Here is a 144,179-nt window from a genome sequence, read left to right as displayed (position 1 = left end):
TTTTGTCATGCAACCACCACAGCAGTCAGAGTAGTTTGTCTAAAGCTGTGCACCTGCTTAATGGATAATTTTTTTTATTTTTTTTATTTTCTTTCCCCCTCTACGTTGGCTGCTGCCCCTTGGAACAGATTTGGGCTGAGCTCTTTCTGAGTTCCCGTTACTGAAGGGATAAATAGTATCTTTCTCTTCTCCCTAGAATTAAATTTCTAACAGCAAAAAAAAAAAAAAAAAACACAAAAAAACCAACAAACTTTAATATCCTTAAAACCTTGTCCTCTTTCAAACACGAACGAAATCAACCTATTGACGGGACAGTGACAGACAGTATAATCACTTGAGTTTTATTTTTTAGGAAAGCTAAACTAAAATCTAATATGCTCTATAAAATAAACAAATCCGGAAGATACCTGGTTTTGAAAGGCATCTTTATGGACATCACTTTATTTTAAATATAGGTTAAGAATTCCTAAGGTAAAATCATAGGTGTATAGAACTTGGTGTAAGTTTTCTTTTCATTACCAAGTAGAGAGAATTGGGTGCTTTAGGAGGATGTTCAGTTCATCTGTTTTTAACGTCGCTGAACATTTACTTTGGGATAGAATTAACTCTAAATAGCTCTTTTCTGACTCAAAAGGGGTCTCTGTCTTGAATGATTCAGGTGCCAACATTTAGTCAAACAAGTCCATCCACATCCATCTATCATCTGCTGTTTGTTTTGGGTTTTTTTTAAATAATTCCCACCCAACCTCATCTCTTTAGACTTGATCCAGAAAATTTTGTGTAACAAATCTGTTGCAGTTAAGGCCAAAGCTGAGTTCTGAACTTGGGAGATACAGTTGGGGCATTGTTTGAGAATGGATTTGGGAGTGAAGTTTTGGCCCTGTTTAGGCTGATGGGATTTTACCATAGATATTTTTACAGGGAGGAATTAATGTGGAATGGGTAGTGCAACTGTGAACTCTTTGACTGTGTTAGGGTTGCATGATACTTGGCAGTCCTTTCTAGTTCAGGTTGGTGGTGCAGCACTGGTGGTTAGTCTGCCTTGCCCATCTTTAGGTAGAAACTTTAAAATCCTTTTACCGCGTATGGTGTAATCGTAGTGCATCTCTAATTGTCTAATTCAGTTTTCTCTCTTAGGCTTTCGAAACACTCTGAAAGGTGAGAAGAGACTTTACAGTGTCTGTTGTTCCATATTTCCTACTGCTTAGAGAGCCCACGCCGAACCGTCAGGATTAAGGAATGTGTCATTGTGAAACTTCCACTTGACTGTTTAGATCTGTGTTTTTATAAAACCAAATTATATGATAGAACCAGTTATTAATATATATATATAAAAAAAAAATCCTGCTTTCTGTGACATTTGAGGCAAACTAGAGATGTCTTTGACCTGAAGGAGTTTCTTTTAATTCCCAGTTCAGTCTGAGTTTCTTGATTTGAAAATGCAGGATTTAAAATTAAACAGGTTTATAAAATTGCAGTGGTGTTTCATGTTTTCTGGGGATAACTATTAATTTGCAGTGATAACATTATTTGCAAATAGAAGAGCTGCTAACACTCTGCCTTTCTGCCAATCTGTGTGGCCTCACAGAATAGTAACTTGGGGATTGTTTTGGGTTTTTTTGGTTTGGTTGCGTATCTGTGTCCTGTCTGTCCCCTGTCATGTCATGTCCCATCTTCTCCCTCAGTTGCTTGTAGAAACCACAGCTGAGAGGGGTCGTGGTCTGAACCAAGGGATGGGAGGGCAGCTACCACATCTGGTGCCTGGTGGCACACCCGGCTCCAAGCCACAATGGTGTGGGTGCTGTTGCGTGTTTGGTATCAGTTTGTGCGCCAGTAGCTACTTAAAAGCAACAGTCACTACATACAAAGTAAACCGATACGAAAACCAAAGATTCAAAAGCCAGAAAGATGAAAGCATTATTTTTTTCCTGAAGCCTCTGTGCTATGAAATAGGAGTGCTGGGACAACTGTCGCAAGCTTGTTGCAATTAGCGTCCAACAATTTCTAGATACACAGTGTTATGTAGGCAGTTGCCGTTTTTTCTGTGAGTTTTTGTTTCTTGAAACAATACAGCAATTAACACTGGTATTGCTGGGGGGGTTGTGTTTCTGTTTAACATAAAAACATCCTCTATTACTCTGACAGGTGCATGAGCCGTTTTGTCACAAAGATTTCTTTGAAAAGGAATCAGTGTGTTCTGTGGCTCTGCAGAAAAGAACTATGAATTAGAAGATAAAAGCAGTTACAAACAAAAGGCCTTCTTTTACATTCAGGCATCATTGCTCGCACGAGTATATGAAAGAAATCCTCTTTTTAATATGTATTTCAAAACTGAGGGAAGAAAAGCAATCCTACCCATGTGCTCTTGTTAGTGTGGAAGAAGGGAGTAACTTAAAATGATGATGAAGTTTTAAACTCTTTTAAACCTCATCTGCTGGTGGAATCTCGGATGACAGCCCTCAGATGGGAAATGGAGATTTTAAAACTGCGAGGCGGCTGGAACAGGAAGCCTCGTGCTTCTGACAAGCTCCTGTCGGTCCCAAGGGATACAACCGAGATTGGAAATTTAGATCTCAGGACTAATAAAAAGCTTCCTATCTCTATCTCTGGAAGGAGATGGAGATAGGAAGCGATTTTGACTTAGATACCACTCTCAGACAAAAATATACAATGTGATTTTGAGATTTAGGACTGTGTGTAGTTAAAGTTTCAGCATTTGCTGGAGGGCAAAGGTTTTGAAGTTAGGTGATGACTGTTTTTCATTTTGGTGTGGTGATGGTGTGCTGATGTGGCAGTGAACTTTAATAGCTTGGTTTTTTCCTTGTCAGAAGGCTTAAGAGGGAAGGAAGGAGCTGTGACACAGCTGGTGATTATGATACCACTCCAGTTGTTGACACACCAATTTCAAGTGTTTATTTTGAAATAAAAGTCTCCCGTGTTCATTAATATTTTGCTTGGATATTTTAAAGAACTCCTTTCAGTGTTAGAAACTAATACTAATGTAATAAAATAAAAAAAAACGACCTCTGTTGTATTTTAAGTGTTCTATCAGATTAGCATTTTTCAAATTATTACCAACGTTTGCATTTCCTTAGACTGCCGTTCAAGATTTCACTGTGAATTCCTGGGCACAGATTGGAAAAGGTGCCTATTTCCTTTTAATTTCCAGAAGGATCTAAGATTCACTTTCATCTGGTTTTGTCCCTTAGTTGTAGACTTTTAAGACACTGTGGTTTAAGTAGTATTTTCTACACTGCTATCTTGAAATGGGAGGTTAAAAATACTGCAATGACTGGGAAAATACCACATTCTTATAAAAAGAAACAGAGTTTCAACCCTCTTGATTACTTCTTAATTCTTGGCGTTTTTGGTTTGAACTAGCTGCTGCCACCTTACACTAGTCCGTAACCCAAGGATCTTTTTAGGCTTCTTACTTTTCCATGCATATAGCCAATGTTTCAATGATAATTCTAAGCCAAATTGCAAAATGAGTTATTATTTTTCATCTTTTCCTTGAAGCTAATCTGGATTTTTATATTTACGTTTGAGGTGATTGTTGTCAGGTCATGAGTGAGGAAAGCTGCGATACTACCCAGGCAACATTAACAGGTGGCTGGATCTTTTTAACTTTTCATTTTACACAAGCTTAATACATCTAACTTCTGCAGAAAAACCTGTGTTTATAAAGCTAACTTTTTAATCGTCATTTCCTCTTCCTATTTTTGAGGAGTACAAGGTATCTCATAACAAATCTCTGTGACATCTAAAATTGTAGTTAATGAAATGAACTAGTGAATATACTGGCTTTAAAATGTGTAACCATTCATATTCAGCATCTTTATTAGAATTCTTTTGCAATTCTAAATCCATTTCTACTGAAGTCATGGAAAAAGAATATATCTCCCTAGAGGTAATCTGGTATCCACGAGCTCCCATAACTATTAAATGATGAAAAAGTACCCTACTGGCTAATGTAACACTGCCTACATTTATAAGGCTGAGTTCAAATTTTACTGTGATTGTCTTAATTTAAAATAAGTAAATTATTATTTTGCCACATATTTTGCAACCAGTCTATATGTGTAAAATACTTCTCGTGTAAAGGGTGTTTGCATCTTAAGCATTGCAATAATTCATCAGAACCGACTCTCTCTATTTTATTTTTGACTGAAAATTTACTTCTCAGTCACAATGACATTAAATAGTGTTTCTCCCTTTGAAAAAGGCAGAAGGGGGAATTTTCTGAGGTGGCCTCTTCGTTGGCTAGAATGGATCTGTGCTTTTGAGCTTCTTGGATTACAGTGCTCTAAGTGGAAGCTGTACTGTTGGCTTGTTAGGTGTAAATTAATAATATTTGTCTGCTTTAAAGACATTTCAAAAGTACTTGTGCTGTATATGAATGCGGTACTCTTTATTTGTGGTGTGAAAACAAGAAAATAATCCAAACAGTTTTAAACTTCCGCATGTTGTAATTAAGGGAACACATTTCCTTTAATTAATAGCCAGACTTTCTCTTGTGTTATCTAATATACTGGATACACAGAAATTTCAGTTTTCCATCCAATATTTTAAAAAGTTCAATTTTGCAGTTGAAACAGATATGCGATCTTTCTGTGTTTTTATTTCTGTATAAAACTACAGAGTATCATCTCCAAACGTATAATTCTTTTGAGCCCCTGTATAATAATTCACAAGCCTCTGTATATTCTTGGCCTGTGTTCAAATTGATTAAAAGTTGCATCCTTGAAGAAATTTAATACCTGCAGCCAACTTTTCTCCATTCCAGAAACTCTTACAGAATAACAAATACGTGTAAAGCTTTTTATCTCAAAAAATATTAACAGAAGGATTTCAGACTGTGTTTGAAGAATGAACTTTTGAAATTCTCTTCCAGTCTTATTGAGTATGATCCTACAGAATACATTGTAGATGACTAAAATATTTAATGACTCCTACCTAATCACTGTGGGTGTGTAGTTCTACACAGACTCAAGGCAACAGCATAGGACTATCTCGACTGAAAAGCCACTGTAACGTATGATAAGAAAGCTGATCACCAGCATCACTAGAGGCTGGGTTAACATGACTGAACCAGGTCTAATATATCAAGAGTTCCCATTCAGAAACCGACAATCACAACTTATGCACCTGGCAAGTTCTTATTACCCACCATGAGGTTTGTTCATGATTTCGCTTCACAGTCACACCTGCTGTGTGAGTGCTGAAGCATTCATCCCTGGCAAGGATTTCTGAGACGAAGTCTGAGCTCTGGTGGAAGATAGACTTTCCTTGTAGCCTTATCGCACTGGCTGTCCTCATGATGTGACATGATCAGGAGTCTCATGCACTGACCTAGAAGAATGCTAGGGTCTGTAATTGTCACTGCACCCACAGTTTGCATTAAGTTCCTCCTCAGCCATCTGCTGCCTTGGGTCACTGCAGACCAGAGGACGACTGCAGGAGGCACTGAAACAAGACCAGGGAATGCTGTCCAGCCTTAACAACCAGGGTATTGATACCAAGTGTCCAAGTTCCTTCCACTAAGCATGGAATACAGCTGGTTTTTGTATGAGTATGGATTGATAAATGATAAATAGATGTAGTTGTTTCTTTGTGTGTCAAACCACCCAAGTTAAGTAAGAAAAATGGAAACATAGAATCATAGGGGTTTTTGGGTTGGAAGGGACCTTAAACATCATCTAGTTCCAACCCGCCTACCATGGGCAGGGAAACCTTCCAATAGACCAGGCTGCTCAAAGCCCCATCCAGCCTGGCCTTGAACACTTCCAGGGGTGGGGCATCCACAACTTCTCTGGGCAACCTGTTCCAGTGCCTCACCACCCTCACAGTGAAAAATTTCTTCCTGATATCTAATCTAAATCTACCCTCTTACAGTTTGAAGCCATTACCCCTCATCCTATCACTACATGCTCTTGTAAAAAGTAGCTCTCTAGCTTTCCTGTAGGCCCCCTTTAGGTACGGGAAGGCTGCTATAAGGTCTCCCCGGAACCTTCTCTTCTCCAGGCTGAAAATTCCAACTCTCTCAACCTCTTTTCATGGGAGAGGCACTCCAGCTCTCTGATCATCTTTGTGGCCCTCTGCTGGACCTGCTCCAACAGGACCATGTCCCTCTTATGTTGGGGGCCCCAGAGCTGGATGCAGTGGGGTATCACAAGAGTGGAGCAGAGGGGCAGGAGCACCTCCCTCGACCTGCTGGCCACATTTCTTTTGATGCAGCCCAGGATACGACTGGCTTTCTGGGCTGTGAGCATGCATTTTGAGCTCATGTTGAGCTTCTCATCCACCAACACCCCCAAGTCCTTCTTCTCAGGGCTGCTGTCAATCCATTCTCTGCCCAGACTGTATTTGTGCTTAGGATTGATTGCCCCGACCCACATGCAGGACCTTGCACTTGGCTTTGTTGAACTTCATGAGGTTTGCACAGGCCCACCTCTCAAACTTGTCAAGGTCCCTCTGGATGGTATCCCTTCCCTCTAGCGTGTCAACCACTCCACACAGCTCAGTGTTGTTGGACAACTTGCTCAGGGTGCATTCAATCCCTCTATTCATATCGCTGACAAAGATGCTAAACAGCATCGGTTCCAGTACTAGCCCCTAAGGAACTCCACTCATCACGGGTCTCCACTTGAACATCCAGCTGTTGACCACAACTCTTCGAGTGCGACCATCTAGCCAGTTCCTCATCCACCAAGCGGTCCATCCATCAAATCCACGTCTCTCCAATTTAGAGACAAGGATGTCATGTGGGACAGTGTCAAATGCTTTGCGCAAGTCCAGGTAGATGATATCAGTTGCACTTCCCTTATCCACGAACACTGCAACCCTGTCGTAGAAGGCCAACAAATTTGTCAGACATGATTTACCTTTAGTGAAGCCATTTTGGTGTTCACCATTCACCTCCTTATTTTCTATGTACCTTAGTAAAGTTTCCAGGAGGATTTGCTCCATGATCTTGCCAGGCACAGAGGTGAGACTGACTGGCCTGTAGTTGACCAAGTCATCCTTTTTTCCCTTTTTAAAAACGGGGTATGTGTTTCCCCTTTTCCAGTCAGTGGGAACTTCACCAGACTGCCACATCTAGAAAAGGAAATGACTGCGGGAAGCGTAGGCTGTTTAAATGGTAGTAATAAACACACGGTTATTTCTGAGTTAATTCTCTTATGCCTGCTAGTGTTCAGAAATTCAAATGTGGGAACTGAGTGGCAGGGAAGAATTTCCCTATACTTGAAAAACATTGTAACCAGTTTATATATAACCAAGCAAAATGCAAGTTTGAATTAAACATTATATTAAGATTAAGATGTTCTAGGGAAAACCATGGGTTACCATCCTTACTGGAGACAGTTTAATAATTTTTAAATTATTTTTGTCCTTCTGTAGTTTTTCTCCTTACTGAATTACAATTTGTGTAACTTACTTAATATCGTAGTAGTTTTATTGGAGGCTCAGAGCATCTTGATGATGCTTGAGATTTTTTTTTTTACTCTGGAGGAGTAGGGATTTAGTTTTATACTCTTTCCAAACAACCTATAAAAAACAAGATCAGTTGAATGCTTTCATGACTCCTGTAAGAGAAAAGATCCCTTTTATGTGTACACTTAGTTTAGATGCAATTTCCAAATATATGTCTGAGTGGTTGGAATCTTTCTTAAATCTGTAATTTGGCACTGGGAGATTCCCTCTAACTCCTCTGACTTTTTGCCTACCTTACATCTGGAGTATGCAGAGCAGACATCTCTATTTTAGCATTTATTTAAGGTGCCATCCTGTTAGGAAACAACAAATTTTAGAAATTCTCTTCAGTCAAAGGTAAAAAAGGTAAATGCACTCAAATTGCAGAAACAACCAGAAAAGTTACACAGCAGTACACCCTTTCATATAAGCATGTGGCAGCTAGAAAATATAATTCTGGGTATTTATAGCATTGCAACATTTTTCCAAACTTGTTTAACTATTATTTATTAACTATTTAACTTGTTGACCTGCTCACTGGGTAGCCAAGTAGCAGAAAATGTCAGTAAAATTTAACCATTATTGCATCTTTCATCCATTACCAGTAGAACAGAGTAATCAAGGCTGCTTTTATATGTTGCAGCTGAAAAAAAGCACTGCTTCTGAGTGCATTTAACAATAAACAACTGTGTCTGAAGCATACAATAAACTTCCTGGCATGCTCATTCTGTTTGTATTGCACATTCATTAATCTTACTGCTTTTGCATTGTCAGTTCTGAGTGCTGCTTAAATTAACATTGAGAGTGTGAATGCAACAAAATATATGAGAAAGACAATACGGAAATGTACCTAACAGATAAAGCAAATAACATGGTGTATTTGGACATTTTTAAAGCAAATATTAGTGAGTATGGCATTTATATATTCTGTTTGTTAATACTGAAAATAATTTTTAACATGTTGTATAAGATTACACTTCTGACCTATGAGTAATCTACTCGAAGCAGAGATAGTGTGCTATAAAGCTTGTGACTACAGCACTGTTTTGAGAAACATTTCTGGAACACATACATAATCTGTCTTTCAAAATACCCATAACATAAAATGATGAAGTGGACTTGGTACACGTGTTCCTTTACTGAAAGTCTCTAGAAAAGAAAAAAATGTGGCTTCACTAGTCTATTGGTTTAGACAAACAAAAATCATCTCTGTGGAGATACAGCCTGATAGCTATGCAGATAAATATTTTCCATAGCTATTTTAATTTGGATTTTTTCTTATTCAGTTCTCAGTATTGACAAACCGTTTTAAGTATCTTGAAGCACATGGCATACCCGGTTGTTTTTATGAATGTTGCTTGAATGAGTGGTCTCCAGACTCCTTTTAGGTAGGATACTCAGTGGTATTAGAGAGACAGCTTTATGTACAAGTATATCTCTAAAACATTGAAGACTCTTTCTTGTCTCAAGAACGAAGTGGAACAGCTGATATTACAAGGCAGAGTGCTTCTCTTTCTTCCTCTTTCCCGTATCCCCCCTACCTTGTTGTAAGAGGGTTTGGATAAAGCTGCTGGAATCTTCACTCTTGTTAAACATTTCTTTTAATGTAAACTTAATTTTGTTCAGACTGGAAGCATACATTTGCTCTTTGAAGACGTGGAAACTAATTCACTTTTGAAAGTGAGTACTGCAACCCTAACGTCTGTCAAACGAGCCGTGTTCCATTGTCTGAAAGCTGCTGTCACATATTTATGAAGGTCAAGAGCTGTGTCGCTATGTTCATCAAATAGATTGTAATGTTCAGCAGGTGCTGAAGTTAAGTAAAGTTCAGAAGTGTGAGTGACAAGCACATGGGACAGATGTAAAGCATAGAGGATTTGGAGAACTGCACAGACAAAAGTAGTTTTGTGTGACCTTTTGAATCTGTGCGTGGAAGCATACAACTTCATTAATAACTAGGGAAAGGCTGTACAGAAGAAGACAGTGCTAGGAGGTCTGAGATCAGGTCCTCGGCCAAACCTGAAGCCCTTCAGTAGATTGGAACTTCTATTATTTTGTTTTCATTTCTGAAGTGTTTTACTAGTCAAGGACTGATCAGCCATACGAAAATAAAAATAAAAATGTCTATGTGCCCTAGGGGACTTTCAGTAATTTTAATAAACTACCAAACACCTCATAGAAAATCCTGTATGGCCATTATGATAGATAAAGCTTTCAGTGAAGATGAATCTTTATAAAATTTTATTTTAAGAAATGCAGGCTTTTGCCACTGTATCTTAATATGTGGAGTAGATTGAATTAAACAGTGTTTTTAAAATAACTTACTAGGAAATAGTAACATCTATTTAATAATACAGACTGGTATAATCTGAATCTAAACCACCACTTAATATTAAAACCTTTACTCTCAAAAGTGTAATGGGCTTGAACTTAAGCAAGTACAGCATCTCATGCAAAACTATATTGTTCCTAGAAGACTTTCTTGCTGGCTTTAAGTCTCTGCTTTTTTTCTAATCTTCATTGTTTCACTGTTAACAATGAAAGGGAAGTTAGACTTTCAGAAAGGGTAACGGAATACAGTTGATATTTTTATATACAGAAAAAGATTCAAACATGGACCCTGAAGGTAAGCCTTAAACACATTTTTTTTATACATCTAAAGTTAGAACTTCAAATGTAAGTGATAATGAGATTCATGGTGTGCAACATCAGATGATGGGATCCTGTCTGTTCATTCAGGTCACCGACTGACAGAAATTCACTAAGTTCAGTAACCAGTATTTGATAGGCATGTCTGATCAGGAAGGTATAAATTATTGATGTCGAAGATGTTAAGAAATCAACATTTACCACTTCTTTGGTTAGCTTGTTTCAAGAACCCATCTTCTGATTTAAAATATGCTTGCTTTTTAACTGGAATACTTTGGTAAGTTCTTCCAGACTACAACAACATTGAATGTTCGGAGCACGGAGGAAGTAAAGGGTGACCTTTCTCAAAGTCATCACTAGAAAAGAGAGAATGTATTTGGATGGAGACAGAAATTTTTAGAGCTGGATCTGTATGGGTGTAACATAACTTTACAGCAGAACAGGGCATCAAAACTTGACCCTAAATTCTGGCACTGAAACGACATGCAAGTACATAATCGTGGTGTTTTCTGAAGTTTAGAAATGATCTTATGCAATATTTGGAAGATACTACATTGGAAATCCTTTTCTTTTAATGTAGATACACCTTTTTTGTGTGTTCTGTTCTGTTCTAACAGAATATTGCATGTCCTAATTTTTTAACCAGTGTTAAAAAAGTGCACCAGATTCTCGGTTAGATCAAAGGCAATCTTACCAAAATCATTAGAGCTGTCTGATCTCCCAAAGAGCTAACTGTTCTATTTGAAAATCCGTGTTTAATGTGGTGGGTTGTTTCTTTTTCTTCTTTTGAGACATCCATTTTTATCAGATTATGGTTTCTGTCTCTCTTGTCTTCTAACTGATATAGAACCTCTGAAAAAACACCAACCAGTGAATATGAAACTATGGTTTTGTTCAGATTGATTTTTCCGGAGTGACTTACTGTCCTTTATTTCTCATGATGATAACACTTATGTGGAAGAGGGGACAACTGATTTAATTTGGTTGAATGTATAACAGTGGTATTTGAAAGGCAGGCAGACATGCTCAACAAGTTGAAAAAAAAAAAAATATGCAGTTAATGTGTGTTGCAGCCAGGCTTCATTAAAAGTTCTGAGCAGAGAAGGTTTTTTGCTTTTATTGATGCTGTGGAAGTTAGACAGGAGAGGACTGAATTGTAACATGAATCAGCAGAGGAAATGAGCTTTACTAGGGTGAATCAATATTTGAAAGCGTGCAACTGTTGTAACTGCTTTTCCCAGCATGTACTTAGCATGTGCTGTGCTATTGTCAGAAAATTCTTACTAGTACTTAATATTTTAGAAAGTTGACAAACGATCCTTTGTTTGTAATCCATTGGAGATGTGAGATCACCCTTCACAAGAAATGTAAAGCCTATTGTTTTACTTGATGAACAGTAAAATATGAATTATTTCAAGGTTCTATTTATAGAACTAATATTTATACCATACACATATATAATTTCGTTGATAGAGGAATCATGATCAAAAAAAACATACCGTTGCTTATTTTCTATGTTATATACTTCCTGTTCTGGATTGTCTACCTCCTGCATACAAACATGGATATGTTTGTGTATGCTAAATATATAGCCTGGAACAAGTTCCATTTGGGGCTGTGGGATTTTATGGACACACATTTTTGGTCTAATGTGTTGGATTTATAAAAAATTTTGCATCACAATTGACAATGAGCTAATACTTCAAAGACTTTTAAACAGGTAATTAGTAGTGTAACTAGGGAAATATAAGGAGTTAAAAATTCAAAATAATACTTATTTACAGTAGCACTAGAAAGGTCTCTTGTTATATTGCTATATTGTTTAGCCTAGCAAACAGTGCAGTGAAATTTTGTTGTGAAATAACAAGCCAGATGATTAATCCCGAATCAATTCTTCATAAGTAACTTTTTTTTTTTTCACTAATATGAAGTTGAATGTGTGTGCCTTCAGGACATTCTTTGCATGGTCCTAAAGGACTCATTTAATGCAGTGAATCAGATAACCTTTCAAAAATATCCTATCCCCATTTTTAAGAGGTTGAGCATGCAGCCATTTTGGACAAGTACCTGTAAATGGTCTTCGTCTAGAGCTTCTCTTGTTTGCTAAAAGACTATGATCCAGAGAAGGTCATGGAAGTTGTATAAGTCATCATTATATCTGATACAATAAAGAACAAATTAAAATATTAAAAAAAAGTAAAAAATAATAGTTTTATAAGTAATAATGTTATGGCCTCTGTTAAAATTGAAAGTTTAACATTTCATATTTACTTTTGTTGTACGTGCCTGTGAATGAGTATGTGTATCTGTGTATCGCCATTTGTTTTACACTCAGTGTTTGAATTGAGGACTAGTAATTCCTAATGGGTGCAGCTGCAAAGCAAAGTAGGTATTGAGCTGGGCAGAGGGTATTTCTGCCTCTACCCATCTTGGTTTTTGTGACCATAGACTAATTGTGTTACCTCTCTGTCACTGCATCCATGCTTAGAATGAGAATAATATATGAAATGCTTGCTCTCTTAATAGTGTTGCTTGGAGAAATAATTATCCAGAGTGTACACAGAGTTCTGAAAATGTAAAATTCTGTATGAATCCATAGATGATATTTGTTTCCTAATCTGGAGAGACAGCTGTGATTCTTAGTATGCGAGTTTGTTAGTTATTATCAGCACTTTGACAACACGAGTAATGTCTTAGAATCAAAGAATCATCAAATTGCCTAGATTGGAAGGGACCTTTCAGATCATCTAGTCCAATCACCAACCTAACTCTGACAAAAACCATCACTAAACCATATCTCTAAGCACTATGTCTACCTGTCTTTTAAATACCTCCAGGGATGGTGCCTCAACCACTTCCCTGGGCAGCCTGTTCCAATGCTTAATAACCCTTTCAGTGAAGAAATTTTTCCTACTATCCAATCTAAACCTCCCCTGGCACAACTTGAGGTCATTTCCTTTTACCCTATCACCTGTTACTTAGGAGAAGAGACCGACCCCCACTTCTCTACAACCTCCTTTCAGGTAGTTGTAGAGAGCGATAAGGTCTCCCTTCAGCCTCCTTTTCTCCAGGCTAAACAACTCCAGCTCCCTCAGCCGCTCCTCATAAGGCTTGTGCTCCAGACCCTTCACCAGTTTCATTGCCCTTCTCTGGACCCACTCTAGCACCTCAGTGTCTTTCTTGTAGTGAGGGCCCAAAACTGGCCACAGTACTCAAGCTGGGGCCTCACCAGCGCCAAGTGCAGGGGGACAATCACTTCCCTAGTCCTACTGGACACACCATTCCTGATACAGGCCACGATGCTGTTGGCCTTCTTGGCCACCTGGGCACACTGCTGGCTCATATTCAGCTGGCATTTGGCTAACACCCCCAGGTCCTTTTCTGCCAGGCAGCTCTCCAGCCACTCTTCCCCAGGCTTGTAACACTGCATGGGGTTGTTGTGACCCAAGCGCAGGACTCAGTGCTTGGCCTTGTTGAACCTCCTACCATTGGCCTTGGCCCATTGATACATCCTGTTCAGATCCCCCTGCAGAGCCTTTCTACCCTCCAGCAGGTCGACACTCCCACCTAATTTGGTGTCATCTGCAAACTTACTGAGGCTGCACTCAATCCCCTCATCCAGATCATTGATAAAGATATTAAAGAGAACTGACCCCAATATTGAGGGCTGGGGAACACCACTTGTGACCAGCTGGATTTAACTCCATCAGAAAATGTTTAGGTAATACCAAAGGGACTATTATAAAGAAAAAGACAAAAAAGACTGCTAGGTCACTAGTTGGAAAGGACTTGATAACTTACTGCAAATAATAAAAAAGGTTAATCTACAAATTACAAAATTTAAGGTACTGATTATTGCTCAGGTGCACTACATTTTTTAATTTTTCCTATTTTAGTGACAGATTTTTGAGTCTGAGATCTACATCTCCAGCTTTTAGTGTTAAGAAACAAAACGTTCTCATGCATTCAGGCTATGAAGTTGCCCTTTGTATAGCATAGGTTAAGCAGTTTCATGGGTTTGAGTGTTCCATAAATCTTACAAGCCATGGTGCTGATTGTTTCAAAGTGACTGCCTATTGCTAGCTGTAGTTCTTCCATTACACTGGGAATTAAAGATTAAGGAAGCTTGTTAAAAGAATGTTTACTGCTGTCTTTTAGCAGAGAGAGTACTAATTTGCCATTGTTGAAAGATTAAAAAGTAGAGTGATTCTTCACCATCTTGGGGTCTGCGGTGAAATAAACTGTTGTAAGAAGAGAAAGGGATTTGGGGACACTTCTGGAAGAGGTATAAAAGCACTAAATGGGCCATAAAGCAATCAACAGTGGCATATATACAAGACTTACTGGTCACTGTAACGGAGGATGAGAATAATCTGTTATTTTCACATGTAGCATCAGGAGTTTACTAATACTGAAATGGTGCTCTCCAACAATGTGCCAGTGAAAGAAAATAGCTGGAAAGGAGGCCTGAGATATCTTGTTAGCTGAAGGTCTAAGAGCAATCCTCTTCTAAGGAAATCTTTTTCACAAGCCGAGTAATTTCAGACAAAGGAGAAATGTGTGCCCTTGCACTTGTTTCCCGAGCCAGCTACAGCTTCGTTGCTGAGAGGTTACAGAGGGGCCCTTGTCAGCTTTTTAAGGGTTCCTGAGCCTCTTGCAAATTAATTAGGGAGTGTAATTTCTCTTTGTGTATCCCAACTCCTGATTCTTATTTTGACAATTTTTTACAGAACCTATGCTGTTCTTCAAATACCTTTTAAAAAAAACCCATAGAATAACTTCATAGTTAGACATATCAGGACAGGTTCCCTAAAACAGAGGAAACCGGGTTTATGGACATCCTGCCTGGCTTTTTCTCCCAGAAGGCTCTTTTTTTTTTTTTTTTTTTTTTTTTTTTTTTTCCGATTTAGCCCTAAGATGTGATTTAAGTTGGACAGCTGAAAGGCTTTAAATCACCTGCCTCATTTAAATGCCATACTCTGGAAATTCTGACAATGTCCAAAAGACAGAGCCTTTTTGGTCTGAAAGCTAGTGCATAATAATTTATTTGTTGGCCCGGTAAAAGGTATTGCATTATCTACCTTGTCAGTAGATCCTGACATTCATAGTGCTTGGCCCTTACCCTGGGACACATAAAACCCTCTTGACAAATTACTTATGAAAAGGCCGGGTAGACAACAGACGCAATGACAGTAGTGTATCTCTCTTCCCTACCTAATTCAAACAGGAGAGACAGTGTGTTTTGTTTTTCCAGTATGGGATGTTTCAGAATGATTATAGTAATTGAATCTGGCAGTAGACACGTTTGTAGCTTTGCAGAACTATAGCAATGTTGTAAAATAGTACTCATTGTTTTCTGTCTTTAGTCTCCTGCAGTGGCCCCCTCCTCTTCCCACCAAGAAGAATACTGAGTGAGGTAACAGCTTTTACATCTGTTAAGGAGTCAGCCCTTAAAGTGCACGTCAGATCAGATTTTTTTATGTGCATATTGGCTTCCCACAGAATATCAACACAAATTCAAGGATTCAGCATTGTCCAGACTGTGTTTTCAAAGCTATTCCTTGATGCCTGGATTTTCAAGATGGAAATCTTGTTCTAAAAGCTGACTCAAGTGGAAAAGATGTTTCTACAGGTGAGTAGAGCTTGGCCATGAGGAAGTCAGAGCTCACTGGCTGTTGGGCCAAGGCAGGGCAGGAACATTCTGAACTGGTCATGGGAAGGGCTCAATGCTCAGCAGCATTCACTAAGGAAAACCCAAATCCAGGCCTCACTAAAATAAAACATCGTGCAGCCATTCCTTTGGAAAGTGGATGAGAGAGTAGACACTGTTTATGCAGCTGATGGTCTATAATTGATGGTCTAGGGACTGAGAAAAATTTCCACAAGTCCATGGAGGAGTATAGGTTTAAGAACCTATGCAGATTCAAACTCGTATATGGAACTTCTCCATCCTCACCCGTGAAAATTTACACCCTAACCAGCAACATCTGAAGGTACAGAATGATATGAAAAAAAAATCATTAGCTGCTGAGAAACATGCATTTCAATAGGTTACAGAGAATAGATCTCATAGGGGAAAAAAATTCTACCATCTTAAGTCTCTCAGATTTTTAAGGGGTAAGTATGACAAACTTGCTTTTCAAAAGTCACTAACATTCTGGCTGAAATGTTTATGACCTGTTTTGTAGTTTGGTTTTTGTTGTTTGGGTTTGGTTTTTTTTTATGAAAAGGTTTTGTTCTTTTCTTCCCCTCCACAAATTTTAATTTAGAAAGTCAAAATGGTATAGAATAACTTTAAAACTATTATTTTGTTCAGAGATTGGCTGAATAGGAATGTTGTGGGCTTTCTTGGGTTGGAAATGCAAAAAAGAGATTATTCTTTTAGTACCCAAGTGTTCATCTAAATGACGATTCAGTCTATAAAATAAGTCAAGAGCTGTATAAAGGATTCATACATATTAAAGTTCTGGAGTATTGAGTTTTAAGAAGTTTTTCTAAGGGATCATGGGATTGAAAGAAATACAGCATATTTAGATTTATTTGTATATATCATATAGCAGCGATGTGAAATAGTCTGATTGGGTCCTAGAGAAACCTTGATGACCTTTCAAAGAATCTCTGATCTAATTGAGCTTTGTAGGTTGGAAAGTGATTCTCCTTAAAAAGGCTACTTACAATCTATGAGAGAAACCATCTGAGTACAAAAGGTTGCGTTTAGATTGTGACTTTCCTTTTATGTTCTCTTTCTGGTCTTTCAGGCCTTGTCCAATAACTGTGCAAGGATGCAGAATGAATCAGAACATAGTCATTTATATCTCATTTGAATGCATGTTTTGTGCTAGAGCACTTACCTCTTACATCGGAAGATAACTTTGGGAGTACTGTGCAGAAAGTCCAAGCCTGTAATAAGTAAAGATTATAAAATACTCTTCTGCTTGCCTCTTATTTCTTCAGTCCAGCTAGCTGTCTATCTGTTCTCCACCTCTTGCATATGGAGGGGAGGGTCTCAGATGATCCCTAAGAGAGAATTAAAATATTAGCTATTACTCCTCTTTCCTTGCTGCAAGAAATGTTCTAGGGAGGATTCCTATATGTTGTTTAATAGACCAAAATAATAGGGAGGAACGTTTCTGGCAGAAAGTTTTGTCAGACGAAAAGCCTTTAACTGCACTACATAAAATGCCTCTTCCTGGTAAGCTGCTGGGCAATACTTAATATTTAGAAAAAAATAAAAGAAAAAAAATATTCTGTCATCTGCAATGTCAGATAACAAGAATGGTTCTTTTTTTTTTTTTTCTCAAAGCTTTCTAATACCTTTTTTTTTTTTTTTCCTGGAAATAATGCCTTTGCACTTATCTGAAAGGTCTTTATATTAATTTAGTCTCATAACTCTCCTACAAGACAGAAAAGTATTAGCCTTCTCTCATAGATAGGAGAAGTGGGATACAATGTGTTTTCAGTAACTTCTATCAGATCATATATGGAGTCACTGCAGAGTCACCATGATGCAAGACTGATGAACGTATTCTTTTCTCTTCATCTATTGTGCCATATTTCCCCCAGGAGCATGGAGACAGATATATCAGTGGGAAGCTTTGTCTTCTAATAAGCAGTAGATAAAATTTTGAAAAAATATGTATTAAATGGGGCATTTTGCTTCACTGTGAAGGATGAAAGGAGGAAGACGATATTTCTGCCCTTTACAGCAACCAAGCAACATGTTTGGCATAGCAGCAATCCTATGACTAATTAAAACCAGTGACCATTCATCTAAGACAGTTCTCTTTTCAAGAAAGAAAGAAAATAACAAAACTTAGGAGCATAGTCCAACCTTTCAATACATAAGTAAGAATAAGAATAGGATATGTATAAAATGAGTTCTCTTCTCATGAAGAATTTCTGTTAGTGTTTGGGTTAAAAAAAAAGAGTTGCAGTTTGGGCAATGATTTCCATTTTATGCTATTACTTTTAGCAGTTATATGTTGAAGCTCTCCTCTTGGAAGTTCATCTATCTGTAAATAAATTTTAAAAAAACGTCACACCCGCAAAATGCCATCTGGGGATGAGAATGAGTGACGGCAGCTTCACTGTATCTAGCAGTTCCCTCCTGTGCTAGAACAGGAATGGTCCATGGATGCCACAGCAGGAATCAACCAATGAAGGTAGTGAGATGTCCACAACCGAGCATATTGATATAGATCAAATAGGAGTTATTGGTTGGGAGGGGTGTGTGGCCTATGTTATAGAGGAAGTCAGTACTTCGTCATAAATGATTTGTTTGGCCTGAAGATTTGTGACTTTTCTTCTTGTTAGTGCTTTAATCCATATTTCCAAGGAAAACAGCTCTTCCCTTTAATCCTCAATTAACCTATAGCTAGCTTTGTTCAGCACACTCGTCCTTTTTGGAATGCTCCCACTTGAACACTTACCTCCTAACTCTCTCAAAATCATGCGTCCATCTCAGTAGCACTTTTGAAGGTAGGACTGTATTCTGTGTATCACTAGATGGATTTGGAATGGTTTGGGGATCAAGTTGCATGGCGCTCTGACTATGCAGCAGTTTGCTTTTTGGGGCAGGGATGAGGAAAGGCCCACACAGAGCAGTAAAGAGACAAGTAGCCAGTTGCCTGAAGATCCAGAACCAGTGTATTTTCCCTGTCAAGATGTCTGCAGTCAGGGTATTTGATGTCACATCTCTTACTTTGACCTTGGGTAGCAGTAAGCAGATCTTTCCTTGCTGTGCGTATTAACTTTTGTTGGCCAGATGTGAAAGTAAATGTATCATAGTCCAACTCTTTGCCTTCAGCATGGAATAGAATGGGAATATTGTGGATGGTGGGACTGTGTAATCATTATGCAGAGCATATGGACTGACAAGCAATGCTAACACTGCAGCTGTTGTCCTCTTATTACATGTTTTGTCCATACAGGTACAGTTATGTGTCAGTGACTAAACGGGACAAGACCATATCCTTTGATCAATATATTTATTATTCAACTGCAACAATAAAAATGGAGACCAGGTGACTGCAGACAGAAAGTTTTCTGTTAAAGGAGGTCTGTGTCATATCCAGTAACTAGAGTTTCATCTTAGCAAGGACATTGCCACATTAGTATATGCGGCCAGTATGTGTCTGTCCATCAGTGGAGTCAGTGGGGGCCTGGTAGTTCACAGATTAAGTGACAGATAAAAGACATGGTCTCCATCATCATTTAACTTAACTCCAGATTGATGAGATTCAGACAGTTTTCCTTTCATTCCAAGATGAAAATCCTTTAACTGCACTTTGAATAGAAGAAAGCTATTCACTTTGTTTCTCACAGAAAACCCACCAGGGAAGAATAATTTTTGAAGTGGTAAGAACAGAACAGTCTGTGCCATTTTTACTCACCCTAGTAAGATTAATTTCTTGCATTATGCGTACAGAGGCTGAGTAGCAGTTCCGAAGGAAACCAGAAGCAATGAGTAAGTCAGCTTCACTTCTTTACAATGTTAGCATCACTTGGATTTATATTACAGTCATTAGTTAAATCAGAAATGCCAAGTAAATCTAAAGTTATGATATCTCTTCCCCTAAAAACAGGAGGAAATCACTTGCCGTTGTAATGAAACATCATTTGCCACATGGACTGTGCTTTCTAGATGTGGCCTGAAATAATTTTCATAGCGGTTAAAATCTCCCGTATTTATTTTATGCAAGGGAACTAGAGGCCAAATGCACTACATCTTTTCAGCTGAATTCAATTTGTGATTCTAGAATGGAGACTAAGCTTTTACTAATAAAGCTTGTAGTGAGGCTGAGAACAGAAAAGATAAGCCCTTTGCTCTTTTTGCTACTCATTTCTGAGACTGAAAAGGGAAGTCTGAACTTTTGCTAAGGTGCAGAACGGCACTTTAGGATTTCTTGAATAGCCTATTCTTCTTAATGGGATTTTAAAAATACTGTTCTGAGTGTTTTTCAAATTGTAGCCTATTTCAGCTTTTACCCAGCACTTCTACCTTTACTCCACACTAGCTCTCATTGTGATAGCCAGAGACTGTCTGCATCATATATCTGTGTTTCAGGGGAAGGCAGATGGAATTTTTGTTTTGGTTCGGTTTTTTGCCTAAGGCTTCACATCTTTTATTAGACTACCAAAGCATTTACTTGCTTGCGTATATTACACTCACTGCTTATTGCTAAAATCAGTGTTCATGTTTAATCCTCATTGCAGTCCTAGGAGCCGATCCTCGTATGGGTTAATTTTTGTTGTTGCCAGAAATTTTGATGAAGCACTGACCACTTTATGTCAAGAGAGCATTGTCTCTGCTCAGATGTAACGTTCTATCCATCTTGCTGGGAGTTTTCTCATCTCTTCTTGAAGGAAAAATGGAGTTATAGGAAAGAGACAATATCCTCTGTAACTGTAAATCATTGTAGGATTGATTTTGGAGGGAGGAGGAGATGGGGAGGCAAAGGTATAATGGTTTATAAGAGTTGAGATATCTGGCCATAATAAGGAGACGAAATAGGAATTCATTGCAGTGCAGTACCATATATTCCTTCTTTCAGGAAAGATCTTTCTCGCATAAAGGTGGCATCTATACGAGTATGTAATGTGACCAGCCTGCATGTACTGCAGTGGGCGAGGAAACTGTGGGGAGGAATTACACTTAGCCCTCCCACCTGCCTGTATTCTGCACACAAATTTGGCCCTGTGAGGACAGTGGGAGCTCAATGCACTAGAAAATGCCAATGAGCTGAATTAAAGTCAGGACAGGATGATTCTCTCATCAATGTGTGCTAGCCTGAACAGAAAAGCATCAGTATTCAGTATGAGCTGATAACAGATTTAAAAGATATAGTAAAACTACCACTGCCGGGAGACGGCACAGACGAATCATTCCTTGTCTGCTGCTGTAGAATAGAAATTACGTTGTCCCAAAAGACTGTATTGAAATAGAACTTCATATCTGTGCTTTGTGCTTTATAAAAAGTTGTGATACTTGGAGATTGCTGAACCAAAAGTTTCTTTTTGGTTTTGTTTTGTTTTGTTTTGTTTTTTTTCCCCATACCTATCTGAGTAAGTGGGAGAAGTTTTAGTATAGTGATATTTGCTAACAGCTGTTGAAGGTGTCAGCATACTGTAACGCCTAGAGCAGGAAGCAACAACTTAAACAGCCTCAGGGAAGGCTTTTAAATGGGCTCCAGTATACCCAATAGGCTCCGTTTTGAGGGTTGCTCTTGATTTTACTGAAGAAAAGAATGAAAGGAAATATTTTCCCAGCAAAGGTCTTTCTGAGTTGACCCTATAAATGTCTTAGTCTCCAGTCTCTGCTGAATGAAAGCAAGGGGACCAACACTGTCAGCTGTGATGAATGCAGAAGTAAATAACAAAATGTGAAAGAGAAACAGTTTTCTGAAGTTTAGTTGGCAATCATGAAAGTTACAGAATTATGTGAGGCATGTAGAAATCTGCACAGTTTCTTGGAAGGAGAAGCATGGGCTGGGAGCCTATTTCATTAAGTCTGCTTTTACCTCTGACTAGCTTTTAAGAGTACAACAGTCTACCATTTGAAACCCACAGTCACCTCATAATGTCATGCTACTGTGGGGTATCACTTTTGCATAGGTGACATAGACTGAGGTGAGCATTGCTTAAGCATTGTAAAAGTCAAAGAAGGTCTCAGCCATGAAATTTGGATCCTGAAATGGTGATTCATAAAGATTTTTAAATGTCTGGGAGTCTTTCTATTTTCACATAGAATCAGCTCTTACAATGAGATAAACACGGAGCCATAATTTAGCTTCATTGTTACTACAAAAATAAATCAGAACTTACTTAACAATAATGGAAAAAGGCATGATTTCTTATTCTTCCTAAGATGGTAAAAATGTATAGAAATTTTCACTTTTAACTTCTGTTAGAATTGAGGAGGAGGTGAAACTTTTAAATTTTTGAGACTTTTATCCATGTATTGTAAAGGTTTCTGCATGCACTGATGATGTTCAGAATCATAAATTTTATTTACAGAAATGTAGTCTTTCTACATATTTGGTAAAGGCCAGTTTCATTCTGAGTGAGGATAAGGAGGGTTGATCTAATGAGAGTCAGTTATGTTCACAGCAAATAAGAGACAGTTTGTAAATGAAAGCTCCCCGGAGAGCGGCATCAGTTCTTAGATGGACCGGGAAAGTATTATGAACACTTCCTTATTTTCCTCATCTGTCTTTTTAGCTGTCTGTCAGTTTTGCAATACCAAATCAATTCATCAACAGTGACATTCTGTAAGAAGAGTCTCATTACCTATCAGTCATGCACTAAAAAAACTATTGTTCAAGACCACAGTGTCAGGCAAAATGGACGTATTCTATTTTACTCGTATCTCAAAGGCTGAGCTTCTGGTGATGACTGTTACTTCCTTAAAAGGGGTTGTGTTTCAGATATTTCTGAGAGTACAGAGAATCATCCCAAGTACCTCAAAGAGGCTAAGGAACAAAATCACTCTCTGTCAGTTGAAGAATGATCAATTCTTGTAATCAACAGGAACCAAATGTCAATTTTCCCTGACACACTGCACATCTAACATTGATTTATTGCCCATGAAGTCCTCCTCCTTTCTTGCTGCTGCTATTAGATTACAAGACATCCTCACAGAAGAGCTGACCATTTTATTCCACATCATGGTGTGTAGTAAACTTGGGTAGGATATTAAAAAGCCTGGGATGAACTAACCATTTGGGACCTTCAAAAATTCAACCCTTGGCAGAGCTGACCTCGGTCTGGGGGCAGGTATGGCATGCTAATGTCTGATTCAGAGACTAGGGTTGAATTAGAACTAATCATTGCAGGCAACATTGCAAGGCAGAGAGAACAAACAGCGACATTCAGATAAAGTTAAACAAATTTGTGCTAAATAAGGAAGGATTGAATGAGTGGCTCTTTTTTTTATTACTTTGTAATTAAAATTTTGGTTTTGTTACTGACCTATTGCTAGAGCCAGTAGCATTAAAGTGGAACTGGAATGTTAATAACCTAAGTATTTCTTTCTGATAATGCAGGCTTAATGCACCTTTAATTAAATTTCTTGGAACAAGTGCTTTGCTTTTCTTGGAAAGGTGAAAAAATGTTGATAATGATCCATTGCTAATTTAGGGATTGCATTTTTGTAACAATCAATGCAATTAGTGAAGGTTACTTGAATAGTTTGAAGCAAAATGTCATGTTAGAGCTTTGAAATGTTTTCTGTAATCTTTTACACGTGTAACTCTTAGCAGCCTTCTAAAATAGGAGAGTGATAACAGTAAGATGATTATTCCTTTTTGTTAATTTTCTCAGTGCTTTCCCTAAAGCAAGTACTGCCAGTTGTATTAAAAAAAATAAAATTAAAAAAAAAAAAGTTGACAAAGGGAAACCAAAAGCACCTTTATTCATTCCACTTTATGGCAGAGCATGTGAATGATATGCCACTAGATCTTACCTTTTACATACAAATAAATGTGGAAAATCAGAAAGTGAATTATCGATGCTTTTGAAGTTGATGGGAAAACTACCTTGACTTTATCAGAGGCCAACGTGAACTCCGAATGAACTCTAAATGGCTGAAAGTTTAGTTCTGTCAGTAGATACTGAAAGCGCGTCTGGCTGGCTGATACACCTCAGCATCCCACCAGTGCCTATTCACTTGCCTGTTACTTGCAGTCACGGCTTAGATAACGATAGTGGTAGGGTAATGAGCTTGGATAAGATCTGCTCCAGAGGAGGTATATCCCCTTCATTTGCTATTTCTGTGGGGACAGTGAGGAAGGGAAAGCAGAAGAAAAAAGGGAGGAATTGAAACCTTCTTCTGAATTTTATTTTTCTAAGGGGAGAGAAGGTATATAGTCCTTAATTGGTGATGGTAGACTCCTTATGGAGTCTAACAGAAGAGACTATATGTTTCTATTCAAGGATATAACTGAGGAAGTTTTTCCACTGCTCTGATATCTGTGCGAAAAGAGAAAAAATTGCTAGGAATATTGCAAATGCAAAGGAGCATCTGTTCTCATTAAAGTCCCCCCCATGCTGGCATATAGCACAATTTGCTGCTACTCAGTGTTATTTCAATACCTGACACGATGCATCAGCAGGGAAAGAATCCTTCTGAGCAGTAATCACTGGGCTATGGCAACGGGTGGTGGTAATGACTCCCCTGGGGCTGTGTTTGTAGTCAGCATTAAGGTCTGTTGTGGTGTACCCAGTATTGCTTTTCTTAAGACAGAAGAGTTTGTACCAGTAAGATACCTTTAAAACAGAATTGGTATCCGATAAGATACCATTTGTAAGATATTTCTGTTTTTTTCCAGACCAGATGTTGGTGCCAACCAACCGCAGTGACAGGGTGCATTCACCTCTGAAATACCTGTTTGGTTAAGATTAAACTTTTTTACTTGCCAGGTGTTTCATGAAGCAGAAATACCAATGGCACATCTGCTTCCCAGGTACTCTTTGGTCAGGGAAATCAAATGTTGCTGAATGTCATTAACTGCTCCTGGCCTGGGAAAGTGTTTAGCTTTGGGAATCCACATTCTTCCATGACACTATAATTGATAATAAATATATGCTTCATACTGATAGATGTTATAGTGAACTATTAATCTGTTTTAAAAAAATGCATAAAGAAAAGCAATTTCCAGAATGTGTGAAGAAACCCTGTAAGTTCCTGTTTACAGCATGGTGAGAAGGAAAGGGCTTGAACTGGAGGCAGAAGTACGCTTTAGTGTATTCTGCTGATATAGCAACAAACATTCCTAACCAATAAGTCCCAAACCTAGTTTTACTTGTCCAAACAGCATAGTACACGTGCATGGACAGGAATTTCAGGAAGAGAGGAGTGCTATAACCCAAAAAGAACCAAATTCAAACACATATTAATAAAGTTGACATAGATATTTATAATGAATTGTTGAGGAAATATTATGTATTCTTTTAATGAATCACCGCTGTACAGAATGAATTTTCAGCTGCCCTGTAACAAGCATGTGTACCAGCCATCAATAAGGTGTGCTGAAGTTGTCAGAAACCATCTGAGAGGAAACATAATTTAGAATCGTTAAGGCTGTCAAATGACAATCCTGGGATGATAACAAAAGCCTTGGAAGTATAGGCACAGGACTACAGAGACGCTCTCAGACTATAAACACAGATGACTACTTATTGATCAGTCTGGATGCAACCTGGAGAGAAACTGGTTTTAGAGGATAATAAAAACCGTATTTTTTGGCTTACCTGTGCTGATTAAAGGCACTAGTATGGCTGAGGTGTGTATCCTGAAGGGCGTTGAAAACAGGAATCTCCTGGTGAAAGAAATGGCATATTGTGAAAAATGGTAAGGTAAACCAGCAAATTTCTGTTAAATCTTTTGCCAAGTACTGTATGCAGGGTTCAGGTAGCTTAATCACGAATAGAATTGTGTGTCAGCCTGTGAAAATTGACTATAACTCATTATATAGATGTCTTCAGATTGTTTTTGCAAGTCTGCAAGATGAATCGTTGATTTCACCACTACCAAACTTCAGAAATGAACATGCAGAATTGATCAGTCTGATATCGTCTACTGTACTAATATATATGCAAGTATCATCACTAAAAATTCTACCTGGGGATTCAGTTAAGGTTTGGTTGATTACCTTTTGATCAATTAGTTTGGTTATATGCCTTTGAGGACTGAATATTAAATCTGAATGCAACAGGACTTTGGGAAGGGCTTCAGGCTTCAAAATTTCCGTCTGTATACACAGTCATAGATTTTTTTTGTCTAGACTTAGAAATAATGCCCTCTTAATATAGCCACTGTGACAAATCCTGATAGTTATCTGTTCAACTGATCACATATTACAATTTGCTTTATCCTTTCAAGTGGGATAGAATAAATGAGATTTTCCACAGTTGAATTCTTATATTGTTGTAAGCTGAACATAGCTACAGTTTGTCCATTGATGATGCCACAAAAATGGTGAAAGTTGCATCACACCGTTCATGAGTATACTGTGAAAGTAGCCATCTGAAAGGATGGGAATGAAAGGCTGAGAGAGTTGGGGTTGTTCAGCCTGCAGAAGAGGAGGCTCCGGGGAGACCTTATAGCAACTTTTCAGTATCTGAAGGGGGCCTACAATAAAGCTGTACTTTTTACAAGGGCATGTAGTGATAGGAGATGGGGTAATGGCTTCAAACTGTAAGAGGGTAGATTTATTTTAGATGTCAGGAACAAATTTTTCACTATGAGGGTGGTGAGACACTGGAACAGGTTGCCCAGAGAAGTTGTGGCTGCCCCATCCCTGGCAGTGTTCAAGGCCAGGCTGGATGGGGCTTTGAGCAGCCCGGTCCAGTGGGAGGTGTCCCTGTCCATGGGGCTGGAACTAGATGATCTTTAAGGTCCCTTCCAACCTAAACCATTCTATGATTCTATGAGGTAAATGTTACCTGTTTTTAAAAAACAGTTACATTACTTACTCCAGCGCTACAAAAAAGGTAGAGAATACCAGAAATAATTGTTCACTTTCCTGGGTGGGAGAAAAGCAAAGCTGTAACAACTAAGGACAAAGTTGGTATTTGTTTTCCTCCTAAAGTATGGGGAAAAGTGATTAGCGATAGCAGAAAGAACCACGTTGTGGTGGGTTGACCTTGGCCAGCTGCCAGACCCCCACCCAGCTGCTCTCTCATTCCCCCTTCTCAGCAGGACAGGGGGAGAAAACACGACGGAAAAGCTCATGGGTGGGGAGAAGGGCAAAGGAAATCACTCACCAATTACTGTGATGGGCAAAACAGACTCGACTTGAGGAAAATTAATCTAATTTATTGACAACCAAAAATAGGATAGTGGGGAAAAAAAAGACAAAGCTAAAACACCTTCTCCCCCCCACCCCTCTTCTGCCGCAACTCAGCTTCACTCCTTCGTTCCCGACTCCTCTACCTTCTCCCACCACGACTGATGAGTTCCCCCTCACTCATCGCTCCCGGGCAGTGTTTTGCCTTTCCTTAGACAGGCTTTCCCTGAGGCGCCGCCATCTTGTCTGGGGGGCTGAGCTGTGCCCTGAGGTGGGGGGGGGTTGGAGCCGGCTGGAACCGGCTGTGTCCGGCTCGGGGCAGCCCCGGCCGCTCCTCACAGGGGCCGCCCTGCAGCCCCTCAGCTGCCAGCGCCTGGGCACCGGCACCTGATACACAGACGAAAAGGGATGTTGGAATGAATAAAAAAATATTAAACCGAGAATTTTTAGTATATGCTGTAGAAGAGGGGAGGGAGAAGCTACCAGAAAGAAACTATAGTCTTCATTTATACGGATCTCTGGAACGGATGGACAAAATATTCCCACTGCTTTGCTCTTGGCGTGGTTTCCACAGTAGGCTGCTGGAGTGCCTTCCTTGCTGCTTTCCAATTTTTAAAATGTTAGCTTTGAATGCAAAATGCCAGGTTCAGTGTCGGCAAAAGTTCAGAAAGACACTTTATACAAAAACTAAGGACTTTCATGTTTCGAATGGTCTGCTGGAAACTCAGCAGGGTCGAAGCCACGTTGGAAGCGGCATATGCCGTCATGGAGCCCCATACAAATCGGGGCCTCACGCAGCCTGCAGCTCTGCGTGCCCCTGCCTGCCTGCTGGAGATTAAGCAGAAAAAGAATGAGTAGAAATGCTACTAAAATAAGTGTTTAACTAAGTGCTAATATAATTTTGGGTGGGTCATTAGTTATAAAGCTTACGTCAGAGAACTCTGGCCTGCAATGAATTAATCTCTTCTGCTTTAAACTACAGGTATTCACGAGCCTACTGCAGCCCCGGTGTTAGGGGTAAACTGAGCTTGAGGGAAACTGAAAAAATACAAACGAGGATCACTGCCATGTGCACAAGCAGTATGGGAAAAGAGGTAAAGTTGAAAAAGTAATCATAGTAAACACACTGGGAGTGTTATCGGTGCCCCTAGGTTGTGAAAAAACAGGCTCTTAGAGTTTCTTTAGTAATGTTATACATGTAGCGGTAGTAGATGGTATAAATTTCTTTTACTGACCTCTTTTGCGAACAGGCAGGCAGTCTGAGATTACACCCGAGAATTAACTTTTATATGATACAGATTTAGGAATTACGGAAGAGCCAGGTGTAAATTTTAAAGTTTTAGAAAATCTAAAAAGGTTGGATTTGGTTTGGAGACCTCCCCGTCTGAAATTTCAGAGGCTGGAGTGTCTACAGAGTTAGACCAGGGACAAGCAGTGATTTTTACAATATCAAAGGCAGATTAACCCAAAGATTCATAGGTAGTTGGGTCCTAATCCTTTTGGTATTGTGGGAAATGGCCTGTATTATAATATCATCACAATGGTAAAGTATAAATACCTTTCTCCCATTGGCATTAATCTGAGGTGCAGAACAGAAACTTAAAGTCGTATCAGAAGAGAATGAGAAAAAAACCATGTTCTGTCCCCATTTTTATTTATTCTTGGTGGTTTGAGGGCTGTTTTGATTGTTTGTTTTCTTTCACTCCTTCCCTCTCCAATTAACTTTTGGTGTTTACTGGGAAAGTTGAGAAATTAAGATAATATGTAATTAATTCCTCCTTAATTCCTCTTTTGCAAACACCTCATCTATACCACGTTCTAAGACTGGTGTTTTGCTTTTACTCTAACATGCAGCAAGGAATATGTTCCCTATCAAATTGGGCATGGGCTTATTCCTTACATTTTTGTGGGTGAGAGGGGTTAAATTTTTTTCCAGTCTGAAATCCTTCTCTTTGATGAATGGCCTATGTTGCTTAAGAGCTATTGTACCTTTCGTCTCTAGACCAGGTGGAGTGCTGCATTGCTGCATTTCAGAACAGATTTTCTCTTACAGTGTTCCCTATTCACAAAGAAATAAATGGCTCTTGCAGAGTCACAGCAAAGCAGCATGGGGAGATGGGATTAGTCACAATTTGAAAATAGTCAGAAAGAAAGTAGTCTCCTGAATGAACGCTTTCCTACTGTATGTGGCTAATTAAAATCCATTACTGCTTTCTGCTTTGCAAAAAGCAATTGAGATAGATTATTGATTCCTTGTGAATAAAGCCTGAAGAAGATCATATTGAAAAGCAGTGAACTATTTGCAGCTAGATGTTGGAGGGTAATGTATCAGTGATGTGTGTCTGAGAATGACTGTGAATGACCAAAATATTTGAAAGAAACCGAGCAAGTTCTTAGGACGTACACCCGTAATTTGCAGTAGAACATTCAAACACTGGTCTTAAAGCCTTAGATCTTTCTAAAGATGTGAAAAACATCTTCAGAAGGATCTAAGTACACATGGCAATTTGCATGCCTATACAAAGAATTGAATGCTAAGTATTAAGTGCCCCGAACTTTCAAACAAGTATATTTCTTTAAACTAGTTTCTAGGATTTGTTATCTGTTGTAGTGCTGGTGGAATACCTTTAACTAAACAAACGCATAGACTTCCAGTTGATGTTTTTTAATTGTTGCTTTTTGGGTTTCTTTTTATTCAAAAACTTGGAACTGTTTAAGCTCTTCCATATGATAAGGTGTTCAGAGCTTGCAGTTTCTCAGTGAGATTGGAACTGCCTAGGCTGACACAGAGATGTGCATTTATGTGCTAACTCAAAGCTGATCACTCTTGCCTGGAAGTTGTACGGACGTGTCATGGGCACATGTGCATTCATGTTTCTAAAAGGCTTCCCAACCTATAACGGGCTGTGCCTTGTTAGCTTACAGCCTGGGCAACTTGTCTGGTGTTACAAGATGAGTATTTTCTTGCTTGCTTCTGGTGAGGTTGCCAGCACTTCCAGAGCAGCCAGGTTGGGAGGGTGGAAAGACCTTGATCTCAGGTAAGGCAAGCAGGGTTTTTAAAATACCTGCTGTGGGTTTATGGAAAACTCTTCACTGTAAGGTGTTTCAAAAGAGCTGCCTGAGGCCAATACACTGGCATTTTTAACAAAATGGTTCCGTCAAGAAATTGTCAGCTGTGTAAACACAGGACAGCATTGCACAGAAGACACCATTCTACAGTACAGTGAGAGCTCTGTTCGTTTCATATACCCCTTGGGGCTCATTTTTGTTGCAAGCGGATGATACTTTCATAACCATTGGAACTGCAATTTTAAATTCAGATCGTCTCTGTTGTGCTCTGATTATTTTATGAAGGGCCTTGCTTTCCAACTCCATGCTGGCATACTAATTTGTTAGTTATTTCTTTTCTAATTTCTTAGTCTCAGACCTAATGTTTACACTCCTTCTAATTGTTTTTTATTATTACATTTACTCTTTTAAATTCTGGTTTCTCTCTGTACCTTAAGTACTTGCTGCCAGTGCTGGATCTTTGCTACACCACTGTGCACACAGTGTTCACTCTCTGCATTTGCATAATGAGCTAATCTTTGTTGGCTGATTACTTTGTGGAAAGAATTGAACATTTAACTGATAATAATTGCAATCTATCAAACTGCACAGTCACCTCACAAACAATCACAGTATGTTTGCTAAAACTTCTGCTGAATTTTATGAGCTCTCACTTTCTGTATTGACACCTGCATAGAAACTTTACCTAACATTCAGCTCTACCAGAAGAAATCCTGGGATCTGAACAGGTCAGTTGCTCTGGAATGAATAAAAGCAAGAGAACTCTAAAAAAGTCTCTTTAACCCCGTTCTTTGTTAAAGGTAATGATGTGTCTTAATATAATGTTAGCTTGAGGCCAATAGAAAAAAGTATGTACTTTTCCAAGCTACAGTTTTAAATGGACTGCCTTGACTTGTTCACTGGTTTTAGAATTATAAGATTTTCTTTGCAAGCAGAACACCTAAAGCTTTAATTTCATCGGCCAGATTAAATGACTCTAAAGTTACATATTACCTTAACCATCACATCTATCCTAAATTCCTCAATCTACCTTTTTGCAGAAAAGATTTAGCAAGTCTTAGCATGGCTTTCCATCACAGATGAAACTTTTGAAGTTGAATTTGCAAATAGCCTAATCTAACCTCAGTGAAATTATCACCAGGATTAAATAAAAAAAAGATCCATCAACATTGGCCTCTACTGCATGGCAGAGTGGCATGTTTTTCTAAAGTGATAAAGTACAGGTAGATCACTTGGCCTTTGTGAGCAGCACATTCTTTTTGTGACTGACTTCTTCATAAACATAAACCATGAAACTGCTACTATAATTCAAAGAATTCTTCATACCTTCCTGTCCAGTGTCCTGAAATGTTTTGAAATTGCAACAGAAACTGCTAGTACAAATACTAAGGAGCAGGCTCTTTCCTGACGATCTTGCAGGGGCTAAGGTGGAGAGGGAGCAAGTATTATTCTCCATCTTGTACAGTTGTGGAGTTGCAGCAGGGAGAACTTGTGATTTGCATACCATTGCCCATGAGGAGCAATACAGAGGCAGGAACTAAACACAACTTTTTGTCTTGAGTGTCTGCTGACAAGAGACCTTTGAAGACGTATATGTGAAGTTTCCCATATTGCTCATACTTTTAAGGAACTAACACTCAGTTAGAGACTATATGTAGAACATTCACTTTGGGACAAGCGTCCAGACAGATTTCTGTTAGAAGCTGTGACAACTTTTACACAGTAGCAGGCTGAGCAAAGCCACGTGCAAGGGGCCTGTGGCTGCAGTCAGGGAAGATGGAGAAAGACTAAACCTGGCTGATCCACAACACACATTGCGAGACCCCAAAATCATCATGAGTTGACTGTATTGTCATCATGTGAAATTTGCAAGTAATGGTTCACATACCTCTTTACAGTTAGTGGTTTGAGTGTACCCTTCTGCTTGAAGATAACAAACCCTTTAAAAGGAATTCCGGATCTTATCCTATTGCAGCCACTGTATAATTTTGCTATTGTTTTTTTCAAAAGTGTAAGTAAGTGGTGGGAATACAAGAACCTTAGGAATAGACACTGGCAACTGTGGTAGATAGTGGAGGAAAAGGACAGTTCAATCATCAAGTGAAAGTTCTGTGCCAAAGAAGAGTTACTGTGGGTTTCAGATGGAATTTTCCCAAAGGGAAACAACGTCTGTGTTGTAGGTGTCGAGATTGTTTTCTGGGTTAGAATAGGAGAGAACTTTGGGCTTTTTCTAGTTTATTACCCATTCATATCTTCTGAAAGGCTCATTTGGAATACCAGGTTCTGACGTTTAACTTCTCTGCTCTTTAAAGTCAAGTCAAACTGGCTGCTTACAATCCAGACCATGCTATACCATAGAGTATGTTAATGTTTTTATTTAAATCTTTCAAACTTCTTCTTCAATAGCTGAAATTTATAGTAGGAATATGTTCATGTGGGGGGAAAACAAACTATTCTTACACTGGAGTTTTGACAATTTCATCTTCTCTAGTGTAACAAAAGAAAGTTTAACTGCATGACACAAGTGGAGGAGAGAAAATTTTTCCATGTGTGCACTATTACTCATGTTACAGGTTCAGCTTGCAACCCTGATGGGGCTCTCACTTCCCATCCAAGCATCTAGGAAATAACCCCCACAAAACAGAAAGATGACCTTCTGCTGTTTTAATGATATGAACCAGCTAGTGGAAGGATCTGTTAAGAATCATTCAACATGAGAGCAGTGATTACAGAAGGTATCAGGTTGTTAGGTTGCTTTAGCTGCATGTGAGAGCATGACCTGGGAGTTCTTTATTATTCTTTTTCTCCAAGGAGTATTATATTTTAAATAATTCCTTGTTATTTTAAGGGGCCATGTTGATGGAAAGGGGGGCTCTTTTTATGGGGGACATTTAAGAATGTTTCCCGCTCAGAAAAGAATGACTGTGCTTTTGGAAAATATTTGATGAAATCTGATGTCAAAATTTTATTGCAGCAAACAATTCCATTATTATTCACAACAGACTATGAGCTAGCAGCTTGCAGGTGGAAGATGGTACTGTTTTCCTCAGCATAGCGTGTTAGTATTGCACGATGTTGTCAATAGCTGTTTGAAACTCTAGCCGCACAGATGAAAAGCAGCTGGGACTAAGAATAGCCGTAGCGGTAGTCTGCAGCAGCGTTGCAGAATAAATTCAGAACAGTGGTTGTTAAGTGCTACACTGAGATTCTCCCACTCCTGCAATACAGGATGTTTTGGAAGCTTCAAGTCTACTACATGTTGAAGGCGAAGGCAATTATTCAGAATATAAAATTAGTTTCTCTACGGGAGAAAGTTGTTTGGCTCCAAGTGATTTGGTTGAAAATTCATTAAATTCAATTTTCATGGGAGCCTGAAAGGGTTGGGGTATCTAGAGGCCATGGTTTCCCCTCACCTTCAGGATCCATAGAAAATGAATTTCCTATGAGTATCTGAATGACTCCAAAGTGATTTAGACAGATGGTTTAACTGGCTTCATGGGTTTATAATTTCCCTCAGAAGGAATTCCTTGCCAAAATTGCATTTGTTCCAAACCTTGGTTTCCTGTTTTCTAGCAGGAGGCCTTTCATGTTGATTTAGAGCTGGAGGAAAATAACATTATAACTAAACACTATCCTGAATCAAAGTGGGGTATAAGTTCTTTTGGATCTGAAAGGTTTACCTAGAAGGTCCACGGCACAAATTGTGACAGTGTACAGCATTGTTCACAGCAGTGGGTTTTACAAACCAAGAAAAGATTGACCTGAAAAAAATAAATGTAATTTGCCTTTTAAGTGAAAATTATGCTGCAGGAGGTAGTCTTGATAACTCCAGAAAATGTACCTTATCTAAACCACCAAGAATGTGGAGGAGAGGGAGGTTCAAATAGATAAACGCAAATATGACGAAATGGGCATAGTGACTTTTTTTCCTCGCTTTTACTGTTTTGCTTGAAATTTCCTCTTCTACTCTAGAGTACAGCTGACAAATGGATTTTGTTATTGGGCTCCTTCCCCTTTCAATTAATGTTCATTTTATCAATATGGTGAGACCCTCAGCCTCCTGATTGTATTAGGAATATTGCTTTCTTTCAGCAGTGACCTTACCTGCGGCCATGGTGCAAAGGAATGCTGCAGCGTGAATGGATGTTGGCTTATGAATGCCTGTATTAATTTAAAGCAACATTTTAAAAGTTAAGCCCGTTTTAAAAGCAGCTAATTCCCACGTCATGAATGAATCTGATACCACCATAGGCTTTGAGTTAGAGCACAGGAAATACCAAAAGCAGACGAAATCTTTTGAGAGAGTAAACATTGATTTCTTTCAAATGGTTAATTTCCCTTGGAGTTTTGGGGTTTGTTGTGTTTGTTTCCTTAAAAATCTACCACAAAAATGCCTGCTTTCCCCATTCATCATTCTAAGTGAATTTCAAGTATTCTCCTTGTCTCATTCTATTTCTGAGCAGGAAACTGACCTGATGAAATATTAGTCAACTGTCAGTTCTCAATTTAACCTCATCTGAACTAATTTTTCAAGCCATGTTGATACCTCCCCATGCACCACTGCATTTGTATGTTAAGCTGTAAGACCTTTTTTTTTGGAGATGAAACAGAATCAAAGAGCATTATGCTCTGGAGCAGCGGGGCTTTTTTAATTTACTGGTGGTTTGGTATCAGAGGAACAGGGAAGGTGTTTTTTTCCTGATACTCTGCTGAGTATACAAAACTTTTTGATCCAGTTCTTGCTAGGTGAAGTAATAAAAGCAGTACCTCGTTTATGAGCTGAAATTAAAAGATTTGTTCTGCTCTAGCTTAGATTTTGAACAAAAGTGAAATCTGAAAGGACATGGTCTGTGTAACTGTAAATAGCATTTTAAATAATTGGAAACTCAGTTGAATAACCTAGCTTTGAAGTAAGAGTCATACCTCTGTCTGCTTCTGTGTGATCTGTTAATAAACAAAATGCCGGAAGAGGTGTCATGAATATACTCCACTGATTTGCAGAAACAGTACAAACATTGCAGCTCTCCAAACAGCTTCCTTACAGGAAATAAATACTAGTTACGTCTTCTGACACAAATACAATGTTATGTTTCAAAAAAGTTTTGATTTTCTATCTGCTCAAGCTAGTTAAAATTGTATCTTCAGTTCTAGTCCAATGTGGTATATAGGTATATATTATAATTTGAGAGGGAAAATGCGTGCTGTCATTACCATCCATTCTTAAATTCTTTATATAATTTTTTTTCTGTTCTACCCCAGATCTGTCCATCTCTAACTCCTTGTGTTGTTTTTACTTGGTTTTGGTTTTGTTTTTTTTTTTTGTTATGATTTGCCTAAAATGCAGCAAAGTGAACTGGAAGAGATCATATCCCATTGACATTTACTGATATTTTTTTAATATATTTTAGGGACAGAAAGGTCAGATATTACAGTTAAATCACTGTGGAACTTGGTCTGTGGAACTTGGAATAAATTATATATTTTAGAATGGCATGTGTTCTAGAATAGCATGTATCTGAAAAAAAAAATCAAATCTTGACTGAAAATATTGATCTGATGATTTATTATCTTAAAAATAACTTTGTTCTACTGGATAGTTATCTTCACTGTAAAATGACAACCTCTTTCGATCTGTTTCCATAGCTCCTCCTTCTCAGATCTCGCACATTTTTGTGTGTGATGTTCTTTTCTTGTTTGTGGGGTGGAGGGAAGATGTTTGGCTAGATTAAAAAGATGTTGTCAGAAATCTCTTCTCTACATAGGCAGTCCGAGACAGCAAGCAGGTCATCTTCCAACAATCTAACCTAGCAATCTTCTCTTGAATGGACCTACTAGACTATGCCTCATAGGTCCCTAACTGTATGACAGTTATTTGGTATGACACCTACTGTAGCTCTTTTCTCAGCCTTCTAATTTTTACACATGCATCCTGGAAGTTTTGGGAATGGATAGGACATTATTTCTTTAATAGTCTGTGATGTTATAAATAGAGGAAACAGTCTATTTACAAATTAGGATTTCTTAGCCATAGCTTATACATTTCTCTATTGTGACTGAGTGGAATTCTTTTGGATAGCAAACATATTTGTCCTTGTCACTGTTCTTTTATAACAAAGTCCTTCATGTTGTAAACATGACGTTTGGCCCCTGTTGAGATATGTGACCTGTTAGTCGACTGTAGTAAAATGCATGCGTTCTAATTACCCTGCTTCACCAACTCACACTGATCAATCTCCATCACTTGCTTATCTCAATCTTTATGTACCTGTCCATCAGTTTTGTGGTCATCTGGAAATGCTTCTGAGAGAGGGTGTTATAATTTCTCCTACATCACTGGTTTTGTTGCAGTTCCTGCTGGTGCAAGTCCTGTTACATGTCCTTGCCCTGGTGTGTGGATAAGGCTGATGAACCTGCCCATTTTCTTAGGAAATGCAGCCTAAAGTGATGGCTTTCGGCAGTAGATTTTTAGTAATGATGTTCAATAATGTACCTTTTTTCTCAAATGTTGACAGACTCCCAGTTTCCTTCCTTGGGAAGCTGCTGCTGTGACTCACCAGTGAGTGAGGGACCTGCTGTAATCTGAGCATTGCTCTTAGGAGGGACAGAGAAGACACTTATCCTGAAACTCCACTGGTGTTAACTCCATTCTTCTTGAGAAATTTCTTACCATCCTTGAAACATCATCCCTGTAACAAAAATGCAAATGATTGAACCAAGTACATGTTCACTACTACCTGTACAAGCAGTAAAGGATGATTCTCATGCTGGAGGTGATGACGTGCAAAGAGACTGGCGTTGTGTCCCTACTGTGCATTATATGACACCACGGCTTTGCCTTTAGTCTGGCATTTTCTATCTTCCTTCTGAATACCAACTCAGCAGTGCTTCTCCTATTGTTCTGTATTGTGATCTCTTGTCATTAATTATAATGTTATACTGATATTCAGTCTATTTACTGGAATCTTTTAGTGATAGTCAAACTTAACACCTTTTGAAATCAACAGAATATTGCTATGGATTAGCTAGAAGTTACTTTAAGACACCACCAAGTGGTTTAGACAAGTTGAGACCGTTTATCTGTTGACCCAGTGACTGTTTGAGTTGGACATCTTAAAATAGTGGAAAACAGAGTTTAGAGTGTAACTATTTTAACTTTGAACTATTTTTTCCTACCAGATCTAAAGGATTTATTTTTTTTTTACCTTCTGGTTGCTTCCACTGCCAGTATTTCTCTTGTGTGAACGCTACTGTCCTGGTTTGAGGTAAACAGAACCAACTTTCTGTTCAGTAATTTTACTTCTTAGCTAGGCCTCTTCTAACTCTCTGAAATTAACAGCATATCGTGCCAAAAATGGTTTGTTTTCAGAGTGATAAAACTAATGTTTACAATTAGTGCCAAGGAATGGTACGCAGAGAGGTTCTTGCTTACACTTATTGCTATAACAACCAAGGTCAGCTGATTTCGTTATTTGCCCCGTTAGAGGGTCAGAAACAGAAAAGCGCAGAGGGGTCCCACCTGCAGGGAGGAGCGGACAGGGCAGGTGACCCAAAATTGACCAACTGGGTATTCCATCCCATCTGCCCCATGCTCAGTATAAAAGCTGAGGGATCAAAGGGTCAGTTCTCTTTCTTCAATGACCAATGTCCGAGGAGGACTTGGTTCATCTGCCTTTGATCCCCATCCGATCTGTGGGTTCCTGACTCCAGATCTGGAATCCAGTTCCCACCCGTCACTCAGTCCAGTCTGGGTCTTTCCCAGTGCCTGCCGGTGACGTCATCCTGGGAGCTTAATACGGGTTTATATATACTATATCTATTTTATTATTTCCTTTTTATTTTATTATTAATATTTCATTAAAGTAGTTTAGTTTCTTCTAAACTCATAAATCTATTTATCTCTCCTCCTCCTATCCTTGTGCCAGAAGTGGGGGGAGAGCATCTGTCACTGGCCATTGGCCAATTTGGCCAAAACCACGACAGCTACATATGGTAATGGGGAAACTTACTGTTACCACCTACAGAACTATCGTTTTTGCAAAAGCAAGTAAGCATTACTTGAATCTTCTTAGATAGACACTCAAACTTTTCAGAAGTAAAATAACTTGGCAAAAGGCAACATGGCAGACACGAACAGGTGAAAAATACTTTTTGTAGATTACGGATTTTATCCTAAAAGGCTAAGTCATGCTGCAGATGCTGCTTAAGGAGGTGGCCTGGGAACTGTGTGTCTTTTAGGGATCACACAGATGTTCCTATGCAGCATGGCATCCCAGCTCATGCTCAGGGGCGTGTGGCAGACAGGCAGAGGCAGCAGTATTTAGCTCCCTGCAATGGGGGACTGGGCCAGCTTATCTGGGGAGTCATGACTTCCTACAACTGGCTTCCCAGTTTTTCCAAGTTGGGTTTTTATTTAGTGTTTCCTTTTTTTTTTTGTCCCATTATGCTAATTTTAAATCATGTTTAGTTACACATTTTAGATACAAACAAGGAAACACTTCTTATCCTTTAGTGCTTACGCTGTCATTGGAGAGTAGGAACGATGAGACAGCTGAAAATAAGAGAGAGAAAAAGCCTGAGGGGGGTAAATACAATCTAGATAGAAAGCAGCAAAAAAGAAGCTGGAAGAGGCGACCAGAAAAATACAAACAGATTTAGAGATAGCAAATGTCTACATCTCAGTAGACTTTAGTTCCCTGAAAGAAAATGGGGGGCTGAGTAAAGGGAGAAATTTATATATCAGGCAGGAAGGGTGGATGAGGGAGTGTTCAAACCAGAGGTAACATTGCATGTGAGCATGTCTTCCAATATCTGTTGCTAAAATGGTCATTTGTTTTCAGACTGTCGTCGATCCAAAGAAGTTGCCATTGGTTTCCCTGACTACCATCACTTCAAGCTCTGTTTCAGTCTACATGTATCAATGTCCTGTTTCTGTCATAGGGCATAATGGAATTCTGTATTATTATCAGGTATTAAGATTTAGCATTTACATGGAATTTTCATGCACTAAATGTTTTACAAATGTTCTCTAATTAATCATCTCAGCACCTACATGGACTGTATGAAATTGCAGCTGTTTTGCAGATGGGGAAACCACAGCTGATTGAATTGCTGGAGGCAAGGCAGAAAGTGCTTCTGCCAGTAGCAGCACTTGGTGCTCAGGCTGTTTGTTTTACATTTATATTCGACTCATCTTCCCGATTATTGTGGACTGTACATCTTCATGGATTTGATGCTATACTGATGAAAGCCGCTGATATTAAGGGTCAGCTCTGCAGTGCCTCTCTCTTCTTTGGTGGGGGATGAGGAATACAAAGTGGCAGCTATTTAGGTGGCAGGAATCCCTGGGTTACTCAAATGCCTAGCACAAGAGCTAATTTCCCTGACAAATATCTGCTGCTGATAAAGGAACCAATGACTTCATAATTGGTAGCTTGATCAACCATGGTCTCTTTAAATATGTATATAATTTCTAGAAACACATATATATTAGTGTTCTAGTGTTATTTACCGTTTGGATATTTGTCATTTGGTTGTTTTGAGATACATGCCAAAAAAAGTTATTCTAAAAAAAAGAGACTGTTATTAAGGTTAAAAGAACAGATTTTATGGGAGTCTTGGCATTCTTTGACCCTGGTGTCAGGCAAACACTTGGTTCTGTCAGTTGTTGTCATAATTCTTCCCTCATACTTGCCAGCCCCTTTTATTAATGTAGGTAAGCCAACACAGTTCACAAAAGACCACATATACTTAAAACATTTTTTTTTTCTAGACAGGGAAAAAAGCTAAACCCATGAACTTATGAAATGCAGAGTCAGGAAAATAGAAATTAGTGGCAAAACCTTTGTCAGTGCTGCTCACTCTTAGGTTGCATATAATTACAGAAATTTCACTGCAGGTTCTAATGTATTTTATAATTTGAATTCGTGTATGTGCTCACACATGCATTTTATCTAGTGAAGTTGTTTTTCAAGAACTTTGCAGTAATGTTTAGTTTGTCTCATGGGAATGTGGCAATGATAGTGGATAAGTCTAAATTCAACATTTGTGGTTTCTGTTGGACTTCTAAAACATTTATTATATCACAAATTCTAATCAAAATATTTGGAGATTCCAGACATTCTGGAAAGAAAGTGTTATTGCAGGTGTTGATGAAACGTAGTATTTTCCCTACTTCTTTAACAAATAAAGAACTACTCGATGCTTAACTTTTGCTATGTAACATCATCTGGTAATGTTGCCTACATAACTAGGATGCAATCTGGGGAATTTATACTTAGTTATTAAACCAGCTACAGCAGGGACTTGACCAATTATGCTGGCTACTTACACTTCACAATAAAAAGACTTCTCCCTATAAGAATATAGATGATAAGTAACTTTTTGCTGGAGAAGCTGAATCTTGTTTTATTTGCTAAAGAAGCAATGTCATTGGAGACAACAAGGTAGTAAGGGTCTGATATTAGAAGGTAGAGGGCAATTTACCAACTTTCTAGGCCAAATAATTACCAAAACTGAAAATCTCTTTAAAGGTAACTTCAGAAACAGGACATTTCACTCTAAATTGAAGTAGGGCAACTCTTACTTTGTCTGAAATGAAACTGAAATCCTAAGAAAGGAAAGATCTAATAAAATAATACGTTCAGTATTTGCCTCTGGGTAGCTGAAGGGGGCAGCACAGATTTCAAAAAACTTCAGAATTATTGATGCAGATTTACTCAGGGAAAATGAGTATCTTACAGTGAGGTTTACTGTCCAAGACTAAGGCAAAAATTAATCTTGCGTTTTCAAAAAGCTATTTAGGAACTTGATACTGATGTCACTAGAGAATCTCTTATACTCTCAAAATAAGTAATAACCTAGCATTTTCTGTACTCTTTGGAGTAGAACTTTAATTTCATCCAATTGCAAAACCTATTTAGATGCCATCACTGAACATGTCATCAGTGAGTAACACTAGGTTCACCATGACCTTAAATGAAAGTTAAGGCAGTTTCATGGAAAGACTTTGTAAATCCAGGTGCTGGGTAAATCCTGATCAAGGCTGGACTAGGTGAGAGCATGGTTGTGTTAAGTCTGAGTTTTTGAAATATCTTTTTTTTTCAAAGAACAGTTTGAAGAAATGCATTAACAAAGGACGTGAGAGGAGAGAAGGGGGAAGGTGCCTAGAGATGAAGCCTTCTAAGCAAAATCTCCACTAAAGCCATTACTTCCTTTGTTCTGTTGACTTTCAACTAAGATTTGCCTACTGACTGCGATACTTCTGAAAACAGACTGCTTCCTGCCTCTAAGACAGGAAAATGACAAGTCACTGCCTAAGCAGCTGGTAGCGAGCCAACACCTCACCATATGGGAGTAGGATTCCTTGGTGAATTTCTTCACAGGACCCAAGAGGAGCTATGTGCCAGTTTTAGAACGTATCCAGAGGTCCCGTGGGCCTTTTTATGCAAAGCTTTATCATGCAACATAAAATTCTTAATAGGTAATCTAGAAAAAGTAATCCAGTTGTATTCCAAGAAACTTTCAGAAAAGTGTGCGAAAGGATTTCTAAATGCTCTGAAGTGAACGTAACATTTCTACAGCTACTGCAGAATATTCTGAAACCTGGTGTGACTCTTGAACATTTGGTTTGATGACAACTAGCTTTGTTATGGTAGGTTTCACCTCTTTCTTCCTTTTGTTGCCATCTGTATGTCAGATACCAGATTTGGATACTCCAGAAGCCATTATACTAGAAAATTCCTCAACAGAACAACCTGTCTTTACGTGCTTCTTCCCATCTGCCATCAGCATGAAGATGCCCTGTATCAGATGTTACCTTTCAACAATCCCAGAAAGAAGAAAATGTAATGTAGGAAGTGTCACTGCATGAAAGATTCAGAGAATTGATGTAGTCTGGCATGGCATAAGGATGTTATTTATAAAGCATAACGCCTAAAGGAGAGGGAATTGTCAGAAGACAACATCTGTGAAATAATTACAAAAAGACAAACCCAGCCTTCAGACCAAAGTTGGAGATCATCAGTCAAAACCACCTGGATGGATGGATGAATGAATGAAAATTATAAAAGAGCAGTACTGTTACTCTGAGAGGAAGGCTGTGGACCAGCATGCAACAAACGCCAATTCTGCGCCGAGTGTAGCACAGGAGAAAAAGCAGGCAAGCGTGTCTTACTTCATGGATGGATGCTACTGCTCCGAAACGCTCCCAAAAGTTTTGCTCTGAGCCTCGTAGGCTGAGGTAATCCCACTGTCTGACCTCTTTCAACCTTCCCAATACTCAAGACAGTAAACTTGGGCAACTCACAGGACAGAGCTTAAAACCATAGGGTTGTACTGGTGAGGTAGTATATAAGAAACAGAGGAAAGTCCACAGCACTACAATGCCTCTTGTAGTGGACAATGGAAAAAATAGGGTAGAATAGAGGTGGTGAGAAATGGGCATTTGTGTGTCTACGAAGAGAATACCTGGAAGCACAGATGAAAAGCCCTGAACAGAACCGGCCAACAAAATACAGGAGAAGAAAAAAAAAATATCCATGCAAAACAAAAAGAACAAGCAAACTACAAATACCATGGGGGGCAGTGAGTGAAGCAGACAAGTGTTCTGTTTCCAAGAGGAACCTTGGCTGGTGATGGGTAGGATACACCAAACAGACCACATTGGGTCTCCTCTGCCAGGTCAAGACAATCGGAAAATAAATTGTAATAACTGTTAATTTTAGATTTCTTCCCATGTGACTAGGAATTTCTGCAGTTCGTAAGCTATCATCTTAAATGCCTACTTTACATGTAACCTCATGTGGGCTTTGTAAAGGTTACATTTCTACTTTATTATTATATTTTTTTGAAATTTTGATGCAGATCTGACTGACTGTATGAAAAATATTAAATAGCCACAGGATGATACTTTGTCTTTTTCCATCTACATCCTTTGATTACTGGCAAATACTGAAGGAAGCCCTCCTGCTGGCCAATAACTATCATTTTATTGGCCATCATTTCAATCAAATACAAAAGTATTTATTAATTCTCGACAAGCCAACTGTATATTTACTTTAGGAATGTGCCATCTAATTCAGTATTATTTACTGACTCAACATCACGGCCAGTGCTTTGAAATTTGGATTCAAAAAACAACTATTAATTGTTGCACAAATATATGTTGATTTCTTAATATTTAACAGTGATATCATAACGAAAGACACGTGAATGTGTCAAGCTGCCCACCATTACCTAAAGGCTATCCTTACAGCAAATGGGATGCAGCGCTCCTCAAGAAAACCATGTTTCTTTTGAAATTGGGAATTTCAGTCAACTTCAACAATGTTGAAAATTCCCCTCCACTGCTGGTGTTAGAAAATATCCAGCAGCCTTACTTCATGCTTTTCGTTGATGATTAAAGGCAAGCACAGATGATGCTTATTAGTTTTCCTGTCTGAATGAAACCAGAGTCTTTAAAAACGATCATTTTCCAGAGCTATGAAAATCAGGCCATTCAAGGACTTCTCATTAACTTATGCATACAGAGAGTGTATGTTACAAACAGACATTTTATGACATAAAAAGATTTATTTTATTTAAAAAAAAATACAGGAATATCGGTCTTGTTTCATTGCATGTATTTGAACACCCCATTTTCTCAACCTTATCCACAAAGTCAGAACGGCTGTGTACAGGGAATTTGTTCTTCATTTCTTGACTTTTCATGCATATGAATACACACTAACAGTTGTTTCTATGAAAAATCACTGTCAGACTCTAGCAAATATGAAGGTTTTAGGATTGTGCTACAAGGAGATGACAATAATGCAATGATTTTGGAACAGTTTCAAGGCTTTATAAGGAAGACTTATGTTCTAAGGACGATACTTCAGCATCCTACAGGTGGGTTCTGAAGCTGCCTTCTGCCAACAGCTGTGCGTAAAGCCTGTCTGGGAAAATGTGGTATTTTAGGTCACCACACTTAGATTAAGTCCTTTTGCAAAAACTATATTCTGAAAACTCTCCTTATGAATTTTATAGTATGAACATTTACATAGCCTGACTTATTTTAGGTGAGATTGATATATCAATCAATCAGCATCCTTTTAAAGGATGTAACCAAAACTGGCAAATAAAGTGCTTGTTTGCTTCATCTATGTATTCTGCACTCTTATGTTCCTCATGTCTTTCAGCAGCATAGGTCTGTAGATCGCCTCCAAGCTTTCCATGTATTCTAAATAATCGCTCACACGAAATCCATGGAGTGCTTCTTCCTGCACAAATACACACAGAAAACGTTTATTAGTTAGGAAAAAAAGGGGCATGACTCAAACTTAATGACTTCTAAGCTGCTAAATATAGCTCATTTTGTTCTGCTCGTCACAGCCTGGGTGTTTAAAATATACACATATTATTACATTTCATTTAGAAATAAAGAATTGGTAATATCTGCTTCCAGACAGTTCTTCCTAATTACAGTTGTGGTAACAAATAGTTTTTTCAGGTGAACGTTGTTCATCTCGTCTTTGGAGAACATATGAAGATTTTTAAGGAAAACAAGTAAGCTTTAAAGAGGCAAAAGCCAGGCACTAAAATACTCTTTTTAAAGATTTTTATACCAGCACATTGCATGCTTTTATATCCAACTAGATTCTCAATAAAACCAGGACAGTAACAGTAGATACTTATTTTTAAAATCAACGATAAAGATCTTCATGAAGTGCTTAAATAAAAACAGAATAAACACTTCTGCATCACCACAATTAATTTTTACTAATTCTAAAACATAGAGTAAAAGAAGATGCCCTCAGGATAACGAAACAAACAGGCCATGTTCCTTCTCGTGGCTACTACACTAGAGGGAGAGGGAGGATGCACTGTGGAAAGCAGGATCCTGAAGAGCAGTCTAAGTAAAATGGGTGAATGCGTTGCTGCTTTGAACTGGAACAACTCATGCACCCACCATCTACTGAACAGTGTTACCACTGTTGGCAGCACATGCTGCAAAAGCTCTTTAGAGTCAGATAGTCCTTGTGGCCACATGGTGTATCTCTGCTAAGCAGAATTCCCCTGAGAACACCTGCTCAAGCTTGGAAGGCTACTCTTTGGCATCGGAACAGAAATTCGAGATGGTCCTTGTATTTCTACTCCCCTACTCAAAGGTGAAAACAAAGGCACAATTTTACCTTCCAAGTTGCTCTTCGTGCACTGTAAGAAGGTTGACTACAGTGGAAAAGAAAACTGACTCCAAAAGAGAACTGTAGGAGGTATTAACTCTTTTTCTGTGTTGTTTTTTTTTTTTTTAAGCAGTCAAATCTTATACTGATTAAATGTGTGCACGTATTAAAGCATTGGTCTACAGTTAGTTGTCAGTAATATGGCCCCTACGCACAGAAAGTAAAGTGAAGAATAGCTAAATTACTCCCAGAAGAGACTGACATACTGGCCTACATGTGCTATTGATGTTAGGACAGACCGAGATGCAGATATATAGCTCTCAAAAGAATTTTGACCAGAGGGAAAAAAAAAAAAAAAAAAAAAAAAAGAGGAGTCAAATATTTATATCTATTCATGACTGCACCTATAGCTAAGCAGTACCCTACAAAAAGAATCCAATAACCAAATGTAATTTAAAATATGGCAAAGAATAGGAAATTGTGAAGCTGGTTGTAGAGTAATTGGCATTTGTTCAAAATAACGGCTCACTGAGCTTTGTGCAACATCTCTTCAAGCTTCAGTAGGAGACCACTGTGTAAACCCACCTTTCTGGAGAACATCTAAGTTAATGAGATTGGGGCCACATAATGAAGTGAATTAAATGATCTCATGATTTAATGTGGCTATTCACTTTGCATACAAAGGGAAGCAATCAGAACAAAATGCAGGAAAACTGTTCTCTGGAAAATACTACACCACAATTTCCTGCCAGGAAGTAAATAAAATTAAAGTATTATTTCACTCACTTAAAATCATTAAGTGTAATTCAGTAAGAGCTTCAGATTAAGTAACATACATCTTTTCAGTACTGAGAGCTTTGCTTCCCATCAGCAACTGAAAAATTAAAAAAGAAACCCTTACTTTAAGAAAAACCTGGAGATCTTGGGCTTCAGTGTGCTTCAGGATGTCTTGCTGCAGGTGTCTGAACACAGAAATACACATATATATTTGATAATCGGGACCCAGAAAAATACATATAGCAATGTAGTGACAGATCTCACTCCAGTCCATGTAATTCCAGAAACACTGACTTATCCACTGCAGACAAATCTAGATGAGAATGAAAGAATATATAATTAAATCGCTGTAGACATTGTCATAATTGATCAGCTTTCTCTCTTAACTTCTCTACACTACAGACCCTTTTTTCCTGTAACATCACCCTACTTATGAAAATAAAAGGAATAAAGTACAAAAGAAGACAAGAATCACCATTTTTTAAATCACAGCCTCTGAACAGACTTCCAGTGAGTTCTGCTAGACATAATACCCTGCATCCGTGCATCTCGCTTGTCTGAGTATGTTCTGGCAACTCTTGAGGTCAGACAGAAAGCTCAAAGTCCAATGAAAGTGAAGGTGATTTTTTCAAGATTTTTTTAAAACATGGCCTAGAGGGTAATGAGGGTGATGAAGGTGTGTTTAGTGTAGATTTTCCTTTAAATTCAGGTAGTTTTTTGCCTTATGAATAAATGTTAAGCCCTTCCCTAAGGCACGTTTTCATTTAATGAAGAGTGTATGGAACACACTTAGCGACTCCTTTTTCCAGTTCTAAATCACAATGTATTAGGATGTGTACAGCACATTTCATTTAGTTCTAGACCACAAATCTTCTGCTAATCAGTCCTTAAAATGTTTAAAAATACACAGCAGCAGAAGCACCAAGATTCTAATCAAATGACAACAGCCATACTCTAGCATTAAATCTGTATTCAGATATTTATTGAGGCACACAAGCGCTTATATACCTCAGAGTTGTTTTCACAGTTCAGGGTTTGTTTGCTTTTAATCATGCAGTAAAACTGCAAAATCACACGGAAGATACAGTGGCACCCACCAGTGGCATTTCAGTAACATGTTAAATAAAAAAAACAACAAAACTATTCCCCAAACAAAAAACCTTGTCAGTAGTTTAGAACAGTAACTAGTCGATTATGAATTGAGTGCAAACAATAAAAAAACCCATACAGTATAACTTACACAAGAGTAGCTGAGGAAGGAGTGACCTTCCCCATGTGTTTTCCCACCCCAAAACAGGAACTTTATTATAAGAACCTCACTGCTATGCGGAGATAAAGTCCCTCATCTGCCAGCCTTCTCTCCTCAAAGACCAAATCCCAAGCTATTTTAAACAATGTCTGTACCACACCGGGATCTGCCCCCATTAAGAAGCCTCTTAAGCTGCACATCTTGCAGGAAAAAGGAATTTTGAAGGCATAAGATGAAAAATACTTTTCTTGCTTTGGAATGGCAATAAGCTTTCTTACTGTGGTGAGAGGCACTTTGTGCTGGCAATCTGACTCATTATTGCACGAAGCTTTTTATGCTTCATCATGATCGGTACGTAGCATTCCATGTTACCAAAGAATTGTAGTAAGTACGTAAAATGAAAGCTAACATTATGAATAAATATTCTTCTTTACTAACGTGTCTTTAATATAGAAGAATAGCGTGTTACTGGAGTGTAATATTTATGGTAGCTCATTTAAAATTAATTTTGCTCTAATATCACCTGAACTGCTTCCATTTATACACCTATCCCAAGTTTCTCATTTCCTTCCCATGGAAAGTTTAGAAAATTATTCTAGCGAATAAGATTTTCTATTTATTTTTAATGATAAATATGAGGTTTTAGTATATATTATTTTCATTAAGTTTTCTGCATGAACTTGTAATGGAGGTCATCAGCTGCAGTACACTCTCATTACTCAACCAAAGTCAGTTGCTTTGTATCTTCAGATGCTCTAAGCCACTTTGCATTCAATGCTATCTCCAACCCCCGGTTTCATAACCACCACACAGGTGCTGCATAGAAAAAACACAGTCCTTCCTGAACATCGGATTTAAGTCAAAAACTTGATGATACTTTGAGACGCTTTCATCAGTTACCTGGGATGGAGCGAAACCAGACATGTGGAAGGCTGAAAAGACAAGTGGCAACTCAGCTTTTAGCAACATTTCCATGTGGTGAGCGCTGCAGAAATAGACTGGATGGATGCCAGATTCCACTGTGGTAATAGGCAGGTGCACCTGATTAACAACAACAGAATCATCAACAACAACAAAATTGAGGAAAAGGATTACAGACTACAAAAATGTGTTATTTTAAAATACCTTGCTGAGAACAATATATAAAAATATACACCTTTGCTTGTAAAATAAGTCATCCCAGTTATTTTAGAGACAGGAGTAAATAGAATAAATAAAAAAGCTGGTGCTACCATCAGGAAAAATGTGTAGTTAAACTAAAGAAAATTAAAAGTTAGAAACTCTTATTAAATATAGCCTGACTATTCCTTTGCATTAGCAGTCTAGTTCTTTGTTGCATGCAAGCTTTAATTGTCAAAGTAGGGATAGAGAAACCACTGTTATATTTTAAACAAAAGAACAGAACTAAAAAAAAGAGACTAATTTCTCTTGGATTTTTTTCCCCTTTTACAGATGGATAGAATGGTACTTCTATGGTATTTGAAGTTGTTTTCTGTGTGCACGTTTCTTTGCAGTATGCATGGCTGGTATGAGTGAAATTCTACTTTGTGCAGCAAAAGGAACAGAGGTTTTATCGGTGTGGAAAGCCCTGGATGTCAGTGCTTGTGTTCTAGGTAATGAATCCTTGGTTTCACGCCAGAAGGTCAAGGTACATCCTTTGGATGGCAGCGTCACGGAGGTAGGCAGCGTTACAATCCAGTGGCTGGATAATTCCTCATTCATGTTTTGACATTTTATTTTAGTTTACAGTGTGGAAGTTATGCAAATAGGTTAATTATTGAATTTTCTCTTTGTGTTTTCAAGATATATTATGAAAGAGAAATCATTTAGGTAGTGAGAATGAACATTCGCACTGCAGCAACCTGCCGGCAATGCTGTTCTTGTATGGAAGGTGACTCGTAGGTTCTCAGCACTGACGGTGTTCAGCACAATTATACTCACACAACAGAGCAACATTTCATTGTGCTGGAACAACCTCAGGGCTGGACTCGGTGCTGTTGAGTGGACCAATAGGGTCACTTCTGGTGACACGACAGATCTGTTCATATTAACACAGAGGTTTAAGTGCAGAAGGGATATGGAATCTAATCCGTGCTTCTTATATCCCAGAGTTCTCTAGTAAAGACTACAGTTGTTTATGTTCAAAACATTCAAGACAATGTGACAACGTACAAAGTCAAACTTAAAGGTTATTTTTTTTTTAAATAGATGGAATCCCATCTAATAAAGGTGGAAATTAAGTTTCTTATGCTACAAACTTGATCCAAAATACTAATAATTTAAAACTGCCATGCATTCAGTATTTTCATATTTAGTAAATTTAAAAACTGATAGTTTTACTAAAAAAAAAAAAATCAATATGGACTTGCACACTGTAAATGAAAAAAAAAAAATTCAGCAGTATCACAGTCTTCACACAGAATTAATGCACTAAAAAAGTTTATTTCACTGACAGCTTTAAAAATCAATAACATTGCCTTTACTATCAGTCCACCTGTTATTTCACTACTTTTAAACATCCATTTGAGCAACTGTCAAATCTGTATTTTTCTGAGATAATTTTTCAGGGTCACGTATTCAATTACAGGGCTTTAATGAAAACTCAATGCGTTTAAAAAACCCACCCAAAACTAAGGAAATTGATAAAGTTTCCTTTAGAAACTTTCGAAGTTGCCTTTCAGAAAGAAATAGCTTTTAAATTCTTACAGATATATGCAGTCTTGGTAGCCAGAGAAATGCTGAAACCAGAAGACGTGAAAATCGCTGAAGAAATGTGAATGTCTTCTCCCTGTCCCCTGACATTATGAGGAAGACAGAAGACGCAAACCAGTCGTAGCCAGCACAGTGCTCCTGCAAGCAGCCTGCATGAGAAGGTTAAGGAACTTGGGCAGAAATGTCCTCCTCCCTGCCTGGCAGGACCTGCAGCCCTCCTCCTCCTCAGGCCCGTGGCCACAGAGGCAAGAGCTGGTTTGTAGGAGATGGGACAAGTGGAATACAGCTGCACGGAGGGTAGATTCTTGAGGCACAGCTGCCTCTCAAACTGGTTTAAGAGAAATGATTTAAGCTATTCCCCCTGCACGCTACTTTTTTTCCGGTCCATACGTAGTCAAGCCAAATTAACCAAAGCAAACAAAAACCAAGTAAATGCAAAAAGCCCTGCACCAAAAAAAGCGTGCCTACAGTACAAGAAAGGAGAAAGGTGAAAACAGGAGGAATAGAAGAAAACAGGAGTTGTAAGGACTATGGGGAAAAAAAACCCCAAAGTAAAAGAAAAGCTTAAATAAAGAGATTAAGCATATCCTGATTAATATACCCGAAGTGTTTTTAATAGTGACATGTAAGCCTAACACCTGAGGAATATTGCAAAGCTTGTTGGAAAGCAATACCTGTCTTATTTTTAAAAAATTTTTCCACAGTAGATCTCAAAGAGTCAGAAGTCAAACCATTCCTGTTGATCAGATTACAGCCACGTATCGTTACGTTGGCAATACCATTAACAATGTTGGTATTGTGGGAGTACCACAAGTACTCATTAATGCTCAAAGGTGCATTGCTCCAGACTCTTTATCACATACAGAAGGAGGAGATCCTGCTCCAAAACAGTTTAAGACAAAAATGAATGAGACCTACCATTTTAGCAAAGCATGGGAACAAAAGAGTGAAGATTTTCTTGAGTGCGTTGGGTGTGCATTTTAACTTAACAAAATTTGGAAGTAAAAGTGCCGCCTTTTTTTTTTTTTCTTCAGTACATATTACACACCTACACCACCATCAAAAGCCCAAACTGAGAATTCAATTTCCACTGGTATTTTTAGGCAATATAATTTATGCCATCAAGAAAGGATACAAAGTGGGGATTCCACAGTTCTTTGCTGTTGTTTCAGAAATTTCTCACAATTCATTAACACAAAGCACAGCCCATTTTCTGCATTTTCCTTCAGCAAATTTAGATATTTTCCATATCTAGCACAAAAAGTTAAAAACCAAAATTGTTTATAAAGGTTAAATACTTTTTTTAATTCCCAAAAAGCAAGAACTCATATTTAATAGGCCTGTGACAGTTAAGCTGTCATCACAAATACTATGTTATAGAAGTACACGCTTCTATAAACCACACAGAAGTGGTTTAATAAAATCTACTATGCTTTATCTAGGAAGGATACACACCAAACATTTGCTACTTAGTGTTACAACTCCTCAGCTAAATTCCTTTTAGTTAAGTTTTAGAGACTGTGGTGGGGAAGGGCACGTTCTCTAACACACATGACTCATTTTCTTCACATACATTATTTACAATTCCATCTAAGTATATTGTATGTGTGATTATTAGCATCAGAATTAAAATATTAATGTTAAAGATAACAATCTGTGGAAGTACAGACACATTAGCTTTTCCTTCATCGTGGCTGTGCAAATTACCAGCCAAATAAAATGTTTAAATGGCATATAACTAAGCTCAGCTAAGCAGAGCCATTCAGAGAAGTAATGTGAGGAAAAAAAGACACATAACTCAGGATAATGTAATTTTACGGTAAATCTTACTAACAAGTTACAATTAGTCTCTACAACAATAAAGGATAATAACCTATATAATCCGTAAAGATCATTTAATTATGTACTAATACCTTTTGCATTTTCAAAGTTAGATTTTGTTTTCTTAAAGGTGATCTTTAGATTTAAATGGTATAAAGCACTAAGTTTATGGATTAAATATCATTGAAGTCATTTCATGAAAATCAAACAAATTGTAGAAATACACTAGGGAAATATTTTAATACTATGTACCTGACTGTCATTTCAACACCAAGCTGCTGCACAGATGAAAGGCTTTCAGTCTTCACATCTGCATCTGTGGCTAAAACAAAAGGAAAAATATAGTAAAGTATTATGATAAACATGATTTTAACTGAGTACTAATGTCAATCTTTTTTGCAGGAATACCATTTTTGGAAAATGTTTCTTATTTGAAATGAGTTTAGTCGTGTTTGCAAAGGATGCATGAAGAACCTGCATTCCTCATACACTTATACTTTTTTAATTAAAATCACATTCTTTATAAGAAAATCTTCACTTTTAGTATGGTTATCATTAGCTTTACAGCACTATGTAAACAAACTATACCTTCTTCGGAACCATTTCTTAGTACAGCGTTATCCCTTCTGGACAAGAAATGAGACAAAGCAGCATTTTCTGATCTACTTTCTTCCATTCCAGTGGCCTTAAAGTCTCCTAGCTGTGAAACCAACCTTATTAACATAAAAATTTATTTTTATACGAACTTGAAAACATTATAGCTGATAGATTTTAAAAATCCTGCATTACTATATATTGTTCTTTCACAGAGTAATATATACCCCAATCTTCTGCATTTGTTTAAATTGAAAAATCCAAGTTAGACAAATTAATAAATTATGAATTAAAGAAAGCTCTGTTGTAATATGTTCTCAATATTTTAAAATCTGAAAGGGATTAAAAATGGGGCATTGTTTCTCTTGTGTACGTATATCATCTAAGATAACTCTACCTCAGAAAAACTATAGTCCAATAATATCACGATTTACAAAGCCATGGGCTTAAACCTTTAACATACTTCTCTCAGACAAAGAGCTAATTAAAAAAAAAAAAAAAAAAAACAAACAACAAAACAAACAAGAACAACCAAACCAAAAAAAACCCCAAAGAAAACAGGTAAATAAATTTAAAAAACCCCAAACAACAAAACCCTAACAATCAACATAGTTTGTTAAAAGTGTAACTAATAGGTATGGAAGCAGAAGTTAAAATATATTCACATAAGTGATAAATGTAAAAATCTGATAAAGCAGATCACATGGTAACTTGATTTGTATTTTTTCTGTATCCTTCTCAGACAGATAGAGAAATCAAAATTGAAGGATTCCCTAGCTACCCATTCAGGTAAACACTCGATGTTGCTGGTAAGCAAACAAGGACTAAGGTATTAAAGATTAAATATTTACAGGTTAAGGGAAGAAATGCCTCTGGTTAGGAAAAGAATTTAAAGAAAAAAAAAATTAAGCACTCTGCTCAGATGAAGTAGGTTGAAATTTTCTTGAGGAGAATAATACAGCAAAATTACACTTGACAATGAAGCAAGGTACAATTGACAATTCAGCAGAGGAAGTACATTAAGAAAAAAAACTCCATTATAACTTTAATAGACGATAACGATCTAAGTGTTAGGGTCATGAGAAATTAACATTGTACTTTTGACAAATACATTTACACATAAGAAAAATCAACTGGTCTTTGAGTAAAACAAATTTATTCAAAAATCTGATGGGACTGAAATAGGAATCCCACATCAGAGAGGTCTTTTTACTCGAAGAACAGAAGTTCAAATGTATTTTGCGTAGTACACCTGCAACACACTATTTGGAAGAATACAAGTAAAACCACAGGGCATTTCAGTTAAAAACCCACGGAGATGACTGAAACAGTTCATATCTTTTTCAGCTCCTGTTCCAAGGTACCTGTTTACTCAACTGCGATTACCATGCAACAGTCAATTCATTTTCAGGTTCCTGTTTGCAATTGTGAAGGCAAGAAACATACTTATACCCTAGAAACCATGATGGAAGACAAAATGGGGAATTTGAATGAGTTTCTACGACTAATGGCTACTTCAGTCCTGGCACGACCATATTTAATGGCAGGGGAGAGGCAAGCAGTATAAACAATCTGTAAGACACAAGGAAGCCCTGCCTCCAATTTGAGGTGCATCCTCCTGCGGACGGCAACACAGGAGCTGGTATCCCAGTCCAGCAAGGGTGTAGTGAGGAACACCTGTATCACAACCCACAATCTGAGCCCAGTGTCCATTCTGTAACAGTTCACAGCAAGTACTGAATACTTGTTTCCTATTAACATTAAAAGAACACAACTGATTTCATTGATTCTCATTGTCTTTTCTTCTCTGTTGTAATAATTTCTTAGTTGCTGAAAAGGGCTTTCTCCTTATCAGTTTTCCTTTTGATATTTTACTCTGTATTGTGAAAGAAGATAAAATTAACATAGAGTTTGGACTGAATAATAATTCTATATTACATGGTACCTTATCAAGGCAAAAGCTCTTGCTTTTGTACAGCACTGTACCTGATATAATGATAGCTCCATACACTAATCAGTCAAGTCGCTGCCAATCCACAAGTCACAATGGGAACACACAAACTGTGGTTCTTTGTCCTCCATCTAAAGTTTTGATTTTCCATTTCATTTACCAATTAATAGACTCAGAAGGCCAGACTTTAGAAAACTATAAAGTCATTTCGAAGACACACAGGACCACTTCCCACTGATTAAAAACTGGACCTAGAAACCTTAAATGCTCCATTAAGCCTCAAGAATTGTTATTAACAATAAATGGAATATTGAAATACTGCATATTGCAATCCATGCATAAAAAATTGACTAGTAAGTTTGCAGGAGTATGTTGTGACTGTACTATTGTAATGATGCTCATGATATCTCTGAGTTAATACACTGAATTAAATTTTCTACAAAACTCATTTGACTGATATTTATTAATACACCTGATACAACTGTCTTGAAACACAATGGGTTTCGTAACAGAAGGCATTGACAGATCAATTTTCTAAATAAGAATGCTGTTTATCCTCAAACAAAGGACAGAACACCTCTCTGAACCATGAATTAGATAACAGCATGATACAGCACTGTGGCTATTATTAAATGGAATGAACAACGTGCTTTGGAAACTTCCTTTTTATTTATCTAACAAATCAAAAATTCTATGTTGAACAGGTATTTTACACTTCTTTCTTTAAAAACATAAACCACTGTAAAATAGAAATTAAGCCAAAATGAAATTAGTGACTTGAAGGATATCAGAATTCTCTAGGAGCCAATTTACAATTAAAAAAATATTATTATGGAAAGTTGACTTTATCTCTCATTCTAAAATGCACAAAAAAACCCACAACTGTAAGTATAGACCATTTTTAACTGTAAATGTTATTTTCTTTTTTTTTAGCCATACGACTGCTCTTTATATTAGCAACCTACCATACATACTTCAGATAAGCTAATCATAAGAAATGTTAGTATGCCTGCTCTCAAATCTTTTTTTTTTAAATTCACTATTTAATACACTCTTTCTCATTCAGAAGAGAAAATGCTGCATTTGAAACATCAAGGATTGCAAACTATTAATTACCAGTGATAACTTTAAACAACCACAAAAAAACCCCAAACAACAACACTACGCATAAAAAATTGTAATTATCTTTTTCTACAGTAAAGTACTTCTTTTTATCATTTGGTAATCTTCCTGTTGTTTCCAACCTTTCTACCTCTAAATCAAACTCGGTGATCCATAAGGAGCCAAAAAGAGAAATAATTAGAACCCTTGTTGCTTGAATAGGGGGGATTAGCGAGGGTAGGGAGCAGGGCAAAAAATGGCAGAGGCCTCATGGAGCAACTTGTCCCACCTGGTTCAGTTAGCCTTAATCTGGGATTCCTACGTAAAGCGTGCTTCACTCCTATTGCTTATCTTATAAAAAAATGTTTCTATAAATATATTATATCTTTTATCTTATAGAAAAAGTTCCCATAAACACATTAGCAACAAAAGGCGGGCTAAGGAGAATCTCCATCCTTTATTGGATACGGGGGGAAACACAGTGACAAAGGATGAGGAAAAGGCTGTAGTATTTAATGCCTTCTTTGCCTCAGTCTTTAGTAGTAAGACCAGTTGTTCAGCCCCCTGAGCTGGACGACAGGGACGAGGAGCAGAATGAAACCCCCATAATCCAAACAGAAATGGTTAGTGACCTGCTACACCACTCAGACACACACACAAGTCTACGGGGACGGATGGGATCCACCCAAGAGTATTGAGGGAGCAGGCGGAAGTGCTCACCAAGCCACCTTCCATCATTTACCAGCAGTCCTGGCTAACGGAGCAAGTCCCAGTTGACTGGAGGGTTAGCAAATGTAACACCCATCTACAAGAAGGGCATGAATGAGGATCGGGGGAATTACAGGCCTGTCAGTCTGACCTCAGTGCCAGGGAAGGTTACGGAGCAGATCAAATGAGTGCCATCACGTGGCATATACAGGACAACCAGGTGATCAGGCGCAGTCAGCATGGATTCATGAAAGGCAGGTCCTGCTTGACTAACTTGACCTCCTTCTATGATAAGGGGACCCCCTTAGTGGATGAGTGAAAGGCTGTGGATGTTGCCTCCCTACACTTCAGCAAAACCTTTGACACCATTTCCCACATCGTTCTCCTGGAGAAACTGGCTGCTCATGGCTTGGACAGGTGTACTCTTCTCTGGGTAAAAAACTCTCTGGATGACCGGGCCCAAAGAGTTGTGGTGAATGGAGTTAAATCCAGTGGATGGGTGGTCACAGGCTTGGGGAAGAGACAAGGCTTGGGTGAGACATAGTAGTGTTACATTAATGGTTAGATTTGATGATCTTAACTTGATGATGGAGTTGGGACCAAGAAGTCGTCATGCATTTCTCACTATATTCTCTTCAGCCATTTTGCTACCATTTTTTGATGGCATCATCTCCTCCACCAGGCTACTCATCTAGAGCACTTCTGACAGTCTGAATCTTACACACATTGTTAGAATGGTCTATAAAGAAATCCCACGTCAAAGAAAAGTATTATTATTGTTGGATTTGAGCTGTGAATGGAGACAATAATTGCTGGACAATGTTGGCTTCTCATCATAGCTAGGTAATCCCATGTGCAATTCCACCTTGACTACTCAAAGTATCTGTTATGTCATCAGTACACTTGTCATAACAATCTAAGATCAGAATTTTCATATCAGGAACTTCTCTATGTATTGATCATCACAAATACTCAAGCTATTTTTGGCAGCAACATCATTAAGAACGAACATATTTTCCTTCCAGTTGCATATAAACTAGCAAAGGGCAAAATCCTTTTTGCTAACGGCATCTTTAAAGTGGGCACACATAATCTTTAAAGAAGTGCATTCATCAAACGATGCAGGAAGAAGGGAAGCAGGCCCTTCCTTCTCCTTGCCTTTCAGCCTAATTAGGGGGTGTATTCCTGTATTTCTCATTTACTACTCCTTTCGATCAGCTCTATACTGATTGGTGTTTTTAAAATTTCTCAGTTCATTACCCGATACACCTGAACCTTTGAAGATTAAGAGCTCATTAAATGGCAGAAAGTCCCTATGAGATTTTGTTCAGCCAGAGAACTAAGCCTCATCTAGAGAAGGAATACACCGTGACATTTGAGTTTTATGGCCAAGACCTGAAATTCCTCAGGTTCTGTCCCTTTGGCCCTACATGGCAGAGCTGTTTCAGAGACAAAGTTAGGTGGAAACAGAGAACTCAACTGCAAGGTCATCTGCACAACCAGAGCTACCAAAAAAAACCTAGTTGAACCTGAACGGTCGTAGCATACCCAAGTTTGGGAAGTCTGCAACACATGGTGGAGATCAATTTAGAAGTCCAGACACTAATAGATTAGATGACTCTCTAAATGGAAGTCTCTGAGAAATAGGTTTATTGGAACCTTAAGAAAACTAATATATTTCCACAAAGCATTTATGTTGCAATGACAACAACAGGAAGAGCAAGCGGCTATTTTAGGAACTTCATATCCCTAATGAGTAATGCCTATTTTACTACTATAGCAAATTTCAGTTTCTTACCATCCTATTGCCTGTTAAAGCTAGATACCAATGATTTGGTTTTCAATGGTTATGGGTTTTTTTAAGGAGAAACAAAAATAAAAGCAAACTAGAAAGTATTCATTCTGGGAAAGAGGATAGACAGAGTCCATTAACATTTAACATACATATTGTATGTTATTTTACTCATCTGAATCCACATCACAGCAGTATCATTGCTGCTAGCAGAAAGTAAACTTCAAGTAAGATTTGTGTTACTGTTTATAATTAAACGCTGCAACTGCATAGTGGTTTATCAGATATTTTTCTTTCTCTCTTATCCTGAAAATGATAACAACCCAAACTAATTTGATTTTTCCATATTTGCAAATTTTATAACAGACTAAAATCCCGAGGGATTCCATAGCAGATGGATGACTGTGTTATTCTAATTACAACTACCTACGGGTTTAGAAAGCTGTCATTTTTTAAGATAATCAATTTCTCATTTCAAGAAAAATGATAAACACTGAATATCTATGCATTGTACTGAATCCACCTTCATGAAAATCATGGCTTCTCTTCATTAAAATTAAACAACTGTTAGAAACTGGTTTTCAGTTCCTCACACCCAAATTTATTCAAGGGAATAAATGCACTTGCCAAGTGCATGTCTGGCTTACTTAGACGTGCAGCTAGAAAGATGCATCTGGAATACAGTTTACCTTCTAAAAACTCATTAGCTTTACCTAATTCAGAAAAATATCTCTACTGTAACAGCAGTTTTAGGATTTAGTTTAGATAGCACGTACACATACATATATGGAAAAGATACTGTGAAATAACATGGCATTCAATAATTAATTGTTCTCCTTGGAGAAATTCCAACCCCTCATACACATTAGCAAAAAATCCTGGGAAACGTACACAAATCTGATCAATCGCTATTAAATCAGTGAGAGAATGAGAAACCTAATTTTAAGTAAATAAAGTCCCCAGCAGGACTAGGGAAGTGATTGTACCTCTGTACTCAGCACTGGTGAAGCCCCACCTCGAGTACTGTGTCCAGTTTTGGGCCCCTCAGTACAAGAGGGACATCGAGGTGCTGGAGCGTGTTCAGAGAAAGACAACGAAGCTGGTGAGGGGTTTAGAGCACCAGTCTTATGAAGAGCAGCTGAGGGAACTGATGTTGTTTACCTGGAGAAAAGGAGGCCGAGGGGAGACCTTATCACTCTCTACAACTACCTGAAAGGAGGTTGTAGAGAGGCGGGGGTCGGCCTCTTCTCCCAAGTAACAGGCGATAGAACAAGAGGAAAGGGCCTCAAGTTGCACTAGGGGAGGATGATACTGGATATTACGAAAAATTTCTTCACCGAAAGGGCTGTCAAACATTAGAACAGGCTGCCCAGGGAAGTGGTTGAGTCACTACCCCTGTAGATATTTAAGACATGTAGATATGGTGCTGAGGGACATGGTTTAGTAGTAATTTGGCAGTGTTAGGTTAATGGTTGGACTTGATGATCTGAAAGGTCTCTTCCAACCAAAACGATTCTATGATTCTATAAAGATTTGAGTCTGGTTTTTTTGTCCCTTCTGTAGAAACATAGGAAGACTTGGCTTCTTAAAGCACATTCCCTGTCTTCATTGGAATGCCACACTGTATGTTTCATGCTGTAAAAAAACCTGAAATGAGCGTAAATGTAGCTATGCAATCAAGCCCTTTTACTGTTCCAGAGTGGAGCATGATCATAGATTCAATTTTAGAGCCAGATTTTTGTTTTACTTTCACGTCGACCAGCACGAAATTATTGGTCTGAACTAGTTTCCCTGGGCAACACTCATTGCTACGCCTCTCTGAAAAAGGTGCTACGAAATTTTAGTAACTATTTTCCTATAAAACTTAAAAGAAACACTTGATGAAATACATGCTGCTTGCCTGAGCAACATTCTTTCCTGGACTGGAGAACTCTTCACAAAATGTCTCTGTGATAATGGTGTTGCTGAATGGGAAAAAAGTAGTAAGACACCACCAGCCCTTTGCCTACATTTTACGTCAGGTTTTTACCACCAGACTTCTGACTACCTCTGAGAAGGCTTCTTCTCACTCACATTTCCAAGCTTGTCTTCAGTAAAACACATGAAATATCAAGAGTATTTTTAGAAAATTGTTTGTCAGCCAACCCTTTAAATTTTGGAACTTTTATTTGAGAGCTGAACAGGAGAACTTATCCAGAATTAATGTCCAATAGTGCCTGTGTAAGAGTGAATGAAAAAAAAAATATTCAGAAATACAAAAAGGAGTGTAATACAGACTGGGTTAGTTTATCACAGAAAGAAAATCAGTCAAGCTCAAGAAAATCAAACTTTTACTATACTATCTTTTGTTTTGTTTCTGTATCTATTCTTTGGGATTTTCCATTCTAAAAAATTAATTTAATGTATGCAATTGTTACAGGATTTCCAAACCTGGTGTTTCTTCAAAGTTGGCATTAAATTTTAGATAAATAGTGTTACTGCCACTTCCACCTAATCAGTGGTTCATAGTGAAATTCCACATCAATGAAGTAGAAGATCCAGGTTCAACCTTCCTGAACGTGTTTGAAATCCTAGCTTTGAACAAAAGGTTGGGAAGAGTGGATTGAAACTAAGGTACTTGACACATAAGTAAACAGAGCATGGACCACTGCTTCCCTTCATTAGAGTTTTTCCACACTGGATGGAAGCACTTAGCTGCTACAATTAAGAAACAGCAAGATGCTGTCTTTGCTGGGCAAGACATCCACTTGGAGACTGCACAGTTAGATGTCTGTTCCTCCTCTAGTTAGTTTTTGCCACCTCCAAACCAAGCGGGTTTTCCTGGTTTTCTAACAGGAAACACTTAAGATAACCTTGAAAATTTATGTCTGCGGGCTATACTGTTCTCCAAAGAAATGCAAGATAGACATTCCCCATGACAGAAAAGAAAACTACACCTGGGCCTTCCATCCCACCAGAGAATGCGCGATACTTCGAACTGTGACCTAAAAAGAGTGGTGTACAGAGAGGAGCAGGAGGGGCATTCTAGGTTTCAAGTAAATCTTTTATGTCATGAAGACATTGTGTGGGCTTTTAACCATCAAAATCATTTGAATTGGGAAGTTTCAGAAACATGTAAATAGCAAGACTTATGAGTCCATGAAGAGATTTTTGTTACTCATTATGCCTCTGGAGTAGTTGAAAAGTAAATGACAAACTAATGCAGGACCAAAACAAAACAAAACAAACCCTTAAGGATCTTTTAAGGAAAAATAAAATAGTGACAGAAAGAACTGCCACTTCAGCAACTCTCTTCATTAAGCAAAGAGAGAGATCTCAAATAAAATTAAAGAGTTTTCCATTAGCAGCTTTCAGAACGTAAAGGCCACTACGTAAAGGAAAGAGATCCTCTAAATTACCAAACAGGTTTTATGCTTTGAAACTTCAAAGGCAAGCCTGAAGTCTCCGAGGACACTGTATTTGCATCCTATGGATGTGAGAATAAAATACCAGTATAAATAACAGACTGTCCTCAAAGCAGGCTTGGTTCTCCAGAATTAGTGGCAGAATAAGTACTCTAAATGACTGAACTACAACCTAAGAGAAAAGTCCTCGACAGATAGTAAAGAATGAAAGTGCATTTTCCAGCAGATATTAACAATGCTTCTAAATCTAATTTTGCAAATTCTTCAAAATATCAAAATGTATTACTTTGCACTCAGAATAAATTCACTTTATCGTTCATCCTCTATTCTTGGCTGTAAGTACGACACCTGTACAAAACTAACACTCAGATTACTCTGTCAACAATAGCAGTTCTTTAATATATATCCTTTAATGCAATATAAATTGCATAGCTTTGGGTTGATTATGTATTATGGGGCTTTCAAAAGGTGAGCCAGATTGCTTACACCATCGTAAATGTTTATGCCACCAGCTTTGCAAATCATTCTATAATAGGCGTGAACAAATACTTTGAATCATACCCTCACCTGTTCTGCATCTCCATCTTTCCATTACACATACAGAAATGTGAAAGCCTGTCACTAATAATCATCTGTACTGTTTACTCAAGCACATCATCTTTTGCTCCAAAACGAGCTATTTCCCTCCAGTTAAGTACTGAATTTCTGAGTTTTTAAAGAATATATTAAAGAACCCTAAAAATGCTACAGATACATTCAAAAGGGAAGTAATTTAAATATAAAGAGGCTGTATGGCAATAAATTATTAGGAAACTGACCTTTATAGTTTCCCATGCTGAAATAACAATCCGATCGGCTTTCCGAAAGATGTGACACGAACTTTTCAATTAATTCCGCCAAAACTGCAAAAAGTAAAAATCCATTAAAACATTGGAGGCAACGTACAATATGTGGAACTACATTACCTAACAAAATGACAATATGTGAGAAACTAAAGCTATTTGAATTGCTGCATGTTTACTCATGTTTTTATGGGGGAACAATTCAAAGCAAGCATTGCGCTTTTGCATTCCTAACACTATTCCTAACTTAAATTAAATTTTAATAGCTTAACTGAGAATATATTCAGTGTAAATGGAAAGAGAATCCTATATTATCTTTACATCCTCCATGGATTACTTCAGAATTTGTTACACGGTTTCAATATGAAATGAAAATTAGCTATAATTAAACCACAATATCTTACCATATTTGTCTATGTATGTAGACAGGAAAGAAAAAAAAAAAACCAAACCTGAAAAAAACCCCCACAACCACCCACACACAACAAAAACGCCACATCATCCCAAAATGATGCTAACAGGTCATTTACCTGGACCTGAGCTAAGCCTTTGACACTGTCCTGCGTGACATCCTGGTCTCCAAGCTGATAAAATATGGGTTTGATGGACTGACAATTCAGTGGATAAAGAACTGGCTTGATGGCTGCACCCAAAGAGTGGCTGTCAATGGGTCCATGTCCAAGTGGAGGCCAGTGACAAGTGGAGTCCCTCAAGGATCAGTGCTGGGACCGGTCTTGTTTAACATCTTCGTCAGCGACATGGACAGTGGCATAGAGAGCACCCTCAGCAAGTTTGCCGACGACACCAAGCTGCGTGGGGTGGCCGACACGCTGGTGGGAAGGGATGCCATCCAGAGGGACCTTGACAGGCTGGAGAGGTGGGCCCATGCCAACCTCATGAAGTTCAACAAGACCAAGTGCAAGGTCCTCCATCTGGGTCAGGGCAATGCCAAGCACCGATATAGGCTGGGCAGCGACTGGCTTGAGAGCAGCCCTGAAGAAAAGGACTTGGGGGTGCTGGTGGACGAGAGGCTCAACATGAGCCGTCAGTGTGCACTAGCGGCCCAGAAAGCCAGTTGTATCCTGGGCTGCATCAGGACAAGCGTGGCCAGCAGGTCGAGGGAGGCAATTCTCCCCCTCTACTCCACTCTCGTGAGACGCACCTGGAGTACTGCGTCCAATTCTGGAACCCCTACTACAAGAAAGATATGGATGTGCTGGAACGTGTCCAGAGAAGGGCCACAAGGATGATCAGAGGGCTGGAGCACCTCTCCTATGAGGACAGACTGAGAGAGTTGGGGTTGTTGAGAAAAGAAGGCTCCGGGGAGACCTTATAGAGGCCTACCAGTACCATAAGGGGGCCTACAAGAAAGCTGGTGAGAGACTTTTTAGGATGTCGGGTAATGGTAGGACTAGAGGGAATGGATTAAAACTAGAGATGGGACGATTCAGACTGGACATTAGGAAGGAGTTCTTCACCATGAGGGTGGTGAGACACTGGACCAGGTTGCCCAGAGCAGTGGTGGAAGCCCCATCCCTGGAAGTTTTTAAGGCCAGGCTGGATGGGGCTCTGAGCAACTTGATCTAGTGGGAGGCGTCCCTGCCCGTGCCCATCTCCCACCTTAACAGGATGTTCGCCAGGAAGGTAGGGAAACCTCTCAATGACTTATCATTAGGAAAAAACTGTTCCTGATTCCTCAGTTCTGCAAGTTTGGGGCTATGGCAACTGAGCACACTGACGCCTTACAGATGGAAACGAAGGATACCAGGAAGCCTTTACACATGCTGCATGGAGGGAGCCCATATTGAGATGAGCCATATTAAGAATTTCAGATAGCAACAATGAACATTTTTTACAAGTAAATACTATCCCCAAACAGGATTTAAAGAACAGTGATATAACATTCTTTTCACACTAAACCAAGCAAAGAAGTGTATTTAGAGAGTAATGAGTGCTGCTACCCATGAGATTTCCTGTTTTAAGAGGCCGCATGTCACCATGTCCTTGGCAGCAGCTCAATTTAATAGCACGGAAGCTTCAGCCCATAGTCACCCATTCCTGTGCATAACTCCATGCGTTCATAGGTAGTTTTGCTGGTTTTAGACAGAATAATTCCACTAAACCATTTAAGTGGATAGCTGTACAAACAGCTGTAGCAGCAGACGTAAGGCATAACAATCTGTGGTGAAGGTGGCGATGGAAAAAGCTAGAAAACTCTTGAACCAGCCTTGCTGACAGGAAAACTAACACAGGAGACTGCAGTGCAAGCTCTTTCACGTGTGAGGAGAAGGAAGATGGCAGAACCTCCACCCGCAGTCTGATGCTTGTTATGCCAAAAAAATAATGAAGAAAAAAGATATCATAAAGGCAATTAACTCTTCTTCCAATCATTTTAAGCTAACATGCTGACATTAAAACATTTTTTTTCTTGATTAGTTGTTTAAAACATTTACAGAAATTAATTTACATTGAATGAGTCCAGAAAAATTTTTAAAAGGTTGAGTTTTGGTAATACTATGTTGATGGGTAGGGCAAGGCAAAAAGAAGTTTCACTACAACACTTAAGCAAGGATTTACAGTTAGAGTAACCATTTCAAACAGTAACAAAATCAATTTTGCATTGCAAATGACTACTAAATCAAAACAAAAAAAAATTACATGTGTAATTTATATTCTTATGCATTTTTATGAAGAGAAGAAACTGCTAATTAAACATAATATAGCTATTTTTAATAATGGCTAATAAACCACATGGGGATAGCAAAAAGCAATTTATTTTATAGAAGAGCAACAGTTTATTCATTTTGTGAGAATAAACAATCTCACTAATCTTCACTAACTCGCTTACTGGAATTTGGTCCACAAACAATATAACAAATATTTGCGTGAAATGAGAAAAGGTGTGTATATCTGGAGCTCTAGATAGCAAGGAGCAGAAATTAAACTTAAAATTTGTAACGAACTAGATGTTTACTGTATGATTATTAGTATTGTGAGTACTTAAATATACCATACTATAATAACAAACAGGAACTATGTTTAAAAGACTAAAATACCACGTAATTCAGAAAAATTTAAAACCAAGTCAGAACATTGTACATTTCTTCCCTTTTTGTTGGAAGGCATCCACACGCTTGACCTAGCAGTCGAATATTTCAGTTCAGTGCTTGAGTTAATGGGAGAAGTGACAGCTCAACTGCTAAGCAATTTTTTGAAACTCAAGCACTAAATTGATTTCCACCATTTGAAAGTATTTATCTAAATGCCTACCAGGATCTTTGAAAAGCTTTTCATCAAGTTTGAGAGAAGAAGACACACACAAGAATTTATCAAAACAAATGTGGTTAATACATAAATAGAGGGTTTTCACGGGACATTGTCTCTTCCAAAAGAATGTCTATGTAAAATGACAAGTAGTTATTTTAATTTTTGCCTTTTAATACTAAATCATTTAGCTGCCATTTGGACACTCCCTGAAAATATCTATAAAGGTGGAAACTGGCTCAGTGATTTTTCATTGAACTGGAAAAGTGGGCAAAAGAAATTCAGGACAGTTCATTGTACAGTACAGTCAGTATTGTTGTAAAAGCCCACATTCTCATGCAAAAGTTATGTTCAGAGACAGAGACTAGTAGTGTTGTGGCCTACCAACTCAGTGAAAATGTTAATTTTCTTAAATTATGGTAGCTTGGCTGTATTAACATTGAAGTTTTTAAGAGACTGGCAATTACTTCATGCCAATTTAATGCACACATCCAAAATAAAGAGAATTTTAATTTAATAGTGTGTAATCACATAAAAAAATAAATGAAAGAGTTTTGAAATTCCCTAAATGATTGCAGTATTCTCATAAAATACCTGAATTCTTGCAGGATTTTTTTTTTCCTTGAAGAACTAATGTACAAAGGGAAGGTAATCAAAACGCGTTCTAAACTGCATAAGAACAGTGATTAAAAAAATTCATATGATTAAAACTGTTTTAAGTGGTAACCACCATGAGAGGTTATCTAATTCCTGCTCTCAAAGTTTTAAGTCAAAAAGGTCAAAAACTGCAAAAGCATCAGATTTTTTTAGATCCTCTAATGCAACTAGTGTTACTGGATCATACTCTATACCAACTCACAGATGCTTCAGAGGAGTTTAAAAGAAAAAAAACTTCCTTAAGTTTCCACGCTTGACTTGTGTTAGAAGTTAAAAATTCAAGAGTGAAAACCTTGGACAGCTGACTTCTTTGTAAGAGTAATGTCAGAAATTTTCAACTCCACCACCCATACTTCAGTTTAATAAATCTGTGAAAAACACAGTTGGCAATTCCATACTTCATGGCAACGATAAGGAGGACTTTTTTGAATTTCTAAGATAATGAGTCTTTCAATTATTGTACCTTGAAATGGCAAAGGAACAACCTGCATTTTCTTTGAAAAGAAGAAAACAAGATAATAAAAATTCTGACAGTGCTTCCATTAGATATGAAGGTTGCATATCTTATACTAATATACAAGTATCTTCCTTATTAATGGAAAGAACAGCCTTTCAAATCCTAATCAAATGTCATAATCTTCACACACGGGCATGCACACTCACGTGCACTTACACTGCTTACAGGATATTCCTTTGGAAGTTGCTCCAAACTGGCTTGAGGGATGGAAGAAAAAAGTTTTGATTTGCAATTGTTCTTCCTGCATAAGATGAAAGACCCGCTGTTCCACCCTAATTCTGAAACAAGCCTCTTTGAAAAATCAAATAAGGATATAAAAAGGTAAACATCTTCTCTGTATCATTCTTAAAACCTCTTTTGCAAATGCAATATTTTTAAATTGGTCATACTAAAAAATGAATGCAGACCACAGGCAGAATCTAGATCTAATTGAGTGATCTTCAAGGCAGAAGATTTGGTCCATATTTACAAAAAAAAAAAAAAAATATTCAAACTGAGCTTAGAAAATCTGTGCTCTTCTCACAGCGAAGAATAAGCTCCTCTGAGGATTAATTCAGAAGACTACTATGCAAGACTAAAGTTAGTCAAATCTTCTTTAGCTGGACCTAATGAAGACTGAAATTTAAATAATTTTCTCCTTAAAAAAAGGAGCAACATGCTAGTAATGACTCTAACAATGTCATATTTCATTGCCTTTGAATCCAGATCTTTTTCATCAAAAACTGAAGTCCCTATTATCTTTACTTATATATATCTTACTATATATACAGACCAAGTGATGACAACTGAGATACCTTCCTTGTTGAGATTCTAATAGCTGTAAAGTGTCCTTTGATATAAGCTACATTTCCAATGCCTCATTAGGTTATTTTGATAAACTGCCCAAGTTTAGCATTTTGTTATCCTGAATAAAAAAACCCCACAACCATACACAACAGTCATACCTACTTAAAATATCCACCTTTTTGGTTCTTCATCCTATGGGGAAAGTTCTACAGTTACTTTTAACTTTTTGCAGCAATCGCTAAAGGCTGCAGCACACAAATCACAGAATCACAGAATGGTTTGGGTTGGAAGGGACCTTAAAGATCATCTAGTTCCAACCCCCCTGCCATGGGCAGGGACACCTCCCACTGGACCGGGCTGCTCAAAGCCCCATCCAGCCTGGCCTTGAACACTTCCAGCGATGGGGCATCCACAACTTCTCTGGGCAACCTGTTCCAGTGCCTCACCACCCTCACAGTAAAGAGTTTCTTCCTGACATCTAATCTAAATCTACCCTCTTTCAGTTTGAAGCATTACACTCCCTGATAAAGAGTCCCTCCCCATCGTTCCTGTAGGCCCCCTTTAGGTACTGGAAGGCTGCTGTAAGATCTCCTCAGAGCTTTCTCTTCTCCAGGCTGAACAACCCCAACTCTCTCAGCCTGTCCTCATAGCATAGGTCCTCCAGCCCTCTGATCATCTTCATGGCCCTCCGCTGGCCCCGTTCCAACGGGTCCATGTCCTTCTTGTGTTGAGGACTCCAGAGCTGGACACGGTACTCCAGGCGGGGTCTCACCAGAGCAGAGCAGAGGGGCAGAATCACCTCCCTCGACCTGCTGGCCACACTTCTCCTGATGCAGCCCAGGATACGGTTGGCTCTCTGGGCTGCAAGTGCGGACTGCCTGCTCATGTTGAGCTTCTCATACACCAGCACCCCGAAGTCCTTTTCAGGGCTGCTCTCAAGCCCTTCTCCACCCAACCTGTATTTGTGCCTGGGATTGCCACGACCCAGGTGCAGGACCTTACACTTGGCCTGGCTGAACTTCATGAGGTTTGCCCAGGCCCACTTCTCAAGTCAAAGTCCCTCTGGAGGGCATCCCTTCCCTCCAGTGTGTCGACCGTGCCACACAGCTTGGTGTCATTGGCAAACTTGCTGAGGGTGCACTCAATCCCACTCTCTATGTCACCAACAAAGATGTTAAACAGCACTGGTCCCAGTACTGATGCCTGGGGAGCGCCACTCGTCACTGGTTTCCATGTGGACATTGAGCCATTGACTGCAACCCTTTGTGTGCGGCCATCTAGCCACTTCCTTATCCACAGAGTGGTCCATCCATCAAATCCATGCTTTTCCAATTTAGAGACCAGGATGTTGTGTGGGACAGTGTCAAACGCTTTGCACAAGTCCAGGTAGATGACATCGGTTGCTCTCCCCTTATCTACCAGTGCTGTGGCAACATCATAGAAGGCCACCAAATTTGTCAGGCACGATTTGCCTTTGGTGAAGCCATGTTGGCTATCACCAATCACCTCCTTATTTTCCATGTGCCTTAGCAGAGTTTCCAGGAGGATCTGCTCCATGATCTTGCCAGGCACAGAGGTGAGACTGACCAGTCTGTAGTTCCCTGGGTCATCCTTTTTTCCCTTTTTGAAAATGGGGGTTATGTTTCCCCTTTTCCAATCAGCAGGAACTTCACCAGACGGCCGTGACTTTTCAAATATAATGGAAACTGGCTTGGCGACTACATCTGCCAGCTCCTTCAGGACCCATGGATGGATTTCATCTGGTCCCATGGACTTATGCACCTTCAGGTTCCTCAGATGGTCATGAACCTGATCTTCTCCTACAGTGGGCAGTTCTTCATTTTCATAGACCCTGCCTTTGCATTCTGCAATTTGGGTGGTGTGGTTGGAGCCCTTGACGGTGAAGACTGAGGTGAAAATGTCACAAACAATGACACTGTCTCAAAGGATCATAGTATTTTTCATCAGCATGTTTTGGCAGAGCTACCCCAGATGATGCAGAGTTCACAAAGCATTAATGGATTCCAGAACACGGTGTTGATCACAACCACTCTGCTTTCATCAACCATTTAACTTGTAAAAAATGAAGACAAATCCTATGTTTTCCAGTAAGATCTCATATGCAATTTCAAGAGCTGCTATGTTTTTTGTATCTTTGAAGTCATTAATAGTTGATGAGACTAGAAGAACAACTTCCTCAAGATGAAAATTACCTTAAAAAAGAAATATGCCTCCCACATGTTTTTTTTTGTTTGGTTGTGTTTTTTTTAAGAACAAACAGTTTGGAGGTAAATTAGGCCCTAAAGAATACTGGTGATCTAAGTCTGGATTCCTGATGGAGATATTGCATGGAAACTCTGCATGACTCCATGGAGCAAGTAATTTTAGCTGAGTTTACTATCCCTATCCATACCCACATATGGATATAAAGCTTGAGGAGAATGATTAGGATTTGGGGACTGAATAGCTCTCATTATGAAGGGAAGAATGTTAGCATGTAATTATATGATCTCTGCAACACCCTTAATTTCTCTTATTTAGGGTTTAAAGTCTCCCAAGAGAGGAGAGAATTAAGGATGTTGAATCTGCCCAGACAGGAAAGAGGTCAGCTGCTGATACAACACTAACTGGGAACAGATGAAAAAGGAGTTGCTGAGGTTGAAAACACCAGAAATCCCTTCTGCCATACCTGAAGAACAAGAAGGGGGAGACAATTGAAGAAGGCATGGATGAAATAGTCAAGCCGAGATACGGGTTCAAAAAAAATAACTCCCAATCACATAAACAATTTGGATATGCAATATACTAAGCCTAGATTCACACAGACTACTAATTTTCTACATAAATCTAAGCTATTTCTCAGAGGAGTTGTTTTGCCTGTTTCTTTTCCTGCCAAATCTTGGATGCCAATACATAGAAAGCTCTTATTTAGACGAGCTAAAGACGCTTCAGGGAGGCCACAAGTATTGCAAGGAGCAGTCCAAAAGAGGCCAAGACTTAACCTGACCAAGGCCTCTATCCATGCTTCTCTAGCTGATCTAAGTGACCCAGACATATGCAAAGCCGCTCCACAACAAGCAGCTATATCCCTAGCATCCACAAATCTGTGGCACCTTTAAAGAAGGTGCCGCTGGAAGATGACTGTAAGTGATGGAAGTGAAATGACTGGAAGAATGCCTTTGTCTTAGCTTATGGTGCTTAGAATAACAGAATGTAGAAGCCAGTTGTCTAGAATACAATTTGCTTTCAGATGACCAAAAAAAATCCCACGCTTTCAGTCCTGCCACACTGAAAGACATACAAGCCTGAGGAAGGTTTGTATCTCCTTTTGTGGTTCAATAAAGCCATTCAAAACTGGATCTTGATGTTTGATCACAGAAATTACTTAAAGGCTACAGTCAGAGGTGAAAACGCCAATCTAGGGATGAAGACGGACATTCCAGAAGTAATGCGCTACCATAACACAAAAACATTGACCAAGTCAATGTGAGGCAATCAACACCAGAAGACTGAATTAGAGATATGATACTATACGCTTTGCTCAAGAATTTTCTGATGGAATTCAAACATGTTCTATAGATTCAGCGTGTGGTAATCCTGACACCAGATCACAAAATATTTTAAAAATCAATACATGCTACACTATACAGTCATTGAATCCTATGTTGTCTTTACTGATTATGTTCTGGTTCAACTACTGTTAGTCTCCCTTAGAAAGGGCCCAGTACAGGAAGCATAAGTATGTATCTTTGTTCTGGAATCCTTCAGTTTGCTCCATCTGTAACTAAAGAGAAAGTTTTGATTTCTTGGGATCTGGACTGAAGCCACTCATTGCTCTGAAATTTGGGAGAACTTCACATGCTGCAAAAGATACATAGCAGCACAGCTGTCCCTCATAAAATACTTTCAATGAACATGATGTTGTCTCAAACCACACAGCTAGCAGATATTTTGCTGCTTCTGGAATATCTCCAAGTAAATACACAACATTTAAACCACTTTGCATCCACCCTAAATTACCAGTACTTATACTGAGTTTATAATACTACTATCCTTTCGTAAAGCGTTTTTATTAGCGTTTCATTCTGTTTCTATTTTCATACTTTACTTTTCTGTGTGGTTTGTGAAAGCACTTGCAGAAGTCCCTGTGAGGCTTAACAACAATTCCACAGATATTTTCTTGCTGACTTTTGCTCACAGTTCCATGTCAGCTGGAAACAGTTATCCAAAAGCAAGCATAATTTTTTGCTTTGGGTTAACAAATCTTAATGACTCTCTTTAATTCCTCATTCTAGCTTCTGGTACGTGCAACAAAGTTACAGAAAATGATGTATACAGGCTTTGAGGCTGTGTATGGATAACTACAAAGCACAAAAGGAAAGACTTTTCTTCTTCTTTGTAAGCCACCTGCTTTAAATCTATGTTCTGGTTTTTGTTTGGTTTGGGTTTTTTTTTCCAACAAATAATTCCTTTTAGATACAAGAAGACAGACTAAAAATTTTTAACAAAAATTTCATATAATCCAAGAAGAGATCAGTCAGGAAAATATGATGCATTCAAATAAAATTGATTTTACAAAGATTAAATTATTTCTGCTTCACAATATATAACATCAAAAAAACTCACTGAACTACTAGGTCAGAGTCATACAAGAAAAGTTAACATACAAGTTTGCTAGAAACATCTAGGGGTTTTTTTATTGCTACTCTTCAATTTGTTTTTCTTATACTAGCAGAAGCTCATATAAAATACTTTCAGTTGTTCCTGAATGGTTATGAATCTGTTTGTTCATCTGTTTCACAAAGCTGCCTGAATACATGCATTTGTGTACAGTATAATGTATATTGTAAATGCATATATGCATTACACACAAATACATATGTATTCTGTCTATACACACATTCTTCCAAGCAGAAGGTGAAAGCTCTGACTAATTTACAGTCACCTAAGACTACAGACTCAAGCTTGTTTCAAACAAGTAATAAGAACAGAACGCTCAGTATTTAGAAACATTCAATAATTATTGACCTTAACCACATTAACAAAAAACAGATTTCTTATTAACTGTTTTAATATTTAATCAATCCCTGTAACTTCTATACAGGGTAAAAACACAAATGCTGGGTTACTTTGATCCCATATAGAAGACACTTCATCTGTCTTCACTGCCAGTTTTATCAACTGGTTACCTAAAGAATTTGAAGGGAAAACTTTTGTCATATGTAAACAAAAAGTTAGACTATGTACTGACCATCTCACCATAATCAGAATTCTTACAGAAATGGAAGTCAGCAATTCCTGAAAACACCCAGCTTCTTTATTGCTACACAAGTTTCTATATTACAAGTGAATTATTACGTGTCCTTTCTAATAATTTGTGTCATATGGGTGATGACTGGTTTTGTTTTGGCTGGTTTTATTGTTTTAACAGATCTATACCAATGCTCCTGCATGAGCACACCCTTCACTAGAAAATACATATGAAAATGAAGAAAAACCTGAATGAGTGGGTTCTTTGATGTTTCGTACGGCTTAATTCTGAAAATTTTTACCGTAATTGGTCATTAAAATAATTTCCAAACCCATCTTAAAGTCATTCACCATCAGATCTCTGGGAAACGTTTGGTTTCTCTCAGGCTCTCTTTTCCATTTTCTCAGCATCTGAGTAATGCACCCTTTAGAGGTCTGAAACAAAGACTTATATTTGAGCTCTTTCTGTGTCAAAGTTCACTGAAAACAGCCAACACAAAGGGATAATGTCCATAAAGAGAGAAAAATAGGACATAAGGCATAAACCTTGTTTCCTCAGGAAAATCCCGCTGAAATAGTTTTCATAATCAACACAAAATTATTGACTACTTGTTTAGATAATGGAATCCTCAATGAAACTTTAAAGAATGATCACTTACAAGTAGCATTCTGTTGCTTGCTTTGTTAAACTCGTAAATCATACTCACTTGTTCCACTGATGATATCCGGTCTGGCTTTCATGACTTTGCAGAACTGTTTTCTACAACTTTCTCTCCACCCAGTTTGCTTCTCTGGACTTTTTAAGAGTGATAAGAGCTTGTCAAGATCTTTATCTAGAAGAAATGAAAAAAGAGTCTTATTCTATGATGATAATCTTGGATCTTTTTGAGTTTTTTTTTATTATTTTTATTTTTTCTTTCTTTTAGACTTAGTTCATAAGTAAGAAGAAGCTATTAGTTAGAGAGTACTGTAGAAAGAAGTAGATGCATTCAGAAACTAGAAACCATTTCAATGAAGAACAGGGAAGTCAGACCCAGCTGAGAGCCCTGTCATTGCCCAGTATTTTTGACAGACCTCATACCTTAGGAAGAAAAGAGTAAATAAACATCCCTTATCCTACGACAATTAAACCAGCAGTCCTAAAGCTGACAACATTCTGCTTTACACAGAACAGATGTATTCATTCTAGTCACTGCTGGGTTTTGAACACTTAAGACATCACTGAGGCACATTTTATAACTCCTCTAAAGTTATTACTCCTGTGTCCTGAAATTACAAGAATTGGAAAGACATTTTAAAGAAAGCAGTTTGGTATTTCCATGTGTTTTCACCACTGAGAATCTAAAGTGGAAGACAGGCAAAGATCCTCAACCAAATATCATTGGTTTAATAATAAAACCGTGAGGTAGCAGCACTGTTTTGTAGAACATGAAATAACGGTGTTCCATAGAAAATTTCAGCTTCTTTCTTCCTTCAGATGCTTCTACTATAGGCAGATACTATGGCATATATGTGTATGCCTTCAGGTTGCTAGGCATACCTATCACGTAAATGTTGCGAAAATACATTGGGCTGCCCATTCTTTGAGAATTCTTATATTAGCTTTGCTGATAATCTCCAGTGTTTCCCAACTTTAGCACAAAGACTTAAAATCAGGACAAAAGGTTACACTAAAAGCATACTTTTGCTGTCGCTGAAATGTCACCTTGCAAGTTTTCTATTAATATTTAGAGAAAGTTAGAATTTTAAATTGAGTTTTCTTAAGAATCTGGGTGCACCCAAGATGCTCCAGCCCAGGGCCACAGGCTGCTTGTTGGCGCTGTTAGAGGCTGCAACAATACAATTCAGGCATTTTCGAACTTCTGAATGCTTGACTTTTTACTTGAGCACTATTCAAACACAGTCTATTGGTACAATTTTTATATATGAGGCACAAATATATCAGATAACAGTTTTCATTATATGCCCAGCTTGCTTATAAAACAAATTTGTGGAACAGTTTACAAAGAGATTTTTATGAAAGACTCCTTTTAAACACAAAGAAAGAAATTCAAAGATTGCTCCTTGCTGTTACTCTTACCTTGTCATTAAAGACACATTCTCTCTTTACAATAGGGAGACATGCCTTCAAAATTAAAGTTGCCATTGATGCAATGACAAAAGGACAGTAAGTACGTTCTCTTCTGACTTGCTTAAAAGTGATTTTTTTCCCCTCTATTTTCTATTAAATTAGAGGAAATTACACATATTTTACCAATTTTCTGGAATAAAATATCACAGACTGAGGCAGTAAATTTCACAACTAGATGAGTCTTACAGAGGCTTGAAAACAGAAGAACCATAGCAACAAATGTAGAACCAGCATGCGTAATCATACATGAAAATGTTGTTGGCTTTCAGCAATGTGATGTCTATACTTAAAGCCTTAAGAACTTTTTCTTTAAATCAAATGTCTTCTGCAACCAAAATGTCAATCTTGGAATTCATACTGAACAATAAATATTAGCAAGCTACCATGATGCACGATGACATAGCACACTGAATAATATATGCAAGGTAGCCATTAAAATAACGCATACATATGCTTTGGCAAATCAAAGAGGAAATAATTTCTTCCCATATGCAACATTTGTTAAAAAATGCTAATATGTTGGAGAAGGCTGACTATTCAAATTCTATTTTTCTGAAGGCAGAACAAATTTCAAGCTCAAATGCCGAGTAATTTTATAAAGTAATTTTATGTAATACAAAACTGATCCAACTCTGTTTTCTAACAGAAAATACTGACCCCTGCAAAATGGAAACAACCAATTAGACTGCCTCTCCTTGGGCAACTTGGTTCCCAAGGTAGTTGATGCTGCTATGAAATATTTTCTGGTCAACTTGAAGGAAAAAATAAAGGTGGTATCTCTAATAAGGTAAATGCACGTGTACCCACTCCAGTTGTGTGCAATCCCTTTGCTGTGGGACCATGCAGTTCCCATCATTAAGAAAGGATCATAGTCTAACACTACTACTAACTGTTCACTAAGGTGATGAAGGTTCTTCATGCCTTGCAAGCTCTCCTTTGTTCTGTTTCTACATTTTGGATGCTATAGAAATGAATTCTGTCATGAAAGGTGACTTTTGATTAAAGATTCAATGATTGTTTGAGCCAGTCTATGGCTATCTAGAATATTTGCTGTTAGTTTTACCTCTTTATAGTATTTCAGTTTTCCAATAAAACTTAATTGTTTCCACAAACAAAATACTATTTTCAAATTATCTTTTTAAGATGATGAGAATATTTTCAACATAACTACAATATTGCACATAATTTATTTTAAACTGATCTAAAGAGCTTAATGATTTATAATCAGTAAATTGTCTGTCATTGGAATTTATTAGACAATACGTAGTATTTCAAAAGAACCTTATTATAGCAACTTAATTATTATCACTAATAATGACTCCAAATTAATTAATCGGAAAGTTATTTGAGGATAACAAAGGAATACGTCCTCAGTTAGTATCTTTCCAAATAACATGCACTGATGCTTAGAACAGATTACATGAGTATGAAAATTTAATGTGAAGAAGGATTTACTCTTATAGTATTACCAGTAGGATTTCTAGATTTTTATTTGCCTTTTGCTGCTATAACAGGTGAAGACTGAAGGAAATCTTAGAACTGCAAAGCAACACTCCTCTACAAGGTAAATAGTTATTTTACTTCCTAAAGGATTGTAGTAATTCAGTTTGGCAGATGAGGATCAGAGACTACAAGCTGAGATTTAATCATTCAACTTATCAGAGACTAGGGTGAAATTTTGATTCCTCTGAAGGAAATGAAACTACTAAAAAAAGATCCTCCAATAATTGCAGGAAAACAGGATTTCAATATCCCTTCCCATCCACCTCTGCTGCCTCCTTCTGCCTTCTTGATTTGACCCCTATTTTTCTTTGCACACTTTCTCTCTCTAATATTCTTCCTGTCCTGCACGTTTTACAAAATTAAATCTTTATTTTGTGATTGCTGAAATGCACACATGCTAGTATCTCGCAGTGTCGATGCATCCAAAATTGTACTGTTTAAACATGTAATCATTTACAATGTTAATTTATCCTCCAACAATAAGATAAGGAAATAAAAATTACAGTATTAGTCTTTTTGCTAAAGACCATGGACCACTGTATTTGCCTTAAGGTTCCTCTGGGAAGGTAGTATTTAAAAAAAAAAAAAAACAAGGAACTTAAGCAACTTGAAATATGTACCAAATATAACTAACGCAGATAATGCGTTCTGTTGTTAGAATAGTGACAGGCAAGCAACCTACCGAAACAAGAACTCAAGGAGGATACAAGACTTAGGATCCTCAGAGCGCACACAGGAATGTTCAAACGACAGAGAAACAAGCTTAAGATCCATGCAACCAAGATACTATAGCATAACCAGGTATGTAATACATCCATTACATACTGTAACTGATAGCATATCGTGGCAACTTACCGCATCTTATTTTCTTTCAGCTAAACCACTTGCCTCTCTTAACAGCTTGACATTAAACATGGACTAACACTTCCTCCAGCAGGTCATTACAGTACCAGAAAAAGAAAACCTTGGGGATTTTTTTGAATGACAATTGCTTCCAAAAAACTCATGATATCAAATAAATGCCAGCTCACTTTCACAGGTTAGTAGGCAACTATAACTTGCCCAAATGTATTACCAAGTAGCTGGAACTCCAACCGTCCCACAGTCCCAGGCTATGCATATTGCCTGTTACTGAGGGTGGGCTTTCACAGTATTGCTGTGAAAGAAATGGCTGAAAAGAAATCTGATTTATAAAAAGAAAAGGCAAACAGAAACATGGCAGCATGTTCCCACTCAAGTTAAAGAGTACAAAGCAAAGAACTCAGAGAACAGTGACTGAGATAAAACATCAAAAGACTTTAAGAACATTATCACACACGTTTTTTGGTAGCAATTCTGGACTGTACAAGTCAGGAAGAGAGTAAGATTAGTGAATAATGAGTTGCTTATGTATATGGAAATGATAAGCAGTGAATGCGTCATTGCAGGACAATTAAGGACACTATTCTTCAGTCACACTCATCACCAACTGTCATAACTGCAGAGCTACGAGACGAAAAGGAAAACAGATCTTCTGTGCAAATAGAAGAGTGAATATTACAATTTAATACAGTTTGAAAAAGTTTAACTTTTAATAACCTACAATGTAGTTAACATTACAAGTAAAAAAATCACTAATAGTTGTATCCTGAATAACAAAGAACTATATCACTCTTTGAAAACCACTTAATAGTTCTTCCTCAAATTATCTTACTGCAATAATAATTGAAGAATTAAGACAAAAGATAAGCAACAGGGTATCTTGCTGCAGTGTAAACAGGTGGAAATGGCATAATGAATTTCCACATGTAAATAATGATCCGCATTAATCATTTGAAGCTTCACTACAAGTTATCTTTGACAGAAGCGAACCATTAATATACTGCTATCCAATAGTTTTCCAACTCTAAATACTTCCTGAAATAATTGATGCATATTAATACACAACCAAGCAAGGTGGGGTTTTTTCCTTATATCCTTTCCTACAGCCACATATACTATACAGGCAAATGCCTAACATCTGCAAAACCAGGGCAGATATTTGTAAAGAGTAAAGCACTACAGATTTTCCTCAGATACAAATATATTTTTTGGGTGAGTCTACCCATTCAAAGTGTCATCATGAAATGGAGGAATTACTCCACTACTCCAGGATAGTTACTAATTTTACCAGCAGAAATTATGATAGCTTCATTTTCAATCCAGTGAAGCAAAATATCTAGTTGCCAGTGTCTGCGAGCACTACATCAGCACAGAATAATAGCAAGTGTTAAAAAAAAAAGTTCTCCAAGATGCAGTCTTCATGCCTTGGTGCTGGGAAACAGATGTTCCAGATGTTCTGCAGAGTTAGCACTGCTCTGCTTTTTCTCAGAGCTAATTAGTCCTCCTCCCTTTCCCCCCCGCAAACTGAAAAACGAAAAATGTGCCACTGCTGCATGTTTTCTTCAAGAAAACTCACTGCAAATAAGCCCTTTTCAGTGACCACCCCGACATGCTACTTTATCTATGGTTTCCATTACACTAGATACAGTCACAGGCTACATGACATCCAGGGCTGTAGAAATGAAGCTTCCTATTCCCTGACCTCAGTAGTACATAATCTTTTCAGTAAGCAACAGTCACGCTAGTTCCAAAATATTCAGAGTAATTTCAGCTTGCACTCAGAAAGGCAACTTCCATTAGTTGAGAGACACCCCTGGGAAACAAAGGTTCTGTTATTGCATCTGTCCTTCAACTCCACCTGAAGGGAGGGTCAGAAGAGAAACATCTTCAGAGACAGCAATATCATATCTGAGTGCACATCTGTAACCCCTTTTTTTTTTCCTCCCCTCCCAGCCATCTCAATATCTGTATTATAGTTACATTAAAAAAAAAAAAAAACACACACCACCAACAAAAAAACCCAAAAACTAAAAACCAACTCAGATGTTTTTACAGCTGACATCACAATTATATGATGGACACAGGACCAATTTTCAAGGGAGAAAGAAAACATAAGCTTAAGGTATCCATGTCACCTGGGTAATAAGAGAGGAGGTAAATAAGAGGTCAGGACAGACAGAATAAAACCTAGAGTTACAGCCTTTCCATCCAAAGAGACTGTACATTCTTTAACAGTACTAAGAATCTAGTAGTCTTAATTATTCATATAATAGAAACACCCCAAAAAGCAGACAGGAATGATACCACACAGGTTATATAATGAAACTCCACAGCATGAAATGTGAACACAGACAGCTTCAGGGAATCGCAGAAACATTCTGCTGGCCTTCGATCTTCGATACAACAAAGCAGTCATGCATTCCCACTCATATGATGTACAAGTGTTTGCATGGCTGCAGAACTCTTGCCATTCAGAAGTCTGTGTGAACCCTGTCCGTCTCGTGCAGTGGAGCAGAATTAAAATTTAGCAAGTATTTGCCTAAACTGTTTTTAAAACCTGTGAGCAAGTTGTGTAAGTAACACACAACATGAATTCTGAATATTCACATCAAAGAAGTTGTTCTTAAAACCTCCAATGATGATTTCACGACTCCCAGATGTATCCTACTAGAATGTTTTTTATTAATTTGCAACAAATCTTTACTGCCAAGTAAGCCAACTATTCCTTTTTTTTTGCACAGAGACACAGAAAACAACCAACCTGTCCTCCTTATAATTGTTTTAAACATACTAAGAGACTTGCATGAACTCTGTCTTTTCAGCATCAGCCAGTTCTAATTATTTCAAACTATACTCACATATCACATTTCAAAGTCACGATATGTATCTGTACTCTAGAATCCCTCAAATGTATCTATTTTCCTTAGACTGCAGTGCCCGTGCTAGTGGTACTCCATCCAAGAACTCACCACCTTCAACTAACAAAGATCATCTGTCTTGTACAAATGTAACTCACAGATCTTTCTCACAATCGTATTTTTAACCTCTCTTGCAAAAGAGCACTCCTACCACCACCATACTGTAGTGCTGAAGAATACAGTTCAGATATTCCCCATCTTCTACTCATGCTCTTTGATTTGTTTTTTTCCAAAGCATTGGAAACAGCAATTTATGAATTTCATTCTTTTCATTTCTGATCTACTTATTCCGATACTTTCTTTCAAAATAACTTAGGCATCCTGAAAGCTTCAATCTGGCAAATCAGCTATTCAGTGTTTGGTGGAAGAATATTATTTTTTTTAAATGAGAACTGAAATAGAACACTTTCAATGCTTTGTTTTCCTTCATTTTCAAACAGCAAACAAAATTATTTTTTTTTACTATAAAACTAAACGTTCTGTTCATTTTTCAGTTATATAGTCTTTTTCTTCAGTTACCTTTAACATAAAAAGTGACATTTTGATTTAAAATATTCAATACTCCTTCTAGCACATTTGCAAACCTTTGAAAGTTCATTTCAGCAAATTTACTGTTAGCCAAAAAGTTTTACCCAAGCTTTCCTAGCTGGTTGTCATCCACAAAAGTCACAACTACAATCTCTATTCTATTATCCCACTGGTCAATGATGAGCGCCAGAATTGCTCTAAACAAGAGAACAGGTAGGTTCCATGGGTTACAATAAAATATGCTTTTTCAATCCAAGAGCAATGCTACCTGCCTCCTTGAAGACATAGTTAAAACAACTGGGCACCCACTTTACAGTGATTTGATTGCTGTCTTATGAAAATTGCCTTGGGAAGCCTGTAACAGTTAAGATAGAGAAAACTCCCTTCTCTTATACCTACCTGGCCTTTCCCCTTGTCAGAAAAGGAAATCACCTTTTTGTATTTTTTTCCTAGGTATTTACAAACTGATTATTTTGTATTCTACAGCTAATGAAGAATTTCTGTCACTTTTGAAAAATCTACATCTGCGAAGGAAATTCACAAATAATTTCTAATAAGTACATCTCAACAATACATGAGCATGAACATGTATTGTTGAACACGAACAAATACAAAGAACGATTTATTTACTATAAACCATTCATCAGATTCTTTTGCATTGTCTATGCAAATTAAAACCTTAAAATGTTTTTTCTGTATGAATTAAACTGCTTTGCCTAGATAGTTCTTCAAAGGATTCTTCAGTCTGCCCACATTCCAAATTGATGTTCAATGCGGAAACCAACTATCCTAAACAGTGTCTATTTCACACACCACCAAGCTTTGTAAACACAGGGATCTGAATCACGAAAATAGCGTACAAAAGATTTGTAGCTTAACCATACTGTCTTCCTTCAGTTACTAGAGAGATGATATAAATGCATCTCATGAGTCACCCACCTGAGACAAGCCAAAAGGTTAATCTTGAAGTTTGCATAAGAATTAGTTTACTAAACAGAGCTTTGCAGATTGACAGTTGCACAAAGGCAGACAAGCACAACCAAACCAATTTATTTAGCTACAAATCCAGCCAACAATAAAAAAAAAAATCCTTAAATACTTATGAGATTATAATCTGGTGGATGGGGGGTGGGGGCGGAGGGATGGGGGAGACGGGGACAGGGAGGAAGGAAAAAAAAAATAAAAAATCAACAGGGATGCTTGTTTGACATATACACTGCTTGTATGTTTTGTATGTACCTTGTCTGAATTCAGATTTCCTAGGAATTTCTGCAAGATAGCACTTTGGCAAAGGGAATGATGAAAACATTGGCCAAGGATATGGATCACTACCCTAGAAACAGGACCAGAAAGAAATTAATTTAGGAGAAGAATTAATAGCATTTGCTCGATAACACACAGGTTTATTGTCTGTGCACCAAAATTATGCTTGATACTACAATTCGCGATGAGATATTCCATAACTAAAAAAAAATAAAATAGTTAAAGCATACAAAATCCAAAAAGCATTTGAGCCAGAATTTTTTCAAGTATGTACCACTAACAGTTTTGATTTTACAGTTTTTTTCAACCAAAAAGGAAAATGCAGACTTTATAAAAATAATTAAAAAAAACACATAAAACTGTATTTCAAATTTTATACATTGATCTAGCTGTCTCACTGTGCTGACAGTAATTTGCATTTCATCTTTATGAGACTGACAGCCACTGAGAAGCAGAACATTTAAAGGAGCTGCTTAACAAACAGTGTATTGTTAGAACATCGATGAAAGCTCCAGGTATTGGATACCGCAGATGAAAACCTAAGTATGGAAAAAAGAAAACACAGAAATAGAAAAGTAAAAAAAAGACAAATTGCATTCACTTTTATAGTAGGAAAAGTAACATTAAAAATGAAGCAATATAAACATTTAATTTGAACGCAATATGTCTTACGAACATGTCAATCCCCAGATAGTGGGAACAATGTATTTTTTCAGTGTATCACTAATTAAAATTTTAGCCCTTTATAAAGCTAAAGGTAGGCTGGTATTTCTTAATATTAAATAATTTTGTATGTGCTGAATTATCAGCAAAAATGTTCAATTAATGAAGGCAGGAGTTACGGAAAGAGAAACTGTTAAACTTTAGATTCTAACCTTATCTAGTACTCTCAAAGGCAAAATCCTTTCCTGTGGTCCTCCAATCAGATTTATCCTTACAAGAACATGGTTTCTCTCCACTGATAGACCATCAATTATAAAATCTCTGGAGAAAAAAGAAACAAAATCCAAAAAACTCCAAAAATCAGAATCACTTGGATTTATTCATTGTTTAATTCAGCAAACTTTATTGAGCAAGAATACCTTGAGAGACATACCGGAGTTAAAACGCAATCTGGAAAACACACAGGCATAAGGAAATAAACAGAAACATGAAGTATTTTGAGATGTCTGCACGGATTATCTTAACTCTGAACTTCCTTACCCATTGCTGATCGGAAACATATGAACATTTAGGGGACACAAAAAAAAGTAGAAAACTTCACGGGCTTTGTTATATCCACATGCTCAGTAATGAGGGCAGAGACAGTTAATGGACCAACAAAATTTGCTCCTTATTTGCCTACCAGCAAATTTCTGCTGCCGCAAATAAGCAGAGTTATTCATAACTTAACACACAGTCAACTTGCTGACTGACGCCACTGTGTAGCCCAAGGTATAAAATTATTTAAAAAGAATAAAAACCAGTTTTTAGACACCAAGTTTCTTACAATTTTTTCCTTCTTAAGGAAACAGTATTTTTCATCCTCAAATGGTATATAACATCTGTATCTGCTGAGATTCCACCCACGCTGTTTGATTTAAATTCTGTACTGGCCCCATAAAGCAAAGAGTAAGAGGAAAGTTCTTAAAATTCAGCATGCTGAGAGAAAGGACAAAACGTCTGTGACTCTCCCCAAAATACACTTTTCTTTTTGAAACAATGCATTGTGCAATTTTATTTAAAAGTCAGCAATGGAATGTCACAGAAGCTGGAGTCCACTAAGTTATAAATAAAAAGAAACAAAATCCAAAAAAAGAATGTACTGATGATGCCTTTAAACCATAAACATTAAAACAATACCCTAATATTAAATTATACACGTAACATAAAACAATAATATAAAACAAAAATAAAAAGGCCCCTACTACAAGAAAGATATGGACGTGCTGGAACGTGTCCAGAGAAGGGCCACAAGGATGATCAGAGGGCTGGAGCACCTCTCCTATGAGGACAGACTGAGAGAGTTGGGGTTGTTCAGTCTGGAGAAAAGGCGGCTCCGGGGAGACCTTATAGAGGCCTACCAGTACCATAAGGGGGCCTACAAGAAAGCTGGTGAGAGACTTTTTAGGATGTCGGGTAATGGTAGGACTAGAGGGAATGGATTAAAACTAGAGATGGGACGATTCAGACTGGACGTTAGGAAGAAGTTCTTCACCATGAGGGTGGTGAGACACTGGAACAGGTTGCCCAGCGAGCTGGTGGAAGCCCCGTCCCTGGAAGTGTTCAAGGCCAGGCTGGATGGGGCTTTGAGCAGCCTGATCTAGTGGGAGGTGTCCCTGCCCATGGCAGGGGGGGTTGGAACTAGATGATCTTTAAGGTCCCTTCCAACCCTAGCAATTCTATGATTCTATGATTTACACCCACAAATTTTGCACTTTTTAAAAGAAATAATGTAAGAGTAATGCAAATAAAAATAAGAAAAATATTGATGATGAACCTGCATGTAGGTACACTTATGCACATTAGAACCCAACTTCGGTGAGAGCATTTGCATATTTAAAGCCACTAAGGTGTTCATTTATTTGTTCTCAGGAGAAAAGTTTGATAGTTAACATTTACATCAGTTACTTCTTACCCTGGTCCTTCTGAAGTTTCTGTGACATTTTCCTCCTGAGCAGTTAGTAAAACTTGTGACACTTTATACTGAGTCTCCAAGAGTAAAAGGGTATTAAGCTCACAGCACAGCACATTTAACAACCTGCAGAAGGACACATTGAAATGATAGCACATCAGTCAGGAACTCAGTAACGCAGAATAAGAGAAGAGCAAACATGTTTATGAGATCTCAAAATGGAAAGAAAAAAAACCCCAAAACCAAAAAACTTGAAGTGTCTGAAAAATACCCAGACACAACTGGGTCAGGAACACTCTTTTATATCCTTTTTAGCCACTCAAGTGGCACAGCCTGGAGCAAATAGGGAATGGTTCACAACAGATTTTTTGTGTGCACTGGACAACCAGAGAAAATATTCACTGGTCAGCTCAGTCTGCTTTTGAGTTTGTATCACAGAATAACAAAAGTGACACAGACTTAACACAGCATTCCATGGAAAATGTGAAGAAATTATACGATAATAGGCTGGTAAGGCACCTCCGAATGAGGTTGTCCGAAGGGGGGGAGGGAGTGAGATAAAAAAAAAAAATTCCTTTAGAAAACAGGCTTTTAAGCATTTCTGTATAATCAAATATAGCACGGTTCGAAAGCAATAAAAGATTTAATGTTAACAAAAACAACAAATCTGATGTGTTTTCTCTTTTATTTCAGAGAAACACAGAGCAATGGTAGACGAAATTAATAATCACAAGAGCACACAACAACACATTACACACAATTTTCTTTTATAACTTCATAGCACATTAACAGTGAAAGTACTTCAATATATTTCATGTAAATCTGACGTAGAGCAATCCAAGTCATATTACCTTTTTTTTTTTTTAACTAATCTATTCGCTGTAACACAGCAACAGAATAATTTCATTGAAGGCTTCCTGGGTAATGGGTAATGGAAAATAATATGACTAAACATTCTTGTTGCTATTTTTATTTTCTGTTTTATCACAGTCATAAAACACAACATAAATTACGTCTAATCAGCATTATATTTTGCATTCACGTAAGACTTGATATGAACTAGAGAATACATATTGTTTGAAATCTGTAGTCTGCTAGTCAATGCTTATTTTCTTCCATGTAACTCCCAATATTCTTCTACTGACAAAAGCAAAATTTGCAAGCCACTCTCTGGATAATTTAACACCTGCAAATTCACACAATTGTAGCCAAGGATTAAATAGTCAAGATGATAATATGTCTTTTTCTTTTTTTTTTTTTTAATATAACTTGATCTTTTCAGTTTCAGTCCTCTTCAAGTTGTATTTATTTTACATTAACTAGTTCCTGACATTGATTGGTTCTCAGTAATGTTCTTAATCACAAGAGAGGAAATAACAGTTCAACTATAAATTCTTTTTATTATTATATAGAAGAAAAATTCACAAAAAGAGCACTGAAACCATTATGAAGATGGACCGTTTCTTCCGTTAAGTATGATGACTTTAAACGGCAAAGAACCTGTTTCCAGCAGTCAAAAACCACTTGTGAGAAGACTGATGTCCAAGAATGCTTATAACACCTCCTCTGGTACACGAGGCAGAGCAAAAACGTATAACAAACCATAAGCAAATAAAACCAGGTAGAACAGATAGTGGTAAGATAAATGAAAAAAATATATGAGATCTAACATGAGCAGCCTCTGCTGGGGCATTCAAATGAAATTTTCATCTACATGGAAAAACTCATTTAAAAATGCCATTACTGAAGTATACATATTTGGTTAAAGGTAATATCCCATTGCTTTACCTTCCAAAGTCATAAATGTATAGATTAAAGTTTGAAACAAACAAAAAAAATATTAAAAAAAAATCACATTTTATAGTGTGTATATTTGTGAGCATGCTGGAATATGGCTGTGGAGGTCTTCTTTTTTGTTTGTTTCTAATTGCATTTGGAACATAAGAATTGGATCAGACCACCCAGACCAATATCCTATCTACAAGGACTGCATGGTTACGAAAAGGTATAAAACCTTGACAGATATAACACAATAACAACAAAGCATATCTTTTTGAGATCTATTTAAAAATTTTGGTTTTAAAGCAGAAGATAGAATTCCCAACCTAAATGTTGCTGAAAATTGGAAGACATGCTCTGATGCAAGGTCTTGTACCTGGGAAGGAATATCTACATGCAACAGTACAGGCTGGGGACTGACCACTTAGAAAGTAGAGTTGCAGAAGAAGACCTGGGGGTCCTGGTGGACACTAGGTTGAACATGAGACAGTAATATCCCCTTGAAGGCCAACAGCATCCTGGACTGTGTAATGAAGAGTGCTGCCAGAAGGTCATGCGAAGGAGGCGACCCTTCTCCTCCACCAGTGCTGGTGACGTCATGCCTGGAGTGCTGGGTCCAGTTCTGGTCTCTCCAATAAAAGCATGACATGGACACAGTGGAGCAGACCCAGCAAAAGACTACAAAGATGATTAAGGGCTTGGCCCATCTGACATAGGGAAAGAGGCTGAGAGAGGGGAGACTGCTCAGCCTGGAGAAGAGAAGGCTCAGGGGAGATGTCGTCAATGTGTACAAATACCTGACAGGAGGGTTTGAAGATGAAGCCAGACTCTTAGTGATAGCCAGTGAAAGGACAGACGCAATAGGCATGTATTGAAACACAGGAAATTCCATTTTAACGTACTGTGATGGTGGTGAAACAGTGGAACAAGTTGCCCAAAGATGTTGCACAATCACCAGCCTTAGAGGTACTCTAAAACAGACTGGACATAGCCCTGAGTAATGCTAGTCAAACCCACTTGTAGAAGAGCAACTGGACTACACAATCTTTAATCTTCCTTTCAACCCCAATTCTCTAATTCTGTGAAAACTACTAATAAGATACACCATATTCCCAGAAACAAATTGCAATACAGATAAAATAAAAGGCTATCTGAAGGCAGTCTTTTATAGAACAGTAATTTTAAAGAAATTCAGAAAAATCAAAATACATATCATAGTTGTGAAAATATGGTAGTAATAAGTAATTTTTTTTTCTGAATTCTGCATTTCCTGTCCTATGTCATCCCTGTCTTTCTTTGAGGTTGCTCCCTGGATTCTTCCCCTTCACAACTAATACTTCATTGTAGAAATCTCTAGTCTGAAAGAAGGCATACTAACTGGTACTTGCGTACCTTTGTAAACTGACTATCTCCTTGGTTTTGGTAGGAGGAATCATGATGACATCTTTAATTACGGCAGAACAGAAGGTCCTTCATTGGATACGAAATAGCTCGTAAATAATTCTAGCTGCTAAAAAAAAATTGTTAATTTTTATATTGTCTCTCTAAATTCTTTCACCTGTAAACAGTATAATTAAGCCACCTCTGAATTTCTCTGACTTGCTAAAAACACCCATTATGAGGATAGCTAATGGTTACTTGGGAAGACAAATGCAGTAACTCAATCCTTTTTCTTCCCCCAGCTTTATATGCTGAACATGACATCACACAGTATGGAATAGCCCTTTGGTCAGCTGGGGTCAGCTGTCCCAGCTGTGTTCCATCCCAACTTCTCGTGCCCTCCCAGCCTACTCGCTGGCAGGGCAGTAAGAGAAGCAGAAAAGGCCTTGATTGCTTAGCAACAATCCAAAACATAAGTGTTTTACCAACACTATTTTCATCTCAAATCCAAAGCATAGCACTATACCAGCTGCTAGTAAGAAAGTTAACTTCATCACAGATGAAACCACGATAAGAGTATTTATCAACACCCTGAGTTACACCCCTGATGCCTGAGGCAGTGGAAGCTACTACCTCAGGGCAGTCGTGTTTCTCCCAGTAAGAAAACTCAGGGACTGATGTATTCCTTACCATGTTTTCCACATGAAAAGGTTTTCAAAAGAGCACCTACAGCATTTTAGCTACCCAACGTCCTTACAAATCACATGTAATGTGATTGCTAGTGGTAAAAGAGAAAGAGTTTCCCTAGCTAAACAAAAATGCTTTTCATGAGCATCACTTGCTAGCCTAGAGGACTCAGAAGTGAGGCAGATTTTAAACTGCAGGAAGTGAATTTCCTTCAGTGAAGTAAAGGAAAAAAAATCACCATCAACAAATAACTGACATAATCCTATCACAGAATCTGCTGTTCCTATTTCATTAATTATAAATTAATAAATCTAACAAACTTCTATTAATATATAAACTAACAACAAAAAAAATTAACATAACTACATGATGTGGAAGCATGCCAACATAATCCTGTTGCAAATCCTCATAACTACTAATGTAGACTCTGTCATCTTTTACCTCTGGATTATTAAACAGGGGTCAAAGATTTACAGGACACGCCACACTCTCTCCTCCCTCACACCCATCCAGCACGCACACTTGGAAGGAAGAGGTTTGTTTCCAAAGAACTATATGTCACTTACGATGCAGAAAACACACTTAAAATAATAGAAAATGGGTCATTAATTAATTAACTCAACCAATTCTCCTTATTTAACCGAAAAAGGTTTGGTAGAAAGTAACTGGAGGACTACATAGTCTTTCATGCTTCCATCATAAGAGTTGATATCTGATAGATTCAGAAGAAATAAATACTGTCAGGCTCAGTTCCTCCCCTCTCTCACCGTACTCCTCCCTCCCCTCGAGAGGAGGAACTCTATGAACATGGCTTTCTTCCGTTCACAAAGACATAAGGATGTTGAATGCCACAGGATATCTGTGCCATGAGAAGGGTTTCTTCAGTACATCCAGCCAATAGCACAGTAAATGCTGTTGCAGGAGTTGATGTTACCAGCCAGTCATTCAAATGTTAGTGATCAAAAAGATTCACCAGTGACATTAGACAACAGCGTTCATGGGCTATGACAGTATATTTAAAACAAACATATGCGGAAAGCAAGAGGTGAAGCCTTATTTCTGGCTCTGCAAGGAAGATGGAAAAGAAAACATGAAACTAGTAAAAGAATACCATATTTTCTAAAGGGGAAACTGAATTTTAAAATTAAAAAAAAATGACTTTAAATAAAAGGTCTTAGAATCATAGAATCATTTAGGTTGGAAAAGACCCTTGGGATCATCGAGTCCAACCATCAACTCTACTCTACAAAGTTCTCCCCTACACCATATCCCTTAACACCACATCTAAACGAATCTTGCTTCAATTTATAATGAATGAGATTTTAAAGATTCATATAAGAACACTTTTAAAAAGCTTCTGCTACTATAACACTTTTTAATAAAGAGAAAGAGGGGATAAACCTAAATAGCACGTTGACCTGAGGAAAAAGAATGATCAGGATTCCTATCTTCTACCTTTAGAAAACAAGATAATTAATGCTCCTTCCATTGTGTTGCAATCATTAAAATCACATATTCTCTTAATTAACAATACACATAATGTACGTACAATTAAGGGAATAAATTATTTCATATGCTGAAGCTACCTCATTATTAAAATGCAATTATTTAAGAGGGTGTGTTTACAATGCAGATGAAAACACAATGGAAAAGAATACACAGGTGTTTATTAGCTGTATTTCCTAAAGCCACAAAGTTGTCTCTTGCCTACACTTGTTCATCTCCCAGCTCCTGTAGGAGATTCATTCACCTGGATTTCACTGGAGTGGACTAGATGAAATCTTGACTAAAAAGTACTGCTTTGAGGCAAATTTCAAGATGCTGATTGATTTTGACGTCAATATAGCATAAGCCATTTAAATTCTCTTCCCTAAATCTTTCCCTTACTAGTTTCATAGGCCCACAGTCTATGCCTGTTGCCAGTAACACTGTTTCTCCTAATTTTTATGTAAACTGAGTATCTTTGAGTTTATTTTGGAATATCGATGCTTTTTAGGGACAGAGGGTTGATTATTGAAGGTAGAAATCTGGTACTTTGCCACACTTTAATCCAGCTAACACAGTGTCACTAACATTCACAGAAAATTCAGTTTCTGAATACAGAGGACAGCAATATGTAAATGCCTGGATAATGCTTCAGGCAGATGCTTTGAAAATATATATTATGCATATATTTTCTTGGCAGGCTGTAAAAACTCACAACTCATGGATGTATTCACTGTACTAGATAAGTTGCCTTGATGCCATATAATTAATCAATCTGAAAGAAAAACAATGTTACAGCTGTTTACTTAATTCCTTTGTTAATATAAGTTACAGAGATTCAAAGAGCTTGGCCTTGAAAGGAAGATGGCTAAGATCTATAATGTCACACCTTTATGAAAATTGTTTTCTCTCATGTCCAATAACTTATAAGGTAAAAATCAACAGGCACACTTGTGTGAGAGAAATAAAGCTGATCACTAAATTAAGAAAATTCTGTGTCTAGTATGTTAAAAATTTATTACTTTGATTACTGCTGTGAATCCCCTTTCTCTAGGATTCATGCCCTGATGCCAATTAAGTTCAGTATCTTCTAAAATAGAAAGAATACTGAGAATTTTTGCATCAGTTCCTATGCGCGCAGATTTTTCACGCTGTACAAAGGAGTGGCTGAGACAGCCTTCAGTGGTCTTTTATCAACCAATGTTGGCCGACTGAGAACCTTCCTGCTTCTAAGTAAGTATGAATATGCTTTGAATTTGGAAGTTGAACTGACAGTTTGAAAATCTTTGTATGCACAAATTTGTAACTGTTTATATACTTTCACTTTTCTATTCTTATCTCCACCTTACTGCCTAAAGTTTTCCTTTAATTAATAATAATGATGATTTTTAAAAGAGCTTTCAAGTGAGTAAAACTTATCCTAGAAGCACGCAATAGCTGCAATTAAAGGAATTCCAAATCAGTGTCTGTGAAACTACTGAAGAGGAATCCTAGGCCAAGATACTTCCAAGTTAAGAATTACAACAAATAAAGTCACACTAGACTACAGCTTGCTGTGAAACTCAGTATTTTACCTTGATCACACAGGACCTAGTTTGTAAAAATGCACTCTAGGGAGTATTCTTTATAGACTGAGAGATATTGGCTATGCAAAACCATATCTAGCTTCCCTACGTTTTCCCTTCGATTTCTACTGCATGGACACAACTTTTCAGAGCAGGCAAGCTTGAAAAGGAAAGTTGACCGCAGAGCCTCTGCAGGACTGTCCTTCATAATAATAGTTCAGAATTCGGAATTCATCCTTTTTCAAAATGAAAACAATCATCCACCAGAAAATGCAATATTAACATTAAAAACATAAATAGATACGCCTGTGCTTTTTGGATTAAACAGACTGTGGAAATACCTATACTTACACAGTTAATAACCAAAATAATTTTACGTCACTGAAGCACAGTATGCACATGAAGAAAAATATAGTTTTGTCATGGTTTAACCCAGCAAGCAGTCAAACACCATGCAGACGATCACTCACCGTGCCCCACCCCCGCAGTGGGATGGGGGAGACAATCAGGGAAAAAAAATAAAATTTGTGGGTTGAGATAAAAACAGTTTAATACAACAGCAAAGGAAGAGAAAGTAGTAACAATAATAATGCTAAAAGACTATACAAAACAAGCAATGCACAATGCAATTGCTCACCACACAATGATCAGTTGCCCAGCCCATCATGAGCAGTGATTGCAGATTCCTGCCCCCCAGTCAACCCCCATTTATGCACTGAGCATGACGTCTATGGTATGGAATATTCCTTTGGCCAGCTTGTCCTGTCTATGCTCCCTCTCAGCTTCTATGGAAAGCTGAAAAAGTCCTTGACTAACGTAAACATTACTTAGCAGCAACCAAAACAATACATGTTAGCAACATTATTCTCATACGAAATCCAAAACACAGCAGCTACTAGGAATAAAATTAATTATCACAGCTGAAACCAGAAGAAGTTCTAAATTGCAGAAGTTGCTTAACATTGAAGTAAGCAAATTTGTAACTCTTTTGAATAGAAGTAGGTTAAAGGACCTCAGATTCCTGTAAGTTAAAACAGATCTGAGGTTCAGCACTCAGCTCTGGGTGAGCCACACTCACAATGATACCTGACCAAATAACAAAGTATACAGCTGTGTAGATCTGTGAATGTTTAAAGAATGTGCATTTGGCTGTACTATTTGGTATTAACTCTAGCAGAAAGAAATGTTTCTAGACAAATGTTTCACCAAAATCATCCGGTCACAAAACTGTTCAGTTTTTCAATATTGCATTTATCATAAACATTTAAATATTTTATTTCTACCTATCAGCAACGAGAAATGTAGATCTTTTGCTCTCTCTAATTAATTTTCTAAATTTTCAGATCTGTTAAGCATCTGATATTATTTGATCTAACTGCCGCTGAATTTGGTATTCTTGATGGAATTCGGTCAAGAAGCAAACCAACTACACACTGCAAGGTTCACTTCACAGAACACAGATGTCTGGTGTCAGCAGCACTCACAGAAAAGCTCATGGAACTTGGTTTCAAAAGGTATTTAAAATGAACAGTATACCTCTCATATTCAAATAATATAGCCTAGGGTTTCTTGCAAGCCTTAATACTGTAAACAATACAGTAACCGTTACAAATTCCAGAATCATCCACAATTCTGGTATCATTTTAACAGGGAACTTTGAATAACTATGTAATGATAAAAATTTTCTTTGTGCAGGCAGTTGAATTAGACATTATAAAAGGCTTCTATGTGCCAATTCTCTATTATTTGCAAAAAACATTTCTATAGGCCCATATTAAAATCCCTAGAATTGTGTCTTCCTTGCTTTTATAGCAAAGGCAATGAAAAGCCGTGGGGAAGAGAACAGGGCTTTTGAACAATAAAAAAACAAACAAACAACAAACAACAACTGAATCTGTTAAAATCACTGAGATTCGAAAAGTCCCTGTGGAACACAAAGCGTTTGTGAAAATTATTTTAATTTTTTTTTTTAATTTTCCTTTTTCTGATTACTAATTAAGATACCTACCACTTCTATGAGTAGGTTTCCATGCTGAAAATACTCCTTAATCTTTCCTTGAAATCTGGCAGTTTGACTGAATTTTCACTTTGTTTTTGACTTTGTCAGAGTCCAGCAGAACATGCCATCACCACAGTGAACTCTGAAGCTTATCTTATCTGTGTAATAATATAGCTTCTTTTACATGATTACAGATGAGCTTATTACTTTGCTCATATATGTAGTTATGGGTAGTTCTGTTGCTTCACAGGGTATATGCCTTGTTAAAAATATTGTAAGCATTCAACACAACTTCAACACATGATCCACGTATTTGTATGCCAGTCTCTGTCTTACAGCATGGGAGTCAACTGCTTATACAATCAGACTGAATAATTAGTTTTTGCCTATACCTTAACAAGGGTTCCTAATATCATCGTAGAAGAAATATGTTCTTTTACCTTACAAAGGTGGAACACAATCTAAAAACAAGCTATTATTTTAAATTGTGAAAACATCTCACTTTCCCTTATCCTTAATTAAATCAATGGGAGTTCTGTGAAGCTTTTTATGGAGTCAGTATAGTCCTAAAGGAAGAATAATATCTTATTTTTCAAATTTCATCTTAGGACTTCTCATTCCTATCCAACTAGTGATTTGCTTCAAAATAGCATTTATAACTTCTGAATTATACGACAAAACCATGTATCTCCCAACTCCGAATTCTGCCACTGTTCACCTCCGTCATGCTCATCCTTATCATCAAATTATACTGTATCTTATGGTTATTCATACATAGTATGAAATAATTTTACTGTGATATCAAAGTACCAATACAGTTGCAGAAAGCTAATGCAGCAGTATTTAATCGTGCTATATCTTGATAACCTAAGAAAGGTTATCAAGGTTTTCCATACTATGAAGCACAATCCAGCAGATCTTTTACTTCAATTGCACAAAATATGTTTGTAACAAAAATGTGAATTCAAGGATTTATATATTCAACTTTGGAAAACAGAACAATGCAGAATCTAATTATTAGTTTAAAATATTACAAAACACAAGCATGACAGTGTGAGCATATTTTAAGTGTTCATGTTCTAGAAATATCTGGGATCAAATGGTACTGTGAAATTTGGTGAAATTGGTGATAATTAAATCTATACATAAAAAAAATTAAGTACAGGGAGACTAGGTAAACCAAACTTATATAAACATGATAAAAAAATACTTCGTTTATTTCCGTATTTCGGTATGATTTTTGTTTTATGTACTACAATGACTGTACCACATGTTCTTTTCAATCAACTAGGCAAAATAACAACATGTAATTTCTATTACTGCTTATCATATTACAATATATCCATTTCCAGGTAATAAGATTAGATTCATTGCTATCCTCATTTTGTAGGCCATTTTCATTTAATCTTCTTATGTTAAAAAAAAAAAAAGGAGGAATTTCACCTTCATGCATAATAAAACCCAAACAATGTTATCTCATCATAAGCAACACATCCAAGCATGTTATATCCTATTTAGTTAATGTGACCAGAGAATAAAAAATGAGCATCTTACCTCAGACCAAAGATATGTGATTGTTCATAACTGAATAAGGAATGAATTTTAGCTTCTGAATTCAAAATTATAAGCCTGTCAATGATATCCTGCCAAAGGAAGACAAATGTAAAAAACTCAGGTATGATTTTTTTATTTTAAGCACATAATAGTTTCATAGGGATGTTTACTATAAAATGAGACCTTTTATTAAAATGCACATTGAAATTATTTCTGTAAGAAGAGGGGCTTTCCACCATGAAAGTCAATGGCAAAAAGAAACCATACAGAAGGTCAGGGGGAAACAAATAGGACAGTTAAAAAAAAAAAAATCACTAAACATCCTAGCATATCAAGTACCCTAGTTTCTACCTAGTATTAAACCACAACAAAAAATGTTAAACTGGGGGGTTTGTATGTTTGAAATGTGTATACATCTATTTTAATGAAAAGAACAGCAAATCCTTTCATATAATACCCTTTCTAAGACTCGTTAGTACTACATGCTTCAAAATATGTCCATTTATTCTCAGTGTAACAAGGCTTAGCTTGGATGTTGAGGCTTACATCTTTCATCCTACAGTATCTCATGTAATAGACAACAACCTGTGGCTGCTTTCCACTTCTTCCACAAATCCAACCTAATTATCTTCCCCTCTGGTTCACTGCATATCCAAACTGGTTCCGAAGAAATTATTTCATTAAAAGACTAAGAAATGCATAAAAACATTCACAGATGTTATCATCTGAGACAGATTGCTGTGCTATGGTCAGAAGAAAGACTACAAAGTCTTACAGGCTTTACTTAATCTGGATTAAATCCAAACTTTTATTTTCTCTACGTTTAAGAAGTATAGTATCAGAGACAGCAGAGAGTTACTATTCAACTGGTTTGACCAATGAGTCATTTCAATACAAGTGAAAAATTAGGATCCATACTTTCATTAAATCCACCAAAGCTCTGCTTTTCAACACAGAGAAAAGTAAACACCACAAGTAAATCTCCCAGTAGAAGAAAAAAAAAAAATCTAGAACTTGTCAAAGTATAATGTCTTCATAAAACACACTGTTGTTTAAAATGCAGTGAAACCGTATTTTCCCTATTAGATTTTTTTGATAGGTAGGGGAGAGGGCTATGAAGAATTAATTTTTCCACAGAGTATGTTCACCATGAAATTCACAATAAAATAATTAAACTTGGATCTCAAGGCTGTTCATAAAATTGGTAATGCAAGAAATTGATTTTTGGGGGGGTTAAGGTTTCTTAGATATTTGCATGTACAAAGAGTTAAATGCTGAGGGATATTTTCTCTGCCAACAGCCGCCTCCTCTCATCTACACATCAAAGCTTGGAGCCTGCAAAAGAATAGAAAGAGCAGGCACAGAGAAAGGACTATGGAGAAAGCAGACCAAGCTCTGATTTGGGATATTAAGAAGGATGACAGTGAACAAGGTCCAATGCAAGGTCTGATCAGAAAAAAGCGCAGATAAATCTGACGGCTCAACTACAGTGCATAGCTTATATATTATAGGCAGGATGACATCTACTTTGAATACTTAAGATACATCAACTAAATATAAGATTCTCCATAATCACTGGAGGGGGAGGAAGAATTTCACCTCCTTAAACATGTCTTTCAAAGCTTGGAGGGTACCTTCCAAGCTACATTCCCTATGTGCTGTAGAACCTCTCAAAAGAAGAGTGGAGGCAAGCAGAAGGACCCCGATTCATCTGCTCCATTTTGTAAAATATTTTTATATGGCAAACAGAGAAAAAAAAAAACTGTCATGTACTAAGAAAAATTTTCTTAAGGGCACAAAATAAAAACTCGATTAGTCAACAGTTAAAAGTACTAAAAGCCCAACTGGTAATCTGTTCAGTCAATGATGGAACTCGTTAGCCAAAAATACAAAGGAGGAAAAAATGTTTAAATCTTGTGTGTTTAAGTAAAGGGCATATAAACACGTGCGTTATCGAATATAGTTCAGCATAAATACTACAACTCAGATTTTGTGGCAATGTGACTTGATTCAGAAATATAGAAAAACGAAACACACAAAGAAATTAGGTTTTCTAACCAAATCTTCTAGTGGCACTGAAATGACTTTAACTTTGCTTTCTAACCATAATTACATCCAGTCAAATTTTTTACCTTTAGCTTTCTGCAATCACTGCCCAAAAACGTGCTTATAACAAATGTTTATGTCCGTTTAACCCCAGAATTTTTCTGAGTACTTAGGCTTAGCCATTATATGTTAAATTAACATTTGATTAACTATTTCCCTTCTGCTGACTACATAATCTTGGATGTCTAGCTTAGTCATACAAAACCCACTGTTGCACAGTATGTGAGTGAGACAAACCCCATCCAAAACATCTGTAACAGTTCAGGGAACTTTGAACAATTGTATCAGTATTGCTATTTCTGGAAACCTAGAGACTTCCACCAAACTATTGAAGTAATTCAAAAGCCGAAACAACACAGGCTTTCAAAAGTCACAAAAACCATTACTTAAAACCTACCCCAACCTGAAAGCTCTCAAAAATGTATCACCTTCAACATAATTCTGCCTCCCCTGCTCCCAGTTCCTCATACAACTTGATGACTGAACAGAACTATCCATTGGTGGACACACCAACATTGAGTGTGTTGGAAAAATGAAATTTACCATCCCATTTTCTCCTGAAATCACCCAAACAGTGTTACAAAAAAGAACTACAAAAATCCCTTCCAAACATTAAGTACACGATCATGATATATGCTGTCTAAACAACTTAAACTACCACCAATCCAGAGCTTGCACTAAATAAGCACTTTAACACAACAGCAACTCAAAGTGCTAGCTCATCAGAAAAAAATCTGATTTTAACTTCCAGTCAAGGTCACAGATTAAATTTGACCATGCTTTATAGATTAAAAAAAAAAAAGATTACAGTTGAATGAACTATTACAAAATAATACTAAATACAGAAATGGTAACACCATTTTTTTTAGGACTGAAACATACCTTAATCAGTAACTTTCTAATTAGTGATTTTTCCTGTGTGTGAATCATCTGTGCTATTGACAAAGCCTGAGGTTTTGGTTTGGTGGTTTTTCTTAATTTTTGTTTAAATCCACAGACAGTGTAATAAAGCAGTATTATATAAAATACAAGTATAGAGATTTTCCAGCATGTATCTACATGCACATACAGAGGTGGGTTTGTATGCCCATTTTTTTTCCATGGAAAACCACAATTCTAATACTAGTCAGGAAAGATGATCTTTAAATTAGGCATCAAGTTTTATACCATCTTTAGGATTTCAAAATGAAAATTTAGGTTAACATGAAGTGATATGTGCATATACTGCCCTCATGCTGTATATAATACAAAATGCAGAAAACTTCAAAATCATTCAGTAAGAAGAAAAATCTTATTCTATTATTACAGTAACATTGTCTCAGGAAAATGTCTTCACAGAAGTATTTATTTTTCTTTCAAAATAAAAAACATACTTACAATAATATCTGTAGGTACTTCACGGAGTGAATATATTGGTTTATTTGGTATATCTTGTTTACTCAGGAGCTCAAAAACCGCAGGGTAAGAGAGCAAGTTTATCAGAGACAGAAAAGACTGGAGAAAGAAAAGAAAGGAGGGACAAAAGAGAACATTAATCAGTTAAGCAGAACCAAATAAACTTTAAAAATTATTTGCCATTAACTTTAAGTTTGTTCTTATCCTTCTTTGTAGGCTGAACCTGCCCAAAGGCTGCCCAAAATAAGACTGCAGACCCTAGCAAGTATCTACATAATCTAAAATGGCAGTAATGTCTGTGAAATACGTATTGTCTATCAAATTGTACAAGCAATTTTGAATATTTTCATTATCACATAATTCTAAAATCTAGAGACACAGCATATTCTAATGCACGTCACTCTCCCTGATATTACTACAGTAATAGGAGACATGAACTGATGGCCAGTATTTTAAGACTTTGCCTTTTGTCATGATTATTATTTATTATTTTATATTGACTTTAATGGATCCTTGGCATTGTAACCTGCCATGCAGTACAAGAATTCTTTCAGTCATCATTTGACTAGTGTATTACTCTAATTTTTCCGCACGCACCAAGAAGCAGGTATAGTCACAATAAAAATTTACAGAAATGTATGCATCATCCTATCTGAAATACAGCCCTGTTTTTCACATGCCAATACAGAAGATTAAGTAATTGCTCACCTTCCGACAGCTTTGGTCAATAGGTTCAACTGGAGTAGATTTGGGTTGTGTTATCCTCACGTCATCTTTTCCACACTCCAAAAGAGCCCATAATTCAGTTACAAGTGCCTTTATAAAACCTAAAACAAATTTTTCTTCTAATCATCATAATGGCAAGAATACCAGAAAAAACTGTCATATTAAAAAACACTTTACACCATAATTCTAACTCACATTCTCAAAATTCTCCACATTGTGGACTAAAATTTCACAACACAGACTGCCTGAGGGTTACTTATCGTGCTACTCTCAATCCTTTAGTCAAAACCACCTTTCTACAGCAGTCTGCTTATATTCAATCTAAAATCTACAGCAACAGTTTGCAAAATTATATTAAAGTAGGATATTTATATAACTTCCATGTAAATGAGCTGCTGATTTGCTTTAACAAGTTGACTGCTACAGATCAAGGCTTAGCTAGCATTTGCTCTGTGGTTTTAAAAATACAAATTTACTATAACTTACTAGTGAGCAGAGACTGTGAGCAGAGACTGTGAGCAGTCAGTAGCCACAGAAAAGTACATACAAATTACAGAAATCAAGAGTTATTAATTCTGATCTGTAGATCAATAAGAAGCACTTGCAAACTATTAGCAACTTATTTTTTAACAGATATAAATGTCTTCATGCACATACAGGAAATTTCTGGAAATCCAAACCAATGAAGTAAAGATTTTGCTTAATTTAAGAAAAAACAAAACAAAACCTAGCATCAAGATAAGTAAATGAGCTAGAAGTTGGAAAGAATAAATTTCCATCAAGAAGAAATCAATAGACATTTAAGCAACCTTTGCTAATACTTTGTAATTATTCCACTCAGTTGATCTTTTTTAACGTTTCTCACTACCTTTTCCTAACATGCAACACTACAGCATGTAAGTATTCATAAAAACATCATTCTTCAATTTACCTGAACTCTGTAGAGCTACTGCACCTGTTGGTGTTGTTGCGATTTGTGTAACAATCACTCTATTACCAAACTCTTCATAGTCATTCGTCTATTAGTAACAAATATAAAAGCACAGTGTTAGTTATTCAAACGACATGAAACTCTCAAATGATCTCTTAAATATTGATCTTTCCTGCACTTGTTTACAGAATTTAATCCACTGTATGGTTAGACTTGAACAGTTCATAGACACTATCCACTACAGACTTACCAGGGTCAGATTCCAAACCAAACATCTTTATCAAGGATCTTAGCAAAATTTAAATGCAAAATACTATGGTTGAGACATGCAACATCAGCAAAGAATAAAAATGTTAGTATTATGGGTTTTGTGCACATTCAGTAGGATGTCTGTAACTATGTTTTTTTCTCCTAAAATGTATATTATCCAATTTTTGGTTACATTTCATGTATCATCTGGTGTATCTAGATTTCAACACCACCTACCAATGTGGCATAGAAAAATTTGCACTTAGAAGAAAAAAAAAAAAAGGAAAAAATATTTTGCTTAGCATTTCAAACTTTAGAGTAAAAAGTCAGAAAACCTAAATAAATACCTGACATACTGAAGACGAGTAACATCCAACAAACATAAATCAGTGTGGCACCAATATGAAAAATGATAAGCTACATTTTAAATTCACTTTTGCAAAAAATTAAGTGATAAGATGGTTTCTGGATTTACTTTCTTATTTTATTTCTTCTTTATTTTACTATTATCATTAAAAGAAAGAAAAACTATAGAGGCTCTATGATGCTTACCTGGATCTTTTTTGATAAACTGCTGAACATATAGTTCACACAGTCATTCATGGCACCTGTACTATGAAGGAGAAATAGTCCTTTGGGTGTGGCAGAAAAATTTAGCAAGGCATCTAACAAAGTCTCTTCCCATAACAAACTGCAAGAGTAGCGAAATAATCATTTTAAAAGGTATGTAAAAAAACACGGGAAAGAAGAAAAACTACAGTTTTTAACTTTGAAAAACAACATTTCATTCACTGGACTCTATGTTTACTCCATATGTTTACGTTAGTTTTTAAAAAGCATTTGGGAAAGTTGTAATATGTATTAGACTGTATTTTGTACAAACATTCAAACTCATCCTGGCAGAACTAAGATTAGGTAAGAACACAGAATAGAAAGATGATGTAATGGGGAACCCAAAAGACCCATGCAATCCTTAAATGTACTTATGACTTAGTATCTGACACTAGACAAGTCTTTTAAGGTATTAATGTGGCAGTTACAAAGTGGCAAAGCAAGCACAGAATTTCTCACCAATGTAAAAACACTATGAGGAACCAATAAAAACTCAAGTTTGAGGAGATAAAGGCTCCTGCTAGAAAGCAGTACAGAATTATGAAAACGAGGTGCTATACATACACAATAGCTTCACGTACTAACAGCAGTAAATGTTAAATATTTTCTACAGACATAGCAGGAAGAACAGCAATTGCAAGAATAAAGTCTGCCCTACACAACATTCTGTGCCCTAAAAAGAAAAGTGAAGCAATTACATCACCTTTGATTAGGTCTCACCCCTTCAGGTATCAGTAGATTCTTGTGATTCTGCTTCTCTAAAAGCATTTGCTTACTGGATTCTCATCTCTAGTTCTCCTTTCTCATTTTTGACTCCTATCACCGGCGAGCAGCTTTTCTGGTAGCAGTCAACCATTACCCCGAACTTTAATCACTTCTCCTGCAGAATCCCTGCCACGTCATGTTCAGAAGCAAAAACTGCACCCAGAAATATATAAGCATGTCTTCTTCCATAGTTAAATGAAAAATCTAGATGCTAGTAGGAATTTGTAGCTTACGTCAATGGTAGTGATTAGTAACAGCCTCTTCAGTCAGCGCTCTGCATCCCTACATTTCATTTTACCACTAGATTTGAATTGCTATAACCATTTCACATGCCACCACCACAGACCAGAGTAATAACTGTTGAGGTAGCATTGCAAATTATACATGGTAAAGTGTATCTAGAATTTACTTAATCAACTAGGTTCTGCACGAACACCAACATCAGCCTGAATTTTCAGGCTCACAAATATTTGTATATTTCTCATCTTAATGCATACAAACTTCTATAAAGGGACATTAAGTTTTAGTATAAATGGAAGGATGCCATTCACTTAATATGTATCAGGCTTTCAGCCAGAATGCTGCCAATCTTGCTACATAATATTTTGAAGGTATGGATACCATTCCGCAGAACAGCCACCATATCAAAGCCATAAAATAAACTCTGACAGCTATTTTGTTTTATGCTTTCTAATTCACATTTTACAGAATCATAGAATGGTTTCCGTTGGCAGGGACCTTAAAGATCATCTAGTTCTAATCCCCCTGCCATGGTCAGGGACACCTCCCACTAGACCAGGTTGAGAGAATCAAGTATAAATCAATCTTACACAGATTAGATACAACTCTGTAAGCCAAGAAAGTCCTGAAAGGTCAAGAAAAATTTTGTAACTCTACTCAGACCTATGCTAAAATGACTTCAATCTCTCTACCTACCCCTACACTTTTGGAAAAAAACCACAAGGTTATAAGATGCCTCAACTGTGGATAAAGTAGCAGTCTGTGTTCATACTCGTACGTGTGCAAAAATTAAGCATCAACTTACATGTTCTTGGACTCTAGACTTACTGATGAAGTCGAGTCCACGGCAGTTACAGGAGTAGGTACTCTTTCTGAAAGCAAACTTGTCTGTAAAATAAAAAAATAAATACATACCTCCTTACTGTTTATTTACACCATTTTTAAACTCTAGATCTTGCTCGTTTTCTTGCTATACATTAAAAAAATAACAGTGACCAGGCTGTAGTCTAGCCTTTGGCACAGAATACACTATTCCAGTATAGTTTTTATTCCAGAAAAGCTTTTTTTTTTTTTTTTTTTATTTGGGCATAAACCATTTTAAAGCTACTATTTTTTAAAAAAAAATTTTATTAAAATTCCTAAAATAAAAAGCACTTTCTTTTTACTTTTTAACTAGAGACTCCTGAAGCAAAAAATCAGTATTTAAAAAAGAAAAAAAAATAAAAATGAAAAAAACACCAAAACAAAAAGCAACTCTGTAGTCTACTTCTGTCCCAGCTAATGGAAATAAAAGCCTCTGGATTCCACGACTCAACACCAAATTTCCTAAGGAATTATGCCAATTTTTATTTTATTTATTTATAAATTCTATAATTGTATCTATATTGGTATGGATACAATTAGAGGTACTGACATAGATAAATATATATACATATTTTTATATTTGATGGAGTTTCTAATTGAATTGATATTTGAAAATAACTAGTGTCAAAAACACTGTATATTTAAGATTAATGATTTAAGCTCGTTTAAGTTTCCAGGGGTAAAAAGCATATTGCATCATTCAAATGAAAGCAAGCAGTCATTATTTTACTCTCTTATAAATATCATCTAATAACTCCACAAAAGATTCATTTATTAAACTAGTCAGTCCTTCTGGATCTGTTATGTCCCCCTCTTATCATTTGTACAAATTCTGTCCCAGAATTCCATCAGAATCTGCCAAGAAGAAAAATTGTTTCTCCATCAGTCTTAAAACTCCAGGAGACATGTAAAATAGGAGGAAACAAATTACCAGTCTATCCATTAAAAAACTGTCACTACTGCTTGGATAGAGTCCACCAAAGTCCACCATTTTTGCTACATTATAAATGGTAGACTATTTTATAAACTGCAGATGCTTTAACATTTAAAATTTACAGAAAATAATTTAAAAAGTAATCAGGATGGTAAAGTAGAAAATGTGACTTTCATTTACTAACGTGCCGATTCCTGAAGTCCTGAATATGTAGATTCAAGTTCAATCTCAATTTGACCTCCAAAGTGATGTGAAGAAATGGCATTTTGTCAGCTAAATGTTTCACAATTGTTTTTAAATTTGACACATTCAGCCTCCTTACCTTGTATGTGTCAAAACAATTTGTCTAAATGATGTTCTATACCATAATAAATTATTTTAATGTGCAAGGAAGTCTTTTGTGCATGTGCAAGTGCTGTGGTGCTTTAGAGCAAGTAACTGGAAATGCCCATCAAAAGCATATAACAGTCTGCCTGTGATAGACATTAAATAGAGTAACAGGTTCGTTCAAGTAAGACTGACTAGTTACACAATAAGAAAGCACAGAAAGACAGACAGATTGTTCAGTTATGTAAATTACAGCATGATTCAAGTGAACTGAACTTCTTAATTCAATGAAATCCTAACGTTTTCAATGCAAGGAAGAACCTGAGTTTCAAAACCAACATTCTTTGATGAGAAAGAGAGTTTACTGTGATATAATTATGATTGTAAGTAATGATATATTTTATTTTCAATCAAAATGCATGCTTTCATGATAATACTCATATATAAAAGCAGTGAGAAATACACACAAGCTGGTGATTTAAGCGTTGCTTCTATTCATGTTCTATCTTTCTAATATTTTCTGCCCGAGTTTACATTGTGACTGTATTTTTAAAATTTCTAACCATAATGAAAGCATACATCATTTGACAGGAAGAATAGCTGTTCCATTCTCTTTCCTTTGCATTGAATTTTTCTCCCGCTTCCTTGCCCCCAAAAAGAATCTTCAGTTTTTTTAGCCAATTTTTCCTTCCAGCTTGGTCTGATCCTTCTCTAAGAAAGTATTTTAAAATCACTAGAGGAAAAAAGAGATGGTTCCATTTTTCAGTATGAAGTGAAACAACACAAGTAAATTTTGGTTTTCCACTAAGACTTCTAATACCTATAGTTTAAATATGCTTTCAGTGTAGCTGGAAGCCAAAGTTGAAGCTTTGTACGCTACCCCTACCTAATTGCTGCCAATGTTATTTTAATGATTCAAACATTTCTTTGAATTTACTTCACTGTGAACTTTTTGAAAACTGCTCTTGCAGCATCTGTTGTCATTTTTCCATCTTAACTAAATTTTATAGCAATAGATAAGAATTTTCACACTGCACACAGCTATCAGAACAACGAAAATAGAAAATTTTAGGGCAGACATCCATATACCTTTTTCAGTAAATTTATAACAGAAAGCAGAATAAGCAGAACTGTTGGAGCCAAGCTCCTTCATGCAGTAAAAGCTTTAGACTAGCCATCAAATGGAAGTTTTGTACAACTTCTACACTCCATGAGATATCCAAGTACATAGGTAGGACAAGAACTCCTGTCTGGCACTGCTCATTATGGTCCCTTGAGAATCTTTCAATAGCATCTATTTAAGTCAAGTATTTGGAATCTCCTTTTTTTTTCCTCCATATCTCCCACCAAAACTAACTAGTTTAGCCTAAAAATTACTAAGACTACATCTCATGAGTTTTTCCTTTCAAAATATCCCAAGCCAAGAGTGACCACCAGATCTGTAATGGACACTGGCTATCAAGACATCAGGTGACCTCTAGCATCAAGGATAATATTTAGAAAGGAGTTGATCTATGAATCATAGGTCTATCAATGCATCTTCACAGTTCCTGGTTTAACCTTAAGGGACAGAAGACTGAAACTAAGCTTCTGTTATATTCACATACAGAAGGAAAAGTTGAAACATAGAACTTTTATTTAATTAATTTTTAGAACAATTCCAAGCATTATCTCACTACTTAAATATAAGCAACCTGAAGCAAAGAACAACTATTACATAAACTGAACCTCTACAGTAAGCTTTTTTCCAATCTTCCCAATCCAAAAAAAAAGATTTACCTTTTTCCAGGCCTCTCCAATAGATTCATGCAAGCCATAAGGAATTAGCATCTGCAGGCCTTCACAAGTTCTGTACATCTGACGACATACAAAAATGAAAGCTCCTTTAACAACTGGCAAAATCTCAGATCCAGATAAAAGAGAAATGTCGTCATGAAGAAGTTTCTTTGTAAACTGAATAATTACATGAACAGCTGCAGGACTAGAAATAAAATAACAGTTTTAAAATGTTGGTTTGTAGTCATCAATAAGCCTTGAAACAAATCCTCTGACTACATTTATTTAAATTTTTCTAGGGAAAAGAAACTGTGGAAAGAAACTGTGACCCATTATGGAGGGACCAACTATATTATAACTTGTAACACCAGTCAGAAGAAATGAAATGTACAGCAAGTGATTTGGCTTGGGCTACAGGTATACATAAAGCAAAAATGCACCCATTGTCTTCTATCCAGCCCACAGAGCCATGAACTAGACAGACTGTTTTATAAAAGTCCAGTTAGGAATAGTAACAAGAAAATCATTTCAGCTTCTGCTTAATGAGTGTTAAGGATATCACTACAAGGCAAAAATTAGTCCTTGTCCTTCCATTTTCCTATCCGAGATCTCCTTTTGAAGTCTTCCAGGCTTGCAACACAAAGGACAACTCTTTCTCCAAAACATTGTCGTCTACTTCCAACCGCCCTTAAAAAGATATGCAACTTCCAAGGCTCCTCAGCTTAGAAGACATACATTTTCATGACCTGCAGCTTAGATATTTTTAAAGGCTAGTCTTAATTTTACTGCCCTGTTTTGAGTTTTAGCATCAACTAACAATATAATACCATAGGATCACACAGATCCTAAGTTAAGTACAGTGTTACAAATGTCAGCTTCTGATACAAGATCTGTCTCTACTAGATGTATTGAAAAGTGAATGCTACATTAAATTTATTCTTTCAACAAATTAGGTTGATTTTTAATGTTTATTCTAAAAATAAACAAACAAAAAGCAGAGAAGAGAGGCCTCTGGCCTGAACAGCAGCACTATGAATATAACGGAACTACATTCAGAGAAAAGAAAGCTCTCACACGAGTAAGAAAAACAAGTAAACCATGGAAATCTCCCTTAATAAAAGTATTTCTTTAAATTGCTATTTCACCTGGTTTATACCCATAAATGTCTCCCTAATACATTCTCTACAACACTTACTACTTTACTTGATAATCAGATATTTCACTCCAAACATAAGCAAAACATATCACGTTACGCATAAATGAAAAAACAGAAAGTGAGTCTCATAAGACTAACGTAATTCATTAAAGTACTCACTAAAGCTATTCATTAATGCACTCTTACCTGTCTTCTCTGGCTGTTTTTTCATTTTCTCCATAAAGAAGAAGAGAAAGACCATCTTCTACAGCTGCAATTCTTGCCAAAATATCAGCTACTTCAATTAAAGTGGTTTCAAGACAATTTATATACACCTATTTGGAAGACAGGGAAAAAAAAAAAAAGCTTTCGATTCAATGCTTTTGTGAAAGCTGTTTATTCAAGTCTGGCTGATATACACAGACCCTGAAGGTCACCTCTCTGATGATTGCTTAATGGCTTAAACAAAATAAGTAAACAGCCTATGTTCAAACACCATCATCATAAATGGCAGTAATTGTCACTTTAATGATTACGGCAGAAGTTCAATGACTGCATAGATACAGAGTTCCTAAACTCCTTTTTCTCCACCATGAATGTGGAAGGGCTCTTGATCTAGGGGTATAAGAGCAATACCTGAATCAAGGTGACAAACATGCTAACTCACTCACTGCTCATATGCATTGGCAACTCTTTGGTTAGAAATGGGATTCTAGTTCCAAAGAAGATCTTTGGTGTTCACCTCATTTCTAGGCTGTGGTAAGTCCAAATGGCTTTGAAATCATGAGGAAAGTCTGCCCCACTGGAGCAAAGCAAAAGTCATCTGCCAATTCTTTATTTACTTCAGAGCATGGTATAGGCACAACTAGGCTGTAATCAAGCAGATTTGAACATTTAACACTGGGATTCAGACTGTTTGGTCTGGTACCATCACTAATGAATGCATTGCCAGAATTAATGCTAAATTGGCCATTGCTCATTAATAAGTGAAGTCAATATTCCACTAGTAGACAAGCAGAACATGGGTATTCCCTGAAGAACCTGTGAGAGACCAGCAAGGGCAGGATGCTCTGCAAGAGACAAGCCAGGAACTGAGTGTGATAACGAGGTAGGCAGAAGCAGTGGCTTGCCATTGGATGGGCAGGCAGCCCCACCATCCCCAAGCAAGGTGAGCAGATGAGGTCCAGTCATAATAACTAGGTTCACCCAACAGTCCAGATCCCCTCCACAGTGATGAGGGAGGTCCAAGGTTAAGCCAGGACGCAGAGTCAGTGAGTCAGGGTCAGCTCCAGACACAGTAACCAGGGTCAGACACAGCCCAATGATCACCATGCAATTGGATCTGTAGTGACAAAGCAGGTCCAAGGCAAAGCAAGCGAAGAAGTCATGTCTGTGGGTCAGGGTTCAGACCAATGGGACACTAGGCTTCCATGCTGCTACAACATAGTACAGGTGGGGGATGAGGACCAAAATCTCAGCTTAAGAAACACTCCTGAGTGGAAGGCAGAGTGAGTCCACGCTGAAGCTTACTAGCTGAGTCATCGCTGGGGAGATCTCTGCTTAGGCTTCCTAGTAGCGCTTTCTCAAACAGCTGTCTGCAAGGCTGGACACCCACGCTATTACCTATGCTGGTCCTGAGCCCAGGCTACCAAGTCCAGGGGAGGGGAAGTAATGGGAAGATGTGCCGAGGGCCTGACGGCAGACAGCAGCTGTAATTCTGCAGGACTTATGCAGTGTCCTAAAGGTGCTCACCAAAACTCTCTTCCTGTCCATATGCCTCGGTAATTTGGTTATGAGACAATCAAAGCATACGTTCTCATCCAGGGACTGAGAAACACTCCAAATTCCCAGGATTTATACACAAATGTACTTACAAAGAAGAAGGACAGTTTTCAAAGTGAGAAGTCCTCTTTAGTAGCTTCACCGTACCCACACCCAGTGTGACAGAGTGCAGTCAAAAGTGAGATGAGCTAGAGGCGACTACTCTTTGTAGTAACACTTGCTAAATATCTAGTATGTCAGAATGGGGAATAAAGCACCACTCTCCTGATGTTGAAGTCCACTGCTTAAATCTTTTCCACTCTCCTGTTATTCAGCAAGGATGGCTGGACTCACAAAACAAATTATTTTTAAAATGCTATGTAATCCAGCTCCTGATTCTTCTCTTACTGGTAGCTCTGTATTTCATATAGTGCTCAGAGGAAAATAAACAGTCTTCCTACTTTAAGGAATTTAAGGTGACGGTGGTCAAAATAACCAAGAGAAAAATACTATATCAACTTTGGGTTTTTTGGTTAAAACGTTCAGTGATACAGAGGGTTAAAAATCTCCCTAACCTTTTATTTTTAGGTTACTGTGTATCATTGTTCGGGATTCTAAGAAAGAAACATACTGTGCTGTCACTGTTTCTTCCAGAACGCTATTATTTTGCTTTCCCTGTGCAACACCAAAAAACTCCCAAAACATGGTACTTCGCTTCTTTAAAATGTGAATGTAAAGTTCTGCACCAGCTATGCTTCAGAGGCTACAAAGCCCAAAAGGTCAATACTGCTGCCCACAAACTGACAACTCCTGCTTATCACCACCGAGTTTCTCCTCTTCTCTCTACTACAGATACACAACACTACTCTGCTTAAAAGGCAAGTAAGGATTGCACTTACCCAAGTGAATTCAGAGCTCAAATGTAAAATAACAGCATTGTGTTTCCTCATTAAGACCACTATACAACCAAGGAGACCCATATGCAGCTCCAGTGCTGCCCACCCCACAAGCCCAGCTGAAGAAAGATGTGTGCGTGGCCATAGCCTTCCGAGATAGGCATGGTCCAGTATTAGAGTCCAGCATTAGGATTCCTGGGTATCTAAGAAGTGCCAATGATTTGGTTTGGAAGAAAAACCAGTCCAAATTCCTGTAAAAGGGGAAGAGCGTGTCTCTGATTTGGCCTACTTTTCCTAGCTATTGTTTGCCAGATGCAATACAAAACAATTTGCACCTTTGTTAGAACAAATGCAACATATTCCAGATTCACGACACATAACCAACTTACTACAGCTACTCTGCATTAAATACGCCTGAATATGACCTGTTTTTTTAAACAGACCAGTTACTAAGTCACAGGAGGGTTTACAGTTTGTTAAGAGTTCAACTACCTATGAGAGACAGCTAAGCATGGCAGAAACAAGCAAAACAAAAAAAAAAAAAGGAAGAACCGTTAAACATTCTGTTTTAACTACTAATGTATAATAACAAAGACAGACAGTTTTATATGCTTTAGAATAGCATGTGACCATAGAGATTGCCTGGGGGATTACACAACAAATCAATCAACAAATCAATGATTGCCTTTGTACTGTTTTTAAATTTGACCATCAGTGCTCAGAGCATATGCAGGCTCAGTCATTTTTGTACTTGAAAAAATTTGCACTAAATTTTTACAATGTCCAGTAAAAACAAGACAACTTAAAGTGTTAATCTTGCAAAAGCATCCATAGATAGCTTTAAAAATGTATAAGTAATGCTGCTGTACTCAGCACAGATACCCACAGAAGAGCTAAATTATTGACATGATCAAGACATGATCAAGTTTTTGCAGGACTATGGTTTTAAGTTTTACAGAAATACACTAAAATATTTACTTGGAAATTGATTGTTTGCACTTTTGAAATAGCACTGGAATATTCTTGTATCAGTAAAAATATTTTCAGTAATTAATATGAAGTGTCTTTTCTGAAAAATAAACAAACCGCACTGAAAAAATAATCATAAGTATACTGACTCAAATGTAAGACAAAATTCGACTTTAAAAATGTAGATGAGGTATTTAACTTAGGAACCCAGACTGTCTTTGCAAGCATGAGTCTCAAGAAGTAAATTCAAAACTTCTCAGACGTTAATTTCTCTCAAAGTTTCTTTATGTAAGACAGTTCAGGCTCCTCCATGGGCATTTCAGCCTGTCTGTCTTGAGACATACAGTCACCTACATCAATTAAGTCATCTCATTCAAAACAAAAACTACAGAATAGGCTGAAACTATAACTAGACTTCCAAGGCAGATAATGTTTCCAAGATTTTCTACAACTTTTATAGAAATGTTTAAAAAAAACCAAACAACGAAAAAACCACAATATCCCCCACAAACTATTCCTTTCACCAATTCAGAAAATAATAATTTTCCACGAAGAATTACATATTTTACCTATAATAATTATTGAGAATACTTAACTTCAAGTTGCCAGCTGAATTTAAAAAGGAATAAAAGTAAATTGCCTTTTAAATACCAGGTAGAGCAAATAAGAAGAAGAAATATCCCAAAGACACACAAAAACATTGGAATAAAAAAAATTAAGCAATATGATTTTCTCAAGGGAATGGTCTCACTACAGAACAATTTTTGCTACTGTTCACAAGATTTTAAGAAATCCAAGTTTGTCAGACCAAACATAATGACAGCCTACACTATTTAAGGCATGCTATAACAGGTAAAGTAGAAAATACCACAGAAGTTAGCATGTGACTAAATAAATCTACATAGAAAATACAGAAAAATGATAATACTCTATAGATTTAAAAATTATTTGGAAGATTACTACAAACCTCTGTGCCACTCAGTAAACTTTGAACAGGATGAAGGAGGGCATCTATCACTGCATCCTTGTATAAACATTCAGCAGCACATCCTGTTTGATCACAAAAAACTTGCAGAATCTCCATAACAAGACTTGCTGGAGAATAACTGTCTGGTGAACACAAGAAGTATTTGTTTATATTTTAACTTGGAAACATATCTATATGGTTTATGTAGATGCTTCTGAATTATAATTTTGTTAAGCACTGATTTAACCAGGTTAGAAGATAAACGTGTAAGGGAAAAGAAAAATCTGCACAAATAATAGACACAAATTAAAAATTGCAAGAGAAGTTTCCACATGCTGCATCATAATTATCGTACATTAAAGCCACACATTTACCTGTATGCATTGTCAAAGCTGTCTTTGGGTAACGTGGAGAGTAATAAATAAGCTGGGTAAATAATACCAACAGATCAGTGATGGATACACTATCTATTAACAAAAAAAAAAAAAAAGGAGGAGTAAAGTAGGCTGCAAATTTAAGTGCAACTTTAATTTTACAAATAAAAAATGGATTTTGTAAATATACATAAACAATGCTTTGCTTTATTGAGGAAATCAAGGTATGTACAACTCATAACACAAAGGACATGCATGTCCCTGGGACTCTACCAAGGTATTTCATGATCAACTTATAAGGCTTGATCTTGCTCCCAATTTAGCCAATGTCAATTTTACCAGGTCTTCCATTGAAACAAATGGCAGCCAAAGTTTGAGAATGCTGAATATACGTGGCTGTAGGAAAAAGCATTACCTTGCTATTAGATTAAGTTAAACAACTGGAAAAAGAGACAAGCTGTCAGACAACTCTTCCTCAGGTCTGAAACAAAAACGAGAAACATGTAGCTAAATGCAGGCTGGGAACTATTGCTCCAAGTTTAATCTAATTATGTTAATAAATCCATTTGTGAGGAAAGGGTTGCTATCTATGAAGCTGAGGACACTATTAAGACAGATGGTGAGATTGTTACTTTTGTAGGAGAGGGAAAAAAAGCAACCATCACCAATGGATCACTGCCTGAATAGTGTTATACAGATAATCCATAAATGACGAAAGCACTCGATTAGTTTATGTTTGTTCCCCACAACTGCTCTACATTGTATCTATTAAGTCCTGATCCTCAAACCAGAGGGGCAAAATATCTTCAAAAAACAAGTCACAGAATTAGTATCCAGGAATGTTTTGAATAATACATTGAATTAATACAGATATTAACATAATGGAATACTACAACTGTTCTCACACACTTGCATTTGCCAACCCTGCACAACGTATCACCATATGTAGAGTTTTCTGTATGTCCAAGGGCTTCTCCATCTCCTATCTTCCATCCTTATCAACACCTCTGTTTCACAGGTAACAACCTTTTCCTCTACCATTGTTTTACCTTAATTACATTAATAGGTTAAGCTAAGAGCAATTTTTTTCAATTTGCAATTAGCTTGAAAATACTGATTTTGTTTCATACCTGAAAAATAGTTTTGGTCCCTGCACACGTGTCTCTTCCAATCAATTATATCAATTGGTTTGACAAAAGATATTACTCATACGTAGAAAGACTGAATCACCTACACACTGATCCAAATCTCCTTCAACGTGAAATTAATGCATCAAACGTAAGGATAAAAGTGCACATCCATCAAAGATTTTAAAACTGTGTTGATGCTCAAAATTACCTATACCATCTTTTTAGAAAGGCTTCCAGGCACAGAAATGCTGAACAGAATATAGTGTCCACAATATTGCAGTGGAATCATATATCAAGTATGGATAAAATGTTGCTCAACAGGTTCCATTTTCTTCAGCCCTTCCCTTACCTTTTTTATTTTTCAGCTGCACCGGAAAGAGATTTCGGCCTTGCTTATAGATCAACAATCTTCCTAAAAGGCACAGTGAATGAACAAAACAGACATACTGCAATTCTGGTCCAGTGTAAGAAAAGTTCTGCTTATCACCTTTAAAAATAAAACCAAAAAATTAGAACTTGACTCTTTTAGTTTACTCTATAGTACGCTAATATCTGCAATGTACATGGATCATTTTGTATATAAAGACAGACAGCTTAAGTAACTAACCACTGCTATTCGTGCTCTCTCAAAAGACAGACATACAATATTTTGTGAAGAAAAAGAACAGATAGAATGTCTTCCTCTTGTGGTAGTGTGCTCAAAGACCTAGACAAAGTGGAGGTACATGCACATAGTGCAAGACATGCAAAGATACTCACTACAATGCTGCTGGGAGAAATCACTGACTCCGGAATTTTTATTAACTGCTGCCTTGCAAAATTCAAAATAATCAAGACATTGCTGGACAGCTGCATTAATCTGTGGGGAAAAAAGCACAAAGTAATAAAATACCTGGTATTTTACAATAAAGTCATTCTCTTTGGTATCCAAGTACCGTCCTTCAACACAAGAACCTAAGTATCCACTTCATTGCAATTACCTCACATTTCAGTGCTTTGTATGGGTTAATCAACAGAAGGCAAAATTTTACAATTAAAACACATTGCCAGTATTATTACATAATCACACTACCAGCTCTATAAGCATTAAGATAATCTATGAAAAAGAGTACTGAGAACATACAAGTATTTTGAGAAATCAATGGCAATCTGTGATTGACTGCCATATTGTCATTACTATGGAAGATTTTCACTTTCTACACATGAAAAACTTTTGTCTTGCATATACTTACTAAACTGTGAGTTTGGTTGTTAGGTGCTGTCAGTGCTATTACTGTTATTTGCAGAAGTGTTGTATCATTATCATAGCACATCATCTAATCAACGTATGTAAAAGTTTATCAGCATGGATTTAGAAATGAATCACGAATACAGCATATGAACAGAGGTACATTTACATTTATTACAGTTTCGAGCAGCTAAGATTTATTCACAAGTGTAAGTAAAATATACAGACATACATAATAAAAAAACCAACTAAATCAGATGTTTACTTTATACTAATAAATTAGATCAGACTACCCTGCTCATGGACTTCCTATTATAAACTTTTTGTTGCATGGGACATGCTTTATTCTATGCTCTGTTCTATGCATACAGATAAACAAGACAAACACCTCTTATAGTTGTCTGTATCCTTGTCTCCCATCTTAAAGTTTTATCAGTCACATATATTTTACCTTATATTTCATTTGTATTACAAGATTTTAGAAACCGTAGACAAAGTTCTGTCTATATGAATGGATCTCACATCTATATTGGTCTTACTGAAAACAATGAAACTTTCATTCCAGTAAAGGGACCTGCCCATACAGAATATGTGATAGCATTAATACCTACATTACCAGAGATGTTTTCCCAGTTTGATTTATTTTGCTGACACTTTGAATCCTTAATGTTTCATATCACAACTTCAAGAACACAACAGTGGCTTTTTAGTCTCCACCAAAAAATCCAAATTCAGCATAGAGTTTTTATGATATTTTTTTCATGCACCATCTGCTATTTTTATACATTGTCAGAAATAGTTCTAAATATGAATGCAACATAAGGAATTAATAAATAATAATACTAATTAAACGCCTGCTATAAAACATCCAAATTTCCCCTTATTCAGAGCTGGCCACATACCCTTCTCTGCATTTAACAATGATTCATTTAACCAAACAGAAATTTAAAAAAAAAAAAAATCAAAACAGCTCATGTAGCTAAACAACACGGAACAGATCTGAGAAAAGGGAAAAAAGGAAAAAAAGTTGCTTAAACCACAATGTGCAAAGCAAAACCAGGTTCCAAGTAAATTTGCCTTGGGAAATACTTACCAAAGATTTATATTTCTTTTCCAAAAGCCTAAGCACCACTGTTCTGCTGTAATATGCATGCTAAAATGACAAAGAAGACCTAATGTCAACTTTAAACATACAAGTTTTATTTTTTAATTAACAAGTAGAAATTATCCCTGATTCTGTTCTATTAGGGACACTCCCACAGTACATGTCCAATGTATTGAACTCCAGCTTGTGTAAACCAATAAAATAGTCAATTGAGGCTTCTGTTTGCACTACGTTTAAGATGACCAAAAAAATTATGTCATTAGAAAAATGTGTGGCAGAACACGCAATAAACAGAAAAACAATAACTATGATGAAATGTTACGCCGTGTTCTGACATTTCCATGTAAATTTTAAATTATAAGTTTATACGTGGTAGGCTGCAAAAAGCTCTAATGTCCACTGGAGGTTAGCCAGTTTTGTGCAGCATATCATATATATAACTGCACTTTCATGCTCGTCATTTCTTCCAGAAAAATATCTGCATCTTCTGATAGCTGTCAGTCAATTATAAAAAAGGCACTGAAGTCCCAAAGTGCAGTAAGTTCTCAGAAATTTTATGAAAACTAGTTACTGAATAGAAACGGAAGGAGAGAGTAGTGTTAAAGGGCAAAGGACATAAATGCCTAAAAAAACTGCCAGACTTCCTCAATTACAGTACTCGTTATAGGTTGTTATCAGGTCACAATAGGTCTGTGATAATAATAGCCATAAATCAAACTTTTCAAAATACCTCTCAGACATGAACAAGTTACGGGTTGTTGGGTTGAGGTTTTTTTGCTTACCGTCCACTTTTTAAACCACACTGCTTTGATATCTAGCAGAGCCAAGAAGTAGACTGGACTCAAAAAATCTGGAGAGACAGCAGGACTAGACTCGTGTTTTACTGACAAAAGTGACAAGGTACTCTCCACTACTTCTTCCATGTACCTTATGACACAAAAAGGAAAAAATGAACAGAAAACAAAAATCACTTAAATCTTTCCACCAGCAATACTCAGAAACAAATTTCTGGTAAAACCTCATTGTTCAGATAAATCATAAATATCAACATTATCTTTTAACTTGATCTTGTAAGGATATTAATTCTTTACATTAGCATGAATAAAACTAATAACAACATACATGCATATTCTCCTCATTATTACATATTTTATTACACTTGTTACTTTGTAAAACATCCAAATTATTTTTGTTAAAAAGCACTTAAACACTTCAAAAGCTAAGCAAGCAGCTTAATATGACCCATGACTACTCCTATGCAACTTCCCTATTCCACTTTTCCCACCCTCTATTTATGTTTCCACGCCTTATCACTGACCAGTCATCTGCGCATCCTGTAATCAACTTTTTGCTAAAATTATATGCATCTAATTATATGTCAAAAATCATTAAATTAAGAAGCAGTGACAGGTTTTTGAATGTGACATACTTTTCTGGATGACGAATCCAGGAAGAGGGAGCTTCCTTTTGGTACTCATTTAAAAGGCGGACCTGAAAACATAATTATTAAAATCAAAAAAATAAATAATGCACGATGTTTCAGTAATGACAAAAAAAGCACGGAAACTTCATTTATACCTTTTTAAGTAAACGATTTATGTCTGTGTTAGATACATCCAGACCAGCTGAAATACGAAGAGAATATTCTCCAGAAAGAAAGTACAACTCCAAGTGTCTTGCTAAAAAAGAAGGAAAAAAGAAAAAAAAAACCTCACCTCCTTGACAATAATGGCAAAACAGACTGTATTATACAGCTTCATTATATAAGTTAATTGATTTTCAGGAAGTACATGACTCATGTAATTAAATGCACATACCTAAACTTGTATAAACTTCTCTTGTCATATTAAATGGAGAAGAAGAAAAGGTTTTTGCATAGAATCTAAGAATTTTCTCCTAAGGGAGAAAAAGCAACAAATGTATTAAATAGTCATGTAACTGTCTATTATTATTGCACAATAATCAATATGTAGTGGCATTATTCATAATATTACATATTGCTCAGATATCTCTACAGATGCGAAGCACATTTAAAAATATACAGCTTGGGACCTCAGAAACCTACAGTTGAAAGGAAATTTTACTTGAATATTTTAACTGACAGCACCTCACTGAGATACAAAGAAGCAGATGAGGAAATATTACTGTACTTTTCCATTAACATTAATGTTTTTATGTTTTTAAATGTACCAATGACTTGTAACTAGTACTGTTTTAAAAGAAACTGTAGACCTTCTAAGCTAAAAGAGAAATACATGACAGCAACTGTCATATTTATGACAGCAAAAAGTTTTAGCAACTTTCCTATTCATTTGATAATCACTTTAAAATTCAAAGAAAAAGAAAAAAAAAGACTTAATTGGCATAATAAATAATGTAAAAGCAATTTAAGCATTTTTCTCCTCATTAGTGCCTGTGTAATCATAGAATCATAGAATTTTCATGGTTGGAAAGGACCTTCAAGATCATTGAGTCCAACCACAAACACACACACTACAATCTCTGCCCTTCAGATCATGCCCTGAAGTGCCAAATCTAGATGCTTCTTAAACACCTCTAGGGATGGTGACTCGACCACCTCCCTGGGCAGGCTGTTCCAGTGCCTGACCACTCTTTCAGTAAAGTAATTCTTCCTAATATCTAACCTAAACCTCCCCTGCCGCAACTTCAGACCATTTCCTCTGGTCCTGGCATTATTCACCTGGGAGAAGAGGCCAACACCCACCTCTCTACAACCTCCTTTCAGGTAGCTGTAGAGGGCAATGAGGTCTCCCCTCAGCCTCCTCTTCTCCAAGCTAAACATGCCCAGCTCCCTCAGCCTCTCCTCATATGACCTGGTCTCCAGACCCCTCACCAGCCTGGTAGCTCTCCTCTGGACACGCTCCCGCACTTCAATGTCCCTCTTGTACAGAGGGGCCCAGAACTGAACACAGCACTCGAGGTGAGGCCTCACCAGTGCCGAGTACTGAGGCACCATCACTTCCCTACTCCTGCTGGCCACGCTATTCCTGACACAAGCCAGAATGCTGTTGGCCTTCTTGGCCATCTGGGCACACTGCTGGCTCATGTTAAGCTGGCCGTCCACCAGCACCCCCAGGTCCTTTTCTGCCGCGCAGCTCTCCAGCCACTCTTCCCCAAGCCTGTAGTGTTGCTTGGGGTTGTTGTGACCGAAATGCAGGACCCGGCACTTGGTCTTATTAAACCTCATACAGGATTACTATGTATCATTTTCTCAACATCATGGAGCATATATCTGATTTAAATAGGAGATATTAACATGACATGTTTTATAGAAGAGTCTTGTAAATTATTTTTTCTACATCTGTTTGCTAAAAGACATTCAAACCTCTCATTCCTATTAAAAGATATGTAAATGAGTACTCCAGTCTCTAAAAATCCTATTGAAATCCTGTTATAATCCTTTAAATCAAGACCTATTGGAATTATATAGTTCTTTTACTTCAAAAAGAGTTTATCTGATATATGCACAAATAATAAAACGTCTTGGGAGCCTATTGGACCACTCATAATATATATGTAACTTCTTATTCCTCTTCAGTACTCTTTACTAAGGCTACACATCTAATAACTAAATAAAGAACATTAGCTTACACTGAATGTTCCATCAGGATCTGACAGAGACATTGTTAGATGCTTACGCAGATTTGGCCAACTCTCAGAGTTCAGTATATCAGAGGGAGGGGCAAAGCACAGTGTTTCCACTGCTTCTTGGCGAACCTGAAGTGGACAAAAAGATAAACACCACAAATCTTTTCACAGTGCCCTCTCAAATACGTAATTTACAATAACACTTGGAGGAAGGAAGGAACAGGACCTGACTGTAGAACAGATAAGGAATTCCAGAAGACTTATCTTCTGCTATATTTTTGTGGTGATTTAGACAAGCGTCTACATCACTAAGAAAAAAACCCAAACATATTTGAAGAAACAACAAAACCATTTTATGCATAGGTTTTCAATACTGGATGCAAGGATTATGTTCTACTTCCTGCTTGTAATCTAATATTTTCTTATCAGGGAATACAGGAAACTATCACCAAATGCTACAAATGTGCCTCTAAAAAGTCCATAAGGGAAAGAGGAAACAGAATTACTAGACGCTACGTTTTACCGCTGAATTTTCATCAGCATTATAATCTCAATAATTTCAATAATTTCAATAATCTTGGTTTTGTTCTATTTGTAGACAACTGTAATCTCTAGTAATTTATTTCACGTTACTGAAACTAACTATAGGAAATTTTAACAATATTTAATAGCATCAGACTTTTTACCCAGTCTTCTAAGAAAACTCGATCGCAATGTTTATACCTGCTCCCATCTACCATGCCTTTCTCAACCGCCAGACAGCCCCAAACAAATCTTACTGAGACAGCGCTCTAAAAATGATGTTTCTCCAAGCTTCAAAAATATCAGCAGCTGGTGCTGATTGGTGGTTAAGAGACTCAAATTATCACTGCCGCTGACAGGAAGGCAAGCCTAACCTGGACTTTGTATATTCCATCTGGCAGCAGCTTGTTGGCGAATAAGCATCTCTCTCTTCTGACACGGGCAACGCAAAAGGACGACACGGAAGTTACCGAGATGGGCAAAGGGGCACTTTTACAGGAAAATTACCTTCAATAACTTTATTTCTCACAGAACCTTTTCCAAACTAAAAATGCCCATCTATAGCACATAAATTCCTAACAAAAAAAAAAAAAAAGATACGTGTTGCAACACTAGCTCTTGAACCAGATGGTTATGAACAATGAAACACTGCACTGCAGTGCACTTGCTGCACTGAAGCCATGATCTATGAACCAACAAAGACAAGATCACACTTGGGTACATATGAACTCTTATGTACATAGAGTCTGTTTTCTAATATGCCTTAAGCATTCATTTGTATTAACATTTTATTTCTTCTTTGAAACTTACTTCCTTAGGCTGAATAGGGTCAAGCCTTTCTACAAGCAGCTGCAACTGTTCTTGACTCATGAACGTATAACTCTGTAATAGACATTATAAAATGATAATTTGAGTATTTTATTAAACAAAATAGCAGAAGATTAAAATCATCAGTCTTTCTGATATCTAAATTATTTTTAATAATTAGGACTTTAACATTTATACTAATTTAACATGAAAGTCAACATTCTGTATATTTTCTGCCGTTTGCCCAAAGTTAAATTTACAGCAACAAAAGTCTTGTTACATATTTTGCTTTGGTTTACTTAAAAGATTCCTGTATCTTCATAAAATCCTTTATAATAATTCATTCAGTAAGTAATACAGCATAGTGCAGTAGTCTGGAAATGAACTGCACGTTACTTGGCTCATAAAGTAAAATCACAAAAAGTTAGATGATATATTGCTTTTACCATTATTTTATCTTTTTCTATGCAGTACTTGCATAGGTACTTCAGAGCATATGGGCATCAGATTCATCTCATCTAGCATATGCTGTCTAAAGGTTAGACAGCTAGCATAAGCTAGCTAGTATAAGCTTACTACCTCAGAGTGAAAGAAAGATAATTAATTCATCTTAGGATATATCAAAGATAGAAAGGTTGATCAATCTCTTTCAAGCCTGCTTCTCAATTTCCACTGACAGAAACTTAAAAATTTTGCAGTAACATGATTATTTCATAACAGAGAGAGAAAACACATTGTACTTGGTTGAACGAGGAGTCACTGTCAGAACAGTTGTCTGTATAATAGCCACTCTGACGTTCTTTCTTCGTTTTGCTATCCACCTCCTTATTATGCATCCGATCTTCTTCAAACTTGTTAATCAAGGATTCTACCACAACCATCATGACATTCTTCAAGGCATGCATCATTTCCCTGTATCTTCAAAGTAAAGATGATTTTAATATTAAAGAGCATAAAAATCACTGATTGAAAAAAGTTCACCAAATCGTGAATAACTGAATACGGCATAATGCTACTTAGACCTGAACTCACTGAATTTACAGAGATGAATGAAAAACAAATGCAAATCCAAACTGAGCAACAAAACATGTATGTACTTTATAAGTTTCAGATAACTTTATTTGAAATGTATAATAAAATTCCTTTTTGCCCTTCTAAAAGCATTCAGTGTAATATCACTAACGATCCTGTTCTGGGAAGTTCTTAAGAACGAACAATGTGAATCCCCAAGGGGGAGAACCTGTCCCTGAGAAAACAGGCCAGTTCTCACCCTTGTTACTGTTTATGTTTACTCATGTTCAACATCCAGTTTTTCTTCTGCTATAAGCCTCGAGCAGAACCAATAGAAGAAACACATCATCATGATTAAAGATCTTGAGTACAGGTCATGCACACAAACCAATTTTCTTTCAGCAAAACCAGGGTTTTTCTAAGTTACATAAATTGAATAATAATATCCACAAGGAAGCAACACAAAATAAAAGATGCTTCAAAAAACCTTCTTATTGTAAAATGTTGATATTATATTTCAAATTATTTTTTACTTTAAGGCAGTCACCAAATATATAAATTACTATATTGTGCTTTAATATCCTCCTACTTCTCAAATTAGAAATATAAGATACAGGCATATTTAGTTCATTGGAGCTTCTTCTACCAACTTAAACAAGCACAAAAACCCTAAGGTCCTGATCCTCGGAACACAAATACACAAACAGCATAATTTGAAAAACAGTAATCCAAACATCTATTTTCTAGGTGAAAATAAAAGCCAAGAGTAGTTGCTTAAGAACTGCTTTCTAACATAAATGACTATACTATGAAAATACAGCATGTATCACTAAGGAGTTATTGATTCTGTAAGACATTTTTCTCCATAAATACCTTTACGCATACTACCTACAACAGAAAATGAGTAATTGCAATGAACAAAACTGGAACCTTGAAGGACCCTGAAATGACAGGAAGACCATCACAGTGAGACCCAACTAATGCTCGATCAGAGTTCAGAATGCTTGCAGACAGGTGACAAGAAAAGGACCCTATAAAAGCGTAATTTATAAAACATATTTCTCTGTACTTCTAGATAAGAAACCTTTTGAAAATAAACAGAAAATAAAATCTTCTAGAACAGAAACATACACTATATTTAATTCCCTTCTTACTGAGGACACATACTAAACAATAGGCATCACAGTAAAATGCTAGTTCCAGTAAAAAGAGAGAATGAGATAAAATTAACATTGTGCAATAAAAATGAGTGGAAAAAAAACAGTTCAGCTGAAGTTGTGTATAAAATCATTTTAGTGGCTAAAATATATGAGAGTCAAAAATTGCCTTTTTTGTTCTCTTCCTCTGCAACACATAAAAATGACCACTGAGGCTAAAATAGCAAAGGGTGGGTTGGTTGTTTTTCCTTTTTCAACATTCACCATTTCAGGTGCTCACTTTAGTTTCATTGTTTTCACACTGTAATGGTTCAAATTCAGTAAAGCCCTCATCGTGGCTCTCTATGACAATTAAAAATAGAAACGCAAAGACCTGATTCAATATGATGACAAAAGTATACGGTCTGTTTTAATTAAAGAAACAATACTTTTAGAACTGCTTTAAGGATTATGATGTAGTGAGATTCTGTACAGGAATTCCAAAACCAATGTGATGCATAGACTAAACTTTTGAGGTTTTATGTATTTTCTGGAAACAGCAGCTGTATATCCACTGACCACTGCTTTAAAGAATCATGGCAATTATCCGCCTATGTAAATCTGAAAACCAAAGCGTGAAAATTCAGTAAGAGAGCCAGCAGCCTCTGTATTCCAAGGAAAAGTTATTTTAATGTTCATAGGAAGGTGAATAAAGGTAGTATGGAAGAGATGACTAAGAAAATAATTTAACTGGTACTCACAGAGTTTTTTCTATTTAAGGCTTCTTTACTAAATACGGTATTCAAAGCCAACTAATCCGGACCATAGACCCTGCAATATGCATTTTTGCAACCTACTGATTTCTGGCCATCTGACAGTCTGAGTCAAAAAATCTTGGATAATTATACACAGTTAGTCCACATACCAATTCTACATTATACAGACTTCACTGCAGAAGTTATCTCGGCATATACACTAAAATACAAAGCAAGACAACTCAAATTTCAATTTTTAAACTAGTCAATGAAAGCAGACCTGACTAAACATGCTAAACACCTGGACAGATCCCAAGGAAGCAATCTTAAAAAAAATACAGATGTATTCTAATTTATATTTTGTTATGGTTTTTTTAGAAAACAACATTGTCATGCAGACTCTCCATTTATATCTAAGGAAATTATCAAACTTTAATACCTGACAATACCAACTTTTTCCTTTATGCCAGCTTCCATATTACAACTGAATTTGTAGCTAGTGAAATAGTATGAAGTAGTGATTCTTCTCGCAAATCTTGCCCCTGCCCAACTCCAGTCCTAGATAAATCAAAAACTTCATAGATTTGCTACAGATCTTTTTATGCAATAGTTCATTATCTTAATTCCAGAGTGAGACAAAGCATGACAAATTGCAATGTAAGGTGGGAATATATGAATCGCTTAGCACTGATTTTTGAAATCAAAGAATTACTTTTGTTACCCAATGGTTCAGAATTTATTTTTGCTGAACAAGTTCTGGAAAGCAGAAAGGAAGATAAAGACCAAGAAGAAACGAAAGCATGAATTACATGTATATACTTACTCTTTTGATTCACGTGTCTTCTTAGTAACATGTTGGACAAGCGTGTCATAGCCAGATACTTCCCCCTGATTTTGAGCAGAAGTACATTTTTCTGTTTCTTCTTCAATCACAGATCCCACAGTATTATTTATATATTGCCTAAGGTATTTCACAAACTCATAGCTGAAACAAATACACAAAATTAAAATGTAACAGATTGCCTTGAGCTCACCATCAAATATTTTCATCATTATATTAACATTTGCTATCTTCTCTCCCAGCAGACCTGTTACTTTAAGGTAAGAGCTTATGACTTGCAGAGAAATAAATTTCAACGGCGTAAAAAAACACAGTAAAGTTTTATTTTCTTCAATATAGTCATTATCAGCATATTCCAAGAAGAAACAATACCAAATATTGGTATTGTTTATAATTTAGAAATATTTCTTATTTCCTTTTGTGCTTCTTCTGAATGTAAAAATCTACTCAGACAAATGGTTAATGTTTTGTAGACAAAAATCATAGAATATCAAGAAATCTCAAATTTAGAATTCCAAAAGAAACATTATTTGGAGCATTCTGAACATAGCACTGTGTTATGGTGTAGCCATCTAGTATTATTATTTATGCAATACACATACAAAATGAGAAAAAAAAAGAAAATAATTTATAAATTCTAGCATATAAGCACATCTAAGGCTTATGAAAGTCTATGTGTCATGACAGTATGCAGAAGATAGCACTCAGTCAAACTGACAAACTAGCTGTCTGTGATTACATGTACATAACAGAAGGAGACTGGTACTTTGTGCTCTTATTATTAGATACTCACAGAAACTTGTTTAAACAAAAGAATAATCAGAGGGGGATTTCAAACAAAAGACTCTCGCTGGGTCCTCAGACTCTGTATTAGCTATAGAAATTGCTAAAAAGGTAGTTCTCAGAACATACAAACATTTTTTTGGTTAGTCTTCAGATTTTTACAAAGGACAAGGCAAACAAACACACAAAAAAGTAATCATTCATAAACAGCAGATGCATCATTATATTTTCTTTATATCAAATGCAGATGTGCAACTACTTTGTGAAAAAAATTCAAATTAAAAAGTCAGTTCACCACATCGGTACAGAGTCCAAAGCTATAAAATGCAAATGTAAATAAAAGCAACTGTTACAACAGGCTGCAGGTTTTGCCCTTCCTGGATATTAATAAATAAATAAATAAATAAAAATCAGACTGCATTCAAGATACATTAAAAAAAAGCACAGAAAATTGTGTCTTGCATCAAGATACATACGTCCTCACTAGACTGACAACCTCAAGTTCCATCAGGTATAACAGTCTTATTTCTGTTCCTACATTGCTTTTGCTCTCAGTGAAAGTAACAGAAATAAATCTCAAGAAAGATGCAAACATGTTTATTTGCATTTTCCTTTGTCTTGAAGACTGGCTTTTTACTTCTGCAACAATGAAATTGCACATGCCTCTCCACTGAATGAAAGCTTTCATAAAACTTTCTCCCATTTGTTTTATGACAGTGACATTTCCAGGCTATACATTTTTGCAGTGACTGCTTTACTCTGAAAAACATGGCAATCCCATCATTATTCATGCCACTACATTTATGTCTGATGGATGTCCTAGCCTTGATCTTCTGCATCATTCTTCCACCTTAAAAATGTTTTGTAACAAGTAAGCATTTCAGCAATGATAGAACTACTCCTTCACACGCAGAATCAAGTCAGATTGATATTGCTGGGCTTACAAAGGAAGCACCAGGGTGAAGGGAGGGAACGGGGGAGTGTTAAAAAAAAAATACAAAACCAAACCTCTAGGACTCTAATTTAAGGAAAAAATAAAACAGAAAACACGCTAAAAAGTTTTAGTTAAAAATTCTGATTTCTACTATTGCGCCTAAATTTTGAACTTGATTCAATTTTCTATTTTATTAGGTTTCTGAGGATCCCATGCTTCTGTCTCTTCTACATCAAAGTGGGAACAAAGGATAAAGTAAGGCCTCAAAATCTGATAAAATTACTGAGGCAAAATAACCGTGAGGCAGAAACAGTGCTGATCAACATTCTGAGCTGAACTAGCATACTGGACAATCCAAAAGCACTCACTACTAATAAAGAAGCTTGCAGTCTGGATGGATGGGGTAAGGGTCAAGGAGAAAGTCTCTTAATGGTCTCACTAATAAATCGCTATATGACCTCTCTGACCTTCCATGAAAACCAACCTAGACTAGAATACCCCCAGAAATATTCCACCACCAGAGATTAACACTAACATTCTGCATTTAAAGCATCATTTGTTTTTCCACTAAATGCAAGTTAAAACTATTCTCATGAAAAGAAAGTATCTTTAGGATCACCAATTTTTTAACATACCAGAAAGACTAATGGATGTCATGGTTTCACTGTTCTAAAGGGGAAAGCCATGTATGCATCGTTTCCACCAGTTGCAGGTTTTACTCCCTCATCCTGGGTATTCTAATAAATCCTAAGAAGAAATACTGACAACAGTAATTTCACAGGTTGTTTTGGTTGTTTGTGTTTTTTTACTGTGTATATCTTCCTTTACATAAATATTTTTCTTTCTAAATTGCATGTAATTTTCAACTTTGATATGTTTATAACCAACTTTTTTACTCTCGTGCTTGTCACCCAGTAACCTGGTGCTCAAAATTTGCAAGACTGCCAACAAAAGTGTTACCTGATACAATTTGTAAAACAAATTAAAAGTTACCTAAAATTAAAGCAGTTAGCATCTTCAAAGATACAAAAGCATGAAAGTTTTAAAATTATAGAGAAATTTTAGATAAACATTAGTTCTGCTTCATTTATTTACTTTTACCTAACTTCTACCACTGACAAAGCAATACCAAAAAGTAGACAAATTTAAGAGAATGTAGATAGTGTCACTTCTGAAAAAACTGTCAGGGAACCAGCTCTCAGAAGAAGTCAGGTCACAGAACTCTGGTCCTTATTAGAACATCTTCAAGGTAATTTCAGCTTGATATTCTCTTGACTTGTCATAAATGCATACTAAAAATCTCCCATGTAGCAAAAAACCAAACAAGTTAGAATACCATGGAATGCAAAGACGATCGTGGGCTCCAGAAATCTAGATCGCATGTAAGCGAGGTCACACTGCCAAGTCTGATTTAACAAAAATGTGATGGGGATATCTTTCTGCTTCATTCAAAACACAAAAGAATGACTACCTGATGAGTTATACGAGGGCTCAGTAATATAAAACAGACAGAACAATCAAATATGTAAGCCAAGCAGCCTTTGGAAAATTTACCTTATTTTGAAAAACAAAATTATATTGTCTAGCAGGTATCAAAAAAAAATGCATGAGAGCCTTCAGTGAGGACTTCTAGCTTCTGTTTGCATGTGCATTTAGTACATTACATGTACAAATGCATCAGAGTTGGCTAAATTAGGCAGTTTTCTAAGTTCCTTTCTCACAAACACCTGATCAATGACTATTACAGTAAAAATATATTAACAAAAATTTAAAAAAACAACCAAAAAAAACCCAGAAAAAATGGCAAAATTAATTTTATTCTCTAAATTAGCATCTTTTGAGAGCTGATTAGTGACAGGAATATCTCTATATATACAAATACATACATATTCACACAGCAATATAAATTGCAAACATTTCGCAGGAATAATATAGTTCAACACATTTCAACTCCTTTAAAATATTAAAAATAATAAAAATATTTTTACTTGTGAAAATTCTCATCTGTTTCCTCCAAATGCAAGAGAATCTCTTCTGCGCATTCTACTGATGGGGCTCCAGTGATTTTTTCCTTCACACTCTGCAGCAACTGTCTAAGCATAGACTGTAACAGAGCTTCATCTTCACTTGTAAAGTGAGACATCTGTACAAAGCAAATATAAGAATAACAAGCTCTTATAGTTTTGGGGTTTTTTCCTCCCCTCGAGATGATAAGAAAAGCACAAATCCCTTAAAATGTCCCTTTTTTTCCTGTTATCAACAACATGAGATTTTTTATCAATAGACACATCACAGACAGCTATTTAACAGAGCTTATCTTCAGACAAAATGGAAACAAAATAGTCAAATCTGTTTTAATAAACCTCCTGTTATCTTAGTACAATATTCTTAAATGAGATATTGCATTAAGGAAAGCCTGAACATTCCTGTTCATAGTTACTTGAGGACTTGCCCATCAAATAGGCACAAGACTACATTATAATTTAAAAAAAAAGGTGGTTTTACAGATGTAACGACTGTATTTTGATGAGAAACCTCTACAAGTCTCTCAGATGCTTCTCATCCACTATTACTACCCAGTTATGACTTTTGGATCCCTCTACTCAGAGCTGTTGCTGTGCCCATAATCAAAGGTTCTGGCAGCTTTTGCAAGAGCGAGGTGGAATTATCAGAACTGTTTAATTTTCCTGCATAAGGTAATCAACAGCAGTGACATGACAGAGTCCTGTCACTTTAACCCTACAGCTACTGGGAAAAACTGAGAGGAACAGCAGCAGTGAGAAACTGGAAACATCTGCCAAGTCCAGACGACAGCATCTTATCAGTTTAATTTTCAAGGGTTGCAAAAAACCACAAAAGCTCCATTTCTATCTTGATTAATAAATTAACCTAAATTCATGGCTTAAAGTTCTTTATATGCCAAGGAATACTTCCAACCCCTGGTGGCAGTTCTAGCTTGTATATTTCTAGACTCTTTGAGGAAGAATGATTTAGAGGCCTTTGACTTTGTTTTTATTTAAAAAAAAAAAAGTGAAACAAAGATTCTCTAAGCACCTGTGAATAAACAATATGCACACTTGGAAGAGACAATATAATAAATCACTTCTTCAAACTTAAGCATTATTCACTAACAAAAAAATCAAAGCCAAATAGCACCACCTGGAAGAGTTACTCTTTATGAAAGGTAACAGTTAACCTTGACTTAGCAGTTCTCTGTGGTTAATTGCTGAACGTTTTACTTCGATCAAACATAATTCAACATTAACTCAATCATCTTACCAAAAATAGCATTAAAATAAAAACAAAACACACAAAAAAACCCCCCACAAATCCTTTGTGATAATCTTAACTCCCTGATTTACATTCCTCTTCCTTATAGAGTCTCAAGATATTTAATCAAAGTCAATGCATTTTTAGATCTATATAAACCACTCTCGTAAGTCTGATATTTTGACCTTAACATTGGATAATATCCTAATCCCCTGCAAAAGACTTCACTCAGTATTTTGGTATAACCAGATATTTTTAAAAGTGTAAGTTGGATACTGGCCGACAACCAGTACAAAGCCCCACTCCAATTATTCACAAAGAGAAATCATGAGAATATGGCAGTTTCCTCTCCAGTTTGCTTTGAAAAGTCTTATTTGATTTATGTAATCACTAACAGAGATACTTATCTTAAAACTAATTTGTAAAGGTTTGTGGTTTGTTGTGCCTTTTTTTTTTTCCCTCAGCAGGCATATCCCCCACTCAGTTTTCCAGGCAAAATTTAAATGATAGTTTTCTCCCTAAAAAAAACCTTACCCCAACCCCAGTCTGTGCAGCCTTTTCAAGCTGAAATTCATTTTCCCAGCACTGTCCTGCAACTGCAAGGCCTGCCCCAAAACCCACAGGATGATTTGAGCATGGCCTGCTGCAGCCAGCATTTATTCTCACACAAGCCTTTCCTTAAGCAAGGCTTTGAACAACAACAAAAAAAAAAGTCGTAATTTTAGCAACAAACCAATAAGAGGAGTTAACAGAAATACGAGTAGTATGAGAATTCCTATTCTCTCAGTTTTTATCATCAGTCATAGAATGGTTTGGATTGTAAGAGACCTTAAAGATCCAACCTTAAAGTTCCAACCCCCTGCCATGGGCAGGGACACCTCCCACTCGACCAGGCTGCTCAAAGCCCCATCCAGCCTGGCCTTGAACACTTCCAGGGATGGGGCATCCACAACTTCCCTGGGCAATCTGTTCCAGTGCCTCACCACCCTCACAGTAAAGAATTTCTTCCCTATATCTAATCTAAATCATGCAACTGCGTATCAGTTTTTGGCAGCAAGGAAGCAGTCTGCCTTTTTAAAAGCCTCAGGAGAAGAGGCTAAACCTGACCAAGTCTTTCCCTCACGCTATCGCTAAAAGCACTAAAGGCCTTTGCTAGGGCACCTTGGACGCGCTCGCCCCCGGCTGCGATTGCCCGCCCCGGTCTTCCCCACACTCCCCGCCCCAGGGAGGCCTCCGAGTCGCACCCCGGCCCCGGGCACCGCACTCCCAGGCTCTGGGAGAGGCCGGCCGGGCCCCGCGGGTTGCGGAGAGGGGTGTCGCGGTGCGCGGCCCTCGCCGGCTCTCTGCCCCCGCCCCGCACCGAGCCCAGCACCCCCCCCCGGGCCGGCGGAATCACCTTGAGGCGGCGGCCGCCCTCCCCGTCGCGGCGGCCGCGCGTCTCCCCGAGCGGCGGCCCTTAGCAACCGGCGGCGCCCGCTGCCGGCTCTCGGAGGGCCCTTAGCAACATCGCGAGAGGCCGACGGGAGGCGGGAAGGCCGGGCCGCCTCAGCCCGCCGCCTGCTGCCTCTGCCCGGGCGGAGAAGCTGCTCTTGCTGTCCCAATCCGGCCCCGAGGAGGGGGTTCTCCGCCTTCGCTGGCTCCGAGCCCCCGCCAGAGCTCTCCCCCGCCGCGGGCTTCCCTGGGCAGCGGGAAGGGCGGGAGGCCGGCAGCCCCTGCGGCGCTCGGGCGCGAAGCGGCCTGCTTTGCCGGACCGGGGCTGTTCGGCTCTCCCGGTTCTCCTTTACAGAAGGACCTTTTTTTTTGGCGGTCTCAGCGTTGTCGGCCAAATTATGTAAAATGAAGGTGCCGAAGAACAGCACCGACATAGGAAAAAGACTGATGTGCACTTTCCCCTCTTTTTCCATGGCTGTGGTGCACTTTCCCTTCTTTTTCCAAGGATCCTGCGCCCAGGCGGCAGCAAGGGAAGACCCAGGGCTTGGGTAACTTGGGACGCACTTATCAATGAAGTGTCCTGTGCAAACACACACACACCGTCCCCCCCAGCAAGACTCATTCAGCCTCAGATAACTTGTCTCTCCCCATCTTCATGTTGGTTTGTCAGGGCTTGCCTCAGTCCAGCCCCCGCTGGCCCACAGCCTTCTGTGGCATGTAGGTTTTCCACTGAAATCAAAGGAATACGCTCGTGCTGTTACTCCCAATTGATGTCAGCAAGGGAACAGATTGCCTCAATAAATAAAAATATGAGTGGCAAGGTGTTTTCCAGTGCTCTTTAACTCTCCATCCCCTCCTGGGACGGAGGAAATACTACAAAGAGAGCAAATAGGATTCTTTTCTATTCAACAAATAAAGGCGTAAAAGAAAACAGCGAGAGCATTTTGATTTGAAATCGTTTTCCATTCGTTTAGCTGTAACAAGCAGAAATGAGTTATAATAAACATGCATAATGATGTTTGACAGCGCTAGCATGTAAGGTTGCACATTGTACATTTTTATCCTTTATGTCAGTAATGCTAATCTTCCGTGGCGACACGTTCCTGTAAGTGGATCTGTAGTCCCTTCAGTTAATAGAGCTTTACCTAAAGGCAGGGATCCACTCTTTTATGGTAGAACTACTAGCACATTGGGGCCAAGCATGTAAAATATGGTATTTCTGTTGAAAAATGATGACTCATGATTTGAAACAGAAATCCGTCTTTCTGTTAGTTCCTCAGAAACAAGATTTTGATTAGTAGCAATGGAGTCTGTGGTACATTTAATGCTGTTCTCTTCAGTGCTTTGAAGTGGCCAGGGCCCTCAGGTACCTACAAAACAAAAACTAGAACAATTGTCTGCTGACTGCTGCTTGCAAAGGATCCTGAGTAGACTGATCAGAGTCCTGTCATCTTGGCCGTGCACTCTCCACATCTTATAAGTGCACTGTTTGGAATCAGCTACAAGTGACAGCAGCTTATTTTTGGTCTAAGCCGGGCTCCCCTTTCACAGGCAATAGAGAGGTTTGCTTCTTTTCTGTCCCCATGCCAGCTGAGAAGTGCTGTGCTGTGGTACAACACTTCTCATTCCTCTGTCACTTCAGAAGCACTGATTCAAGTGACAGTACCTCAATTTCATGGCTGGTATGAAATACAGAAATCCAGTATACATAACATTCAGCATTCCTAGTCCTTACTGAAAAAGCCTCCATTTTAGCATGCCTTTCCTATCTTATAAAACACCTTATAAGGCAAATTGCAGTTGTAGTATCATCACAGGAAGATGTTCTCATGGTACCTGTGGTGCTTCTGAAATCCTTCCATTCCTTTCTGTTCATTTCCACCTTCTGTGTTTCATCCAGATTCTTTTGCCACATGTTTTGCAGCAATTGGAACCTGGAGGCCTTTCTCCTGAGCCAAGCTGGCAGATCTTGGGTCCTGTTTGGCGTGATCATTAGAGTGCATCCAGGCAGATACTTTCTAGGGGTGACACTCCAGAGTGAGCAGCACTGTTCTGAAGTGCATTATGTTTACATGGGTGGATGTCAGTCACATGAGAGAGGTTGAAATCACTGTGAAATTGCTCATGCGGATTTCACACTGGTGAAATTCCACTGTCTCTTAGACAAAAGCATCCTTTTCAACAGAAAAAATATTCCAGATGTTCTCTCCCAGTTGTACAAACAGGAAAGCCCCTGGCTCCTAGCCCTAGCTCAGGAAGACATGAGATACAAACAAGTCTTTTAGAATTTCAGTGTTCATAGAAAGTCATAGTGCTGACATCTATAATTTTAGAAACTTAGAGGAAACAGCAAAAGTACCTGCTCTTAGAATGCGTAGCACGTAAGGTAAGCAAAGTTTCAAATTGTGAAATATTATAGAGATGTGAGTAATTTAAGTATTACAGAGAAGTTTAAATTTTGTACCTGATGATTAATAAGAAGATTCTCTCCCTATACCTTGAACATGTCCCCAAATTTGAATTACTAGTTTACTCCAAATTTCTGTAAATTTAAAAAGTTTCTGCGAAGTCTCCAATGTGGCATTTCAGAAAGGAAAAAACCGTGGGCAACAAAGCAATCTTCTTTACAGCCAATGGTAGTAGTGGGAACATCTGTTTTTAATGCTAATGTCATTACACCAGGGACATAATTTCTCTCCTTTCCTCCCTTTCTGCTCTGTTCTGCCCTGCCCTCTTTTCCTTCATTGTAACTGTCCACAAGACCACCCTTTTGTGGATGGCACACAAAGGTACGGAGAGATTTTGATTTTATGTAGTTGATACACAGCATTAGTGTCTCCAAGAATGTTTAACTAAGACTTTCGGCAACTCAGTAAGTAGGACCTTTGTTTTAGCAAACTAAAGGGGTTGTTTTTTAGTATCTGATAGAGTAGCTTACAATAACCAGTATGTATTGAAATCTCACTTATACTTTTCCTTGGCTGATACGGTTTTCAAAGGAGTATATCATCTGTCCCTGGAGATAACATGAGAAGCCTACCCCACCTGTCTGAATACTCTGACATCCCTTAAGCAGTTCTTGAGCCCCCAAATAAAAGATGAAGACACTTCATCAATCCTTTTATGACCACTGTGGTGTTTGTTGCCCTCTCACATGACTATAATCATGGGAGTTTCCCAAATTTGGAGGAACAATGAGCATGTTTTGAGAGTTCGTTAGATCATAATCTAATCATAAATATATAAAAGGAAACTGCTTAAAATATTACTGCTGGTGGGAAAGTCTTTTTAAATAGTGTCCAAAGGAAATTTACTATTTTAGAGACCATCTGTCCTTTCCTCCCTGTGCACTCTGGGGAAATACTAACCCATTCCTAGATGTTTCCATTAAAACAAAAAATGAGGAATCGATGGGTAAATGGGCATGAGTCTCGCATGCTTCATACTATCAGCTCCACTTGGGAGGCCTATGTTAAAACATACCTACACAGAATTTGTATTGGTTCTATGTCAAAAAAAGGAAGTAAACTATCATGACTTTAGTCTAAAGTTACATCATATGAGTTTCTACCTTGCTACTGAGAGCTAAGCCGATATAAACCACATGTAAGCTCTTATGAGAATCAAAAAATAAAATTGGGTCCATTTACTTAATTGGTAATTAAATTTCAGTTATGCTAATATTTCATAAAGACTGAAGCTCTTACACTGCCATTTCTAATTTCTTTCATGTGAGAAACTGTCAGGAAATCAATGGGACTCTCATAACATTGTGAAGCACCAACTTGGAACCATCCTGCCCAATTACAATCAGGAATGTTATTGATTAAAAATTTAACAGTGAATATATAGACTCTGATTTTTCTATCTGTATTTTATGATGCAGTTTTCAATAGATACTCTGCATGTGGTTATAAAAGTAACTACTGGCATTGAGGTTCAGTACAAATGATTAAATCTACACTGTAATGCTAAGTAACTGCCTCAATGAATCAAAGACAAAATAAGCTTCAATGACAATATAAATATCCAAATGCCAATAACATGATTTTCTGATCTGCAAATCTTTCTTGATGAAACTTCAAGGAGCTAAGGACACCTGTGTCACTGGCTATGGCTGGCCTTAGGTAATTCTCATAACATTGGACTTACTTCTTTATTGGAAATTTGAGGATAATAAAATTCAAAATTATCTTTACATGTCATTACAAAAATTAATGTCACCAAAGTACAATATAATAACCAATTGACATCATAAAACTGATTTATTTGCCATTTCTTTTCTAATTAATATTTTGGTCTTTTTTTATCATGTGTTTCCTGAAGGTGGCAGCAATATTCAAGAGTTGCATGGACATCTGACTTTTTAACCTATTGACCTGGAATACAGTGTTTCTTTCAATGTAAATGTATTTGTATTTATGGCTATTTATAATATGCTAAAGTCAAACTTTGATGGCATAGATATTGTAGTTGTGAACATATGATGTGCAGTATCACCACAGAATATGAAGAAAATATGTTGACTCAGGGTTATGGCATTGCTGCTTCTTTTGTCTAGTAAAAATTCAGAAGCTAAAGGAATATTCCTAAAGTATTAAATATTTTTAGTTAGCATTTTACTGTTGCTTGCAGTTAAAGTTATCCATTTCATAGACTTCAGTGGAGTCTGGATCATGTACATTTTCTGAACTGTTCGCTAATTTATGGGCACTACATTAGCACTTCAAAACACTACAAATATTATCTGTGATCACTGGGGGAAGATTATAGCCTGTCCATAGGCTTCCTCTCAGTTCCATTCTTCCATTTGATCTTAATCGTTTATAATCACTGCTAGAGTCACTCAGGCCAACTGTATCTTACACCAGCATCACAGATTTTTAATTCAAAAAGAATCTTTAACGCTGCTTCACCACTTCTCCTTTTGCCTTCGACTCAATACACTTTGCATTAATTGTGAAATGTTTTTGCTACTGAGACGAGGTAATTACCATCAGCATTAGAAATAAGAAACAATTTAGAGAACTCTCTTCTCCTTTCAATTTGCTAGCAGTTGCCTGGTCAGGGACTTCAGATCCCAGCTGCAGCCTGAGTGGGGAATTATGGAAGCCAGCAAAGGCATCTCTGCAGCCAGGCTCTCCTCTTCTTCATCTTTCACCCCAGGACTGCATGAAGTGAGTTGACTGTCATGCCTGCATGTCTTCTGGCAGCTCCAGGTCTGCTCTCACAAAGCATCCAGGAGAGGGGCCCAGATTCTGGCACTGCTGTCCCACAAAGGCCGCTTTTGAGGAAAGGAATTGCACAGCTGCCAAAGGAGGTGCAAAGTGGAGGCAGAGGCTTCCCTGTGAGTTTTCACTGGTTCAAATAGACTTCCCAAATCCTCTTATACTTTCAGAGTTGATATTGTCTAATCCTGAGAGAAAAGCAAGGAAGCAACTGTGTTTGTTTTAAATGTAATTTCCCCACCTAAATGTGCATGGAACACAAAAGCTACAATTTTAAATTATGCTAACAGAGTTTATTACTCTGTGCTTTCTCAGGAGTCTGCTTAGCAAACCTGGTGGCCTTTTTTTGTAGTTGTACATGAGGGTTGCCGTGCCTTAGAATTGTTGGTTTTCTTGTCCTCCCCAATTACTGTCTGTGCTACCTTGCAAGCCAAAACTTTGATATCCTGAAGTTGAATATTTTTATAATTGCTTGATTTTAGGCTCATCTTTTGTACAGGATCGTTGAAGTAATTTCCTTCAAATTTCCTCCCAAGATTAGCATTAATTCCTGCACCCGTCACACTGACATTTCAGAATTCATTTATCAGCTCTTCTGAGTTGCTGATTTGGTATTCTGTTGCAGACACTGACTGCTATTCCTTTTTGTCTTAGGTTTCCCTAAAATATGTCATTGCTATCACTTCCTTTATTATACCATCTGTACTGTAAAGCCTGTATAAGTGCTTTTGTTGGAGCCACCACACTTTCTTTCTGTTTTCTATCTGTCTTCTGAAAATTGTATCCATTCAGATAAACTACAGCTCTCCTTACCCAGTGCCTTATCCTGCTATAGTTCTGAATCCCACTGTCAAACACAATACAGTTTCCTCCCTGCACCATCACACCAAGTGCTTTCTGTAATCTTAATATTTGCAGGGAGTCAAATACTTGAGACATTTGCTACGTAAGCTGTTGTTTTATATTCTTTTGTTACTATAAGTTATAGCCTTGTTTTTAAGGGTTTCATCTAGAAGTACAGATTAGCCTAGCCAGATATGACGCACAGAAAACGTTGTTCTCTTCATTTCTGGAATGCTGTAAAATGCTTGAGAAGTAAGCAAATCATGCTCTTTGCTGCTTATTTGAAAATATACTCTTTTGTAAGACTTGCCTGGGAGGACAGAATTTGGCCCGTACCTTGCTATGCTTTATTCCTCTGTGTACTTTCAGCAACATGAGATGTGTGCTTTGTTTTTCAAATATTTTGTGTCCTAGCAAACTGTGACCTCCTCAAACATCAAAGTGATGTTTTAAAGAAATAGTAAAAGCATCGCTTGGTAACAACACTGTTTATTTAAGTTGTAGAAAGCACTTTTTCTTTTATTTCAGTTAGATAATGTCTGGGATCCTAACATAATATTACATCTGAGAAAAGTTTTTGGAGCTTCTCTGAACAAATACTGTGCCTGGAGTAAAGAAAGATGGATGAAGAAAAATATGAGCCCGAATGTCTTCACACCAAAAAAATGGTCTCTTGATGAAAACTGATTTTAAGATTGTTGTGTAACAGAATCTGTTGTGCAATGAAATCTCACTGGTAACACACAGGCTTCCCTTAAGATAATGAATCTCATTTCTTTGGAGAAGAAAAAAATGTATGTGTTATAGTTTTGTATTATTGAAGTCAATATGCCACCATCATCTCTGGTATAATTCAAGTGAATTTCAGTGTTAAGAATGAATTTGATTCAGAAAGTCTGCAAACACATTTCTCTGACATGAATAATAATCTCTAAGTAACAAACAGAATACTTAATATTTTCATTGACATTTATTTTAGCACTGTTATTGTGTGAGTAAAATTCCAGTACAGAGATGGCTTTATCAGTCAAACTAATTTCCGTGAGAAATAAGACAAATACTTCTATATATTGATATGCCTCAACAGTAACTGTTAAAATTTTGTAATGCATATTTTATCCCAAACTAAATCATTGTCCCCAAAAGATAATGGCAAGTAAATAAAATATTAGCCATGTATAACTTTACTTTAGTATCTTGAGAAAAAAAGTAATTTTCCAGAAAGCCATATGGCTTGCAGCAAAACGAAGCAATCTATCCACAGGCCAGGCATAACAGAAATTATTAGGGCTCTCTGCCAGTGCTTTAGGATGCCAGACTGCAAAGCTACATTCAGTTGGACACGTCTTTCCTCCCACCAACCAGAACTTCGAATGTAACAGCCTGTTTGACATGAAATGTCCTGATTTTTTTAATCTCTATCTGTAAACTCGGGAGAAAATTGGACAGCCTTGAAAAAAATATATCCCCTCCCCGCCCCCTCCAGCCCTCAGCTTAGAAAATTCATCTCTTCAAATCTGTTTTAAGGGGACCAACTTCTCCAACCATGCAGTTGTACGTATGCATACCTGATTGGGGCAACTACCAGAAAAAAACATACACTGGCTCCCTGTTCTCCTGGGTCAGAAGTTTATTTAAATCCACAAGGTGGGACTCGGGTTCCTTGGTTCAGGAGGTACCTTTTTTCCAGACTCTGAGCACTCTTGTGTTCTGCGCCAGACTTGCAGTGTGCGAGTCAGTGCTGCCGAGGGGGAAAAGGGCTGTGGCTCTGGGATGGGAGAAGTTGGGTAATGATGAGAGTCAGGAGTTTTTTCTTCCGTCCTTTCACATAACGAATATCTCATACGTAAAATGGGTTTTGTGAACGTGTGATGACTTGATTGAAGACTGATTGTTCTGCTTGGAATCCTTGGAGCGCTCCTGTAGCAATACAAAGTATGCTAATAATGTGTTAATTACTATTTTAAAGTCTGTTTCCCTTTTGGCACACTCTTTCTGCATAACTCGGGCTCCTGGACTTGCACTGGAGAATAATGTGATAGCTGAAGGAAAGAATCCATGTGGATGTAGACCCTAAGCTGATGTATGTTGATTACCTTGATTTATGCTGATGGATCTATGTTAAATTACACTGGTGGAAGATTCAAACCCAATTTTAAGGAGGATATACTCACAGCTGAGTAGTTCTTGGCAAAGTTCTCAAAAAAACTTTAAAAATACATTCCTGCGTAGTTTTCAGCATAATTTTGCTAGCTACTCTGATGCTTTATAGTGGTTATAGCACTAAATAAGTGTAATGCTATTGTGTTTCACACTCTTTATTTTACTGCTTATGCACCATATGGTATTGATGTGTATTATATTGCATATAACTCAATGCAATGAACATAGCATTACAAAACAGAGTTGCTGCATTTTTTTATTGCAGGTAGGTTACCTACTGTGATGAAAATAATATAAAAATATAGGGAAATTATTATTCCCTTTCTTCCTACATTTTATTCAAGAAATAACCCATGGTAAATTAGGTGTAATTTTCATGAAATTTTATACAAATATAGATCTTGGTATAAAACAGTAAATAAGCTCTGCTAGAATTTTATGGGTCTTACACCTGTTTTTTAAAATTAGCTTATGTTTGTAATGCTTTGCCTCAGAGGTTACTTGAAGATCAGTCCTGAGGATTATTGCACATTCTTAGTTGTTTCTGAAGGCAATGGATGCCAAGAATCTCACTTTGCAGAACTGAACCATTTATTCTTTCTCTTATTTACCCATATGTAGAAGTTTTTTGCATTTTAACTGGGACTCTCCAATTCCTATCCATCAGAGACTGAAATATTTAGCTAAGCTTACTGAAATGAGCTGTCCTCTGCAGATGACTGTAATTACTTACAGAAATGTACTGCATAGCCCTCATTTTGTGGACTTGATTCCAGAATGGGACCTGATATCCAAAAGGGACCATTGAAATAGCATTTTTAGGCAGTGCATGGGAAGGTTCAGTGTCCCAAGGCCCTCAGCCCATTCTTACTAGTTTTTTTGCCTTTCCCCAACATACTGAACAAGGAAGATGCATGTAGAAAATTGAAAATGAGGGATTGTCCCTCAAATCCTGCTCTGGAGCTTAGGGGCCTTATTCAGGGCTGCAGGTATGTCCCTCTCTCTATGTTTGGTATCTGGAGTCCATATTCTCTCCTGAAAGTAAGCGCCCATCAAAACTGCCTGGATAAGCTAGGTGCCCTGGTTTCATTTGGGGTTGAGTTCGTTTTCTTCAGTGGCTGCTGTGTTTTGGATTTCATATGAGAATAATGTTGATAACATGTATTGTTTTAGTTGTTGCTAAGTAATTTTTACATTAGTCAAGGACTTTTTGACAGGGAGCATAGACAGGACAAGCTGGCCAAAGGAATATTCCATACCATAGACGTCACGCTCAGTATATACATGGGGGTTGGCCGTGGGGCAAGAATCCCCAATCACTGCTCAGGACAGGCTGGGGAACCAATCATCAGGTGGTGAGAGCAGTTTGTGTTGCATCAATTTTTTTGTGTATATTCTTTTACCGTTATTGTTATTATTCTTTTTCTCTTCACTTATTGTTCTATTAAACTGTCTTTATCTCAACCTGTGGGTGGCTTTTTCTCCTCCTTTTCTACCTCTTCTCTCAACCCTGCTTGGGTTGGGAGTGAGTGGTGAGCTGCATGGTCCTAGCTGCCGACTGGGATTAAACTGCAACATGAGGCAAAACTCCTGGTGTCTTCTCAGAGTGTGCCCTAGCTGTCTGGGGAGAGATTATCAGTGGTAGATCTGCATATTAGGCATCCTCCAGCCTGAGGGACCCCATACCTTCCTCTGTCAGCAAAGTCCCTATCAGCAGTCCATAACGTGAGTGCCGCAGGGATGGGAAGGAAGTTTCCCAAAGCAAAACTAAATGACTGTAGCTGAAAAGCGCATACAGGGATGGAGCTTGACTGTGGCATTATGGTTAAGTACTGATGTGGGGGTGGCGGTACTTTTCCTTTTATTACTCTCAAGTCCAGTGACTGTTATAAAATGCATATCAAATATATATCACATATAAAATGCATGATCAGTCCTGACAGTAAAGACAGTCCCATCATCTCATTCCAACCAAAGTGTCCTAGTGGCTCTGCAGGGCTGAGCTCCCCCTTGTTGGCTTTCCCTCCCTCTTTGGCAGATCCTGACCTTCACAAGTCCTCAGCAGAAGAAGAGGAAAGTCCTGCTCAGCCTAGCCTACTCCTCACCAACTATAAAACTCTTCTAGGGGTGGGTTTGTGTTGAATTCCCAGTTTCTAAGGCTGAGCTAGACAGCGTCAGTGAGCATTGTGAGACTGAAACGAAAAGAGGTGTGCATTTGGGGATCTTCAGAGACCAAGAGGAGGCTGTATCCTAATTTTCAGTTTGGGCTATAAATTTTACCAAGTCCTGTTTATACCGGAGTTCCTTCTGAATCTGTTCCTAAATGTTTTCCTTTTTTTACATGGGCCTCTTCCTCTGCTCAATTCACTCTAGGTCAGTGACAGTTCTTATACCAATTTCTGATACCTATGATAACATAATAAGGATAGGATGTAGAAGATGTGTTGTATCTTTGTCTAAGCATAATACTCCTTTTAAAATTGTCATTTTTTTGGTATAAATGGAAGGCTTTTTATCAGACAGATGTAGCAAATTACAGCCTCCATGAGGTACAGAAGGGAGTGAAAGGCAATCTGGATCAAATGTACACAGAACTGCTTATATATGCTGCATTTTAGACATTTTATATGAAAGAGAGGCAGCCCGTAGGAAAACTTCTGCCAGCCTTTCACATCAGCTGTCTGTCAAAGATTATTTGTGTGTTGTTTATTAAGTTGGAAGAACCTGTTGTCTCCCAACATTACATATTGCTTGTATCAGAGCACCAAAGCCTTGGTTCCTAATACATTATGCAGATAAATTTGTCCTGGATAGTTTTTTCCAATATCAGTAACACTGGCTTTGTCTTAACGCTCTTAACTATTTAACAGCAACGCAAGACCAATGGAGTGAGTTCACCTAAATCCTTCTTCGCTTTTATGCTAGTGTAACCCAACTATCAGAAAGAAATCACATTATCTACCCTAGCGTTAGTCATGCTTGATACTGTAAAAGCATGTGGTGCAAGCCCCATGGAAGGAGGTCCAGGCTCACACTCCCTGCAATCATTACTATTCAGCCTGCTGCAACTGTGACCCCCCTGGAATTTTAAACAGAGACACTGCAGCGGCTCATTGGGAACAAGTGAAGCTGCTGAAGTGCTGATTATTCCAGCAGAGCCTGAGCAAATTAATTAATAATTAGGTGTGAAATTAATGTACACCTTCTGTTTTCCCTAGTACTTTCCCCATGTTGCTAATTTGCTTCTGCACCACCAAGGGACAAAGTAGTTTTAAAGAACAGATGAGGGAATGAGCTAAAAGTCTCCCCAGATAAACCTTGTTACATTTGCTAGCTTTTTTATTATTGTGTAGAGCTTTGTCTTAACTCTTTAAAACATCTGACTCCTTAAATCCTAAATATTTTTAGTGCCTATTTAAACAAGACTTAATTTGCCGATGAGAAAGAGAAGATAGTGCTTTGTCTTTATGTTATATTATACAGGTATATAGCATATTATTTCACTGTTTTATCATGTATGTTTGCATTTCAAATGCATTGTTTGAGGGTGTTTATATAGGATGTAGTAACTGAAAATATGTGAGTTGATGTTAGGGCTGCAGTATCGCGTATAATATAGCAATGTGTTGTTGGAGGGATTTTATATGTTTCTGTATGTTAAGCAGAAGGATTTATTCAGAGGGAGTGTTTTGTGAATCTTTACAATGAGAAATACATAAATGAAGTTGAGTGGATCTGATGGCCTCCATATGAGCACTTAATTATAGACTGCACCAAAATGCAGCATGAATATTACAGACATTTCAGTGAAATTATAGCTTTGGCTGTCACCTGCAATATAGGGTATGGGAAGATCTCTTGGAAATCTGAGGTGACACGAGCTGAAATTTGAATCTCTGTCCATCTTTAAAAGTGAGGTTAGGGACTTTTGGCTCTAACTGGCCATTTCTGGGCCTTTTACTATGTGTAAGTCTATAGGTATGCCCAGCCTTCTATCTCACTGCTCAAGTCTGTTAACTCAGACCGTGACTTTTGTTTTCTGTAGTCTTACTGACTTTTTTTGATCACTCTGGGCTACTAGACAGGGATGAAGATATCTGTAGCACAAGGGAAATTATGTAAGGGTGGAAACTTCCATGAGAGTAGGTAGAAAGAAGTCTCTAATATGACCAGAGTTTAAGAAGCATCCATTGCTATAGGAACAACACATGGCACATAAGAAGATGAAGGGTTCTTTCCCTTTTTGTAGAACAGAAGAGAATAGGAATTCCTTCTTTCCTAAGCAGAAGGATGCCCGCAGTCCCCTTCCCAGTCTTACCTCTTCCTGAGTGTACTTGACCTCGTAGGGAAGCTTAGCAGGTCATTACAAGATTGCTTTGTTGCTTGTTTTGAATTCAGCACTATTCATGTATTTCACTTCTGTTCCAGTCAAGAGTACTGTTTTGGTCAACTACAAACATCAAAAGGTGAAATGACTTTTTACACACTCTAGCAGTCTTTGAAGTAGCTCATTTATAATTTCCCCAAACTGTTCCTATTGCATATGCTAAGCAAATAATCTGAACAAAATCGAGCTAACCCATCCTGTTAAGATTAGCCTTCTTGTCAGCATGTTAGCAGAAGGACTTCTGTGGTCCCCGAGACTGTTTATTTTAGTGGTGTAACAAAAGGTGGCACTTTCCTTTCTTACCATACTACTTACCATCAAAAGATCTAGGAATAATCTGAAAGGTAAATAGTTAGGCTACTTGTAAACTCTAGTAGGACTATACGCCAACATTTAGGTTTACAAAGGGTAGTATTTGCATATAAATCCAAAGAACAGTTTACGTAAAGATTTTTAAAAGGCTAGTTCATCAAAAATCAGTTACAAAAATACATTAGGATTAAATAGAATCTAAATGTTATGGCTGGACTTAAGTGGCTTGATTATACTTTTAAATGTCTGGCACTGTGTTTCCAGAGTCCTAATAAACTGAATTTCTATTTCTTCCAAAAATTGTTTCTGCTGTTTATCCTATTTGAATAAACATTTGTGCTTGGACTGGCTGGCAGGGGAGAGAGGCAAAACCCTTCCACTGAAGCCACTGCTGGTGAAAGCCCTGAGCAGCATCTGCCACGTGGAACATGGCACGTGCCCAGATGAGGGACTGTCCCCACAGCAGTAGTTACAGAGTTGGTCTGTGACTGTCGAGGTGCATCACCTCCCAAGAAGACAAATTTTAAGGCGCTCTCTGTGCAGTCTTAGGTCAAAACATTGTTAGTGCAAGCTTATTATTATTATTATTATGGATGTCACCAGTTTTCTAATGTGAATGTTCTGTTTCTTCACATCTCTTCTCATAGTCCCTTTCTAAGGCCAACCATTCTGCTTCATCCATGCAGGTGGAATCTCCTGAGTAAAACCGAACCATTTATTCCATGGCCATATTTAATCATCTTTCCTGATTATGGATCCTTCACTTTAACCAGAAAGTTTTATCTGAGCAAAACCCTTCTCTTCAGTGTTAACTTATCAGTATGTACAC

General features: G+C 37.3%; 1 protein-coding gene across 4 annotated transcripts; it reads right to left on the bottom strand.

The window, feature by feature from the left end:
- Window positions 1-43,574: 43,574 nt before the first annotated feature.
- On the bottom strand, window positions 43,575-130,544 carry TBC1D32 (TBC1 domain family member 32). 4 transcript variants are annotated; one of them, XM_063329698.1, is made up of 34 exons: window positions 130,383-130,544; window positions 127,705-127,859; window positions 123,982-124,143; window positions 120,997-121,174; window positions 120,260-120,331; window positions 118,931-119,056; window positions 117,136-117,214; window positions 116,897-116,997; window positions 116,748-116,809; window positions 116,101-116,245; window positions 115,307-115,366; window positions 113,745-113,844; window positions 113,335-113,472; window positions 111,856-111,948; window positions 111,482-111,624; window positions 107,096-107,223; window positions 105,757-105,958; window positions 102,658-102,740; window positions 100,788-100,926; window positions 99,987-100,074; window positions 99,038-99,156; window positions 98,312-98,428; window positions 94,829-94,917; window positions 84,383-84,505; window positions 82,641-82,749; window positions 81,742-81,835; window positions 73,269-73,394; window positions 62,064-62,147; window positions 51,948-52,017; window positions 51,010-51,125; window positions 49,869-50,023; window positions 48,063-48,203; window positions 46,038-46,226; window positions 43,575-44,233 (listed from the first exon to the last, which is right to left on the bottom strand). In XM_063329698.1, the coding sequence occupies exons 2-34, from the start codon at window positions 127,857-127,859 to the stop codon at window positions 44,114-44,116; spliced, it is 3,906 nt and encodes a 1,301-aa protein (XP_063185768.1). In that variant the 5' UTR covers window positions 130,383-130,544; the 3' UTR covers window positions 43,575-44,113. The 4 variants fall into 4 exon arrangements, with proteins under 4 accessions (XP_063185768.1, XP_063185770.1, XP_063185772.1 ...); XM_063329700.1 differs by having other exon boundaries at window positions 100,788-100,848; XM_063329702.1 differs by lacking the exon at window positions 130,383-130,544 and adding an exon at window positions 126,352-126,476 and having other exon boundaries at window positions 127,705-127,813.
- Window positions 130,545-144,179: the final 13,635 nt, after the last annotated feature.

This window comes from Chroicocephalus ridibundus, chromosome 3 (assembly GCF_963924245.1).
Source record: "Chroicocephalus ridibundus chromosome 3, bChrRid1.1, whole genome shotgun sequence".
Classification (NCBI taxonomy): Eukaryota; Metazoa; Chordata; class Aves; order Charadriiformes; family Laridae; genus Chroicocephalus; species Chroicocephalus ridibundus.
The sequence above is the reverse complement of the archived record's forward strand: the minus strand, read 5'-3'. Positions and strand labels throughout refer to the sequence as shown.

Excerpts from the sequence above, each read along its gene's own strand:
- TBC1D32 (XM_063329698.1), bottom strand. The coding sequence starts at position 127,859 with ATGTCTCACTTTACAAGTGAAGATGAAGCTCTGTTACAGTCTATGCTT. Across the intron at positions 111,949-113,334 it reads GCAGCTGAAAAATAAAAAAG|ATAGTGTATCCATCACTGAT; the intron begins GTAAGGGAAGGG and ends TTTTGTTAATAG. Across the intron at positions 52,018-62,063 it reads CAGCATGGGAAACTATAAAG|CCACAGATGCAGATGTGAAG; the intron begins GTCAGTTTCCTA and ends CTTTTGTTTTAG.